Source organism: Heterodontus francisci, chromosome 32 (assembly GCF_036365525.1).
Source record: "Heterodontus francisci isolate sHetFra1 chromosome 32, sHetFra1.hap1, whole genome shotgun sequence".
Classification (NCBI taxonomy): domain Eukaryota; kingdom Metazoa; phylum Chordata; class Chondrichthyes; order Heterodontiformes; family Heterodontidae; genus Heterodontus; species Heterodontus francisci.
The window spans coordinates 23683900-23828078 of record NC_090402.1 but is presented as its reverse complement, the minus strand read 5'-3'; the positions used below and the strand labels follow the sequence as shown (position 1 = coordinate 23828078).

General features: G+C 45.1%; 1 protein-coding gene across 3 annotated transcripts; it reads left to right on the top strand.

The window, feature by feature from the left end:
* Window positions 1-44264: 44264 nt before the first annotated feature.
* Window positions 44265-120941, top strand: LOC137347431 (uncharacterized). Of its 3 annotated transcripts, none has more exons than XR_010968960.1 (7): window positions 44265-44441; window positions 75496-75665; window positions 77876-78018; window positions 90348-90518; window positions 98013-98217; window positions 117618-118450; window positions 119264-120941. XR_010968960.1 is itself a non-coding variant. In XM_068011874.1 (6 exons), the coding sequence occupies exons 1-6, from the start codon at window positions 44352-44354 to the stop codon at window positions 118237-118239; spliced, it is 1401 nt and encodes a 466-aa protein (XP_067867975.1). In that variant the 5' UTR covers window positions 44265-44351; the 3' UTR covers window positions 118240-120941. The 3 variants fall into 3 exon arrangements, 1 of the variants encoding a protein (XP_067867975.1); XR_010968961.1 differs by having other exon boundaries at window positions 117618-119434; window positions 119589-120941; XM_068011874.1 differs by having other exon boundaries at window positions 117618-120941.
* Window positions 120942-144179: the final 23238 nt, after the last annotated feature.

The following is a 144179-nucleotide window of genomic DNA, read 5'->3' as shown; positions in this document are numbered from 1 at the left end:
TGACCAATCATCTGACCTGCCACTCATCTTTGCACAATTATATGCTTTTTCCTTAAGTTTGATGCTTTCCTTAACTTCTTTAGTTAACCACGGATGGTGGGTCCTCCCCTTAGAATTTTTCTTCATAGTAGGAATATACTTATTCTGAGTATTCTGAAATATCCCTGAATGTCTGCCACTGCTTCTTTATTGATCTATCTCTTAGCCTAGTAACCCAGTTCACTTCAGCTAACTCAGCTTTCATGCCCACATAGTTGCCCTTATTTAAGTTTAAAATACTAGTCTTAGGACAGACAGTTGGACATACAAAGAATTCTGAGGAGTTTACTTTTATCCAGTTCTACCGTGCTGCAAAACAAAGGTTGAAAAGAAAAACATCTAACAGAAAATGCTGCACTAAGTAACAATGGTACATTTCATAATCCAACAGTTCTTTGGTATAACATTTTTTTCTAACTAAACTTATGAAATGGAAGAATATAGGCAATTGACTTTAACAGTCGTTACTAATATTTTCCTATTATATAACCTATATCTTATCTGCCCGCACATTCACGGTTTCTAATTTCTCCGAGCTGAGAAGGTTGACAGGAATTCTGTTCTCAGACCTCTGTCAAGGCAATTCTGTAATCAGTTGTTAGGAAGGTGGTGGCATAGTGGTAATGTCATTGGACTAGTAATCCAGAGGCCCAGGCTAATGCTCTGGGGACATGGGTTCAAATCCCACCATGGCAGATGGTGATTTGAATTCAATTAATAAATCTGGAATTAAAAGATAGTCTAACGGTGGCCATGAAACCATTGTTAATTGTTGTAAGTACCCATCTGGTTCACTAATCCCCTTTAGGGAAGGAAATCTTACCTGGTCTGGCCTACATGTGACTCCAGACACACAGCAATGTGGTTGACTCTTAAATGCCCCCTGAAATGGCCTAGCAAGCCATTCAGTTATATCAAGCTGCTACAAAGCCTAAGAAAAGTAATGAAACCTGACGGACCACCCAGCATCGACGTAGGCACTGGAAAAAACAACGGCAAACCCAGCCCTGTCAACCCTGCAAAGTCCTCCTTATTAACATCTGGGGGCTAGTGCCAAAATTGGGAGAGCTGTCCCACAGGCTAGTCAAGTAACAGCCTGACATAGTCCTACTCACAGAATCATACCTTACAGACAATATCCCAGACACCACCATCACCATCCCTGGGTATGTCGTGTCCCACTTGCAGGAGAGACCCACCAGAGGTGGCAGCTCAGTGGTATACAATTTGGACGGAGTTGCCCTGGGAGCCCTCAATATTGACTCCAGACCCCATGAAGTCTCATGGCATCAGGTCAAACATGGGTAAGGAAACCTCCTGCTGATTACCACCTACCGCCCGCCCTCGGCTGATGAATCGGTGCTTCTCCGTGTTGAACACCAATTGGAAGACGCACTGAGGGTGCCAAGCACACAGAATACAAAACTTCAATGTTCAACACAAAGAGTGGCTCGGCAGCACCACTACTGATCGAGCTGGCCGAGTCCTAAAGGACATAGCTGGTAGAGTAGGTCTGTGGCAGGTGGTGAGGGAACCAACAAGAGGGAAAAACCTACTTGACCTTGTCCTCACCAATCTACCTGTCGCAGATGCATCTGTCCAAGTCAGTATTAGTAGGAGTGACCACCATACAGTCCTTGTGGAGACAAAGTCCCATCTTCACGTTGAGGATACCCATCATTGTGTTGTGTGGCACTACCACTGTGCTAAATGGGATACATTTCGAACAGATCCAGCAACTCAAAACTGGGCATCTATGAGGCGCCGTGAACCATCGGCAGCAGCAGAATTGTATTCAATCACAATCTATTACCTCATGGCTCAGCATATCCCCACTCTACCATTACCATCAAGCCAGGGGAATCAGCCCTGGTTCAATGAAGAGTGCAGGAGGGCATGCCAGGAGCAGCACAGGCATACCTAAAAATGAGGTGTCAACCTGGTGAAGCTATAACACAGGACTACTTGCATGTCAAACAATGGAAACAGCATGCGAGAGACAGGGCTAAGCAGTCCCACAGCCAACGGATCAGATCCAAGCTCTGCAGTGCTGTCACATCCAGTTGGGACATAGACAAGTTGGTGGAATGGGCAGACAGGCGGCAGATGAAGTTCAAAACAGAGAAATGTGAAGTGATTCATTTTGGTAGGAAGAATATGGAGAGACAAAATAGAATAAAGGGTACAATTCTAAAGGGGGTGCAGGAGCAGAGGGACCTAGGTGTGTATGTGCATAAGTCATTGAAGGTGGCAGGACAATATTCCTGGGCTTTATTAATAGGGGCATAGAGTAAAGAACAAGGAAATTATGTAGAACTTGTATAAGACACTAGTGTGGCCTTAGCTGGAGTATTACGTCCAATTCTGGGCGCCACACTTGAGGAAAGACTTGAGGGCATTGGAGAGAGTACAGAAAAGATTCACGAGAATGGTTCCAAGGATGAGGAATAGATTGGAGAAGTCAGGACTGTTTACCTTGGAGAAGTGAAAGCTGAGAGGTGATTTGATAGAGGTATTTAAAATCATGAGAGGTCTGGACAGAGTAGATAGAGCGAAGCTAAGTGGTATTCAAAATCATGAGGGGTCTGGACAGAGTAGATAGAGAGAAACTGTTCCCACTTTTGAAAGGATCAAGAACAAGAGGGTAAGAGAAGCAAAAGTGACATGAGGGAAATCTTTTTCATGCAAGTGGTTAAGGTCTGGAATGCGCTGCCTGAGAATGTGGCGGAGGCAAATTCAATGGAGCATTCAAAAGGGAATTAGACAGTTATATGAAAAGGGAGAATGTGCAGGGTTATGGGGAGAAGGCAGGGGAATGGAACTGAGGGAGTTGCTCTTTCAGAGAGCTGGTGCAGACACAATGGGCCGAATGGCAGCCTCCTGTGCTGTAATGATTCTGTGAATGGCGGTGGACAATTAAACAACTAACAGGAGGAGGAAGCTCCACAAATATCCTCAACGATGGGGGAGCCCAGCACATCAGTACAAAAGACAAGGCTGAAGTATTTGCATCCATCTTCAGCCAGAATGGATGATCCATTTTGGCCTCAAAGAACAAAGAACAGTACAGCACAGGAACTGGCCATTCGGCCCTCCAAGCCTGCGCCAATCTTGATGCCTGTCTAAACTAAAACCTTCTGCACTTCCCATCATATTCATGTATTTGTCAAGATGCCTCTTAAACGTCGCTATCGTACCTGCTTCCACCACCTCCCTCGGTAGCAAGTTCCAGGCACTCACTACCCTCTGTGCAAAGAACTTGCCTCGCACATCCCCTCTAAACTTTGCCCCTAGCGCCTTAAACCTATGTCCCCTAGTAACTGACTCTCCCACCCTGGGAAAAAGCTTCTGACTATCCACTCTGTCCATGCCACTCATAACTTTGTAAACCTCTATCATGTTGCCCGTCCACCTGGTAGTGTGGTGACCAGAATTGCACGCAATATTCCAAGTGTGGCCTAACTAAAGTTCTGTACAGCTGCAGCATGACTTGCCAATTTTTATACTCTATGCCCCGAACAATGAAGGCAAGCATGCCATATGCCTTCTTGACTACCTTATCCACCTGCGTTGCCACTTTCAGTGACCTGTGGACCTGTACGCCCAGATCTCTCTGCCTGTCAATACTCCTAAGGGTTCTGCCATTTACTGTATACTTCCCACCTGTATTAGATCTTCCAAAATGCATTACCTCACACTTGTCCGGATTAAACTCCATCTGCCATTTCTCCGCCCAAGTCTCCAACCGATCTATATCCTGCTGTATCCTTTGACAATCCTCATCACTATCCGCCACTCCACCAACCTTTGTGTCGTCCGCAAACTTACTAATCAGACCAGCTACATTTTCCTCCATATCATTTATATATACTACAAACAGCAAAGGACCCAGCACTGATCCCTGTGGAACACCACTTGTCACAGCCCTCCATTCAGAAAAGCACCCTTCCACTGCTACCCTCTGTCTTCTATGACCGAGCCAGTTCTGTATCCATCTTGCCAGCTCACCTCTAATCCCATGTGACTTCACCTTTTGTACCAGTCTGCCATGAGGGACCGTGTCATAGGCTTTACTGAAGTCCATATAGACAACATCCACTGCCCTTCCTTCATCAATCATCTTCGTCACTTCCTCAAAAAACTCAATCAAGTTAGTGAGACACGACCTCCCCTTCACAAAACCATGCTGCCTCTCGCTAATAAGTTCATTTGTTTCCAAATGGGAGTAAATCCTGTCCCGAAGAATCGTCTCTAATAATTTCCCTACCACTGACGTAAGGCTCACCGGCCTATAATTTCCCAGATTATCCTGGTTACCCTTCTTAAACAAAGGAACAACACTGGCTATTCTCCAGTCCTCTGGGACCTCACCTGTAGCCAATGAGGATGCAAAGATTTCTGTCAAGGCCCCAGCAATTTCCTCCCTTGCCTCCCTCAGTATTCTGGGGTAGATCCCATCAGGCCCTGGGGACTTATCTACCTTAATGCTTTGCAAGACACCCAACACCTCCTCCTTTTTGATAATGACATGACCCAGACTATCTACACTCCCTTCCCTAGAATCATCATCCACCAGGTCCTTCTCTTTGGTGAATACTGATGCAAAGTACTCATTTAGTACCTCGCCCATTTCCTCTGGCTCCACACATAGATTCCCATCTCTGTCCTTGAGTGGGCCAACCCTTTCCCTGGTTACCCTCTTGCTCTTTATATACGTATAAAAAGCCTTGGAATTCTCCTTAATCCTGTTTGTCAATGACTTTTCATGACCCCTTTTAGCCTTCCTGACTCCTTGCTTAAGTTCCTTCCTACTGTCTTTATATTCCTCAAGGGCTCTGTCTGTTCCCAGCCTTCTAGCCCTCATGAATGCTTCCTTTTTCTTTTTGACTAGGCTCACAATATCCCTTGTTATCCAAGGTTCCCGAAACTTGCCAAACTTATCCTTCTTTCTCACAGGAACATGCCAGTCCTGGATTCTGATCAACTGACGTTTGAAAGACTCCCACATGTCAGATGTTGATTTACCCTCAAACAGCCGCCCCCAATCTAAATTCTTCAGTTCCTGCCTAATATTGTTATAATTAGCCTCCTCCTGAGGTCTCTAGCATCACAGATGCCAGACTTCAGCCAATCCTATTCACTCCACATGATTTAAAGAAATGGCTGAAGGCACTGGATACTGCAAAGGCTATGGGTCCTGACAACATTCCAGCAATAGGACTGAAGACGTGTGCTCCAAAACTAACCGTGCCCCTAGCCAAGCTGTTCCAGTACAGCTACAACACTGGCATCTACCCGGCAATGTGGAAAATTGCCTAGTATGTTCTGTCTACAAAAAGCAGGACAAATGCAACCCGGCCAATTACCGCCTATCAGTATACTCTCGATCATCAGCAAAGTGATGGAGGGGGTTGTCGACAGTGCTATCAAGTGGCAATTGCTCAGCAATAACCTACTCACTGACGCTTAGTCTGGGTTCTGCAAGGGCCACTCAGCTCCTGACCTCATTACAGCCTCAGTCCTAAAATATGTCATGGAACTATTCGAAGAGCAGATGGGTTCTCCCTGATGTTCTGGCCAATATTTATCCCTCAAACAGCACTAAAACAGATTACTTGGTTATTGTTGCTTTGCTGTTTGTGGGACCTTGCTGTGTGCAATTTGGCTGCTGCACTTCCTACATGACAACAGTAACTACACTTCAAAAGTATTGGCTTTAAAGTGCTTTGGGACATCCTGAGATTGTGAAAGGCGCTAAAATGCAAGTTCTTTCTTTAATTCCCACTCTCAGCTGCACCATTCCTGCCAAAATCTTGGTGTATGAAATGTATTTCTATTAGTTTAATGGATAAAAGCAATACAGTAGTCAAAATGATTTACCAAAAATATTTGGAGCAACTGAATTGATTTCCTTTCTTGTTCTTGCTCTCCTCCCATTCGCTTGTTGATTTCCATTGTCTCAACCTGCACTATCTCTGTTGGCTCCTGACCAACGCTCCTTCTAAGCTGTGCGGCCACAAAAGTTGCTGCACAGGCTGCGCACAAGTTAGCCCCTTTAACTTATTACACATGCATAGCCATGCAAAACAATTTAAAGGGCCTATTTACTTAAACAAATTGCCCACATAACTACAGAAGAGGACACATTGCTCCTGACCCTCCCCAATGGCTGAATTTTGCAGCAAATTTTGCCCTCAGCTCTTGCATTATTTCCTAGGTGGAGACACAGTTGACTGTGTAGTACCCCCTCCTGTTCCCCTGTTTACTCCCCAGTCTAATTTGACCCTCCCTTGTCTGCTTTCCTCACTCCCTTTCTTCTCTTTCCTCCCTTTTGCTACCCTGTCCCTCTTCCCTCCTTTCACTCCTTTTTCCTGCCTTGGCCTTTATAGCAACTCCAGGCGCTGCTTCACAAACCACTGACCACCTCCAGGCGCGTATCCATTGTCTCTCGAGATAAGGAGGCCCAAAAGAAGGTCCAATAACCCCCTTACCCTCCTTCTAACCCTGCTTACTTTAATACTTCCCTGGGTCCTGACTCCCCATGTACATTGCCATAGGAGATTCACTAGTATACAAAAAAAAACTTGTATGGGTAACTAATGAGCACATATTGGGAAAATGTGCACTCCATCCATTAATTTTAAGATGCGAAGAATTACCTTAAATGTCCACCAGGAACAGGGCAAAATAGGGAAAGCTGAGTGAGTGGAAAGGGTCCAAGGGCAGTTTTGGTCCCATTCTCCTGTACGCTCCAATGCTGCTAGATCCCAGCAACCAAGGTCAGAATGATCAAATGGAAAATTGGATGATTTCCCAAGTGCCCCTGTGAATGATTCTATGGGCCTAATATTCGGTGGATTTTGAATATGTTAAAATCTTGCCCTATATTTCTGCATTATCAGTGACCCCCTTTTGCTACTAGAATTCTGGCCTCTTTTGGGACAGTCAGTCCACCCCTGCCAGAAATTTCCAGCAATGCCAGACCCATCCCCTTTCACAATGCTCCAAATAGTCACACCACTCCTGCTAGACCCCATGATCACACACCCACCCCAGGGCTTTCCCTGCTTTCACAGATTTAAGGACATATCTGAGTGCTCAAACTGCTAGTTTTGAAGTGAGATCATGGAGTTGGGATTATAAGCTCCCTTGACCACTCATAAATATGAGGATGTGACGTTCATGAGAAACATTGAATGGAAACAAAATGGTGTCAGTATACCAATGTACATTGCTATACGTTTGTTTCCATTTAATAATTTGCAAATTAAACACTTTTTTCAAAATGCTTTTTAATTTTAGTTACACAGCAAATTAATGCACCATCTTATTAGTACACTGTAATCAAAGTTTAAGTCTCACTTCGCAGAACACTTGGACTGCCGTAAGACTATTGCTAAGCACTGCATTTCTGAATCCCACAAACTTTTAGCAATGTTAATACATGATAAAAAAAAATCACCACAGAGGCTGGTCATTGTTCTGTGTTAAAGGACAACCAGTTTGGAATAGTTTTGTAAAGGTCAGACTACTTCAGAATTCATCACATGGAAAATTAGTGTCTTATGTAAGGGAAACAGACAGCAGACACCAAGATATCATCAGTACTTATAGACTTAGCTTTACTGTGCTATTATTCTAACTGTTAGGACAATAACAGACAAACAGAAAATATTAACATACTGTTTACTGCTTTCTGTCACTAAAATAAGTTTAATATCTCGGTATACTGGCACTTTTTTCCCCATTGTAAAGCCAACAATCAAAAGTGGTTCTAACTGTTTTGAGTTCAGCACTACCCACCTAAAGTAGTTGTTATGACCAAGTCGGGAGGAGTGTACTGTTTATTCTAGTCCCACTTCTCCACAGGTCACAACATATTATTTTAAATTTTCGCATTTATCGATACGGTCCACCAGCTACTCTATTTTTCCCAGAATAGAACACACTAACCAGGTTTCTCTAATTATCAGTTTATTATAAAACAAGTCTTAACTAGTAATGAAGGAAAACATAAACACACAGATCAAAATTTTAAAGTTCCCTTTTTTTTTTAACCTTAGTCCCTTCACACTCACCCACATACATATACAATGGTTAACCGAAAAAAAAAGGGATTTTTATAAATTCAGAGCTCTGTTACAGACAAAAAACTCAGGCAGATTACTTGCTCATTTTTGAAGAAAACAGCAGATGAGATATGTTGTTCCAAAACTGGCATACAGTCTAACTTCTGAGTACACTTAGCCAAGTCACTGAGATCTTTTAGAATAGTTCTTTTCAGGCGGCATTGATAAGTAATTTAGCAGACTTTCTTCAAAGACAGGAAACAAGATAAATTGATACAGTGGACTTCTCAGGGTCCTTAAGAGACGCTGGAAAGTGAACAGGGTTGTGGTCTTCTCTCTTTTTTATACTTCTTCAGCAAACTTGACTTTATCAGCCGCTCACTCCAGAAGGTAAAACACACACTGACCCACAATCAAAAAGCTTGCGACCATCCCAGGCGGATGCTGCTGCTGTTGGGCTTGTTCAATCCAGGGACACTTGTCACCTCTCTGCCCATTACCAGGATTTCTGTTCTCTTTAACTTGAGTCATGCGACAACCTGTAACACTGTTGCCAATCCAGTTCCTTCAATGGCCCCTTGATGGATCACTTTTTTAAAAAACTGGTCCAACAGTTATTCAGTTTAACTATAAATTCCTTTAAAAAACAGAATCACTGACATAACAGTGGTGCAGCAAGATGTTATTAATTCTGTTTTAACAAATGAAGGCAATGCAACACCCCAGATGCCAAGCCCCTGAAATCAGCCTATTTACTGGTACAATTCTGATTTCTTGGGCCAAAAATATTTTGCCTATGCTCCAACAATCTCATGGGCATATCGGGGGAGGCGGTGGCGTAGTGGTATTGTCACTGGACTAGTAACCCAGAGACCCAGGGTATTGCTCTGGGGACATGGGTTCAAATCCCACCACAGCAGAAGGTGGAATTTGAATTCAATTAATAAATCTGGAATTAAAAACTAGTCTGATGATGGCCATGAAACCATTGCCGATTGTTGTAAAAACCCATCTGGTTCACTAATGTCCTTTAGGGAAGGAAATCTGCTGTCCTTACCTGGTCTGGCCTACATGTGACTCCAGACCCACAGCAATGTGGTTGACTCTTACAAGCCCTCTGAAATGGCCTAGCAAGCCACTCAGTTGTATCCAACCGCTACAAAGTCAATAAAAAGGAAAGAAATCGGACGGACCACCCGGCATCGACCTAGGCACCGGAAACAACAACAGCAAACCCAGCCCAGTCGACCCTGCAAAGTCCTCCTTACTAACATCTGGGGGATTGTGCCAAAGTTGGGAGAGCTGTCCCACTGACTAGTCAAGCAACAGCCTGACATTGTCTGTAAGGTATGATTCCGTGAGTATGACTATGTCCCAGACACTGCCATCACCATCCCCAGGTATGTCCTGTCCCACTGGCAGGACAGACCCACCAGAGGTGGTGGCACAGTGGTACGCAGTAAGGAGGGAGTTGCCCTCGGAGTCCTCAACATCGACTCTGGACCCCATGAAATGGTATCAGATCAAACATGGACAAGGAAACCTCCTACTGATTACCACCTACCGCCCTCCCTCAGCTGATGAGTCAGTACTCCTCCATGTTGAACAGCACTTGGAGGAAGCACTGAGGGTGGCGAGGGCACAAAATATACTCTGGGTGGGGGACTTCAATGTCCATCACCAAGAGTGGTTCGGTACCACCACTACTGACCGAGCTGGCCGAGTCCTAAAGGACATATCTGCTAGACTGGGTATGCAGCAGGTGGTGAGGGAACTAACAAGAGGGGAAAACATACTTGACCTCGTCCTCACCAATCTGCCTGCTGCAGATGCATCTGTCCATGATAGTATTGGTAGGACTGACCACCGCGCAGTCCGTGTGGAGACGAAGGCCCGCCTTCACATTGAGGATACCCTCCATTGTGTTGCGTGGCACAACCACTGTGCTACATGGGATAGATTTCGAACAGATCTAGCAATGCAAAACTGGGCATCCATGAGGCGCTGTGGGCCATCAGCAGCAGCAGACCTGTACTCAACCACAATCTGTAACCTCATTGCCCGGCATATCCCCCACTCTACCATTACCAGTAAGCCAGGAGACCAACCCTGGTTCAATGAAGAGTGCAGGAGGGCATGCCAGGAGCAGCACCAGGCATTCCTCAAAATGAGGTATCAACGTGGTGAAGCTACAACACAGGACTATCTGCATGCTAAACTGCTTAAGCAACATGCGATAGACAGAGCTAAAGCGATCCCATAACCAACGGATCAGACCTAAGCTCTGCAGTCCTGCCACATCCAGCCGTGAATGGTGGTGGACAATTAAACAACAAACTGGAGGAGGTGGTTCCACAAATATCCCCATCCTCAATGATGGGGGAGCCCAGCACATCAGTATGAAAGATAAGGCTGAAACATTTGCAACCATCTTCAGCCAGAAGTGCCGAGATGATGATCCATCTCAGCCTCCTCCTGAAGTCCCCAGCATCACAGATGCCAGACTTCAGCCGATTCGATTCACTCCGCGTGATATCAGGAAACGACTGAAGGCACTGGATACTGCAAAAGCTATGGGCCCTGACAATATCCCGGCTGTAGTACTGAAGACCTGTGCTCCAGAACTTGCCGCACCCCTAGCCAAGCTGTTCCAATACAGCTACAACACTGGCATCTACCCTGCAATGTGGAAAATTGCCCAGGTATGTCCTGTACACAAAAAGCAGGACAAGTCCAACCTGGCCAATGACCGACCCATCAGTCTACTCTCAATCATCAGTAAAGTGATGGAAGGTGTCATCAACAGTGCCATCAAGCGGCACTTGCTTAGCAATAACCTGCTCAGTGACGCTCGGTTTGGGTTCTGCCAAGGCCACTCAGCTCCTGACCCCATTACAGCCTTGGTTCAAACATGGACAAAAGAGCTGAATTCAAGAGGTGAGGTGAGAGTGACTGCCCTTGACATCAAGGCAGCATTTGACTGAGTATGGCATCAAGGAGCCCTAGCAAAACTGAGGTCAATGGGAATCAGGGGGAAAACCCTCCGCTGGCTGGAGTCATACTTAGCGCAAAGGAAGATGGTTGTGGTTGTTGGAGGTCAGTCATCTGAGCTCCAGGACATCACTGCAGGAGTACCTCAGGGTAGTGTCCTAGGCCCAACCATCTTCAGCTGCTTCATCAATGACCTTCCTTCAATCATAAGGTCAGAAGTGGGGATGTTCGCTGATGATTGCACAATGTTCAGCACCATTCGTGACTCCTCAGATACTGAAGCAGTCTGTGTAGAGATGCAGCAAGACCTGGACAATATCCAGGCTTGGGCTGATAAGTGGCAAGTAACATTCACGCCACACAAGTTCCAGGCAATGACCATCTCCAACAAGAGAGAATCTAACCATCTCCCCCTAACATTCAACGGCGTTACCATTGCTGAATCCCCCACTATCAACATCCTAGTGGCTACCATTGACCAGAAACTGAACTGGAGTAGCCATATAAATACCTTGTCTACAAGAGCAGGTCAGAGGCTAGGAATTCTGCGGCGAGCAACTCACCTCCTGACTCCCCAAAGCCTGTCCACCATCTACAAGGCACAAGTCAGGAGTGTGATGGAATACTCTCCACTTGCCTGGATGGGTGCAGCTCCAACAACACTCAAGAAGCTCGACACCATCCAGGACAAAGCAGCCTGCTTGATTGGCACCCCATCTACAATCTTTCACTTCCTCCACCACCAACACACAGTGGCAGTAGTGTGTACCATCTATAAGATGCCCTGCAGCAATGCACCAAGGCTCCTTCGACAGCACATTCCAAACCTGCGACCTCTACCACCTAGAAGGACAAGGGCAGCAAATGCATGGGAACACCACCACCTGCAAGTTCCCCTCCAAGTCATACATCATCCTGACTTGGAACTATATCACCGTTCCTTCACTGTCGCTGGGTCAAAATCCTGGAACTCCCTTCCTAACAGCACTGTGGGTGTACCTACCCCAAATGGACTTCAGCGGTTCAAGAAGGCAGCTCACCACCACCTTCTCAAGGGCAATTAGGGATGGCAATAAATGGTGGCCTGGCCAGCGACGCCCACATCCCATGAATGAATAAAAAAAAAATGTTATAGTGGCCATCCGCAACAGGCACCCTGGCATCTGTGGGTACAATGAGTACCATTGCACTATTCCATGGAATGCAGGTAATGCTTGGCACGGCACATAGATGCATATGCAACACTAAGGGCTGAATTTTACTAGTGTGCCGCATTTTGCGCCGACGCACTCTGAGGCAGCGTGCATCCCGCACGGATGCACCATCTCTGAGCCCCCGTGATATTATATGTGGGGGCTGATTTAAATAGAGGCGGCAGACCGGCTGCCCCTGATGACATAGAGGGGGAGGCCGTTGCGGCCCAGTCAACGACGTCCGGCATCACCCCACAGGCGCCAGCACCATTTTTAATGGGCTTTAAGCCCTTAGAGGTAATTTTAATTTTTAAAGCTAAAGCACTCCGAATTCTTAATTAACAATTAATAAAGATATGGAGGTCTTTCCCCAACCCCCCTCAATGGTCATCTCAATGCCCATCTCAATGCCCAATATGCCATTTTCCCTACCCAAACATCCCCTCCAACCTTCTAACTTTTGCCCTTTAACCCCTTCCCACCATCCCCACATTCAATAAAAAGTGATTTCCCCGCTTCCCCATCCCTCCTGCCCTGAAAGGTTTATTCCTCCTCCCTCCGCACCAGATTCTTGCCACCGTCTGCAGGTAAGTTAATTTGCATGTGCTTATTGTTAATTTGCACATTCAGATGAAGGGCCTGCTGCCAGGCTGGGGGCCGCACTGCGGCCCCCCACCACCAGAAACATGCGGAGGGCTCTTCTCAATGTCGTGGGTTGAGGCAGTCCTCTCCCCGCAGAATTTTATTGGCCCCCCCCACCCCGACGCACCCCAAGGCCTCAAGGGGCTGGTAAAATTCAGCCCCAAGTCTTGGAAGGATCCAGAGCACCAAGTTGTGCATGTGTGGCCACAATTAAGGCAACATCATTCAAAAATAAAACACCACCACGGGAGTATTCAATGTGACCAATATTGGGTAACCTACATTATTCAATGTACCTCACTCACATCAATTCAACTTGTTTTGCCTGTGCTGAATTTAGGCTTTGAAGGGTTTGCATTTTAACCTTATGATTGGTTGGGTATGAGACATTGATCATAGGAACAAGAATAGGCCATATACCCTTTCTAGCCTGTTCTGCCATTCAGTTAGATCGTGTTTGATCTGAACCTCAATTCCATTTACCCACCTTTGATCCATATCTATTGACACCTTTACCTAACAAGAAGATATCAATCTCAGTCTTGATAATATTAATTGACAGCATCCATAGCCTCTTGAGGGAAGTAGTAGTAGAACTAGTAGAACTAGTCACTACCCTTGAGGGAAAATGCCTCCTGATTTCACTTCCAAAAAGCAGATCTCTAAATTTAAGATTATGCCATCATGTTCTGGAATTCCCCCACTCGAAGAAATGGTTTCTCTGTACCTACCCTATCAAATCCCTTTATCACTTTAAATTAGATCACTCCTCAACCTTCTAAACTTAAGGAAATACAAGCTAAATTTATGCAACCTGACTCTAATTTAACCCTTTAAGAACCAACATCTTTCTGGTAAATCTGCACTGTACCCCTTCTAAGGCAATATATATTTTCTGAGGTTCAGTGTTCAAACTGAATTCAATATTTTAGATTGAGTCTGACCAAGGCTCCGTACAACTGAAGCATCACTGCCTCACTTGTGAATTTCAACCCCCTTGAGATAAATGCCAACATTGCATTAGTCTCTTTGATTGCTGTTCGTACTAGTGCACTAGCTTTTAGTGATTGGTCATCTAAATCTCTTTGCTCCTCCACAGCCTCTAGTCTCTCACCAAAAAGAAAATATTCCACTTTTTCTTTCTCAAATTCAAAGTGGAGGAACTCACACTTCCGAACACTGAATTCCACCTGTCATACTATGCTTACATAATTTCCTACTCCCATCCACAGAACTTGCTGTGCCACCTAACTTACTGCTATCTGCAAGCAGATATACACATTTGGATGTATGAATAATTATTATAAATAAACATTTATATGATGGCCGGCACAGACACGATGGGCCAAAGGGCCTGTTTCTGTACTGTATAACTCTATGACTCTATATAGCCCTTTTATTGTAGTTTAAAAAAACAAGGTATTTCACAACAGCATTAACGAATAATGCAACATAATGAGATATTAGGACAAGTGACCAAAAGCTTGGTCAAAGAAGTCGGTTTTAAGGGAGCATCTTAAAGGAGTAGAGGGGACTAGAGATGCAGAGAGGTTTAGGGAGGGAATTCCAGAGCTTAGGGCCTAGGCAGCTGAAGGCACCCTCTATCCAGCTCTATTCCTTCATCCAAGTCTGAACATATGGTGAAAAACTGAGGCCTGAGTACACATCCCTGGCGAACAGCACTTGTCACATCTTGCCAATCAAAGAATGAATCCTTTATCCTTACTCTCGGTCTCCTACTTCCCAATCATTTACCAACCCATGTCAGAAGGTCACTTCCAAGTTCATGTGTTCTCATTTTTGCTAATAATCTATTGTGCAAAACCTTACTAAATGCCTTCTGGAAGACCTTATAGATATTATTCATCGACTCTCCTCTATCCACCATATTTGTTATTTTCTCAAAAAATTTGACTAGATTCTTCACATGACTTACCCATCACAAATCCACACTGACCCTCTGTGTTCAGCGCATAGCTGTCCAAGTGTTCAATTGTTCTGTCTCTGATGATAAATTCCAGTAACTTCCCCACAATTGATGTAAAACTTACAGGTCTGTAGTTACCTGGCTTCTCCCTCCCTCTCTTCTTAAATAATGGTGTGACATTTGCAATTTTGCAATCATAAGTCACAATTCCTGAATCTAGAGAGCTTTGGAAAATTATGACTAATGCATTTGTAATTTCCTCAACTATTTCTTTTAATATCTTAAGTGGAGACTATCAGGTCCTGAAGATTTGTCTATTTTAAGTCCTATTATTTTCTCCATCACCATTTTTTAAAACTATATTAAATCCATTTAGGTTCTCTTGAATCACTGGTATTTTGTCCCCTTCCTCCCCTCTGCCATCAGATACAAAGTACTCATTTAACAAATCTGCCATTTTACTATCCATTCTAGTTTCACCTAAAGCCTTTAATGGACCCGCATTCCCATTAACTACGCTCTTAACATAGAAATGTAGAAAGATTTATGGCACAGAAGGAGGCCATTTGGCCCATCGTGTCTGGAATAACATATTTATTTTGTTCTGGCAGAAATTGCTAACCAGGGCTCAGTGGGCAGCACTCTTGCCTCAGAGCCAAAAGGTCGTGCGTTCAAGTCCTGCTCCAGACTTGAGCCCAAAATCTAGGCTGCCACTCCAATAGGAGATGCCATCTTTTGGATGAGGCGTTAAGCAAAGGCTCCGCCTGCCCTTAGGTGGATGTAAAAAATTCCATGGTCACTATTTTGAAGAAGAGCAGGGAAGTTCTTCTGGATGTCTTGGCCAATATTTAGTCCTCAATCAAAATCACTAAAACAGATTATCTGGGTATCACATTGCTATTGTTATGATCAGGTGAGAAAGAGTTCTAGGGTTCCCTTTCAGCCTTTACCTGGTCTTACTGTAACAGGGGTTTTATTTTTAAACACAGTGATTTTTAGCTCCCCCTTGGTGAAACCTTGTTCACCGCTTTCTGATTATAATGCAAAGAAACCAGCACAAACAGGCTTTCTTAGGTTTAAAGAAAGATGAAATTTTATTAAACTTAAACTCTAATTCGGTTGACGTCAACGGATACACGCCAAGCCCACACTAGCATGCACACGCGATGCACACATGCATATACAGACGGAAAGAGAACAGAAGAAATAAAGTGGAAAAGTTTGAGGCAATATCTGATGAGTTGTTGCGATGGTTCTTCGAGCTCACTATAGAGTCCTTGATTGTAGGTAGAACTTGCTTTTCATGGGGGCCCAGTATTCTTCTTAAACCTTGTTCGCTGTAGGAGACTTTTCTCTCTTGAGGTTCGTGTGTCTTCAGTGGATTCAGAGGCTTGTGAGAGAGATGGGAGCAGACAGGAGAGAGATCTTCTCAGTCCAGGAGCAAAGAGCTTTCTCCCCAAACTGTTTGTACAAATTCAAAAAACTCAGGTTGCCCAGCAGGTTAGTCATGTGACTAGTTGGTTTGACCATGTCCATTTGTGTATTCGGCCAGCTTAGCAGTCAACTTGGAATGCGAGCTCCTTCACCTTCAATATCTGGTGCTCAAAAGTCCATTGTGGGTTGAATGTCAGGAAATGGCTGCTTCGTCCTTCCAAACACCGTCTGTTAATATGAAAATGTCTTTTCCAGCCACGGCTGATCTGTTCAGAAAGTCCTCCCCTCATTCCAGTAACTGTTTTAAAATCAATATTCATGACAAAATTAATGTGCCTCATTTTTGGCAGGTGGGGGCCCAGCAAGCCACTATCTGTGGAATCTTGTGCGCAATTTAACCTTCACATTTCCTACAGTACAACACGTCAAAGAAAGTACTTAGTTGGCTGTAAACTGATTTGGGAAGTCCTGAAGCTGTGAAAGGCACTATATAATGCTACGAGAGTGCTTCTATTTCTTTTGTAAAATATGTGTTAAGGGCTTATATTTGAATTATGGATACTGATTCATTTGGAATCTTGAAGAGATGGCTGAACTTTGTGGGGTTTTTTTAAAAAAGTCACCAGACGGTTCCTGGATTTGACTGGTAAACAAGTCTTACTGGAAGGCACCTGGTCTGTGGATAATCGCCCAGCAGGGGTTATTTTTGACTTGGGGAGATGTTTACAAAGAAGTGACAGGCCAAGATTTATAGATGTCAGAAGACTTGACTTCTGGAAGGTTTAAGTTTCAGTTTGAACTGTTACAACGGACAGTTGCTTCTTGCCTGCCAGAAGAACGGCTCAGCTCTCACTCTTGAAAACAAATCCTGCATCCAGTGTGCCAGATTTCTATTTCCTCCTGTATTTGAAGTAACCCTATATGTTGGAAGAAACCTTTGCAAATCGAATGTGTGGGAATTGAAACCTTGTTGCTGCATTCCTGCTGTAAGAACTATTTGGAGCCTCTAGCTGCATCTCTTGGAAAACCTACCCAAACTGATCCTCAACATCACCTGGAAAGAACTGTTCTAGGAAGACCCTAGTGATAGCAATTTATACGCATTTGGGGCGCCAAACCAAAACAAAGGACATCTTTCCATACCTTCTTTACCGCCTAAGTGTTTTTTTCCCTTCTGTTTTCTTTGCAACAGCTATAACCAAAAATCCCTTTTATTTTCCCGGTTCACCGGTGTCTATGTATGTGTGTGTGTCGGGGGCGGGGGCTAGGATAAATAAGGGTCTTTAATATTTCAGTTTGTGTGTATGTTTTACTTCATTATTAGTGAAGACTTGGTTATAATAAACTGATAATTTTGTTGTTTATTAAAGAAACCTGGTTGGTGTGTTTTACTCTGGGGAAAAAGGGAGTATATGATTGACTGTATCAGTAAGTGGGAAAATGTAAAAATATGTTGTGACCTGTGGAGAAGTGGGACTAGAATAAACAATGCACTCCTCCCGCCTCAGTTGTAACAATAAATGCAAGTCTTCCTTCCTTGTATCTATTTGTTCTATTCATTATATAGCCCTCCAGTCTGCTGGTTTTCCACTTTTCCTTGCATTTGTGTAAGTATTTACTCTTAGCATAATAGTGTCTGTCTCTTAACTCATTTGTTAACCATGTTAATTATACAAGTGGAGCCTTTGCCTTTTAGGAGGTATTTTATTTATTTAGAGATACAGCATTGAAACAGGCCCTTCGGCCCACCGAGTCTGTGCCGACCATCAACCACCCATTTATACTAATCCTACTAATCCCATATTCCTACCATATCCCCACCTGTCCCTATTTCCCCTACCACCTACCTATACTAGGGGTAATTTATAATGGCCAATTTACCTACCAACCTGCAAGTCTTTGGTGGTGGGAGGAAACCGAAGCACCCGGCAAAAACCCACGCAGACACAGGGAGAACTTGCAAACTCCGCACAGGCAGTACCCAGAATTGAACCCAGGTCGCTGGAGCTGTGAGGCTGCGGTGCTAACCACTGCGCCACTGTGTATGTAATAGTTCTATTTCCAAACCATGGTACAAATTGTTCCATTGCCTTCCAAAGTTTATGAGAACAAGACAGTGATATATCTAACCAGTTAAAGACAATACAAAGGTTTGACCCTTAGGGTCACGACATTAACAGGAATAATAAGAACAGTTTGGTTTGAATTCATTTGGAGGAAATTTGAGAAAACCCCCAAAACATAACACTACTTTGAAGTCAAATCTGCTCGGGGTGGGTAGAGGATAATGGCGGAGTAGAAAAATTTATGCAGAATGCTAGAGACTTCAGTAGATGCCAAATCTGCTCTCAAAGGAACTCAGCACCAAGGAATCTGATGTATTTTATAGCACATGTAGCATGATCTGAGCTACTTTATTACTGCCTCAAGTTTTCCTTTGTCCTCGCCCATTCCAACAGACAGCCTGCTGAAGATTGCACTGTGGCCTGTATATATAGGTGCTCAGCAGGTACAGAAAAATAACCAGCAACAATATCTCCAGGATAGCCAATTATGTTCTGCAGTCAAAGCCAAGAACAGTTGTTATCTACCAACGAAAATTGTTACCATTTCACTATATCTTAATTACTTCCAGCTCTGTCTCACATTCCACCACCAAACATTTGGGAATGCTAACTCTAAACAAAATAGTTATATGCCCTGTAACATGGCATTTGGTGTACTGATTTCCATTTTAATTAAAATGTAAAATCTTATAAACAAGACTAGTATCAATAGTCATAACCTTGTGTAAAGGCTGTAAGAATGTTCCTATTTAGGAGCCTCTAGAATCAAATTTGTTCTGGTGGCTTACCGGGCTTTTCAATTTTGAACTGCAAACTGCATTTTAACAAACTGCTATCTAAATGTTCTCCAAACTATATTAACAGGAGAGTAAATTGCATTTATACAGTGCATTGGCACATCTCTCAGAAACAACTCTTAAGCTCTTTACATATAAATGATTTGCTTTGAATTACAGTCACTACTGTTGTATAGGACAAAGTCACAGCCAATTTGCTAGGATGCTTCCAACAACAATGAGAAAGCTATCACTTAACCAATCTTTGGTGATGTTGGCTCAAGGAGGAGTCCAGCCAGAACATAAATGTATAGAATCTTGTGATCTGAATTGGACAATTTCAAATTAATTTGCAAGTATCTTAATTTTACATGACTACAGACCTTTTCAGATAAAATCTGTCATTAATTGCTTTTTCTTCTGTGCATACTTTTGCGTAAATATAGAAACATAGAAAATAGGAGTAGGGCATTTGGCCCTTTGGGCCTGCTCTGCCATTCAAAAAAGATCATGGCTGATTGTCTAATTCAGTACCCTGTTCCCGCTTTCTCCCCATATCCCTTGATCCCTTTGGCATTACGAAATATAACTATCTTATTCTTGAATATATTTAATGACTTGGCCTCCATTGCATTCTGTGGTAGAGAATTCCACAGGTTCATCACCCTCTGAGTGAAGACATTTCTCCTCATCTCGGTTCTAAAATGGCATACCCCGTATCCTGAGACTGTGACCCCTGGTTCTGGACTCCCCAGCCATTGGGAACATCCTCCCTGCATCGAGCCTGTCTCGTCCTGTTAGAATTTTATAGGTTTCTATGCGTATGGCATAGATGAATGGAAATAGGTACCAGAACTAGAGAGAATGGCACATGGAACATTATAAAGTATTTGGGAGCAAATCTGTCTCGAAAATTGACAAATACATTGGAAGTTTGCTGTTAACATCTTCAGGAGGAAAATGAATAATGAATATAATCAGAAGCATCTTTTAGGGTGGGTTATTAAAATGATTATGTTAAGAATTTTTCTTGAAATACTGTCAGGCCTCCATCTGTTCACGATCTGGGTGATTCTAAAGAATAAGGTCATTGATCACTCTGCCATAGTCCTTCATATTTATCACAATTAAACACCAGTCTACTTGTAGAACAGCTTATGGAAAACAGCACATAGTACCTAAATTGGTTGAAATGGCAAACAACAAGTGTAGGTAATTTTCATTATTTGAAAGGTATAAACGAACAAGATTCATTTAACAACTCTGCAGTAATCCAATTAAATTTCTTCCGAGATACTCTTGTAATAATGAAATAACTCCTACAGACTTATTTCTTTAACCCGTAAAGAGCTTCATAGGCTGGAATTTTATTCCCCTCACAAAAGAGCGGGCTTGTGGCTGGGGTTGGGAGGAGGCGTAAAATGGAGTGGGAGGCTGGCGGCAAGAAACAGCCTGCCCACCCCCAGGCCTATCAAGGCCCATAAGTGGCCAAATATCATCCACTTAAGGGCCTCTGCCCGCCGCCACAGGTATTTTACGTTTGACTGGTGGGCAGCTGAGGCCTCAGAAAACCCGCCTGATAAAGGTAGGCAGTATTCTGGGAGACTGGGGGGTGGGGCCCTCCTGATCGGGCTCCCTGTGCCCCACGGAGGGCTGCCCCCAAAGCCCCAGTCGCCTTCAACGCACAACACAGTGGTGCTGCTGGGACTAAGGCAGCTCCATTAGGCGGGACTTCCTGCCTCAATGAGGTGGAAGTCTTGCCCAAGACCAATTAAGGGCCGGGGGACCGTAAAATCCAGTCTGGATCCCCAGGTCTGGCGGAGGTGGAATCGCCATCGACTTTTGGGCAGGTGGACGGGTCCCCTCCACCGACCATAAAATCCAGCCCATAGTATTTTATTTCAAACCGCATTGCCTGCCACTCTTGGTCGTTTGTTTAGTGAAATAAGCTTGTTGATATTTCTAGTATTGGGTTTAGGAAACTTTCTGCTTCAGTCATTAACGCCATTTTCATGATGCATTAATGTTATGTTAGGTGTCCTGATACAGCTGCAATCATTCATACATACCTTTATTCCATCCTGCTGTGCAGTCAATGCCAAAACATCAAAACAGCAATAACTGATAAATGAATAGACCTATGTTGGAACTGCACTTCAGGACTACTACAGTTACAGTGCGCTAACAGTTGCAGATTTGCAGTAATAAAATTTGGGGAGACTTGTGACAAAATTGGGAGAGCTGTCCCACAGACTCGTCCAGCAAAAGCCTGACATTATCATACTCACCAAATCATGCCAATGTCCCAGACACCTCCATCACCATCCCTGGGTATGTCCTGTTTCACTGGCAGAACAGGCCTACTAGAGGCGGTGGCACAGTGGTATACAGTCAGCAGATGGGAGTCCTCAACATTGACTCTGAGCTCATGGCATCAAGCCAAACACAGGCAAGAAAATCTCCTGCTGATTCCTGATACCGCCCTCCCTCAACTGATGTATCAGTGCTCCTCCATGTTGAACACCACTTGGAAGAAGCACTGAGGGAGGCAAGGGAACAAAATGTTCTCCGGAGAAGGACACCAAGAGTGGCTCAGTAGCACCACTACTGACTGAGCTGGCCAGGTCCTGAAGGACATATCTGCCAGAGTGGGCGTGCGGCAGGTGGTGAGAGAACCAACACAAAGGAAAATCATATTTGACGTCCTCACATGCATCTGTCCATGACAGCATTAGTAAGAGTAACCACAGCCCAGTCCTTGTGGAGACAAAGTCTCATCTTCACACTGAGGACACCCTCCATTGTGTTGTGTGCAACTGTGCTAAATGGGATAGATTCAAAACAGATCTAGCAGTTCAAAATTGGGTATCCATGAGACATGTGGGCCATCAACAACAGCAAAATTGTATTCAACACAATTTGTAACCTCTTGGCCCAGCATATCCCTCACTCTACCATTGCCATCAAGCTAGGGGGTCAATCCTGGTTCAATGAGAAGTGTAGAAGAGCATGTTAGGAGCAGCATTGGCTTACCTAATCATGAGATGCCAACCTGGTGAAGCTATAACATATGCATGCTAAACAGAAGCAGCAGCTTTCTAGAGTCAGAGCTAAGCAATCCCACAACCAACCGATCAGATCTAAGCTCTGCAGTCCTCCCATATGCAGACGTGAAAGATATGGACAATTAAACAACTAACCAGAGGAAGCTCCACAAACATCCCCATTCTCAATGATGGGGGAGCCCTGCACTTCAGTGCAAAAGACAAAGCTGAAGCATTTGTAACCATCTTCAGAAGTACCGAGTGGATGATCCATCTCGGCCCCAAACTGAGAACTACAGAGGCCAGTCTTCAGCCAATTCAATTCACTTCACATAATATCAAGAAACAGCTGAATGCACTGGGTACAGTACTGTTGTCAGTACACTGACAACATCCCAGCTGTAGTACTGAAGACGTGCTCCAGAACTAGCCGCGTCCCTAGCCAAGCTGTTCCAGTACAACTACAACACTGGCACCTACCTGACAATGTCGAATATTTGCCCAGGTATATCCTGTCCATAAAACGCAGGACAAATCCAATCCGGCCAATTACCATCCTGTCAGTCTACTCTCAATCATCAGCAAAGAGATGGAAAGTCTTGTTGACAGCGCTATAAAGCGGCACTCACTCAGCATTAACCTGCTTGCTGATGCTCAGTTTGGGTTCCGCCAGAGCCACTCAGTTCCAGACCTCATTACAGCCTTGGTCCAAACATGGACAAAAGACCTGAACTCAAGAGGTGAGGTGAGAGTGATTGCCCTTGATATCAAGGCAGCATTTGACAAAAGGTGGCATCAAGCAGCCCGAGCAAAAGTGATGTCACTGGGAAGCAGGGGGAAAACTCTCCACTGATTGGAGTCATACCTAGCACAAAGGAAGATGATTGTGGTTGTTGGAGGCCAATCATCTCAGCCCCAGGATATCGGTGCAGAAGTTCCTCAGGGTAGAACAAAGAACAAAGAAAATTACAGCACAGGAACAGGCCCTTCGGTCCTCCAAGCCTGCGCCGATCCAGATCCTCTATCTAAACATGTCGTCTATTTTCTAAGGGTCTGTATCTCTTTGCTTCCTGCCCATTCATGTATCTGTCTAGATACATCTTAAAAGACGCTATCGTGCCCGCGTCTACCACCTCTGCTGGCAACGTGTTCCAGGCACCCACCACCCTCTGCGTAAAGAACTTTCCACGCATATCCCCCCTAAACTTTACCCCTCTCACTTTGAACTCGTGACCCCTAGTAATTGAATCCCCCACTCTGGGAAAAAGCTTCTTGCTATCCACCCTGTCTATACCTCTCACGATTTTGTACACCTCAATCAGGTCCCCCCTCAACCTCCGTCTTTCTAATGAAAATAATCCTAATCTGCTCAACCTCTCTTCATAGCTAGCGCCCTCCATACCAGGCAACATCCTGGTGAACCTCCTCTGCACCCTCTCCAAAGCATCTACATCCTTTTGGTAATGTGGCGACCAGAACTGCACGCAGTATTCCAAATGTGGCCGAACCAAAGTCTTATACAACTGTAACATGACCTGCCAACTCTTGTACTCAATACCCCGTCCGATGAAGGAAAGCATGCCGTATGCCTTCTTGACCACTCTATTGACCTGCGTTGCCACCTTCAGGGAACAATGGACCTGAACACCCAAATCTCTCTGTACATCAATTTTCCCCAGGACTTTTCCATTTACTGAATTGGAATTACTCTTGAATTGGATCTTCCAAAATGCATCACCTCGCATTTGCCCTGATTGAACTCCATCTGCCATTTCTCTGCCCAACTCTCCAATCTATTTATATTCTGCTGTAGAGACATGACCTTCCCTGCACAAAACCATGTTGCCTATCACTGATAAGCCCATTTTCTTCCAAATGGGAATAGATCCTATCCCTCAGTATCTTCTCCAGCAGCTTCCCTACCACTGACGTCAGGCTCACCGGTCTATAATTACCTGGATTATCCCTGCTACCCTTCTTAAACAAGGGGACAACATTAGCAATTCTCCAGTCCTCCGGGACCTCACCCGTGTTTAAGGATGCTGCAAAGATATCTGTTAAGGCCCCAGCTATTTCCTCTCTCGCTTCCCTCAGTAACCTGGGATAGATCCCATCCGGACCTGAGGACTTGTCCACCTTAATGCCTTTTAGAATACCCAACACTTTCTCCCTCCTTATGCCGACTTGACCTAGAGTAATCAAACATCTGTCCCTAGCCTGAACATCCGTCATGTCCCTCTCCTCGGTGAATACCGATGCAAAGTACCCGTTTAGAATCTCACCCATTTTCTCTGACTCCACGCATAACTTTCCTCCTTTGTCCTTGAGTGGGCCAATCCTTTCTCTAGTTACCCTCTTGCTCCTTATATATGAATAAAAGGCTTTGGGATTTTCCTTAACCCTGTTTGCTAAAGATATTTCATGACCCCTTTTAGCCCTCTTAATTCCTCGTTTCAGATTGGTCCTACATTCCTGATATTCTTTCAAAGCTTCGTCTTTCTTCAGCCTCCTAGACCTTATGTATGCTTCCTTTTTCCTCTTAGCTAGTCTCACAATTTCACCTCTCATCCATGGTTCCCTAATCTTGCCATTTCTATCCCTCATTTTCACAGGAACATGTCTCTTCTGCACGCTAATCAACCTCTCTTTAAAAGCTTCCCACATATCAAAAGTGGATTTACCTTCAAACAGCTGCTCCCAATCTACATTCCCCAGCTCCTGCCGAATTTTGGTATAGTTGGCCTTCCCCCAATTTAGCACTCTTCCTTTGGGACCACTCTCGTCTTTGTCCATGAGTATTCTAAAACTTACGGAATTGTGATCACTATTCCCAAAGTAGTCCCCTACTGAAACTTCAACCACCTGGCCGGGCTCATTCCCCAACACCAGGTCCAGTATGGCCCCTTCCCGAGTTGGACTATTTACATACTGCTCTAGAAAACCCTCCTGGATGCTCCTTACAAATTCTGCTCCATCTGGACCTCTAACACTAAGTGAATCCCAGTCAATGTTGGGAAAATTAAAATCTCCTATCACCACCACCCTGTTGCTCCTACATCTTTCCATAATCTGTTTACATATTTGTACCTCTATCTCACGCTCGCTGTTGGGAGGCCTGTAGTACAGCCCCAACATTGTTACCGCACCCTTCCTATTTCTGAGTTCTGCCCATATTGCCTCACTGCTCGAGTCCTCCATAGTGCCCTCCTTCAGCACAGCTGTGATATCCTCTTTGACCAGTACTGCAACTCCTCCACCCCTTTTACCTCCCTCTCTATCCCGCCGGAAGTATCGATATCCTGGGATATTTAGTTGCCAATCATGCCCTTCCCTCAACCAAGTCTCAGTAATAGCAATAACATCATACTCCCAGGTACTAATCCAGGCCCTAAGTTCATCTGCTTTACCTACTACACTTCTTGCATTAAAACAAATGCACATCAGACCACCAGTCCCTTTGCGTTCATCATCTGCTCCCTGTCTACTCTTTCCCTTAGTCACGCTGACTTCATTATCTAGTTCCTTACAGGCTTTAGTTACTACCTCCTTCCTGTCCACTGACCTCATTTGGTTCCCATCCCCCTGCCACATTAGTTTAAACCCTCCCCAACAGCGTTTGCAAAAGCACCCCCAAGGACATTGGTTCCAGTCCGGCCCAGGTGTAGACCGTCCAATTTGTAATAGTCCCACCTCCCCCAGAACCGGTCCCAATGTCCCAAAAATCTGAACTCCTCCCTCCTGCACCATCTCTCAAGCCACGCATTCATCCTGACTATTCTTTCATTTCTACTCTGACTATCACGTGGTAGTGTCCTAGGCCCACCCCATCTTCAGCTGGTTCATCAATGACCTTCCCTCCATCATAAGGTCAGACGACAGGAAGTTTGTTGATGATTGCACAGTGTTCAGTACCATTCGCAACTTCTCAGATACTGAACCCATCTATGCCCACATGCAGCAAGACCTAAACAACACTCAGACTTGGACTGATAAGTGGCAAGTAACATTTGCATGACACAAATGCCAGGCAATGACCATTTCCAACAGGAGAGAATCTAACCATCTCCCCTTAACATTCAACAGCATTACCATCGCTTAATCCCCTACCATCAACATCCTGAAGGTTACCACTGACCAAAGATTTAACTGGACCAGCCACGTAAATATTGTGGCTACAAGAGCAGGTCAGAGGCTGTGACTTCTGCTGTGAATAACTCACTTTCTGATTCCCCAAAGCCTGACCGTCATTTACAAGGCACAAGTCAGGAGTGTGATAAAATACTCTACACTTGCCTGGATGAGTGCAGCTCCAACAACATTCAAAACGTTCAACACCATCCAGGACAAAGCAGCCTGCTTGATCGGCATCCCATCTACCACCTTAAACATTCAATTCCTCCACGACAGCCACACAGTGGCAGCAGGTTGAATCATCTACAAGATGCACTGCAGCAACTCACCAAGGCTCTTTCAACGACACCTTCCAAACCCGTGACCTCTATCACCTGGAAGAACAAGGGCAACAGACATAAGGAAACACCACCACCTGCAAGATCCCCTCCAAGTCACACACCATCCTGACTTGGTACTATATCATCATTCCTTCACAGTCATTAGGGAGGGAGTTCCATGATTTGACATAACAGCACTGTGAGTTCACTTACACCACATGGACTGCAGCGGTTCACCACCACCTTCTCGAGGCCAATTTGGGATGGGCAATAAATAGTGGCCTTGCCAGTGATGCTCACATTCCAAGAATGAATTTAAAAAATGTTTCTCACACAACAACCACATATTTGGCATTTACTGAAGAGAACATTGACTTATAGTTCATTTAACCTCATTTGGAAACAATTATGCAATTTTTTGGAGAATAGAATTAAGGTTTGTTGTAAACAAATGGGAAAATGGTGGGAGATTACAGAGCAGAAATATTATATGATTAAAGGTATTGAAGACTTTTTTCAGCATTTTTACTGAAACATTAAACTCAGCAGCCTAGGGCTATGCAGAAACTGGGGCTCCTGCATTTCATCATCATTCATTAATCTCCATTGGAAAGTGCATGTGCAGAAAGATTAGTCTCAGCTGTGAGAGCCCATACAGTAGAATAGCCTGACAACACACATCATTTAGGTGTAAGCTTGAAGAGTTAGGTATCAGACAAGTAGCGGCGTCTATGAAATTATACACCAGTATAAGTCCCCAATTCAGAAGAGTAGATTTGAGTAGGAAAGTACTGGCTTGGAGATGTTTCTGACCCCTGCCCGCTGGGAGAGATGAATTAACAATAACTAATGAATACAAAGTTCTTAAGCTTAGTGTATGGTTGCATTCTTTCTTTTGGGCCTCCTTATCTCGAGAGACAATGGATACGCGCCTGGAGGTGGTCAGTGGTTTGTGAAGCAGCGCCTGGAGTGGCTATAAAGGCCAATTCTGGAGTGACAGGCTCTTCCACAGGTGCTGCAGAGAAATTTGTTTGTTGGGGCTGTTGCACAGTTGGCTCTCCCCTTGCGCCTCTGTCTTTTTTCCTGCCAACTACTAAGTCTCTTCGACTCGCCACAATTTAGCCCTGTCTTTATGGCTGCCCGCCAGCTCTGGCGAATGCTGGCAACTGACTCCCACGACTTGTGATCAATGTCACACGATTTCATGTCGCGTTTGCAGACGTCTTTATAACGGAGACATGGACGGCCGGTGGGTCTGATACCAGTGGCGAGCTCGCTGTACAATGTGTCTTTGGGGATCCTGCCATCTTCCATGCGGCTCACATGGCCAAGCCATCTCAAGCGCCGCTGACTCAGTAGTGTGTATAAGCTGGGGATGTTGGCCGCTTCAAGGACTTCTGTGTTGGAGATTATAGTCCTGCCACCTGATGCCAAGTATTCTCCGAAGGCAGCGAAGATGGAATGAATTGAGACGTCGCTCTTGGCTGGCATACGTTGTCCAGGCCTCACTGCCGTAGAGCAAGGTACTGAGGACACAGGCCTGATACACTCGGACTTTTGTGTTCCGTGTCAGTGCGCCATTTTCCCACACTCTCTTGGCCAGTCTGAACATAGCAGTGGAAGCCTTACCCATGCGCTTGTTGATTTCTGCATCTAGAGACAGGTTACTGGTGATAGTTGAGCCTAGGTAGGTGAACTCTTGAACCACTTCCAGAGCGTGGTCGCCAATATTGATGGATGGAGCATTTCTGACATCCTGCCCCATGATGTTCGTTTTCTTGAGGCTGATGGTTAGGCCAAATTCATTGCAGGCAGACGCAAACCTGTCAATGAGACTCTGCAGGCATTCTTCAGTGTGAGATGTTAAAGCAGCATCGTCAGCAAAGAGGAGTTCTCTGATGAGGACTTTCCGTACTTTGGACTTCGCTCTTAGACGGGCAAGGTTGAACAACCTGCCCCCTGATCTTGTGTGGAGGAAAATTCCTTCTTCAGAGGATTTGAACGCATGTGAAAGCAGCAGGGAGAAGAAAATCCCAAAAAGTGTGGGTGCGAGAACACAGCCCTGTTTCACACCACTCAGGATAGGAAAGGGCTCTGATGAGGAGCCACCATGTTGAATTGTGCCTTTCATATTGTCATGGAATGAGGTGATGATACTTAGTAGCTTTGGTGGACATCCGATCTTTTCTAGTAGTCTGAAGAGACCACGTCTGCTGACGAGGTCAAAGGCTTTGGTGAGATCAATGAAAGCAATGTAGAGGGGCATCTGTTGTTCACGGCATTTCTCCTGTATCTGACGAAGGGAGAACAGCATGTCAATAGTCAATCTCTCTGCACGAAAGCCACACTGTGCCTCAGGGTAGACGCGCTCGGCCAGCTTCTGGAGCCTGTTCAGAGCGACTCGAGCAAAGACTTTCCCCACTATGCTGAGCAGGGAGATTCCACGGTAGTTGTTGCAGTTACCGCGGTCACCTTTGTTTTTATAGAGGGTGATGATGTTGGCATCGCGCATGTCCTGGGGTACTGCTCCCTCGTCCCAGCACAGGCATAGCAGTTCATGTAGTGCTGAGAGTATAGCAGGCTTGGCACTCTTGATTATTTCAGGGGTAATGCTGTCCTTCCCAGGGGCTTTTCCGCTGGCTAGGGAATCAATGGCATCACTGAGTTCCGATTTGGTTGGCTGTATGTCCGGCTCATCCATGACTGGTAGAGGCTGGGCTGCATTGAGGGCAGTCTCAGTGACAGCATTCTCCCTGGAGTACAGTTCTAGGTAGTGCTCAACCCAGCGGTCCATCTGTTTGCGTTGGTCAGTGATTATGTCCCCCGATTTAGATTTGAGGGGGGTGATCTTCTTGATGGTTGGCCCAAGAGCTCTCTTCATGCCATCATACATTCCTCTGATGTTTCCGGTGTCTGAGGCCAGCTGAATATGACTGCATAGGTGTTGCCAGTAGTCGTTTGCGCAACGCCTACCTGTTCTTTGTGCAGTACTTCTGGCTGCTTTAAGTGCTGCGGATGTTAAATCGCTGGGGGCTTTCTTGTAGTTCAAAAGTGCAATGCGCTTAGCGGCTATGACAGGTTCCAGCTCTTCATTATGAGATTGAAACCAGTCTGCATTTCTCTTCGCACTTTTGCCGTAGGTGGTCAAAGCTGACTCATAGATGGCGTCTCTGATGTGGGCCCACTTGGTCTCAGCATCCCCTGTGGGAGTGTTTTGAAGGGCGGTTACAAGTGAATTTAGAAATTTTTGTAACAGCTGTGGGTGAGAAATTCTGCTCGTGTTGATGCGCGGGTGGCCCTTCTGCTTGGAATGATGCAACTTCTTTGGTCTGAGTCTAACCTTGCTGCACACCAGGGAGTGGTCGGTGTCGCAGTCCGCACTGTGGAAGCTGCGTGTGATTTGAACACTGTTTAAGGCGGCTCGCCTTGTGACAATGAGGTCTAGCTGGTGCCAACGACGAGATCTTGGGTGCCTCCATGAAACCTGGTGACAGGGTTTAGTGTGAAAGAACGAGTTGGTGATGCAGAGGTTATGATAGGTACACAACTCAAGCAGTCTCTGCCCGTTCTCATTCATCCTTCCAACGCCATAGCGCCCAAGGCAGGAGGGCCATGAGTCATGGTCGGCCCCAACCCTGGCATTAAAGTCCCCCAGCAGGAATAGGTGTTCGGTGTTGGGGATGCTGCTAATGATGTTATGGAGTTGTTCATAGAACTGGTCTTTAGCTTCAGGTGCGGAACAGAGTGTTAGAGCATAGATGCTGAGTAGGTGTACTGGACCAGAGGTGGTGAGCAGTCAGATGGACAGTATGCGTTCCGAGCCATTTGAGGGAGGCTCTATCATGCTGAGCAAGGAGTTTCTGATGGCGAAGCCCACTCCATGCTGTCTTGGTTCTTCAGGATCCCTGCCCTGCCAGAAGAAGGTGTAGTCTTGCTCTGCTAGAGAGCCACTCGCGGGGAGGCGAGTCTCCTGAAGTGCTGCAATGTCCACATTGAGTCTACTGAGCTCGTTGTTAATGATGGCGGTCTTCCGAGAATCGTTGATTTGTGTAAGGTCTTCCGACAGGCCAGGACACATAGTTCTGACGTTCCAGCTTGCAAAGCGAAGGGCTGGTACCTTCTTTCCTTTTTTCATGTTGTTTGGTGCGGTGTATCAGTCCACCTTTCGGGCAATGACCCTGAGCTCCAAGCACCCATTGAAGCAGGCAGACTGTGGCGGGACAGAACCTTATTGACCGGGGGCTGCCCGGTTTGAGGCGGGCGGTAGCTGTCCAGTGAGGTGCAATGACCTCTCCCACCGACAAAGGCAACCCGTGGCGCCCAGTTTCTACGCCAATTTATCTGGACTTATAACCCGTAACTGCTGCCTTCCGTGTTGTTTCAGTCGCTGTGAGGCAACTATGGAGTGACCTCTCCATGGCGCATGCCTGGGCAAATTTATGGAGGTTGAGAGTTGCCCAGTCGTCAAAACCCCCCTCTCGGCCTTTCTGGTGGGGTCCAAAGGAGTGCAGGACACGACGTTTGGCACCAGTATGGCTGCAGGAACTGCCGGAAACATGCCAAAGGTGACACATGACCGCCTACGGGGTTCCGCTCCGGATTTTCTGTTAGGGTTTACTCCCTTAGCCTTGGTCTCTCCCGAGACGCCCACAAGGCAGTGGGGTTGTTGGGGCCCCTACACAGGTGTAGGATGGTGCCGGTGGGAGGAGGGGATGCAAGGGGGAGGGGTAGAGGGAGGGGGTGGGGGGGGGTGCAGGGGAAGGGGGTGCGGGGTGAAGATGGTGCGAGGGGGGGGCAGGCTGGGACGGGGTTGTGAGGGGGTGAGCTGAGAGGGTGGAGCAGGGAAGGGGGTGGGGGGGGTGGAAGGGGGGGTAAAGGGGGGGGGAGGGGGGGTGGAATCTGGTGCAGGTAATAAGCCATTTCCTCAGTGCCCCCCATCGACGTCCGGAAAGCTCATCCACGTCCTTCGGGAGGTGAAGCATCATTTGGCAGCTTTCAAGATGGCTCCTGGGCTGGAAGCTCCCTAGGAAGCTCCCTTGCTGTTCAACTCTATCCATGGCCATCTGCTCCCATCCCTAACGTTTTCTCCCCCAATCTGCCCTCTTAAACTGTTTAAATTCCCCTGGCTCTTTAATCAGTTCATTTTAGCCCTATCTAAAAGTTAACAGTTAGTTTAGTGTATGTTACCTGGGCCCACTGCCCTCCCCCAGCCACACCTGCTCTTTGTTTTCTCAATGAAATTGATCCGGATGAAACTGACGAGAACAGCTGCCGATACTTTAATCTCCGATCCTGCTGTCTTCACAGTCCAGAGTGTCTGCAGCCACGGCATGCGGTAAGTCCATTGAGGTGAAGAAGGAGCTGCGGGACCCGAGAGAAGTCCTGTGAAAAGGTGCCCCGAACACCCAAAACATCCACGAACGGCCCCCCCCCCCCCCCCCCCCGGCCGCAACTTCAAAGCGCCCGCGGGAGATGGCTCGGAGAGCATCTGCAGCGCACTGTCGGCAATGCTGCATGCCTTTATTTAAACCACTGCAAAAAAAAAAACCCTTAGCAAATGTAATGGTTGCATTAATTTGTCTGAATTGGCATGCCTTGAATGGAAATGAAACTTCAGCCCATGGGAACCAAGAGTAAAGCTCCAATTAAAAAGTTCTGATAGGTACTCCAAGTAATGTATAACATGACAATTTTAATAAGTTCGCTTCTTTAATGGCATACATCTTTTTACATTTAAATATGCTAATAAAAAAGTAAAATTTAAACTGGATATGAATTAGAAAAAAATCCAAGAGATCATTAATAATCAACTTCTCCCTTTAACTTGTTAGACACTACTTAAAGTAGCTTGCACAAATGTGTTTAATTAATAACATCTGGGAAGTAAAATGTGAATACTATTTATTCAGTGAGTTTGAAAATCTATTTCAAGACAATCTACAAATTATTTTGTAATCATATTCCAAAGCTTGGTCTTTGGAAAAAAGACTGCTTTTGAAATAAAAACAAGAAATGCTGGAACCACTCAGCAGGTCTGGCAGCATCTGTGGAAAGAGAAGCAGAGTTAACGTTTCGGGTCAGTGACCCTTCTTCGGAACTGGAACCCTGAATTCGGTTAAGTAAAAAAACATAATTACAATTATATATTTTGCATTTTACCTCAAAGCTGAATAAGTTGCATTTGCACGAAAAATTATTTTCTGCAAGGATTTCAATAGTTATATAGACAGTACCTTTCTAAAGAATCAAAACTTCCCGAAGGCCTGGAAGGCACAAACGTACAATGTAGCATTAAGCCATACAAACAAGAAGGTTACAAGGTTTGATTTCCAATCTATCCTGCATTAACTGATATCAGTCAAAACAGCATTCGGAAAGCTGGAAAGTGTCTCAGTTCTTTAAGCTAGTTAGAAGAAAAGAGACAGCCAAGCTTCCTACACCTGACTGCTATCCAGAGACTTTTAATGAAACGTGCATTTGTGTAGCTATTACATAAGAACAGGATTCTGCTTCAATCTACTGCCTTCTGCAGTTGATTAACCTACCAACATATTATCTGGACTACCAAATCAAGAATGATCGATCATTGTCAGTACCCTCAGAAGAATAGGACAACACCGAGGAAGAGAATACCTTTTTAAAAAATGTGAGTTAAGATCCTACACACATTCACGGGTAAAATATTTTCCCTATCATCTCAGTATTGAACAATTGAGATATTAAAGCAGCTGCAGCTATACAATACTTTCATTTCAAGTTCCTTACATAAAAAACATACTTAAAAGATCTTTCATTACCCTAGGAAAGGTGTGCTGACCTGGTGGAAGGACTTTCTTGGTGTACAAATATTTTCTATCCTAAAGAAGGGTTGGGACTAAGTTTCCAATACATTGAAGCCTTTGCAGCTTAAATTAAAGACCTTGGAGAAGGTTTGGGGATTTTACTTTCCTCATCAATTAAACTATACAGCCATTTATTTTTAAATAAACATTCTGAAGACAGTCAACTGAAGTGTCCACTTTCATATCTGGGATTGCTTGTTTTTCTGTTTGTGAAGAAACTACTGGTCATGTACTGCCTTAACCCTCAAAAGTAATTCAGTGCGACAGCATTTCAGTTTGGCATATTAATTCCCCCATCTGTTATGCAACTATGATAGAAGTCTGTCCCTTTTTCCACCTGATTATTTTTCCCCCAATTGCATGTGTGTATTACACCTACACCAACGTTCACAGCCTATGAGCAGGCAATGGACCCTGACAATATTCCGGCAATAAAACTGAAGACCTGTGCTCCAGAAGTTGCTGTGACCCTAGTCAAGCTGTTCCAGTACAGCTACAACAATGGCATCTACCCAGCAATGTGGAAATTTGCCCAGGTATGTCTTGTACACAAAAAGCAGGACAAGTCCAACCTGGCCAATTACCGCCCCATCAGTCTATTCTCAATCATCAGTAAAGTGATGGAAGGTGTCGTCGACAGAGCTATCAAGCGGCATTTGCTTAGCAATAACCTGCTTAGTGACACTCAGTTTGGGTTCCGCCCGGTCCACTCAGCTCCAGACCTCATTACAGCCTTGGCTCAAACATGGACAAAAGAGCTGAACTCCAGAGGTGAGGTGAGAGTGACTGCCCTTGACATCAAGGCAGCATTTGACCGAGTACGGTATCGCGCAGCCCTAGCAAAACTGGAGTCAAAGGGAATCAGGGGGAAAACTTTCCACTGGTTGGAGTCATACCTAGCACAAAGGAAGATGGTTGTGGTTGTTGGAGGTCAATCATCTCAGCTCCAGGACATCACTGCAGGAGTTCCTCAGGGTAGTGTCCTAGGCCCAACCATCTTCAGCTGCTTCATCAGCTACTTCCTAACAGCACTGTGGGTGTACCTACCCCACATAGACTGCAGCGGTTCAAGAAGGCTGCTCACCACCACCTTCTCAAGGGCAATTAGGGATGGGCAATAAATGCTGGCCTAGCTAGCGACGCCCACATCCCAGGAACTAATTTTTTTTAAATTCTGAATTGGTGACTGTCTTGACAAGGGGGACCCCCAGTGCTGATACAATTAGAGAAAGTCATTGTGTATATGATGTCACTTGACTTTGAGGAAGAGAACCTCCAGATGAAACTTTCTGGGGGGGTTTGGAACTGGTAGCTACCAGTTTCTCACCTGAAAAATAGGTGACCAGCAGAAGAAACTCTGGTGGGAGCCTCGTACACCAATTTGCCTGCCTGATTGAATTTTCAAGCAGGCCTTTAAATAGGCGCCCTGAATCAACCACAAAACAAGTGGAAAGCAGTTTAAATATTGATTGTAATTTTCATGGAGAAATGGGTAGAGCATATGAAGTACAAACTGGTAACACTTTTTCCAGAGGTTAAGAGGCCTTACTAGCTGTCATTAAAGGGACCACTGGATGCTGCTCTTAAAAGGTATGTTTTTCTTTCTTTTTCAGGTTTTGTGTGGTTAGGAGGAGCGTACGTACAAAAATCTAATGGCCTGTCGCCACCTATTGTTGCCCTCCCACCTACAGGATGCACTCTCTCCCACAATAGGCCCTATCTTGTTGGCTGGGTCTGTGCAGACCAACTGTTTTTCTGCAACACGAAACTGGCAAGCAGCAATTGAGTGCCTGTTCAGCAGCCTTAAAAGTTATGAGGCCCAACCTGAGTGGTAGGCTTATTTTAAACATGCAAATTGATCTCCTAGAAATCCAACTGCAATTTTCATGCAGAAATTTGACAGCCCATCAGAGGTCCCGGCGGCAGCACCAGAAACTGTTGCAGTCACCGCATGTGACGTGTGCGGCCGGCCAACCACAATCACGCGGTGGCTAAGCAACTTAATACATTGGAGGTGCAGGACCCGTCCTATTGCAGGATGGGGATGGGCTCTGATGGCAGTGTCAGATGTTTGCAACGCTAGCCCTGCTTGTTCCGCTGCCTTTCATTGAGACAGTGAACCTGGAATGCTGCTGGCCCCCCCATTGTTCTTTCTAACTCCTGGACCCCCCTTCCACCACCACTACTGCTGCTGCATTTCAAACTCCTGGACCCCACTCCACCACCACAGCTGTTGCTGCATTTCAAATTCCTGGACCCCCTTCCACTACTGCTGCTGCTGGAACCTCTGGACCTCCCTCTGCCACTGCTGCTGCAGCTGCTGGAACTCCTTGCGCTCCTGCACCAGGACAGCAGACTGTCCTGACGGAGTGGAAGTAAACCGGTGGCCACACGGTTTAGCAATGCCTCCCTGGAGATTCCCTTCCAGGCTGCAAGGGAAAGGCGGGAGGTCCAAGGGATGCAAGAAGGGATCCGCCCGCCTGACCAAGCAAGCCTAGATAGAGATCGCAGAGGTCAGCAGCCATGGGGTCAACTCCCAGAACTGGATCCAATGTCGTAAGAGGGTCAATGACCTCCTTCATTCCGCCAAGGTGAGTCCTCAATACCTCTCCTCTTTGGGGCTTGCATATGGCTACATGAAGAGGGAGTGACCACAAAGGCGGTGGTGGCAAGCAGCTTAGGCATCACCACATCCTGGCAGATGCACAGTTGCATCTCGGCGAGAGCTCACCCCATTACATCCCCTGAGAGCAGACGTGGGGAGAAGCCATGTAGGAGACCCCATCAGGGGACGAGTGGCTGCCACTAACATAATGTTCGCTTGATCTCTGTGCGAAATCTAACTATGTCCCTCTTTCCCTTTGCAGGAGAAATGGGCCCATAACACCAGGGAGACATCAAGGACTGGCGGTGGGATCCCTAATGTGATCCTCTGATGTCGGTGAGGAGGCGGCTCTGGAGCTGCTGCGGCCCAGGGTGGCCGTGCAATTGCAGACAATGAGACTGGAGTGTCCGCACAACAGAGTGAGGAGACATTATGTTCCTGTGTCCTCCACCACACTTCTGGTGATCTACATCATGCATGGTTAGCATGATGTAATCTGAACAACCTAACCCATAAACGTTTGTGTTCCCTCATGCAGGTCATGGAACATCGGAGGCAAGCACAGCAGCTGTGACAGGGGGCCTGCCATCAACCTCTGAGGAAGAGAAGCAGTCAGGGGATGAACTGTCACATCATTTTCCTGCACCTTCCACCAGCGCAGAGACGTTCACATGGGTGGGTATTCACTCAGCCTTAGATATAGAGTCACAAGCTGGTGAGAGCACCACACATGCGCCGGTGACGAAGGCTGTGACAGCCGAGGCCTCTGACAGTCAGCGGCAGATTCAGGATGGCCAGGCCCATGCTTAGCACCAGGCTGATGACGAGCCTCTGGTGTCGGCAGTGTAGAGCATGCTGGAGTTGCAGAAAGAGGTAAGGGAACACCTGGCGGAGCTGCCAGAGGCAGTGCATAACCATGAGCAGACATTGGAGGAGTTCATCCATGCAATGAGTGTTGCCATGTCTCAGGCATGTGAGCACATGGCTTCCTCCATCAAGATGTTGGCGACCGTCATGGAGATCCCAGATCCCAGAGATGCACATAGACCTGCACACCATCGTCTTGGCCGTGAGCTCAATGCAGTATTGGCAAGGCGAGAGCAGGATGAGGTGCCAGATGTCTTCTCCAAGGCCTCAGCCTTCTCTGGTCAACAGGGTGATAAACATCCTGGAGGTTACCATTAACCAGAAACTGAACTGGACTAGCCACATAAATACTGTGGCTACAAGAGCAGGTCAGAGGCTAGGAATTCTGTGGCAAGTAACTCACTTCCTGTCTCCCCAATGCCTGACCACCATCTACAAGGCACAAGTCAGGAGTGTGATGGCATACTCTCCACTTGCCTGGATGGGTGCAGCTCCAACAATACTCAAAAAGCTCAACACCATCCAGGAAAAGCAGCCTGCTTGATTGGCACCCCATCCACCATCTTCAACATTCACTTACTTCACCACCGACACACAGTGGCAGCAGTGCGTTCCATCTACAAGATGCACTGCAGCTACTCCTTCGGCAGTACCTTCCAAACTCACGACCTCTACCACCTAGAAGGAGAAGGGTAGCAGATGCATGGGAACACCACCACCTGCAAGCTCCCCCCCAAGCCACACACCATCCTGACTTGGAACTATATCGCTATTCCTTCACTGTTGCTGGGTCAAAATCCTGGAACTCCCTTCCTAACAGTACTGTTGGTGTACCCCAAGGACTGCAACAGTTCAAGACGGCAGCTCAAGGGCACCACCTTCTCAAGGGCAATTAGGGATGGGCAATAAATGCTGGTCTAGCCAGCAATGCCCACATCCCATGAACGAATAAAATAAATGTTCAAGTGAGCCTTGAAAGGGAGGAGGAGAGGCTGACCACATCTCGGGACTCCCCTCAGGGCGCTCTGAATTTGGACAGTGGTTCCTCATTTCCTTTGCCAGTGACACCAGCTCCTTTAACCGCGACAACTGAGGATGCTCCTGCACCTGTGAGGAACCCCTCAGCCAGCCAGGGTTCTCCAGGACTCTGGCAGCCAGAGGACACCTGCCAAAGTCATTCCAAGCTAAGGGGCAGACTGATCAGCAGCTGCTAGCCAGAGGTCACGCCACGTAGAAGCACGTGAAAATGTAAAAATAAGAGCACCTGGACATAACTGGGGCCTCACAGGTGAATTAATTGTGGTATTGTTGTAAAATGTTTATTCTTGCATGCCTGATTTGTGAGATGCAACCTTAACCCTTGCTCCTTCAACGGGCTGCCAGTATAGTCACAGGCCGCATTTGGTAAGCACCTCAGATGTGCCAGAGTGTGTGATGAAGCTAGGTGCTAGGCACTGGAGTGAGATAGGAAGGAGGCAACAGGCGGAATACAGTAAGGTGAGTCTTTATTGATTTCACTTTGAGAGGCCATCATGATGGCAGGAATGGGGTATGTATGAGATTGTCTCTTGCCTCCCTTGCATGTTTCTCAATAGCCCTGGCCTCCAGTGCAAGGGAATCAAGATCCAGATGCCTGCTCATTCGCCTTCACCACATCCTCCTTGTCAGATGAGGACCGGCGATCAATCATGTCTTCTTCATGCAAGGCTTCTCCCCTTTCCTGTGCTAGATTGTTCAGTGCACAGCAGACCACCACAATACGGGAGACCCTCGCTGAGGCATACTGCAGGAATTCACCGGATCAATCGAAAAACCGGAATCTCATCTTCAGCAGCCCATTGGCCTGCTCAATCATCGCTCAGGTGAAGCTGTGGCAGGTGTTAAACCTCTCCTCTGCTGCTGTGCAAGGGTTCCTCACAGGTGTCAGTAGCCATGTCTTCAATGGGTAGTCCTTCTCCTGAGAATCCATCCCTGAAGGTGAGCAGGGGACCTGAAAAGCTGTGGCACCTGGGACTGTCAAAGCATTTGGGCATCATGGCTGCTTCCCGGGAAGTGGCCACACACCTGCAGGATGTGCTTCTAGTCGTCGCAGACCATTTGTACGTTGATGGAATGGAAGCCCTTCCTGTTGATGAAGGCCACTGGCTGCTCCATGGTAGCCTTGATGGTCACATGTGTGCAGTGAATGATACCTTACGCCTGGGAGAATCCAGCGATGGGTCTGAAGCCAATGGCCCTTTCCAACTGTCTGTCAGGGTTAGTTCGGTACCGCACATAGTCACCGGCCCTCTTTGGGCTTTGGTCACTTCCTTGATGCAGCGGTGGGCTGCAGCCTGACACAACCCACACATGCCCTCAGTGGATCCCAGGAAAGAACCAGATACGTATCAGTTGTGTGCCACGATGATCTTCAGGCCCATGTGTTTCCACCAAAGCCCATTGGTTGCAGCTCGTCCTGCAGAATGGCACATAAGTTGGTGACAGCCTTCCTGGAGAGTCGCAGTCTTCGGTGACACTATCACTCGGAAATTTGGAGGTAGCTGAGGCGCGTTTGGTATACTCTCTGGCGTGGTAGGTCCTTCTTGGCATGGCTGGCTGCTGCCGCTCTCCTCTTGGAGCTTCACAGGCCCAGCTAGATCCTGGCTCTCCCTTCCTTTGAGCTACTGCTATGTGGCACAGAAGTCCACAAAGACGGGGTTTATGAGACCCGTGCCATCTGATCGAAACTCCCCCACCCCCGCGCCCCCTCCCCCTCCCCCGGAGCGCTGTCTTTGCAGGGATGAAATTGCCTTGAGATCTTCCCATTGTACTCCCCTCAGAATACGTGCTTATGCCCTCAGTGCCCATCCTTACAGAGAGCCCAGCACCCAATACTGAGCCCACCCGACCCTTGCACCCGATACTGAGCCCACCCAGCATTGCAGGCCGACAATGGCCTCCGCTCCCCCCTCTTCCCTTATTCATTGCTCCTCATGGCTGCCTTTCTGCAGTGTCACTGAGGTCTCGCCACAGTGTCGCCACCTTTAAACGGCCGGGGATCAGAAGGCAAGTGATCCCCATGTGCTGTTGACTAAATTTAAAACCCACCATAAAACTGTGATCACTTCAATGTAAATGGATTATAACAAGCTGTTCACCAATTTAAATTACAGTCCCGCCGCATTGGGACCACCTTGGAACTTTGCCGCCACTGACAAAATCCACAACCAACGTCATAACGTCGGATTTCCAGGCGAGCACATCTGTGCTGATTTTTCAGCCTCCCACGCCTCCACTCCAACTCCTGCTGCCTGAAAAAATTCCAGCTCAGAGTGTGCAGTGCATGCTGGACCATTTTTTTCCAGGCATTGAAGACCTAACCAGCAATGCTTAAAGGGATTGTTGTCATCTCCCCCACTGTCTTGGAAATACAGGCAATCTAAAACAAATAAATGCATAACAGACTAGATAAGCTCACTAAAAATCATCAACATTTTTATATGTTTCTTTCTGCATCACATTTTAAAACTAATACCTTGTCATACAATGTGAAAAAAATTACTGCAGCTGTGGCATGATTGGGAAGCTTTGCAGTGTTGGTGTCATGATGTAGCCATGTTGTTGAATAGAAGGAATCTGTATTTAACAAGTGACACAGTAACTAAAAAAATGCCTTTTTTAATCAAATCAGTCAATTACATCATGCATTTAGATATTCCTTATTAAGTTATTCTGTTAGAGTGCCTATAGAGGCACACTGCGCTTTTGTTAAACTTTTACTAAATCAAAAGTAGGTCAACACTATCTTACAGTTTTAAAACATGATTTTTTAACTTTCTGCAAGTAGGTCACAAATGCAATCAATACCTCCAGAATTTGTTTCTTAACTACTCAGGAATAAAAGCCAAATGCATACTCAGCAACAGGTAATTTAGGACAGCTGAACTTTTACACTAGAATGATAAAAGTAATGTGAAAATTAAAAGTAATGTGCATACATCATGCTAAATGTTCTTTTTGGCACAACAGTGCAAATATCATTTGCTCCAATCCTGTGGTTTTCAAAGCATTTTAAAACATATATTCTTAAGGTTACTAACTTGGCAAAAAGGCTACAGTGGGCTGGTACAGAAGGCCATGGAACCCATAAACCTTGACTCTCTACATACTTATGCTACCATCACTATGAAGTCAAACAGTGGTGAGATTCTATTAGAAAATTGAAAAACCCATTTAAATCCTTTGAGATTAGCAGATACATGTCATAATAATGGCTTAACATGAGAACATAAGAAATAGGAGCAGCAGTCGGCTATTCAGCTCCTCGAGTCTGCTCTGCCATTCAATAAGATCATGGCTGATCTGATTGTGGCCTCAACTCCACTTTCCTGCCTGTCCCCCATAACCCTTGACTCCCTTGTCCATCAAAAATCTATCTAACTCAGCCTTGAATATATTCAATGACCCAGCCTTCACAGCTTGCTGGGGAAGAGAATTCCAAACAGTAACGACCCTCTGAGAGAAGAAATTCCTCCTCTGTCTTAAATGGGAGACTCCTTAATTTGACTATTACTATTAGAACATACTAAATACCTACAAAATCTATATTATATCCAATCTAAACTATCCACTCTGTTAAGCAATGAACACAACCAATTCCGTACACATTAATTCTCTGAATGAACCTAAATGCTGGTAATCTCATTTTTGAGTGATGCAAGAGAGGGTCTATAATACTGCAAAATGCATTCATCTCTCCTTTTTCTCTGAGACGCACTGTGGTTGGTGGCTCGATGTAGAATTCCCTGCTTAAAGAAAGAGACAACCTCACCCCACCTTCTCAAGGACAATGTTAAATAAATTTTAATAAACGTTGGCCTTATCAGTGACGTTCACATCCCATGAAAGTTTTCCATTTTTAATTCTATCATTCAGGAAATTTAAAGTCTGTGTGCCACAAATATTTGTTGTTCATTGAACAAAAATCCTATTTGTAAATGCTTATGACCAGCTGCATTTAAAATATTGGCTGATGTCTATCTGGCAAGGCTGTTTTGTTTGACTAGTATTGCATTCTGCATTAGATATCTATATATGCATCACTTAAAGATCAGTTGAGAAAGATATTTACATATTTACTGAAATATAGGCATATAAAATACTCAACTTAATCTTTCTCAGAGACATTGGTGGCAATCTAAGGAAATAATGAAAACATTACAAATTCACTCATACCTTCTCTGCATTCAAATGCAAAGTTAGCCTTGTTGAAATGGCATCTCCCTCCATTTCCCTCCAGAATCCATAGCCATCTCTCTCAAACTCCCCATTTGAGTTCCTTCAGTCTGACATCTGCTCTTTTCACAGTACCAAGACAACCCTAGCAAAAAAAAATCACAAATGGCATGCGCGTGATTGCAACCATGGCATGTTATCCCTTCTTGATGCCCTTCACCTTTCAGCAGCATATGTTGTTCAACCATCCTCTTACATCACCTCTCCTCTGTTGTCCACCACCATGAGATTGCCCTTGCCTGGTTCCACTCTTACTTATTCCAAGCCAAGCTAATACATTTCCAGCAGTGGCTCTTGTCATCGTTGCCTCCAGAGCTCTCCCTGGATCTATCCTTGGCTTGCTTCTCCATATGTATGCAGATGATACTAAACTGTACCCTTCCACCAGCAGCTGGCATGCTGTCAGAGAGCCTGTCCGACACCAAATCATGGATGAGTCACAATTTCCTCGAAATGAACATCAGCAACAGCAAAGTCATCATTATCAGTCCCTATCATAAACTCTGTTCTCTTGCTGTCCGCTTCTTGACTAGTTGCTGAAGCTGAATTAGACCTTGTGAAACTTTGTGGAACCCAGAGTGAGTTTTAAACACCACATCTTATCCTGTAGCAAGTTTGTTTTCACCTCACAACATTGCCCATCTCCATGTCATACACAGTCCCTCCAATGCTCTTTGCGCCTCACCATTGGTGGTACACTTCTTAGCAGTCTCAGCCCTATTATCTGAAAATCCTTTTCTAAACCCATACATTTCTCCATCTCCTTTGTCTTTTAAAACTTCTCAAAACCAATCTTTTCAACCGAGCTTTCAGTTACCTCTCCTAAATGTTCTTCAACAGCTCAGTGCCTGCTCTATTTCCATTTGTAAAGTGTTTTTTTCTTACATTAAGGACATTATATGAATACAAATTGGTGTTGTTGCTATAAGATCATCTTTTAACTTCTGCACTCTTTTTGAGGAGCATATTGAAAGCAGAACCAGGACGTCCACTTCCACATCTGTTCCAAAGAAGGATCACTGACCCGAAACGTTAACTCTGCTTCTCTTTCCACAGATGCTGACAGATCTGCTGAGTGGTTCCAGCATTTCTTGCTTTTATTTCTGTTCGGAAACTGTCTGATAGCAAGGTTTGCTGACTTTTAGTTAGGAAAAGAGATCCTCCTGAAGATACTATCGTCTGGGCACAGGCATCAAAATGGAGCAGCATCGAAATATTCCAAGCCAAAACTCAACTTCAACTGACACACGTGATGACGTGCTCAAGACAAGCTATTCCGGCAATGGTCCTACTCGCTTCTGCGTGAAACGTGTTAAGCAGCTGAGAGAGTGTTTAAGGCAGATTCAATCGTGGCTTTCAAGAGAATTTGGCTAATTATCTGAAGGGGAAAAAATGCAGGGCCATGGGGAAGGTAGAGAGCCGGTACGAACACGACGGGCCAAATGGCCTCCTTCTGTGTTGTTACCATTCAATGATTATAAGCAGCGACGTGTAACTCACATTCAAATATATTGACAGTATTTTGTTAGCCAAAATTCGTTCAAAATATCTGTATCTTTTCTAAGTGTTATTTGGGATTATTTTGCGATGCGCAATTTTACACCCGTTAAAATAAAATCCAACTCCAGAAAGAGTCCATGTTCCACAAAATTATACGAGAATATAATCTCCGTTGTACTTCATCAGATCTATTTGAAAGATGTGACGACGATTTGTGATATCAGATGCATTACAGGCAGGTTTAGCGAATACAGGGGCAAAAGAGGAAGAGAGAACTCCATCAGACCATTGACAGCTCACCCATAGATCACTGTTCTTTTATATCAGTTCTACATTGAAAACTTATATTTTCTATAGATAGGTTGACGTGCCCACAGAAAGACACGGATCTTTTTTCCATATAACAAAGTGACAATAAAACTCGGGTATTTCTTTGAAATAAACGCTGAATGAATTCCGTAACCGTGCTGGGTGTCAGTTAATGCGCGCGAGCCCGGTCACCATGGCGACAGGACCACGCTCGAGCCGCTTCGGCCAACGAACATTTGGGAGGAATCCGCCTGCCTTAGAGAGCTCGGCGCTGCGCCGGTCTCACTAAACGACAGCAGCTTTCCAAAAGAGAGAAAATTCGATGGAAAAATGCATAGATATTAACCAGAGGCGAAGAACTTTATTGAGCTGCGGAAGAGGTCGCGGGAATCCGGTAGCGCCGGATCAAAAGGTATACACGAGCTCGAGAAAAGGGACCTGCGGAAGATTATGAGGCCTTCAGGTCACACCGAACTGCATCCTTTTTAGCTGCCTGATTGTCAGTGAAAGCTGACAGTTTATCCATTTGCGAGCACTTTAGTCTTATAAATTGACGTAAAGAGAAAGTCTTGCATTTATATAGCGCTTTTTACCACCTCAGAACGCTTTTCAGCCACTGAAGTATTTTTGAAGTGTAGTCACTGTTGTAATGTAGGAGGCGCGCCTGCCAATTTGGGCACGGCAAGCTCCCACAAATAGTGCTGTGATAATGACTGGATAATCTGTTTTTGTGATGTTGATTGACGGATGAATATTGGCCCAGGACACCAGGAATAACTTCCCTGCTCTTCTTGAAATAGTGCCAAAGGATCTTTTACATCTACCTGAGAGGGCAGACGTGGCCTCAGCTTTACTACCTAGTCTGAAAGATGGCATCTCTGACAGTGCAGCACCCCCTTTGTACTGTATTGGACTGTCAGCCAAGATTTTTGTGTTCAAGTCCTGGAGTGGAACTTGAACCCACAACCTTCTGATTCAGAGGCATGGTCAGCCTTGGTTGACACAGCAAAGTGTACTTAACTTACTTTGGTAAATATAGTTTTGTATGTTCTATACTCCAGGCCCTATAATATATTCCCAGCTGGAGCATACTGGATCCTGGGAACTGATCACCATAGAGCGCTTTAACATCAAACAGGAAAATCCCCATGGTTGGCTAGTCTCCTAGAATGAGGTCCTGCAACAAGAATTTAGGAAGCTAGGTAGCAGATTAAAAAGCAAGACCTCAAAGGTTGTAATCTCTGGATTACTCCCGGTGCCACGTGCTAATGAGTATAGGAAGAGGAGGATAGAGCAGATGAATGCGTGGCTGAGGAGATGGTGCAGGAGAGATGGCTTTAGTTTCCTGGATCACTGGGTCTGTTTCTGGCAAAGGTGGGACCTGTACAAGTTGGACTGGTTGCACCTGAACTGGAACGGGACCAACATCATTGCTGGGAGGTTTGCTAGTGCTCTTGTTGGGGTGGGGGGGGGAGCGGTCAGCGGTTATACTCATTTGGCAGGGGGATGGGATACAGAGTGAGGTTATAGTCGGGGGTGATGCACAGAAGAAAAACTGAGTCAGTCTGGAAGGCAGAGCAAATATCGACCTGTTAAGGCACAAGTGAAAAATGCAAGGCTGGATTGCATCTATTTTAATGCAAGGAGTCTTACTAGTAAGGCAGATGAATTGAGGGTGTTGATTAGCACATGGGAATATGATATAATTGCTATCACAGAGACATGGTTGAGGGAGGGGCAGGACTGGCAGCTCAATATTCCAGGGTATAGAATCTTCAGGCGAGACAGGGGAAGGGGTAAAAGAGGAGGTGGCAAGGCGTCAATTACTGCAGTAAGGAGGGATGATATCTTAGAAGGTTCCTCAAATGAGGCCATATGGGTAGAACTTAAAAACAAAAAGGGGGCAATCACTTGGCTGGGAGTGTATTACAGGCCTCCAAACAGTCAGGGAGTGATAGAGGAGCAGATATGTAGGCAAATCTCAGAGAGGTGTAAAAGTAATAGGGTAATAATAGTAGGGGATTTCAACTTCCCCAATATCAACTTGGATAGTCTGAGTGCTAAAGGCGGAATTCTTAAAATGCATACAGGAGATCTTTTTGAGCCAGTACGTAGAAAGTCCTACAAGAGAAGGGGCAGTACTGGACCTAATCCTAGGGAATGAAGCCGGACAAGTGGTAGAAGTGGGCGGCACAGTGGTGCGGTGGTTAGCACCGCAGCTTCACAGCTCCAGGGACCCGGGTTCGATTCTGGGTACTGCCTGTGCAGAGTTTGCAAGTTCTCCCTGTGACCGCGTGGGTTTTCGCCGGGTGCTCCGGTTTCCTCCCACAGCCAAAGACTTGCAGGTGATAGGTAAATTGGCTGTTGTAAATTGCCCCTAGCGTAGGTAGGTGGTAGGGAATATGGGATTACTGTAGGGTTAGTATAAATGGTTGTTGGTCGGCACAGACTTGGTGGGCCAAAGGGCCTGTTTCAGTGATGTATCTCTAAAAACAAAAGTGTCATTGGGGGAGCATTTTAGGGACAGTGACCATAACTCTGTAAGATTTAAGGTAGTTATGAAAAAGGACAAAGATGGACCAGAAATAAAAGGACTGAATCTGGGGAAGGTCGATTTCAATATGATAAAACAGGATTTGGCCAATGTGGACTGGGAGCAGCTACTTGTAGGAAAGTCTACATCAGACGGGTCGGAGTCATTCAAAAAGGAAATAGTGAGAGTTCAGGACCAACATGTACCCGTAAAGGTGAAGGGTAGGACCAACAAGTCCAGGGAACCCTGGATGTCAAGGGATATAGAGGATTGGATAAGGGAAAAAAAGGAGGCTTATGGCAGTTTCAGAGTGCTGAAAACAGCAGAGGCACTAGAGGAGTATAGAAAGTGTAGGGGGGTACTTAAAAAAGTAATTAGGAGAGCGAAGAGGGGCCATGACAAAACACTGGTGGGCAAGATAAAGGAAAATCCTAAGATGTTTTATAGGTGTATTAAGGGCAAGGGGATAACCTGGGAAAGAGTAGGGCCCATTCGGGACCAAAGTGGCAATCTGTGTGTGGAGCTGGAGGGCATAGGTGAGGTTTTAAATGATTACTTTTCATCTGTGTTCACTATGGAGTAGGACGATGTAGGTGTAGAGATCAGGGAGGGGGATTGTGATATGCTTGAACGTTGAAAGGGAGAAGGTATTAGCTGTTTTAGCGGGCTTAAAACTGGATAAATCCCCAGACGCAGATGAGATGTATCCCAGGCTGTTATGTGAGGCAAGGGAGGAGACAGCAGGGGACTCTGACACAAATTTTCAAACCCTCTCTGGCCACAGGAGAGGTACCAGAGGATTGGAGGACAGCAAATGTGGTACCATTATTCAAGAAGGGTAGCAGGGATAAACCAGGTAATTACAGGCCGGTGAGTCTAACATCAGGGGTTTGGGAAACTATTGCAAAAAACTCTGAGGGACAGGATTAATTTCCACTTGGAGAGGCAGGGCAGGAATTAATCAGGGATAGTCAGCATGGCTCTGTCAGGGGGAGATCGTGTCTAACTAACTTGATTGAATTTTTCGAGGCGGTGACTATATGTGTAGATGAGGGTAAAGCAGTTGATGTAGTCTACATGGACTTCAGTAAGGCTGTTGATAAGGTCCCGCATGGGAGATTGGTTAAGAAGATAAGAGCCCATGAGATCCAGGGCAATTTGGCAAATTGGATCCAAAATTGGCTTAGTGGCAGGAGGCAGAGAGTAATGGTCAAGGGCTGTTTTTGCGAGTGGAAACCTGTGACCGGTATGTACCACCGGGATCGGTGCTGGGACCCTTGCTGTTTGTAGTGTACATTGATGATTTAGATGTGAATATAGCAGGTATGATCAGTAAGTTCGCAGATGACACGAAAATTGGTGGTGTCTAAAATCTTCTTTGGCCTCCTTGTCTTGGGAGACAATGGGTAAATGCCTGGAGGTGGTCAGTAGTTTATGGAGCAGCGCCTGGAGTGGCTATAAAGGCCAATACTAGAGTGACAGACTCTTCCACAGGTGCTGCAGACAAAATTGGGTCAGGGCTGTTTCGCAGTTGGCTCTCCCCTTGCGTTCTGTCTTTTTTCCTGCCAACTGCTAAGTCTCTTCGACTCGCCACACTTTAGCCCCGCCTTTATGGCTGCCCAGCCAGTTCTGGCGATCACTGGCAACTGACTCCCACGACTTGTGATAAATGTCACAAGACTTCATGTCACGTTTGCAGACGTCTTTAAAGCGGAGACATGGACGGCCGGTGGGTCTGATACCAGTGGCGAGCTCGCTGTACAATGTGTCTTTGGGGATCCTGCCATCTTCCATGCGGCTCACATGGCCAAGCCATCTCAAGCGCCGCTGACTCAGTAGGGTGTATAAACTGGGGATGTTGGCCGCCTCGAGGACTTCTGTGTTGGAGATACGGTCCTGCCACCTGATGCCAAGGATTCTCCGGAGGCAGCGAAAATGGAATGAATTGAGACGTCGCTCTTGGCTGACCTACGTTGTCCAGGCCTCGCTGCCATAGAGCAAGGTACTGAGGACACAGGCTTGATACACTCGGACTTTTGTGTTCTGTGTCAGTGCGCCATTTTCCCACACTCTCTTGGCCAGTCTGGACATAGCAGTGGAAGCCTTTCCCATGCGCTTGTTGATTTCTGCATCGAGAGACAGGTTACTGGTAATAGTTGAGCCTAGATAGGTGAACTCTTGAACCACTTCCAGAGCGTGGTCGCCGATATTGATGGATGGAGCATTTCTGATGTCCTGTCCCATGGTGTTCGTTTTCTTGAGGCTGATGGTTCGGCCAAATTCGTGTCTTAAATGGTGAGGAGGAAAGCCTTAGATTACAGGATGACATAGATGGGCAGAGCAGTGGCAAATGGAATTTAATCCTGAGAAGTGTGAAGTGATGCATTTTGGGAGGACTAACAAGGCAAGGGAATATGCAATGGATGGTAGGACCCCAGGGAGTATAGAAGGTCAGAGGGACCTTGGTGTACTTGTCCATAGATCACTGAAGGAAGCAGCACAGGTAGATAAGGTGGTTAGGAAGGCATACGGGACTCTTGCCTTTATTAGCTGTGGCATAGAATATTAGAGCAGGGAGGTTATGATGGAGCTGTACAAAACACTAGTTAGCCCACAGCTGGACTACTGTCTACAGTTCTGAGCACCACAATATAGGAAAGATGTGATTACACTGGAGAGGGTGCAGAGGAGATTCACCAGGATGTTGCCTGGGCTGGAGCATTTCAGCTATGAAAAGAGACTGATAAGGCTAGGGCTGTTTTCCTTAGAGCAGAGAAGGCTGAGGGGGGACATGATTGAGGTATACAAAATTATGAGGGGCATTGATAGGTTAGATAGGAAGAAACTTTATCCCTTAGTGGAGGGGTCAATAACCAGTGGGCATAGATTTAAGGTAAGGGGCAGGAGGTTTAGAGGGGATTTGAGGAAAAAAATGTTCACCCAGAGGGTGGTTGGAATCTGGAACACACTGCCTGAAGATTTAAGGTAAAGGCAGGAACCCTCACAATATTTAAGAAATATTTAAATAAGCACTTGAAATGCCATAGCATATAAGGCTACAGACCAAGTGCTGGAAAATGGGATTAGAAGAGTTAGGTGCTTGATAGCCGGCATGGACACGATGGGCCAAAGGGCCTGTTTCTGTGCTGTATGACTCTATGATTATCATTGGTATCCTAGTGGACTATACTTACCTGGTTCCCAGGACTTAGCCAGTGGAACTTCTGACTCTGGCAATAGGAGTTGTATCCAAAACTTTTAGATAGATTGCAATTTAGCACTGAACTGCAAAAGGTAGTCTTTCGATTCCATTATGGACAGCATATTCTAATCTCACTGCCTGAAAGGGTGGTAGAGGCAGAAACCCTCATAACATTTAAAAAGTACTTCATCTTCAGCTGCTTCATCAATGACTTTCCTTCAATCCTAAGATCAGAACTGGGGATGTTTGCTGATGATTGCACAATGTTCAGTACCATTCAAGACTCCTGAGATACTGAAGCAGTCCGTGTAGAAATGCAGCAAGACCTGGACAGCATCCAGGCTTGGGCTGGTAAGTGGCAAGTAACATACGCGCCACACAAGTGCCAGGCAATGACCATCTCCAACAAGAGAGAATCTAACCATTTCCCCTTGACATTCAATGGCATTGTGATCACAGAATTCCCCCATTATCAACATCTTGGGGGTTACCATTGGCCAGGAACTGAACTGGAGTAGACATACAAATACCGTGACTACAAGAGCAGGTCAGAGGCTAGGAATTCTGCAGTGAGTAACTTACCACCTGACTCCCCAAAGCCTGTCCACAATCTACAAGGCACAATTCAGGAATGTGATGGAATACTCTCCACTTGCTTGGATGGGTGCAGCTCCAACAACACTCAAGAAGCTCGACACCATCCAGGACAAAGCAGCCCGCTTGATTGGCACCGCATCCACAAACATTCACTCCCTCCACCACAGACATACAGTGGCAGCAGTGTGTACCATCTACAAGATGCACTGCAGTGACGCGCCAAGGCTCCTCAGACAGCACCTTCCAAACCTGTGACCTCTACCACCTAGAAGGACAAGGGCAGCAGATGCATGGGGACCCCACCACCTGCAAGTTCCACTCCAAGCCACATACCATTCTGACTTGGAACTATATCACTGTTCCTTCACTGTCACTGGGTCAAAATCCTGGAACTCCCTTCCTAACAGCACTGTGGGTGTACCTACCCCACATGGGCTGCAGCAGTTCAAGAAGGCAGCTCACCATCACCTTCTCAAGGGCAATTAGGGATAGGCAATAAATGCTGGCCTAGCCAGCAATGCCCATATCCCAGGAACGATTTTTCTTTATTACTTCCAAACCTCGGAGCAAAGTACCTGGCTTTTACTCTCAAACTTGCTCAGTACCTGAGTTTGGGAATTTACTGTGTGAGGAAGCATTTTATGAATCTGAGTCCTTACAGGAATAAAAACAGAAAGTGCTAGAAATACTCAACAGGTCTGGCAGCATCTGTGGAGAGAAAAACAGAGTTAACGTTTCAGGTTGATAACCTTTCATCAGATCTGTTCTTAAACAAATTGCCTGATCACTCCAAGAAAAATTAGAAGGTACCTTGGGCTCCAGTACAGATTGCTAGGGAACACCACTCGTCACATTTCACCAATCAGAGAACATTCCCTTTGTCTCCTACCTCCCAACCAATTAACAACCCCTGTCACATGGTTACCTTCAATTGCATACACATTCATTTTTTATGATAGATTTGCAGTTCCCTGGTTAGCTCCTCCCTTAAATAATGGAGTAACATTTGCAATTTTCTAATCCATAGACATTATTGCTGAATCTAGAAAGCTTTGTAAAATAAAGATTGGGAAATACAGATGGAATTTCAGGAGATAGATAAAAGAGACAGACATAAAAAGTAAAATAAATGTTTATTTTTATTTTTTTTAAATATCCATGAGACTCCAGGCTTGCAAAATTAATTTTTCAGGGCCAGAGAGGTTGTTCAACAGTAATTAGCACATATCATGCCATTTAAAAACGCATTGAATCTTGAATGCACCAGTCCTTACTTTTTCAGACATATCCAGTGTGAATGAGTGGGCGGTGTGAACGAGTGGACAAGTACAACAAGTTTACGGCATTGAAGTTATTTCAATGCTGAGTCTATCGACGAGGACCGCAACAGCACACCCTGTGAAGGAGTAGGGTATCTCTGGCAGGAGATTCCAGATTCCCGCTTTTAACTGCACTTGTGTATTCCAGAAGTCACTGTCAGATTTCTTCCATTATAACGGTAAACGCTGATAGCCTCACCTTTTTCTCATTGCAAATTCCAGGCCATTATTTTCTCCATTAGCATTTTTCTTTAACTTGTATTAGTCAGTTAAGTTCCTGCCCTTGTCTTATTTTTAAGTTCCCTTTTAAATTATATTATATTCTCTGCCTCAATAGCTACTTATGGTAAGGCACTCCATGCTGTAAGAAACCTGTGCATGTAAAAAAGATTCTTCTAACTCTTTGTTCTTCTGATGCTAATCCTCAGTTTATGCCCCATTGTTACCAATTTGTTAATCAGTGGAAACGTTTTATAGAATGGAATGGTTACAGCACAGAAGGAGGCCATTTGGCCCATCATGTCAATGCTGGCTCTCTGCAAGAGCTACTCAGCTAGTCCCACTCCCCTCCTATTCCCTGTAACCATGCAAACTTTTTCTCTGCTCGTCGTCCAACATTAAGCAACGCCTTGATTTTAAAATTCTCAACCTTGTTTTCAAATCCTCCATGGCCTCGCCCCTCTTCATCTCCATAACCTCCTCCAGCCCTACAACCCTTCATGATATCTGCATTCCTCCAGTTCTGGCATCTTGAGCATCCCCAATTTTAACTGCACCTTCAGCTGCCAAAGCCCTTAAATATGGAAATCCCTCCCTAAACCTCTCTGTCTCTCTTCCCTTTTAAGACATTCCTTAAAACCTACCTCTTTGACCAAGCTTTTGATCATTCATGCTGATATCTTACATGGTTTGGTGTCAGATTTTGTTTGACTATGCTGTTGTGAAGCACTTTGGCATGTTTTTCAGCAATAAAGATGCAGTATAAATACAAATTTTGTTATTGATACAGAAGAAAGCAATCTGAATGATTGAAGGGATTGGATTATGAGGATCTTTTTATAGTCGTTTCATGGAATGTGGACGTTAAGGCCAGCATTTATTGTTTTCGCTATTTATCCTTCGAAAACCATTCATGATCTGGTAAATCTCTATTGGATCTCCTCTTAACCATTTTTTTTTCCAGTGGAAAATAACAAGTTTACCAAACCTTTCTTCACTACCATAACCTTTTACTTCTGGAATCATTTTCTGATATCCTTTCTATCATGAAGTAGTGCACATAATGCCAAACTAATGTCTTGTACAAATTCAACAAAGGAAATCTGCTGTTCTTACCCAGTCTGGCCTACATATGACTTCAGACCCACAGCAATGTGGTTGACTCTTAACTGCTCTCTGAAATGGCCTAGCAAGCCACTCAGTTGTATCAAACTGCTTCAGCAAAGATGGACCACCCAGCATCGACTTAGGCACTGGAAACGACAAACTCAGACACAGTCCAGTCAACTCTGCAAAATCCTCCTCACTAACATCTGGAGACTTGTGTTAAAATTGGGAGAGCAATCCCACAGATTAGTCAAGTAACAGCTTGACATAGTCATACAGACCAAATCATAGCACACACCATGCCCACAGAATCCTCCATCACCATGCCTGGGTATGTGCTGTCCCACCAATAGGACAGATCCAGAGGTGACAGCACAGTGGTATACAGTCAGGAGGGAGTGGGCCTGGGAGTCCCAACATTGATTCCGGACCCCATGAAGTCTCATCATCAAGTCAAACATGGGCAAGAAAACCTCTGCTGAGTACCACTTACCGCTCTTCCTCAGCTGCTGAATCAGTGCTTCTCCATATTGAGCACCACTTGGAAGAAGCACTGAGCTTAGCAAAGGCACAGAATGTACTCTGGGTGGGAACCTTCACTATCACACTGGGCCTATGGTGAGGGAACCAACAAGAGGGAAAAACTTACTTAACCTTGTTCTCACCAATCTACCTATTGTAGTTGCATCTGTCCATGACAGTATTGATAGGAGTGAACACTGCACAGTCCTTGTGGAGATGAAGTCCCGTCTTCACATTGAGGACATCCTACATCGTGTTGTGTGGCACTCGTCATCGTCAACTATCCCTCGATTCAAGGATGACCACAACTTAGTGTCGCGAGTTTCTGCCATGAGTCTTCATGTGACTGAATAGGCCAATTCTCGACCTGCAGATCTTTGGACACATGGGACAGAATGGCCCACAGGTTAGTGAGATCCAGAGTGCAGGATTTGTTTCCTTTTCTAACCTTCTTTGCCGCCATTCTGCCTCATCATTAAGGTGTTTGGACTCAAAGCATGATGCAGCTTAATGGATAAATTGTCGCCATTTTGAACGATTGGTAGCAAATTCCTTCCTGTTATCAATGTCAACGCTGCCGTGTTTCAAGGATAGCTTCAAAGTATCTTTGAAACATTTTCTTTGTCCTTCCCTGTGACGCTGGCCATTTGAGAGTTGAGAAAACGGGATCTGGTGGGGGAGACAGTTTTTGGCCATCCGGACATAGTGTCCAGTTCATTGAAGTTGATTTTGCAGGAGTTTTGCTTGAATGCTTGTGGACTTGGCTTCAGGAAGGACACCAACATTTTTTCGACGGCCATCCCATTGAATCCAGAGGATGCGGCGCAGGCACTGCTGATGGAATTTCTCTAGCGTTCTTATGTGTCGCTGATACACAGTCCAGGTCTCACTGCTGTACAGGAGTGTGATGACGACAACTGCTGTATACACTAGGAAGTTTGTTGACTTGCAGAGGTCTTTGTTGTCAAACACTCGCTGCCGTAGTTTGTAGAAGGCACAGCTGGCGCAACTGATCCGGTGTTGGATCTCCTCGTCAATGGTGGCTTTTTAAGAGAGGTGGCTGCCAAGTCTTGGAAGTGCCCAACATATGCCAGAGTATCTCCTTCAACATATATGGGAGGTGGAATATTTGGCTGACCAGGTGTGGGTTGATATATGAGTTTTGTTTTGGCAATATTTGAGGACAGGTCGAGTCTCGTCTATGCAGAATTGAAGAGATCGAGAGTGGCTTGCAAAGCTGGTGCAGAGTGGGCAACAACACTGCAGTCATTCGCAAACTGTAGATCATATATGTCTATGGTTATCAGTTTAATTTTGGTACAGAGGCAACTGAGGTTAAAGAGCTTTCCATCTAGGTGGTATTTAATACTCACACCAGAGGCCAGTTGATGTTTGATGAGGTAAATAGTCACTGTCAGGTAGATTATAAATCGTATGGAGGATATCACTAAGCCTTGCTTGTCCCTGGTCTGGATTTTGGAGATGTCTGTTTCAGATCGCCCAGTCAAGACTGTTGCAGTCGTATCATCATAGAGCAATTGCAGGATTGAGATGAAGTTTCTTGGACATCCAAATCTTTGGAGCACAATCCACAGAGCCTTGCAGTTTACTGAGTCACATGCTTTGGTCAGGTCGATGATTGCAATGAAGAGTTCCTGGTATTGTTCTCCACATTTTTCTTAGATATGTCTGGTAACAAAGACCATGTCATAGGTTCCTCTGGAAGGTCTAAAGCCACGCTGTGTCTCTGGGAGGATTTCGTCAGCCACAGGAAGTAGGCGATTCAGGAGAATGCGTGTCAGGATTTTCCCTGCTATGAACAAAAGGGAAATACCTCGATAGTTTCCACAGCATGATTTATCTCCCTTCTTGAAGATAGTTACAATTGTTGCATTCCTTAAGTTGGGGGGGTGGGGTTGTTCTTTTTCTTCCCAAATACACAGGGTGAATGCATTGAGTCTTGATGTGAGCAAAAGCCTACCAGCTTTGAAGACCTCAGCTGGAATACTATTGGGGCTGCAGGCTTTCTTGTTTTTCATCCGTTTGATTGTTTGTTGCAACTGTTGCATAGATGGTGCTTCACCCATGGTTTGTACCACAGGGAATTGGGGGATAGCCAAGAGAGTATCAGCTGCCACTGTGGATTCATGGTTGAGGAGTTGTTGAAAATGTTCTTTTCAGTGTTGACGGATGGCATTGTCATCCTTAAGAAGAGAGGCACCATCCTGTAAGCAAAGGGGATTTTGTCCATTTGACCCTGGTGGCTTCACAAAAACTTTGCATGTCATGATGGTCAGCATATTGTTGGATCTCTCAGGCTTTCTCTTTCCACCACTTGTCCTTTATTTTCCGGACTTGTTTTTGGGTGTCAGCCTTGAGCTGTTGGAATGCTGCCTTCTTGACTTGTGACCTTGCGTTATTCTGCCAGGTAATGAAGGCTGCTTGTTTTTGATCCAGTAGGTCACATATTTCAGCATCGTTTTCGGCGAACCAGTTCTGGTGACGACAATGGTCGAACCCAATGGTCTTGACACAGAAGTCTAGTATAGCTGACTTGACGTGTTTCCACTGTTCTGAAATTGAGTTGGTTGTGTGAAGATTTTCCAGATTGGTTGTGAGCTGCAGTTGGAATTCCTCTCTTCAGTCGGGCTGCTTTAGGGCTGAGACATTGATCTTCTTCCTATTGGACTTTTGGGTCGTGCAATGTCTTGGTGCTAGGTGGATGTTCATCACCAATCGAAAAAGTCGATGATCTGTCCAGCAGGCATCTGTCCCCCGCATCGATCAAGTAATACAGACGTCACTTAGATCTTTGACTCAAACAATGACATAATCCAGGAAGTGCCAGTGCTTTGATCTAGGATGCCTCCATGTGATTTTGTACTTGTCCTTCAGGCAAAAGAGGGTGTTTGTTATAATGAGACCATGCTGAGCACACTTTGTCAGCAGGAGGACGCCATTTGCATTGGCTTTTTTCACCCCGTTTTTCCCAATGGTTTCTCTTCAGACACGGAGTCACGGCCAACCCTGACATTACATGGATGGTAGTGAGGACTTCATCAAAGTCCGAATAGAACTTTTCCCAAACATCTTCATCGGAGTCAAGGGTCGGGGCATAAGCGCTGATGACAGCACTACCACCGTGCTAAATGGGATAGACTCAGAACAGACCTAATAGCTCAAATCTGGGTATCTATGAGGGGCTGTGGGCCAGTAGCAACCACAGAATTGTGCCAAGTGGATGATCCATCTCGATCTCCTCCTGAGGTAAGACTAAGAAGGAGGTTCTGCTGAGGAATAATGAGCATCTAGGGGCTAAATTAAAAAACAGAACCACTAAGATAATAATCTCTGGATAACTACCTGAGCCACGAGCAAATTGGCACAGGGTAAATAAGGTTAGAGAGTTGAATGCGTGGCTCAAAGATTGGTGTGGGAGAAGAGGGTTTTGATTCAAGGGGCACTGGCACCAGTACTGGGGAAAGAGGGCCCATCGTGTCTGTGCCAGCTGAACCACTTTGGGACCAGTGTCCTGGCGAGTTGTATAACTAGGGTGGTAGAGAGGGCTTTAAACTAAATAGTGGGGGAGAGAGTTCATGGGAGGGGATATTTGGAAAGCTAAAGAGAAAGGACAAAGAAATAGTGTGGGGTAATGATATGGCTAATGAGAACCAGAGTGTGACAGGAAGGGACAGAATGTATAAACATAACAGCAAATAAGGTTAAGTAGGCAAAAATGGTAAGAAGATAGAATTCAAGGCTCTTTATCTGAATGCTTGCAGCATTTGTAACCAGATGGATGAATTGATAGCACAAATAGAAATAAATGAGTATATGATAGTCATTACAAAAACATGGTTGCAAGGTGACCAAGGCTGGGACAAGAGTATTCAAGAGTATTTGACATTTTGGAAGGACAGGGGGAAAGGAAAAGGAGGTGGGGTAGCTCTGTTAGTAAAGGATGAAATCAGTACAATAGTGAGAAATTGTCTTGGTTCAGATGATCAAGATGTAGAATCAGTTTGGGTGGAGTTAAGAAACAGCACAGGTAAGAAATCACTGGTGGGAGATTAGTTTATAGGCCCCCTAACAGCTACGAAGTAGGACAGTGTATATGTCAAGAAATATTGGGGGCTTGCAAGAAAGGTCCTGCAGTAATTATGGTTGATTTTAATCTTCACATCGATTGGTCAAATCAAATTGGCAAAGGTAGCTTGGAGGATGAGTTCATTGAGTGCATTCGGGACAGTTTCTTAGAGCTAAACATTCTAGAACCTGACAGGGACCAGGCTACTTTTAGACCTGGTAATGTGTAATGAGACAGGATTAATTAAAGACCTCATAGTAAAGGATCCTCTAGGCAAGAGTGATCATAGAATCATAGAAAGTTTGCGGCACAGTAAAAGGCCACTTAGCCCATCGTGTCTGAGCCAGCTGAAAAACGATCCACCCTTTCTAATCCCACCTTCCAGCATTTGGTCCGTGGTCCTGCAGATTACAGTACTTGAGGTGCATTTCCAGACTCCTTTTGAATGCGTTGAGGGTTTCTGCCTCAACTACCCTTTCAGTCAGTGGGTTCCAGACCCCCACCACCCTCTGGGTGAAAAAACCTTTCCTCATCTCCCCTCTAATCTTTCTACCAATCACCTTAGATCTATGCCCCCTAGCCACTGATCTCTCTGCTAAGGTAAATAGGCCCTTCACCTCCACTCTATCCAGGACCCTCAAAATTAACATGATAGAATTTCACATTCGGTTTGAGGGTGAGAAATGCGGGTGCATATCTTGTGTCTCAAACCTAAATAAAGGCAATTACAAGGGTACAAAGACAGAGTTGGCTCAAGTGGATTTGAAAGTAAGTTAAAAGGTAAGACAGTAGAGAAGCAGTGGCAGACATTTAAGGAAATACTTCATAACTCTCAACAAAGATATATTCCATTGAGGAAGAAAGACTGTACCAGAAGGATGCACCATCTGTGGCTAAGGAAGTTAAGGGTGGTATCAAATTGAAAGAAACGGCATGCAACATAGCTGGAAGGTTGGAATTTTTTAGAAACCAGCAAAGGATGACTAAAAAAAAAAATAGAGAGGGAGAAATTGGAGTATGAGAGAAAACTTGCAAGAAATATAAAAACAGACAGTAAAAGCTTCTACATATATATAAAAAGGAAAAGAGTAGCTAAAGTGAGCATTGGTCCCTCAGAGGGTGGAACTGAGGAACTAATAATGGGAAACAAGGAAATGGCAGAGGCTTTGAACAAGTATTTTGTATTGTCTTCACAGTAGAAAATCAAAATGCGTCCCAAGGATAGTATAAAATCAGGAGGCAAAAAGGAGGGAGGAACTTTAAACCATCACTACCACCAGAGAAAAAGTAATGGGAATACTAATGGGACTAAAGGTTGACAAGTCCCCTGAACCTGAAGCCTGCATCCGAGGATCTTAAAGGAAGTGACTGCAGAGATAGTGGATGCATTGGTTGCAATCTTCAAAATTCCCTAGATTCTGGAAAGGTCCCAGCAGATTGGAAAACTGCATATGTAACATGTCTGTTCAAGAAAGGAGGGAGACAGAAAGCAGGAAACAATTGGCCAGCTAACCTAACGTCTGTCGTTGAGAAAATGCTAGAATCCATTATTAAAGAGGTAGTAGCAGGACATCTAAAAAATCACAGTACAATCAGCCAGAGTCAGCATAGTTTTGTGAAAGGGAAATCATGTTGACAAATTTATTAGAGTTCTTTGAGGATGTAAAAAGCTGAGTGGATAAAGGGAAACCAGTAGATGAAGTGTATTTGGATTTCCTAAAAGAATTCAGTCATATGCCACATAAATGGTTGCTGCACAAGATAACAGCTCATGGTGTTGGGGTGATATATTAGCATGGATAGAGGACTGGCTAACTAACAGAAAATAGAGAGTTGGGATAAATGGATAATTTTCAGTATGGCAAACTGTAACTAGTGAAGTACCACAGGGATCAGTGCTGGGGCCTCATTTATTTACAAACTGTATTAATGACTTGGATGAAGGGACTGACTATATTGTAGCCAATTTGCTGATGATACAAAGATAGGTAGGAAAGCAAGTTGAGGAGGATAGAAAGAATCTGCAAAGGATATAGATAGGTTAAGTGAGTGAGTATAAATTTGGCAGATGGAGTATAATGTGGGAAAATGTGAAGTTGTCCACTTTGGCAGGAAGAATAGAAAAGCAGAATATTATTTAAATGGAGAGAGACTGCAGAATGCTCCAGTACAGAGGGACCTGGGTGTCCTTGTACATGATTCACAAAAAATCAGCATGCAGGTACAGCAAGTAATTAGGAAGGCAAATGGAATGTTGGCCTTTATTTCAAAGGGGATAGAGTATAAAAGTAGGGACGTCTTGCTACAGCTGTACAGGGCATTGGTGAAACTGCACCTAGAGTACTGTGTATAGTTTTGATCACCTTATTTAAGGAGGATATCCCTGCATTGGAAGCAGTTCAGAGAAGGCTTACTAGGCTGATTCCTGGGATGAGGGGTTTGTCTTATGAGGAAAGGTTGAGCAGATTGTGCCTATACTGATTGGAGTTCAGAAGATTGAGATGTGTATTTATTGAAATGTGTAAGATTCTGAGGAGGCTTGACAGGGGAGATGTTGAGAGGATGTTTCCCTTCATGGGGAAATCTAGAACTAGGGGCACAGTTTCAAATTAAGGAGTCTCCCATTTAAGACAGAGATGAGGAGGAATTTCGTCTCTCAGAGGGTTGTTACTGTTCGGAATTCTCTTCCCCAGCAAGTAGTGGAGGCTGGGTCATTGAATATATTCAAGGCTGAGTTAAATAGATTTTTGATTGACAAGGGAGTCAAGAGTTATGGGGGACAGGCAGGAAAGTGGAGTTAAGGCCACAATCAGATCAGCCATGATCTGATTAAATGGCAGAGCAGACTTGAGGGACTGAATGGCCTACTCCTGCTCCTATTTCTTATGTTATGTTCTGTTCACCACCATAACAGAAGCCAGTCTTCAGCCAATTCGATTCACTTCTCGTGATATCAAGAAACAGCTGAAGGCACTGAATACACCAAAATCTATGGGCCTCGACAACATCCCGGCTGTAGCACTAAAGGCTTATGTTCTAGAATTAGCCACATCTCTAGTCAAATTGTTCCAGTTGAGCCACGACACTGGCATCTACCCAACAATGTGGAAAATTGCCCTGGTATGTCCAGTCCACAAAAAGCAGGACAAATCTAATCAAGCCAATTACCACACCATCATTTGCAAAGTGATGAAATCTGTCGTCGACAGTGCTATCAAGTGTCACTTACTCAGCAACAACCTGTTCATCAATGCTCAGTTTGTGTTCCACCAGGGCCACTCAGCTCCAGACCTCATTACAGCCTTGGTACAAACATGGACAAAAGAGCTGAACTCCAGAGGTGAGGTGAGAGTGACTGCCCTTGACATCAAGGCAGCATTTGACCAAGTGTGGCAGCAAGGAGCACTAGCAAAATTGAAGTCAGTGGGAATTACGGGAAAACTCTTCACTGATCGGAGTCATACCTAGCACAAAGGAAGATGGTTGTGATTGTTGGAGGCCAATCACCTCAGCTCCATGAGATCACTGCAGGAGTTCCTCAGGGTAGAGTCCTGGGTCCAACCATCTTCAGCCACTTCATCAATGACCATCCCTTCAACATAAGGTCAGAAGTGGGAATGATCAGTGAAGATAGCACAGTGTTCAGTACCATTCTCAACTTCTCAGATACTGAAGCTGTCCATGGCTGCATGTAACAAGACCTGGACAACAATTAGGCTGGGCTGATAAGTGGCAGTAACATTTACGCCACACAGTGCCAGGCAATGACCATCTCCAACAAAAGTGAATCATCTCCCCTTGACATTCAATGGCATTACCAGCTGAATGCCCCACCATCGACATCCTGTGGAGATTACCATTGACCAGAAACTGAACTGGATCAGCCATATAAATAGGTCAGAGGCTGGGAATTCTGCGGCAAATAACTCACCTCCTTACTCCCAAAGGCTGTTGACCATTCACAAGGCACAAGTGAGGTGTGCGATGGAATACTTGCAGCTCCAACAACTCTCAAAATGTTCGACACCATGCAAGACAAAGCAGCCCACTTGATCAGCACTCCATTTACCACTTTAAACATTCACTCCCTGCAACACCGGTGCACAGTGGCCGCAGTGTGTACCATCCACTAGATGCACTGCAGCAACTCGCCAAGGCTGCTTTGACAGCACCTTCCAAACCTGCGACCTCTACCATCTAGATGGTTAAGGGCAGCAGACGGGTGGGAACAGCACCACCTGCAAATTCCCCTCCAAGTCACACACCATCATGACTTGGAACTATATCGCTGTTTCTTTACTGTCGCTGGAACAAAATCCTGGAACTCCCTCCTTAACAGCGCTGTGGGTGTACCCACACCATATGGACTACAGCAGTTCAAGAGGTGGCTAACCATCTTCTGTCTCTGTCTCTCTCTCTCTCTGTCTGTCCCTGTCTCCCTCTCTCTCTGTCTCTTCCTCTCTGTCTCTCTCTCTCTCCCCCTCTCTGTCTCGCGCTCTCTCTGTCTGTCTGTTTCTCTCTATCTCTCTGTCTGTCTGTCTCTGTCTCTCTGTCTTTCTCTCTCCGTCTCTGTCTCTCTCCCTCACCTTCTCATGGACAATTAGGGATCGGCAGTAAATGCTCACTTTGCCAGAGACACTCACGTTCCAAGAACTAATTTTTTTTCAGAAATTCCTTGTTTTTATATTCAATACCCCATGTATAAAACCTAGAATATCTTTTCTATCAGCACTTCCAGCTTTAAGGATCAAACTATCTGCACCCCATGTTTTTCTAACTTTCTATTTACCCTCTAAGAAACTTAACAGTTAGAATGTACAGCTTTTCATTGTTCTTTTCTCAAAATGTGCTGCAGAATATTTCTCTTCATTGAATTGCATCTGCCAAGTATCTGCCCACTCCATTAACCTGTCCATGTCTTCTTATAATCTGCTTTTCCCCCACAATTTTCCATGTCTCTAGCTTGCTATCGATCAAACAGCAAACTTCAATCTTATTCCTCATTGTAGTGTTGTAGTGGTGGGTGATTTTAACTTCCCCAATATTGACTGGGACTCACTTAGTGCTAGGGGCTTGGATGGGGCAGAATTTGTGAGGAGCATCCAGGAGGGCTTCTTGAAACAGCATGTAGATATTCCAACTAGGGATGGGGCCATTCTGGACCTGGTATTGGGGAATGAGCCCGGCCAGGTGGTCAAAGTTTCAGTGGGGGAGCATTTCGGGGGCAGTGACCATAATTCCATAAGTTTTAAGGTACTTGTGGATAAGGATAAGAGTAGTCCTCGGGTGAAGGTGCTAAATTGGGGGAAGGCTAATTATAACATTATTAGGCAGGAACTGAAGAATTTAGATTGGGGGCGGCTGTTTGAGGGTAAATCAACATCTGACATGTGGGAGTCTTTCAAACGTCAGCTGATTAGAATCCAGGACCAGCATGTTCCTGTGAGGAAGAAAGACAAGTTTGGCAAGTTTCGGGAAGCTTGGATAACACGGGATATTGTGAGCCTAGTCAAAAAGAAAAAGGAAGCATTTGTAAGGGCTGGAAGGCTAGGAACAGATGAAGCACTTGAGGAATATAAAGACAGTAGGAAGGAACCTAAGCAAGGAGTCAGGAGGGCTAAAAGGGGTCATGAAAAGTCATTGGCAAACAGGATTAAGGAAAATCCCAAGGCTTTTTATACATATATAAAGAGCAAGAGGGTAACCAGGGAAAGGGTTGGCCCAATCAAGGACAGAGATGGGAATCTATGCGTGGAGCCAGAGGAAATGGGCGAGGTGCTAAATGAGTACTTTGCATCAGCATTCACCAAGGAGAAGGACTTGGTGGATGATGAGCCTAGGGAAGGGAGTGCAGATAGTCTCAGCCATCTCATTATCAAAAAGGAGGAGGTGTTGGGCGTCTTGCAAAGCATTAAGGTAGATAAGTCCCCAGGGCCTGATGGGATCTACCCTAGAATACTGAGGGAGGCAAGGGAAGAAATTGCTGGGGCCTTGACAGAAATCTTTGCATCCTCATTGGCTACAGGTGAGGTCCCAGAGGACTGGAGAATAGCCAAAGTTGTTCCTTTGTTTAAGAAAGGTGGGAAGGATAATCCAGGAAATTATAGGCCGGCGAGCCTTACGTCAGTGGTAGGGAAACTATTAGAGAGGATTCTTCGGGACAGGATTTACTCCCATTTGGAAACAAACGAACTTATTAGCGAGAGACAGCATGGTTTTCTGAAGGGGAGGTCGTGTCTTACCAATTTGATTGAGTTTTTTGAGGAAGTGACGAAGATGATTGATGAGGGAAGAGCGGTGGATGTTTTCTATATGGACTTTAGTAAAGCCTTTGACAAGGTCCCGCATGGCAGACTGGTGCAAAAGGTGAAGTCACACGGGATCAGAGGTGAGCTGGCAAGATGGATACAGAACTGGCTCGGTCACAGAAGACAGAGGGTAACAGTGGATGGGTGTTTTTCTGAATGGAGGGATGTGACTAGTGGTGTTCTGCAGGGATCATTGTTGGGACCTTTGCTGTTTGTAGTATATATAAATGATTTGGAGGAAAATGTAGCTGGTCTGATTAGTAAGTTTGCGGACGACACAAAGGTTGGTGGAGTTGTGGATAATGATGAGGATTGTCAGAGGATATAGCAGGATATAGATCGGTTGGAGACTTGGGCGGAGAAATGGCAGATGGAGTTTAATCCGGACAAATGTGAGGTAATGCATTTTGGAAGGTCTAATGCAGGTGGGAGGTATACAGTAAATGGCAAAACCCTTAGGAGTATTGACAGGCAGAGGGATCTGGGCGTACAGGTCCACAGGTCACTGAAAGTGGCAACGCAGGTGGATAAGGTAGTCAAGAAGGCATACGGCATGCTTGCCTTCATCGGTCGGGGCATAGAGTATAAAAATTGGCAAGTCATGTTGCAGCTGTACAGAACCTTAGTTAGGCCACACTTAGAATATTGCGTGCAATTCTGGTTGCCTCACTACCAGAAGGACATGGAGGCTTTGGAGAGGGTACAGAGGAGGTTTACCAGGATGTTGCCTGGTCTGGAGGGCATTAACTGTGAGGAGAGGTTGGAAAAACTCGGATTGTTTTCACTGGAACGATGGAGGTGGAGGGGCGACATGATAGAGGTTTACAAAGTTATGAGCGGCATGGACAGAGTGGATAGTCAGAAGTTTTTTCCCAGGGTGGAAGAGTCAGTTACTAGGGGACATAGGTTTAAGGTGCGAGGGGCAAAGTTTAGAGGGGATGTGCGAAGCAATTTTTTTACACAGAGGGTGGTGAGTGCCTGGAACTTGCTACCGAGGGAGGTGGTGGAAGCAGGTACGATAGCGACGTTTAAGAGACATCTTGACAAATATATGAATAGGAAGGGAATAGAGGGATATGGGCCCCGGAAGTGCAGAAGGTGTTAGTTTAGGCAGGCATCAAGATCGGCGCAGGCTTGGAGGGCCGAATGGCCTGTTCCTGTGCTGTACTGTTCTTTGTTCTTTGTTCTCATGCCTGTCAAAATTGTTTGAATAAAATCCAAATAGAAAGAGGTCCTAACAGCAATCCCTGGGGTGTACTAAAACCTACATTCACCAATCTGAAAAACATCCATTCATCCCAACTCTTTGCAGTTTAACTCCTACTGATGTCTCTATCCATGAGCTTACATTCTCCTCAATACCATGTGCCATATTTTTTGTAATAAGTATCTTATGTTATGAGAGGCTTCTATTTAAAAAAATGTTTTTAAGGATTCATGTTTAAATTGTGGAAATGAATTTATTTGGAAGCCTGAGGAAATGCTGGACTTTGTTTTTTTCACTGGGGTTATTGGAAGGACACGACTGAAAACACTGGAAGAATCTAGGAGTGCTAAAAACAACCTCTACTGGAGATCACCTGCCTTAAGATAAATAAACAACAGGAATCTTGGACTAAGGGGAGATGATTATAGAAATGCCACATGTCAAGGTTTATAGAGGTCAGGAGGTTGACTTTCTGTTTTGGGGTTTGCATTGTTTTCAGTTCAGTTGGTGTTTTGCTGCCAAGCAAAAAAAAGACACCCTAGCTCATTTTCCTTGCACCTCTCTAAGAGACCCTGACAAGTCCAGTGTGTCAGCTCCTCTTTCCTCCTGTCTTTGGATAAATCCTGCGATTCAAGTGTCTGCTGGCTGAAACCCTGATGCCACATTTCTCCTGGAAAAACCTGCCAGATTAATTCTCAACGCCACCTGAAAAGAACTTCTCCGGAAAAGATCCCAGTGACCTGTCACTGTATACCCGGACGCCAGACCAAAAGGTACAACTGACATCCTTCCATACCTTCTCTTTTTTCTTCAAGAATTAGCAAGTATTTGGCCAAAATATTCTTTTTTGTCTTTTTCTTGTAGCAGATTCTGCAGAGAGAATTCACGTATTTTTCTTCAATTAACCAGTGTGTGTGCATGTGGTTCTGTGTGTGTGTGTGTGTGTGTGTGTGTGCGCGCGCGAAGGGCTAAGGTAAAAAGGGAACTTTCATATTTCAATCTGTGTGTTACTGCATAAGTCTTGTTTCATAATACACTGATAATTTTGTTGTTTATTAAAGAAACCTGGTTGGTGTATTTTATTCTGGGATAAGGAGTAGAGCATCTGATTGACCACGTTGGCAACTGGGTAAACATTTAAATATATGTTGTGCCCTGTGAAGAAGTGGAACTAGAAAAGACAGTGCAACTCCTCCTACCTCGGGTGTAACACTTTGGGGGGACCTTATCAAACATCCTTTGAAATCCATTTCATTACCTTTATTTGTGCACTTCGATTTCACCAAGAAACTCTGTTAAATTAGTCAAGTGTGGCCTGTCACTTACAAATGCATGCCGACTGTTTCTGATTAGCTCATACCTTTCTAAGTGCTGTCTAATTTCACCCCATACTATGGAATCAAAACATTTATCCACTTGTAACAGTTAAGACATTTAAAGGAGTGTTGTCACCTTAAGATACAATTTTCTGTTATTAGTGATACAATGAAACGAAAACAAAAATGCTGGAAATACTCAGGAGATCAGGGAGCATCCGTGGGGGGAGAAACAGAGTTAACATTTCTGGTCGATGACCTTTCATCAGAACAGGTTAGAGATGTAACAGGTTTTAAACAAGTACAGAGGCAGGGTGAGTGGAGGAAAGAATAATGGGGAAGTTCTGTGACAGGATGGAAGGCAGGAGTGATTAAGTAACAAAAGGGATGATTGTGCAAGACAAAAGAGAATGCTAATAGGACAATAAAAGAAACAAATGATGTGTCTAGAGAAGATGTAAATGACGAAAAATAAAATCATTACCAGCAACTGCTGTCTGAAGAAAAGGGAGCAGTGGTTGATACAAAGTCATTGAGCTCAATATTGAGTTCTGAATTGCCTAATTTATAGAAGATGTGCTGTTCTGCATCCACAGTATTTTGATTTTGAATTAGAGATATGTTGACATTATTTCAATAAGCTTGCAAGGAACCTAGTTAAACAAAAGTGTCTTAATTCTCATCATTAAATGGTCAATTAAAACTTAGAGCTAAAAATTGGATTGCTTGCATTTTTGAGTACAGGAGTCACGATTCACAATTAACTCACTCCCTTTGAAGCAGGCAGCACACAAACGTTGTGCTGCTTCCTCAATTGAATAATTGTAGCGTTCAGCCAAGGACTAACTGGTGCTGCTGGCTTGCTGGCTGGCTGAATGCTCAACAGGGGGCCCAGCATGCTTGGCTTGCATGTCTTTCAGCTAACCTGCCCCTCTTAAAGGGGAGCAATGTTCCTTCTACAGAAACTACTCTAGCGCAAATAGCTGTAAGGAGAAGGACATCAAATGGAGCAACAGCCAAGAGAGGGCTCCCAAGTTCTCAGATGTGGCGGTAGAGACCTTAGTCCAGGAGGTCAACAGAAGGAGAGAGACTATGGGCTGGATTTTATTCCAGTGAGGGAGCTCCCAGCGGCGGGCCAGAAGGCAGGGGGAGACCCCGCCTTGGACCTCTGTTAGACCCGCAATTTAATGGCGGAAGCTAATTAATTGCCTACCGTCGGGGACACCGCCCCTTTAAGGGACTAGCTCCTGCCTCCAGAGCTGCTGGCCAATCGGAGGGCCAGCAGCTCTGCAGTACTGGCAGTGCCGCCGAGAGCAGTGGCTGCTGCCAGAATTGCAGAAGGTCTTCCGGAGAAGAGTTTGGAGACCCCAGGACAGGTGAGTGGGGGCAGGGTCGCCGGGGCAAGCAGGAGGGTAGGGGTGGTGGCCATTGCTGCCGGGGGGCCCTCTGGGGGCCATGGATTGCCCCCAAAGGAGAGACCCCACTCCCCTGAGGCCACTGGGAGGCTGCCAGGCTTTACCTGGCGGTGCATCCATGCAGCAGCAGGCCCCTCCATCCGCCACAAAATTGGAGTGGAGGTGGGAAGAGGTCCTTAAGTGACCTTTAATTGACCACTTCAGGGCTTCAATTGGCCTGGGGAAGGAAGGACATCCTTGCTGTTCCCCGCCCCAGACAAAATGGCAGGGGCCAGGACAATGTCAGGAACGGCAGCCCTTGCCATTTTGTTTGCCTCCCCCCAACCTCCGTGCCTGTCTCCAAGGGCAGTATATAATCCTACCCTATGTTTCCACTGGAAGACCAAGAGGCTCTCATGGAGCACCCTGGCGGCAGCATGTCTCTTGTTGTAGGCATGTTGTCCTCGCATGATCAGGTGAGCCATTTGTATAGGGAATATCCCTTGTCTCCAAGTGGCCGGCCTCTTGTACCTCTTGGTGGCCCAAAGACAACAGGATTGACAGACTGTTTCACGATGAAGGCATCATGGCTGCTGTCAGGGTATCGGGCTGTCACTGACATGATGGTCTGGGTATGGTCACACATCAACTGCACGTTAATGAAGTGGAACTCTTTGTGGTTGAAGTACATTTCCCCCGCTTATACATGGAACATGCAGAGCCACATGCATTCAGTCGATGGCTCCCTGTACCATTGGCAAAGCCATGTGCCCACTCCTTCTGCTTCTCTCTGATTAGAGAGAAGACAATGAAGTCTTCTCTCCTGGCGTATGGGGCCTCCGTCACCTCTCAGATGCAGCGATTGACAGCAAACTGGGAAATATTGCCATTGTCACCTGCTCCTGCCTGTAACGATCTAGCTGTGTAGAAATTGTGAATGATGTTGATCCTGACGGCCACTGGCAGCACCATCCTTGTCTGCTGTAAGGCTGCACATCCATTTTAATGAAAGTAGCACAGTTCTGCATCTATCTCCTTAGTGAATCAAAGTTGCTTCAGGCACAGGTCCTGGCTGAGGCATAGATAGGAGAATTGCACCCTGAAACCCTTTGATGGGTAGTGCCTCCTGTGCACAGCTCTCTTCCTCCTCCTCCCTCTCTACAAAGATTCCCTTCTCTTCAGCCTCAGCTCCATTTCCCTGTCATGTTGCAGATCAAGAAGGACTGCAACTACTGCTCCCATAACTGTAGTAGCCTTTCTGTGGACAGGTCACAAAACTCCTCTGGTTTCCCTGTCAGGATCCAGCAACACTCCCTTCCAAATCCAGCAAGTCACCAAAACTCTTCCAAGAGTGCACCGCAGTATTTCCACAAACTTTGCAAGAGCAAAAGTAAGTCAAAAGCATCTCACCTACCAGTTGGATGGCTGGCTCTTTAAATAATGCTCGTAGGGGGTCCCTTGTGATGCTGAATGCATATCCAGCTGTGAGTGATTTGGCATTAACTGAACCTGTGTGCTCCAAGTTTGCAGAGGGTGTGCCATATCAGCCTGTGAGGCTGTTTGATGCCACGATCTAACCATTCTGCATGCTTCTAACATAAGCATGGCATACACACAGTAGTGCCCTTCCAAGTGGTCTGCACAAGAAGTCCTGCTTCCACCATCTTGAGAACCTCTGGCTTCCATCGCACTGGCTCCAGCAGCACTACAGAGCTGAATTTTGCGTCCATAATATGATAATTTAGTCAGTAGATAAACTGAGTCATGAGAAAGTGAACTATAAACCATTCAACGCTGTCTCATGTTAGTTTCTGTTTGCAGAATAAAATTATATCAACAACTTAACTATTTTAGGATTTAAGGGATTTTGGAAAGATTGTTTGCATAGCAGTTTGAATTAACTTTTAGTTTTTATTTACAAAGAATGATGAACATAAAACAACATTTTGTTTCCTGAGCCCCCAGGGATACATGTGATGAATGGAATATGTTAGAAATACAGCAATTACAGAGCACAGTCTTTATCCTTACTATGAAGTATAGATTCACTGATGACAAATTGCTATGAAGACATGAAAAATATTACACTACCTTCAATAATTGTATGTCAAATAGACTATCATCTGTGCACAAATATTAGGTAGCTAAAAATATACGCTTACACTCTAAAATGCATTTGTTCTCTAACAAAATTCTGTATTTGCTTTTGATTCTTAAACCTTAGCTTTTTCTTATAAAATTCTCATTCCTGCTACTTGCAGAACAGCACAAGTAAACTTCTAATAATGTCTCTAATACTTTTTGTTATTTCAGAGCAAATATTGTTTACAGCAGCCCTTAGAATGATACAGCGCAGCAGGAGGCCATTCGGTTCATAGTACTTGTGATTGCTCTTTGTACTCATCAAAACCTTTCATGGTTTTGAATGCCTCTGTTAAATCACCCATTAACCTTCTCTGTTCTAAGGAGAACAACCCCAGATGCTCCAGTATCGCCACATAACTGAAGTCCCACATGCCTGGTACCATTCTCTTAAATCACCTCTGTACCCTCTCTAAGCCATTGACATCCTTCCTAATCGTGCCCAGATTTGGACACAGCTCTCCAAATGGGGCCGAACTAGTGATTTATAAAGCTTGAGAATTGCTTTTGTACTCTACAGGCGGAATTTTCTGTAAACATACCTGCCCGCAGCAGGGGGGCCGAGAGGATCGGGAACTCGTTAGTTCTCTTGGCAGGTTTTGCTGTGGCTCTTTAACTCAGCCACAGCGTTAGTATCCCACTTACAGGTTTCCCGACAAATCAGAGAGAGCAGGTGGGCCAAATCTATCAAAGGAAGGATTTCCAATTAAAGAGATCTCAGCAGGGGGTCAGAATGGCTGAACTGTACATCAACTCCTGTGTTTTCAGCGACTGCAGGAATGGAAATCAGATCTGGGAAGGCTGCCCCTTGGGTCTTGGACTCTGACCTGGAAGTCCTGCTGCAGGATCTGAGGGACTGAAGTAAGATAATGATTGCCAAATATGGGAGGAAGAGGTCAGCCTCTCAAACAAATGTGGCTGGAAGTGGCAGAGGAAGTCAGCAGCAGGAGTCTGTTCCCTTGACCTGAAGACCAAGAGGTTCAAGGACCTCAGGATGGCAGGAAAAATGAGTGGTACAACACTTTCAGATGCCTGCACTCTGACTTCCCTAGCATTCTCCTGCATAACACGCCTTGTACCAACACACCTTGCAGCTCCACTCATTCCTTTCTCTCCAGGCACCCCCTCACATCCTCATCTGAACAACTGACACTCACCCTCATCTTTGTGCCATCTCACCCATGCCTCACAGTCACCCTCCACAAATGTTGTCCTTCCCTACTCTCGACAATCCATTTCTAACACTCACAACTCTCTGCTTTCTCTCTTTTCAGAAGAGAGCACACAACTCGAGGGATAAGCAGAGAACTGGTATGGGAGATGGGGGGCGGTGGCCCTGCAGTGAGAACCACCTTGACTGTCACGAGCAATGCTTGGCCACCTGGCCCACTTGGAAGGAGCCTTGTTCCGGGAGGTTGCAGATGTCAGCAACGACATCCCGTGAAAGGGCGAGCCTCCTGAGGCACTGGTGCTCACTAATGCCAGGGGAGCTGATCCTCTGCCTGTAGACCCTGTGTAGGGGGTCTTGCCTCCTTGGAGATAGACCTTTGTGACCAACCCTTCTGTGGGGAAGCATGTGGCTGAGGGGAATTCGTATAGTGCTGCTGCTGGTGTTGCTCCTGCTGCTCTTGGTATCGCTGGTGCCACTCCTCTTGTTCCTCATGCAAGGTAGAGCTGCATAAGCTCCTCCCTTGTCACGATGAAGGCTGACAGCAGGGAAATGCAAATAAAGCTAAGTGAAGACCAAGACAGGTGAACTGACTTTCAAGAAGTCTCGGAAGAAGAGCTGTGAGCAGCAACCTAGGCATGGCTGCGGCTATTCAGTTCACTGTTTGAAGGCTTCCCAGTCTGTCACTTTTACTGAAGTAGTACTCCCTGCTGTGTTATCACTTCGTTGACCCTGGAGAGTTCTACACAGCTTGGGAAAGCCATGCGCTGGCTGTTAAAGGCAGAATGTTGGGCATCATCACCCTCATCTACAAGCGGAAGGGGAAGAGGGCAGAAATCAGAAATTGGCGGCCCATCTCACTGCTTAATGTTAACTTCAAGATTCTGTCCAAAGTCATCACCAGTCGGATCAAGTCTGCTCTGGAGTTGGTGATTCATCCTGACCAGGCCTGTACTGTACCCGGCAGGAAGATCTCTGATAATCTTGTGCTAAGCAGGGATACGCTATGTATGGGACAGTGAGGGTGGACACCTGCCTCATCAGCTTGGACCAGGAGAAGGCTTTTGACAGGATATCACATGCATACATGATGGACGTGCACTCCAAAATGGGGTTTGGGGAGGGAATCCGCAATTGGATCAAACTGCTCTACACAAACATCAGTAGCCCAATCTAAATAAATGGGTGGGAATCAGAAAGTTTCCCAATCAAATCTGGAGTCGGACATAGCTGTCCTTTCTCCCCTGCCTTGATTGTTTGCTGTATCGAACCCTTTGCTGAGTCCATTAGGAAGGATGCGGGCATAAGAGGAGTCACAATCCCAGGCAGCGGAGGCACTCGGGTCAAAGCCTCCATGTACGTGGACAACCTCGCCATCTTCTGCTCGGATCTGCTGTCCATTCACAGACTGATGAGCAACGGCGACCAGTTCTAATTGGCCTCGGGAGCCAAAGTAAATCGCAGCAAGAGCAAGGCTATGTTCTTTGGGAACTGGGCCGACTGATCCTTTGTCCCCTTCACAGTCGGGTCAGACTACCTGAAGGTGCTGGGGATATGGTTCGGAAGGGCCGGGGCATGCGCAAAAACCTGGAAGGAGCGAGTAGCCTTGGTACACCATAAACTGAGCATGTGGGAGCAGCGTTCTCTCTCCATTGTGGCTAAGAATCTGGTTATCAGGTGCGATGCACTCATGTTGTTGCTGTATGTGGTGCAGGTCTGGCCCATACCCCACTCCTGCGCCGTGGCAGTCACCCAAGCCATTTTCCGCTTTATCTGGAGACCGGGTCCGGAGCGACACGATGTTCAAACCTCTGGATAAAGGCGGAAAGAACGTACCCAGCATTGTCCTCATCCTAATGATCGCCGTCGTGTGCGGCTGCATCAAGCTGTACGTAGAGCCCCTGTATGCAAACACCAAGTGTTTAGGGCGGCACAGTGGCACAGTGGTTAGCACCGCAGCCTCACAGCTCCAGGGACCCGGGTTCGATTCCGGGTACTGCCTGTGTGGAGTTTGCAAGTTCTCCCTGTGTCTGTGTGGGTTTTCTCCGGGTGCTCCGGTTTCCTCCCACAAGCCAAAAGACTTGCAGGTTGATAGGTAAATTGGCCATTATAAATTGTCATTAGTATAGCTAGGTGGTAGGGAAATATAGGAATAGGTGGGTATGTTTGTTGGGAATATGGGATTAGTGTAGGATTATTATAAAATGGGTGGTTGATGTTCGGCACAGACTCGGTGGGCCGAAGGGCCTGTTTCAGTGCTGTATCTCTAATCTAATCTAATCAAAGTGTCACTATGTGCAAAGGTTCTATCTGTCCCTGGTGTTGCGAAGGAAGGGTCTGGCCACATTGCCAAGGAACACTCCATCCAGTTGGACCGTGCCGTACCACCTATCCTTCGTGGAAAAGTTTGTGCAGAAAAACACCTTTGACCACCAATCCATCAGGCAGTGGTCTGCATGGAATGTCCTCAAGGCCCTACGGGAAAAGAAGATGGTGGATCCTGTCGGATGGTTCCCCGAGCAGACTGCCAAAGTCATTTGGCAGAATGCCTCATCAACAGAACTTTAAAACAAGCACCAAGACGTAGCTTGGCTGGTGATGAGAAAGTACCTCCCCGTCAGATCATCCCCGCACAACCACAGTCTCACAGCCTTTGCATGCTGCAGTGGGGAAGAGACTGTCACCCACCTCCTTCTGGAATGTGCCTTTACAAAGCAGGTCTGGAAAGAGATGCTGTGGTTTTTGTCAAGGTTCACTCTAGAACGCAAGATTCTGTGCTATACGGGCTGTTCCCAGGGACGCACACCGAGATAAACATCAACTGCTGCTGGAGGACCATCAATTCGGTGAAAGACACTCTTTGGTCTGCCCAAAACATCCTGGTCTTCCAGTGCAAAGAGTTGTCCACGACCGAGTGTTGCAGACTGGTACATTCCAAGATCCAGGACTACGTGCTGCAGGACGCACTAAAGTTTGGGGCAGCTGCCGCAAAGGCCCAATGGGGAAAGACCACTGTGTAAAGTCCTCCCACCATAGTGAACCGAGGGGCTGGACCCCTGGGAAACCCCTAGGGCTGTATACACCAAATATGGTTTAGCTGTAAAATGTATATTTGCATGTAAAATGGAATGGAAGGGTTGTGAGGCAACTCACTCCTGTATTGAAGAAAACTGACTTCCTTTGCACTTTCTGGAATGTCAACCTGGTGCTGTTTTGTAATGTATTTTCTACAGATTTTTATGAATAAAGTATATTTTTGGGAAAAAAATGTTCATTTTACTAGGGCCCTCCAGAATCTTTAATCTGTAACACACTTCAGTCAATTTGGTTTCATTGTATGTGCCTTTGACTTTTTAAAAATTCAGTTCACTAAGAATGCCTTCAGAATAAGTTTAATTATTGTGTGGGTTTTTTGCAATAAAGTTAGAGGAGAATAAGTTGAGGGTCATAGGGAGGATTCTTTCATAAAAAGTGTTTTCCTTTCCTCCCTCACCATGTGTATAATAACAAGGTAAAGGTTTCCTTCCCCGTTGGTGAAAGTATATTTTATTACAAAGTGACTCCTGACAACACAGCCCAGCGCTGGTGTCATCAGAGCTCTCCCAGCTTCACACATGCACTGAACGGACTCTTGCTATCAGTATGGTGCTGCGCATGCACAGCCTACATCAGTACCCTCCCGCACTCGTCTGCTCGCCGCTCAATCCCCGCCTCGCCACTCACTCCCCGCTAATCCCACATTCCAGCATTTGGTCCGTAGCACTGCAGATTACAGTACTTGAGGTGCATATCCAGACTCATTTTGAATGAGTTGAGGGTTTCTGCTTCAAGCACCCTTTCAGGCAATGAGTTCCAGAACCTTTCCTCCCATCCCCGCCCCACCCTCTGGGTGAAAAAGTTTTTCCTCATCTCCCCTCTAATTTTTCGAGCAATCACTTTAAATCTATGCCCCCTCGTCACTGATCTCTCTGCTAAAGTGAATAGACCCTTCACCTCCGCTCTATCCAGGCCCCTCAAAATTTTGTGCATTTTGATAAATTGAGCAGCACCATCTTTACTACTGGCAGCTGCCAAAAACGTTGCAGACAGTGATGTTTCAGTGCATAAGGCTACATTTGCGCATATGCAAGTAATGCACTACCGAGTGGTTGCTTTGTCAGCAAACGTAGCCATTTTATTATCCATTGTGCCAATTTGAAGACCCATCATTTTGGTTTTTGTATACCACTGGGTTACAATGGTAAGGTGTCAGTTAGAGTTTGTCAGGGATCTGCACTTCAGAACACCTAAGCAGATATAATTTGCATTAACATGATTTAATTTATAATTGTCTTACTTTTTATAGAACCCATCACATTCTTCTGTAAATTATGTACAAGCCTTAGAACTGATCAAACCAACAGTCTATAAAGTTGCCATCAAGAACAAGTATGAAATTAGAGCAACTGACCAATGCCCATCTCTCAAACAACGCCCTGATTCTTCTCAACTAAATCTAGGTAAAGTAACAGCATGGTAAGTGGTCAATGCGGTCATTTTTATTTTGTAAAAATGAACGTATGAGAAATTGTTAGGTATAATAAACAGTGCAACTTTATGGCTCTAAGCATGGTAAATAGATTTTTCTCATATTGTATTTTGGTTATTTAAACTCAGCAGGACTGCAGTACTCCAGTACTTTAGATGGTTGATCTGTTTATCTGGCTCAGTCATGAAACCTTGAGGTGTAGACCCATCACCAAGTGATGTGATTGTTCCCATAGCTCCAGATAACACTAGAAGTCAATACCATAATGGTCCTAGCTGGACAAGCAACAGGAAGCAGCTTGGACAAGTTGTGCAGCATTAGCTGATTAAACTACAGCAGAATTCCCATGCATGTCCAGGGACCCTTAAGTCCTGGCTTTGCCAACTTCTGCCTTTGTTCCATCTTGGGTTAGTGGGATGTGTCCATATAGGGGAAAAATTGGAATGCCTATGCAGTCTAAAATATAACCTAGTGAAATTGTAATGCATGACGGTTTCTGACCCAATGTATTAGAGATGACAGGAGAGGTAACTCACATTGCCCTGGTAATGGAAGTAGTAACATCCCTGGGTGATAGCACCGGTAAAGAAACAATTTCACGGCAGTAAGGAAAAAGCTTCAACAGATTGACTTGGGGTTAACAGTGAAGAAAACTTCAGTTGAGCATATTTTTTAGCACCCCAACTACCAAGTGTGAGATCAATGATTAGTAAACGCAGATTAAATAAGTATGACCCTTAACTAGATTCTGCAAAAGGTCTCATCCATGTAGGCATCGTCCTTTGTTCGATTTCAGGGGTGAAGGGGTGGGGTGGGAAGAGGAAACTTATACTGACTTGTTTGACTTTCGCATTGTTAGTCTGCTTTTTCTGGGTGGCACTCCAGCTGTTGATGGGGGGAGAGGATGAGGTCTTGCATTGTTTGGGCTTCCCAAAAAGGACCCATATTGCTTGCTATTTTGTGAGCTCCAATTGGTATAAGTCCCCTATGTGTTTTAACCTTGTTTGTTATGGAAGAGTTGTGCTTTGCCACAGTGGTGGTTGCACCTTCTTGGAACCAATACTGAGAGCTTCCAGATTGGCAGTATGCTCTATTTTCTATTAAGTATTAGTTAGATTAGTAATTTATGATGGTACTTGTTGAATTTCCTTCTACTTTAAATAAAGTGAGTAAAATATGGAAATATGTGCAGTTACATCTAAAATCAAGAAATGGAAAGAGGCATCATCAATCTGACATCATCCAAGGATAGAGGCCTCTGTGCTTCTTTGTGCATGAAATCAAGAATGGAGTGGAGACTAGACTCATTGGACCAGATCTTTCCAGAAGTGGGGATGTCCCAATGTCAAGAGTTTTTTCGGCTGGCCAGTACGCTCAGGTGGGAGGCCACCTTTCCTCCACAATGTTGCCAGGATGAGGCAATGAAGAGCCGGCAGGTGGCCAATTAAGGAAAGCGGGCGGGCCTTTTATGTTGCCCACCCAATCGGAGGACCAGCAGCTTGGCAGCGAGAGAGGTAGCTACTGCTAAAGCAGCAAGGACCTTTCCATTTTGAGGCACCTTCAGAGGGTGGCATAGAGTTTTTTGTTTGCTGGGGCCAGGCAGGCAGGCCCTGGCGATCAGAGGGGAAACCCCTCCAGCAATGGCTGGAGCCTCTGGCTTCGATGGCCTAAACCCCGGGAAGCCACTGGGATGCCGCCTCCATGCAGCTGGCAGCATCCTCATGCAGTGAGGGGGGCCGCTCCACCCCTGACAAAATACTGGTGGCCCAGCAAAATGGCCCTTAAATGAGCCTTTAATTTTTCAAATTGGCCGCCAGCCTCCGGTTGACAGGCAGCCAGCCGCTGCCATTCCCATTGTTAGGAAACTTGCCCAGTGGCATCACTGCTTTGAGGAACCATCCCAACATGGCTCTCCAGCATTTTACTGGCCCATCCACCTCCCAGCCCATTCCACCAGGGCCGGTAAAAGCCCAGCAATTGTCACAGAGAGAAATGAAACTCAAAAGAGGTGAAATTATTGGGTTGCTGTTTGGTACGTTTTGGTACCTAGTAAAGAGTTGCATTGGTGGCAGCATGGAAGCAAGCTACCCTGTACTATTAAAGGCAAAGAGAGAAAAAAATGTGTCCCCATTGGAGGGTAATATATGATTTTTAAAAAACTGATAAATAATTTTTACCTTTTTATTTTAATTATAAGGGATAATACAATTTCCATTCCTGCATCATTAAAGAGGCAAACTACTCAAAGTAGGCATACAACAGAACCTCGAAGGTGTCCTTCCAGATCAACAAATCTAAAAGCCAAAACACCAGTTGAGGACAATATGTCATTTATTACAGGTAATACTACTGCTGTAGCATTAATTTAAATTTTATTTGTCAAAAGAATGTTTGGTTACCAAATGGAAAAAGAATTATGCCTTAGATTAGAGTTTTTAATAAGCTATACATTAAACCAGTGGTGCATACACTGGTGTATCAACATGCCAGAGAATGGTAGAAGGTGGGTTTAGGGATGTGGTTCTTACTGTTTGGGGTAATGAGAGCAGAGCAGGGCTACAGGACTGAGCACGAGTGAGAGTGGGTCTGTGGGCGAGCAGCAGGGAGGGGTGTGGGGGTGAGATTGGAGCTGAGAGCCCAGTCGGTGTTGGGCGGTGGGCCCCGCAATCTCCAGGTGACCAGTGCTAGCAGTTTCTGAGTCCTCAGCCCGAGAGGGAAGGGCAATCCTGACGTTACCTTCCGGGAGTGGAGAGGAGCGGACCTGTGGGGAGAACACCGAGCGAGTGAAGAGGATAAATTGAGCCCGAGGATCGAGGCCCAGCCACTTACCTTCCAGGAGCAGGAGAATGCTGAGCGAGAGAAGAGGATAAATTGAGCCCGAGGATAGCGGCCCAGTCACTTACCTTCTGGGAGCGGAGCAGACCTGTGGGGAGAACGCCAAGTGAGAGAAGACGATAAACAGAGCCCGAGGATCGAGGCCCAGTCACTTACCTTCCGGGAGCTGAGCGGAGAGGAGCGGACCTGTGGGGAGAACACTGAGCGAGAGAAGAGGACAAATTGAGCCTGAGGATCGAGGCCCAGTCACTTACCTTCCAGGAGCAGAGCGGAGAGCAGACCAGGCGCGCCAGAGTTTGAAACAAAAATCAACAGTGACATCACAGGAAAGCTGCAAGGTGATTGGTTGGTGAGTAACAGCTGTTAGCGCCTGGAAATAGCTTTAAAAAATCAGGGGAAAGTTCTTTTTTTAAACCTACCGTATAAGTGATAAGGTTAGTATATGCAGCACCTGTGGAAGAGTCTGTCACTCTAGAATTGGCCTTTATAGCCACCCCAGGCGCTGCTTCACAAACCACTGACCACCTCCAGGCGCTTACCCATTGTCTCTCGAGACAAGAAGGCCAAAGAAGAAGAAGTAGTACTACTAAAGTATGTTTTTTTAATTAGTGTAATTTATTAAGGATTTTAGATTGTAGTGGGTAGAACAAGGCCCCTAGCGTAATAAGGATTTTTTAATTCAAGGGAGTAAATAAGTAATCTAAAGGTAAGTCATGGCAGGAGAGCTCACACCAGTGATATGCTCCTCCTGCACTATGTGGGAAATCAGGGATGCTTCCATTGTCTCTGATGACCATGTGTGCAGGAAGTGTATTCATCTGCAGCTACTGACTACCCGCATTACGGAGCTGGAGCTGCGGGTGGATTCACTGTGGAGCATCCGCGATGCTGACGATATTGTGGATAGCGTGTAGCGAGGTGGTCACACCGCAGGTAATGGCTGCGCAGGCAGAATAGGGATGGGTGACCACCAGGCGGAGTAATAGGCGCAGGCAGGTAGTGCAGGAGTCCCCTGTGGCCATCCCCCTCTCAAACAGATATACCGCTTTGGGTACTGTTGGGGGGGATGGCCTCCCAGGGGAAAGCAGCAACAGCCAAGTTCGTGGCACCATGGATGGCTCTGCTGCACAGCAGTGGGGGGAAATGACTGGGAGAGCCATAGTGATAGGAGATTCAATTGTAAGGGGAACAGACAGGCATTTCTGTGGCCGCAAACGAGACTCCAGGATGGTATGTTGCCTCCCTGGTGCTAGGGTCAAGGATGTCTTGGAGCAGCTGCAGGACATTCTGAAGGGGGAGGGTGAATAACCAGTGGTCATGGTACATGTCGGTACCAACGACATAGGTAGAAAAAGGGATGAGGTCCTGCAAGATGAATTTAAGGAGTTAGAGGCTAAATTAAAAAGCAGGACCTCAAAGGTAGTAATCTCAGGATTACTTCCTATGCCAAGTGTTAGTGAGTATAGGAACAGGAGAATAGACCAGATGAATGTGTGGCTGGAGAAATGGTGCAGGAGGGAGGGATTTCGTTTCCTGGGATATCGGGACTGGTTCTGGGGAAAGTGGGACCTGTACAAACGGGACGGGTTACACCCAGGCAGGATCGGAACCGATGTCCTCGCAGGGGCGTTTGCTAGTGCTGTTGGAGAGGATTTAAACTAGAATGGCAGGGGGATGGGAACCTGAGCGGGAGACTGAGGAGGAGGAAACAAGGATAGAAACGAAAGACAGGAAACAAAAAGACAAAAGTGGAAGGCATAGAAATCAAGGGCAAGAAACAAATAGGGCCATAGTGCGAAATAATGCTAAGATGACTAAGAATGTTTAAAAGACAAGCATTGTGTCTCAATGCGCAGAGTATTCGCAATATGATAGGCGAATTAACCATGCAAATAGATGTAAATGGATACAATATAGTTGCGATTACAGAGACATGGCTACAGGGTGACCAAGGTTGGGTATTCAATATTTAGGAAGGACAGGCAAAAAAGGAATGGAGGTGGAGTAGCATTGTTAGTAAAAGAGGAAATCAATACAATAGTGAGGAAGAATATTAGCTCAGAGAATCCTGATGTGGAATCTGTATGGGTGGAGCGAAGAAACACCCAAGGGCAGAAAACGTTGGTGGGGGTTATATATAGACCCCCAAACAGCAGTGGTGATGTAGAGGATGGCGTTAAATGGGAAATTAGAGACGCATGCAATAAGGTGCAACTGTAATTAGGGGTGATTTTAATCTCCATATAGATTGGGCAAACCAAATTAGAAATAATACTGTAGAGGAGGAATTCCTGGAGTGCGTACATGATGGTTTTTTGGACCAATACATTGAGGAACCAACTAGAGAACAGGCCATCCTAGACTGGGTATTGTGTAATGAGAAAGGATTAGTTAACAATCTTGTTGTGCGGGGTCCCTTGTGGAAGAGCGACCATAACATGATAGAATTCTTCATTAAGATGGAGAGTGAGAGAGTTGATTCCGAGACTAGGGTCTTGAATCTAAAAAAAGGGAACTATGAAGGTATGAGGCGCGAGTTGGCTATGATAGATTGGGGAACGTTACTTAAAGGGTTGACAGTGGAGAGGAAATGGCGAACATTTAAAGAGCGCATGGATGAATTACAACAATTGTTCATTCCTGTCTAGTGCAAAAATAAAGCAGCAAGGGTGGCTCAACCATGGCTTATAAAAGAAATTAGGGATAGTATTAGATCCAAGGAGGAGAAATATAAAATGGCCAGAACAAGCAGCAAACCTGAGGATTGGGAGCAGTTTAGAATTCAGCAAAGGAGGACAAAGGGATTGATTGAGAAGGGGAAATTAGAGTATGAGAGTAAGCTTGCAGAGAACATAAAAACTGACTGTAAAAGCTTCTATAGATATTTGAAAAGAAAAAGATTAGTGAAGGCAAATGTGGGTCCCTTACAGTCAGAAACGGGGGAATTTATAATGGGGAACAAAGAAATGGCAGACCAATTAAATACATACTTTGGTTCTGTCTTCACAAAGGAGGACACAAATTACTTGCCAGAAATGTTGGAGAACATAGAGTCTGGTGAGAAGGAGGAACAGTATGAAATCATTATTCGTAGGGAAATGGTGTTAGGGAAATTGATGGGATTGAAGGCTGATAAATCCCCAGGGCCTGATAATCTACATCCCAGAATACTTAAGGAAGTGGCCCTAGAAAGAGTAGATGCATTGCTGGTCATTTTTCAAAATTCTATAGACTCTGGAACAGTTCCAACGGATTGGAGGATAGCTAATGTCACCCCACTATTTTAAAAAGGAGGTAGAGGGAAAACAGGGAATTATAGACCAGTTAGCCTGACATCAGTAATGGGGAAAATGCTAGAGTCCATTATAAAAGATGTAATAGCAGAGCACTTGGAAAACAGTGACAGGATCGGACAAAGTCAACATGGATTTACGAAAGGGAAATCATACTTGACAAATCTACTGGAATTTTTTGAGGATGTAAATAGTAGAATAGATAAGGGAGAACCAGTGGATGTGGTGTATTTGGACTTTCAGAAGGCTTTCAATAAGGTCTGACATAAGAGATTAGCGTGCAAAATTAAAGCACATGGGATTGGGGGTAAGGTACTGACATGGATAGAGAACTAGTTGGCAGACAGGAAACAAAGAGTAGGAATAAATGGGTCTTTTTCCGAGTGGCAGGCAGTGACTAGTGGGGTACCGCAGGGATCAGTGCTAGGACTCCAGCTATATATGTTAATGATATAGATGAGGGAATTAAATGTAATATATCCAAATTTGCAGACGACACAGAGCTGGGTGGGAGTGTGAGCTGTGAGGAGGATGCAGAGAAGCTCCAGTGTGATTTGGACAGGTTGAGTGAGTGGGCAAATACATGGCAGATGCAGTATTATGTGGATAAATGTGAAGTTATCCACTTTGATGGCAAAAACAGAAAGGCAGATTATTATCTGAAAGGCGATAGATTGGGAAAGGGGGAAGTGCAGCGAGACCTGGGTGTCCTTGTGTACCAGTCGCTGAAAGTAAGCATGCAGGTGCAGCAGGCAGTTAAGAAGGCAAATCGGATGTTGGCCTTCATAGTGAAAGGATTCGAGTACAGGAGCAAGGATGCCTTGCTGCAATTATACAAGGCCTTGGTGAGACCACAGCTGGAGTATTGTGTGCAGTTTTGGTCTCCTTATGTGAGGAAGGATGTTCTTGCTGTGGAGGGAGTGCAGCGAAGGTTCACCAGACTGATTCCTGGGATGGCAGGACTGACGTATGAAGAGAGATTGGGACAAATAGGTTTGTATTCGCTAGAGTTTAGAAGAATGAGGGGGGATCTCATAGAAACCTACAAAATTCTAACAGCACTGGACAGACTAGATGCAGGAAGGATGTTCCCGATGGCGGGGGAGTCCAGGACCAGGGGGTCACAGTCTAAGGATAAGGGGTAAGCCATTTAGGACTGAGATGAGGAGGGATTGCTTCACCCAGAGAGTCGTGAACCTGTGGAATTCTCTACCGCAGAAAGCAGTTGAGGCCAAATCATTAAATATATTCAAGAAAGAGTTAAATACAGTTCTTAGGGCTAATGGGATTAAGGGATACAGGGAGAAAGCGGGAAAAGGTTACTGAGTTTGGATGATCAGCCAGGATTGTATTGAATGGTGGAGCAGTCTCGAAGGGCCCAAAGGCCTACTCTTGCTCCTATTTTGCCATGTTTCTATGTGTGGGGGGTGGTGGTGGAGCTGCTGGGAGCAGTGGGGTGGGTGGAGGGGGGGAGCTACGGGGAGAGCAGGATGGATAGGGGAGAGGAAGGCTTGGAGAGGAAGAAGGACGGCAGCCGGAGCCTATCTGAGAGCAAAGGTGGGGAAAATGCGGGGGAGGGCTGGGGCAAGGACTGGGGTCCTTTTGAATGGTGAGGCAGTCTAGAGGTGAGGTAGAACTGGGGGGTGGGGTATTTCGGCTGGGCACATGTAGAAGGAAGGGTCGTGTTGGGGGAGGGAAACACAGGGCTGACATAAATAACCTCTGTCACCTTACGCACCTGCATATGACTATGCCTGGCCTCCAATCGTCATGGAACCCCCTTGCCATTGGACCAAGGCCTTGTGGTGGCTGTCAGGACCCTCACGGACAACAGGTGGATAGAGTGGTGGAGAAGCCATATGGATTGCTTTCCTTTATTGGCCGAGGTTTAGAGTACAAAAGCAGGGATGTGATGCTGGAGCTGTAGAGAGCACTGGTTCGGCCGCAGCTGGAGTATTGCGTGCAGTTCAGGTCTCCATATTACAGGAAGGACATAATTGTTCTGGAGAGAGTGCAGAGGAGATTTACAAGAATGTTGCCAGGGCTTGAGGGTTGCAGCTATGAGGAAAGATTGGATAATTTGGGGTTGTTTTCCCTGGAATTGAGGAGGCTGAGGGATGACTTGATTGAGGTGTACAAAATTATGAGGGGCCTAGATAGAGTAGACAGAAAGGACCTGTTTCCCCTGACGTGAAGGTTGGTTTCCAGGGGACACAGATTTGAAGCGACATGAGGAGAAACTTTTTCACCCAGAGGGTGGCGGGTGTCTGGAATTCACTGCCAGGATTGGTGGTGGAGGCAGAGACTCTCAATTCTTTTAAAAGGTACCTGTACATGCACCTAAGGTGCTGTAACCTGCGGGGCTATGGACCAAGGGGTGGAAGGTGAGATTAGTTTGGGTGGATTCGGCCGGCATGGACACGATGGGCTGAATGGCCTCCTTCTGTCCTGTATTTTGTACTATGTTTTAACCCCAACAGCAACAGGCCTGAGCCCGCACCGCCAATATAGCTCGGGAACTCAGGCCTGAGTTGGCAACATTGACATTGCCACCCAAAGTGATACATGACGCACAGGGAACTGAAGGAGCAAGGCTGCGGATACACCTTTTTCTGGGAGGGTATCCCGGAAGAGTAACGACACCTCTATGGGGTGGGCTTCGCCATCAAAACAAGCTTGTCTGGCCAATTCCCCCAGTGGGATAAGAGAGCGCCTCATGAGTTCTTTACGCAGAGGGTGGTGGGTGCCTGGAACGCATTGCCAGCGGAGGTGGTAGACGCGGGCACGATAGCGTCTTTTAAGATGTATCTAGACAGATACATGAATGGGCAGGAAGTAAAGAGATACAGACCCTTAGAAAATAGGCGTCATGTTTAGATAGAGGATCTGGATCGGCGCAGGCTTGGAGGGCCGAAGGGCCTGTTCCTGTGCTGTAATTTTCTTTGTTCTTTGTATGACTGCTCGGCTCACCCTAAAAAGAAATTGGCATGCCACTGTCATTAATGCGTATGCTCCCACTCTTGAGGAAACAGACAAGGCCAAGGAGGGCTTCTACACGTAAGCTCCCACTCTTGAGGAAACAGACAAGGCCAAGTAGGGCTTCTACACCAACCTTGAACAATCCCTAATCACAGCATTCGACAAACTAATCTTCCTCACAGACGTCAACACCAGAGTTGGGAAGGAAGTGAATCTCTGGAAATGGGTGATTGGCTAGGAAGGAGTAGGGAAAGCAAACTCCAACAAAGTCCTTCTGCTGATGAAATGCCTTGAGCGTGACCTCATTATAAATAACACCAGCGAGACTAACACAAGACCTCATGGCCACACCTGCGTTCCAATCACTGGCATCTACTCGACTATGTCTTCGTTCAAGTGAGGGACCACAGAGATGTCCACATCACCCACGCTGTGACAGGTACCGACAACTGCTGGACCAACTACCATGTCATTCGATCTACCATCTCCATCAGCCTAGCCCTAATCAGCGGAAGCAACAAAAGTAATGCTGCAAGAAAATTAACATTCAAGGCCTCAAAGATCCCGCTAAAGTGACCCTTCTCAGTTAATACCTTACTGCCAACCTCTCTCAACCTGCAACCACCAGGAGCCACTATGTGCCATTAGTGCCTGCTCGACCCTAAAGGCCACCATAATAAGCACCTGCAAAAAGGTCCTTACCTTCTCCACCAGTAAGCATTGTGACTGGTTTGATGAGAACAACCAAGAAATACAGGATATAATCGAGCGTAAGTGCAAAGCCTTCACAGACTGGAAACTTCACCACACATCCAAGATAAAGCAGCAATCCTACAGGCTCCTGAAGGCAGCGGTGCAGCATAAAAGCCAGGACATTAAAAATAAATGGTAGTTAGAAATAGCGCAAGAGATCCAGCAATTTGCGGACACCAAAGACATGCGCGGTTTCCTCGGCACTGTTAAGGCAACCTATGGCCCAAGCACTCAAGGGCCCACCCTGCTGAGAGCCAAGCATGAAAGAGAACTCTTCAAGGACAGGGAGGCAGTTAATACTTGCAGGAGGGAGCATTTCAAAGACCTCCTTAACTGACACTCTGTCTTCGACTTGAGTGTCCTCTACTCCATCCCTCAACACCCTGTCTGCCTCAGTCTCGGTTCTACCCCAGTCCAGAGCAAGGTTGAAAAAGCCATTCAACAGCTGAAGACAACAAGGTATCTGGAGCAGACAGAATCCCTGCTGAAATCCTCAAACTTGACAGAGATACACTCCTGACATGACTGCAAAATCTCATATCCCTCATCTGGGAAGAGGAATGCTTGCCGGGGGACTTCAGGGACACTGTGATTGTGATTGTATTCAAGAAGCGAGACAAGACCAATTGCAGCAACTACAGAGGAATCTCCCTGGTGTCTGCCACAAAGAAGATTGTTGCAAGGATCCTCCTCAATCGCTTCCTCCCAGTGGCTGAAGATCTCTTTCCGGAGTCGTAGTGCGGCATTGAGAGGCATCACAGGCATGATCTTCACTGCATGATAAATCCAAGAAAAATGCAGGGTACAATGCCACCTGCTGTGCATGGCCTTTTTCAACCTCACAAAAGCCTTTGACTCTGTCGACTGCAAAGGATTATGGAGCATCCTGCTCAAATTTGGCTGCCTTCAGAAGTCAACTTCCTCCGTCTACTGCACAATGAGATACAAGCCGTGATCCTCACCAACGGAACCACCAAAGACCCTATCTCAGTCAAGACCAGGGTCTAACAAAACTGTGGCATTGCTCCAACCCTCTTCTCCATTTTCCTCACTGCAGTGCTACACCTCATCTCCAGCAAACTGCTTGCAGGCATGGAGATAATCTACAGAACAGACAGGAAACTGTTCAACATACGCCTTCAGTCCAAAACTAAAATCACTCCAACCTCAGTCGTCAAGCTTCAGTATGCAGATGATGCTTGCGTATGTGCTCACTCTGAAACTGAGCTCCAGGTTGTTGTATTATCTCTTTCTAGACTAATACAAACGAAGCTGAAGGGCGGCATAAAGGTTTGATTGCAAACTTTAATGGAGACTTCTTGTTGCTTCAGCTTACATGTGCTAACTAACTGTGCAAAAGAACTGAATCACATGATATTTCATCACTTCCTGTGATGACATACATATTAGCATAAACATAGATTAAAATTATTATATTTAACATACTAACAAATACACTAACAGAACAAACATCATTGTCGACTCCTTCTCCGAAACATATGAGAAAATGGGTCTTTCACTAAACACTCGGAAAATGAAAGTCCTCTTCCAACCAGCTACCACAGCACAACACCTTCCCCCTGTCAATCAAGATCAATGACGAGATCCTGGAAATTGTAGACCATTTTCCATATCGTGGGAACCTCCTCTCAGCGAAGGCAGACAGAGACGATGAAGTTCATCATGGCCTCCAATGTGCAACCTCAGCCTTCAGCTGACTGAGGAAGAGAGTGTTTGAGGATCAGGATCTCAAACCTGAGACTAGGATCATGGTTTACTAGGCAGTAGTGATCCCTGCACTCCCATATACTTCTGAGACTTGGACAATCTACAGCAGGCACCTCAAAGCACTGGAGAAGTACCATCAGAGGTGCCTTTGCAAGTTCTCTAAGAAGGCCAGTCCAACAGCAGTGTCCTTTCCCAAGCATCATGGTGCTAATCACCCAAAACCAGCTCTGCTGGATGGAATAAAAACAAGAAATGCTGGAAATACTCAGCAGGTCTGGCAGCATCTGTGGAGAGAGAAGCAGAGTTAATGTTTCAGGTCAGTGACCCTTCTTCAGAACTGGCAAATATTAGAAATGTAAAAGGTTATAAGCAAGGAAAGCGGAGGTGGGGCAAGAGATAACAAAGGAGAAGGCGTAGATAGGACAAGGTCACAGAATAGCTGACCAGAAGGTCGTGGAGCAAAGGCAAACAATATGTTAATGGTGTTTTGAAAGACAAAGCATTAGTACAGATAGGGTGTTAACGGACTGAAGATTGAACAGCCGCAAGTACAAACATGAAAAAAAAACAGTGGGTAAGCAAACTGAACAAACTAAGATGAAATAAAATAAAACAAACACAAAAAAAAACATTTAAAAAAGGAAAAAGAAAAAAATAACTAAAAATAAAAGTAAAATGGGGGGCCCGTCATGCTCTGAAATTACTGAACTCAATGTTCAGTCCGGCAGGCTGTAGTGTGCCTAATTGGTAAATGAGATGCTGTTCCTCGAGCTTGCATTGATGTTCACTGGAACACTGCAGCAAGCCCAGGACAGAGATGTGAGCATGAGAGCAGGGGGGAGTGTTGAACTGGCAAGCAACCAGAAGCTCGGGGTCCTGCTTGCGGACTGAGCGGAGGTGTTCCGCAAAGCAGTTACCCAGTCTGCGTTTGGTCTCCCCAATGCAGAGGAGACCACATTGTGAGCAGCGAATACAGTATACTACATTGAAACAAGTACAAGTAAATCGCTGCTTCACCTAAAAGGAGTGTTTGGGGCCTGGGATAGTGAGGAGAGAGGAGGTAAATGGGCAGGTATTACACCTCCTGCGATTGCAGGGGAAGGTGCCATGGGAAGGGGACGAGGTGGTGGGGGTAATGGAGGAGTGGACCAGGGTGTCGCGGAGGGAAAGATCCCTTCGGAATGCTGACAGGGAAGGGAGGGGAAGATGCATTTGGTAGCGGCATCACGCTGGAGGTGGCAGAAATGGCGGAGGATGATCCTTTGGATATGCAGGCTGTTGGAGTGGAAAGTGAGGACAAGGGGAACCCTGTCGCGGTTCTGGGAGGGAGGGGAAGGGTTGAGGGTAGAGGTGCGGGAAATGGTCCGGACAGGGTTGAGGGCCCTGTCAACCACAGTTGTGGGGAATCCTCAGTTGAGGAAAAAGGAAGGCATATCAGAAGCGCTGTCATGGAAGGTAGCATCATCAGAGCAGATGCATCGGAGACGGAGAAACTGGGAGAATGGAATGGAGTCCTTACAGGAGGCAGGGTGTGAGGAACTGTAGTTGAGGTAGCTGTGGGAGTCGGTGGGCTTATAATGGATATTAGTAGACAGCCTATGCCCAGAGATGGAGATAGAGAAGTCGAGGAAGGGAAGTGTCGGAGATGGACCATGTAAAGGTGAGAGAAGGGTGGAAATTGGAAGCAAAGTTGATAAAGTCTTCCAGTTCGGGGCGGGAGCAGGAAACAGCACCGATACAGTCATCATGTACCGGAAAAAGAGTTGGGGGAGGGGGCCTGAGTAGGACTGGAACAAGGAATGTTGGACATATCCCACAATAAGACAGGCATAACTAGGACCCATGCGGGTACCCATAGCAACACCTTGTACTTGAAGGAAGTGAGTGGAGTTGAAGGAGAAGTTGTTCAATGTGGGAACAAGTTCAGCCAGGTGGAGGAGGGTGGTGGTGGATGGGGACTGGTTGGGCTTCTGTTCAAGGAAGAAGCGGAGAGCCCTCAAACTGTCCTGGTGGGGGATAGAGGTGTAGAGAGATTGGATGACATGTAGAGAGATTCGACTGCTGGATGGACCATGTTGTTCACATGCCTGACAGCAGACTCCCGAAGCAGCTGTTCTACTCAGAATTTGTTCATGGAAGGAGACACCCAGGAGGACAGCAGAAACGTTTTAGAGATGTCCTCAGAGCATCCCTGAAGAGATCAAACATCCCCATCGACTCATGGAGACTCATTGGCTTGTGACTGTCTTAGATGGGGAAAGCTGATTCAGGAAGGCATCATACACCTCGAGGGACTTTGTTGGGAACATGCAGAGGAGAAGTTGATGCGTCAAAGTGAGCGCACAAACCTCCAAACTACTCATCTACATGACCCTTAAAGCACTGCCTGCCCCTCATGGGGCAAAGTCTGCAGATCACACATTGGACCTATCGGCCATCTCAGAACCCATCAAAACTGAGTGGAAGCAAGTCATCCTCAATTCCAAGGGACTGCCTAAGAAGAAGATATTAAACTAAATGCTGAATTCCCTACCCAGTGGCTCTGATAGCAAGTTCCTGCTCAGAAAGGTTCAAGCCCAATCTAGACTTAAGCCCTTTTTATGGATATGATAGGCCAGTGAAACTGCCTGCCACAAAATTCCAGAGCTCAGTGCATGAAAATCAATGTCCAGAATATCTCACATACAATTATATTACAAAATATAAATTATTTTTTCTAATGATGCACATGAGTCTCTTCCTCAAAAGGCTGTCTTTGAATAGATAGATTCTTGATAAGCAAGGGGGTGGAAGGTTATTGGGAGTAGGCAGAAATGTGGAGTAATCAGTTCAGCCATGAACTTATTAAATGGCGGAGCATGCCCAAAGGTCTGAGTGGCCTACTCCTTCTCCTATTCATACGTTCGTATGAGTTAGGGGGGTGAAGTCCAAAAACTTGGCACTCTAATAGTCAGCAGATGGATTCCGTCAATCAGTATTTAGATTATAGGGCAGTCTGATGCTTTACCTTGATGATAAACATTTAATACAGTTTTTCTTCTCTTGGTTTCTTTCTCTTCCTTACCCAACTTCCAAATGCAGCATATGGAACAAAATGTGGCCTTCTGGAGCGAACAAACAGCAGACCATCTTCATGCCGTAACCCTACGTTCATAAAGAATGAATCACAAATCAGGGGACTCGATAGTCAAAGTTTAGACGATGAACTAGAAACAATTATTCAGCAGATTATTGATGAGCAGAATGTTATGAGTATGTATAATCATTCAAAAATTTGTCGAAGTGAATTAATTTGTGTCTAAATTTAAAAGGTGAGTGAAAACAAATCATATTTCTTTCAATGGTCCTGAACATGTATACTAACCATAGGATTTCCCAGTAATCAACTGCAACGTATTTCTCAGTTGCATTTGCAGTATTGCAACCCAGGAATAGAACTGTCAGTGATTGATTTGTACTGAGAGTGGAGACGAGATCCTTGGTACAAGAATCAGTCAGACCATTATTATCCAGCCTGTGGATCGGAGAGAGAGAAATAACAAAAATCAGGGTAAATCCCCAGTGTTTATTAATTATTGATGCTTTAAAGTGAATATCATCACTTACCAATAACAAGGAGCTTATTGGTGCTTAGCATCTGTTGCTAATGTTGGCACAACAACAGCATGGAAGTTAAGTTGAAAAAAAACCTCAAACTTTATACTGTACAGCTTTTTTAAAATCTGTGATTAAAAGACTGATCATTCCAGGTATCCTTTTGTTTTTTATAGAGCTTACACCACAGATAAAATATCCTGTTGAAAAACTTCATACTATGTCTTGATAAAGACCTTGCAATTACATCATTATTGTTCATCCTGTTGCATGAATATCAAAATGCAACAAAGACACTGCGTGTGCCAACAAGGATGTAAATATGTTGAAAGAAGTTCAGAGAAGGTTTACTAGACTAATACCTGGAATGGGTGGGTTGTCTTATGAGGAAAGGTTGGACACACTAGGCTTGTATCTGCTGGAGTTTAGGAGATAAGAGGCAACTTGAGTGAAACATATAAGATCCTGCGGGGTCTTGACAGGGTGGATGTGAGAAGGATATTTCCCCTTGTGGGAGAATCTAGAACTAGGGTCAATATTTAAAAATAAGGGGTCGCCCATTTAAGACAGAGATGAGGAGAATTTATTTCTCTCAGAGGGTCGTGAGTCTTTGGAACCCTCTTCCTCAAAAGGCAGTGGAAGCAGAGTCCTTTAATATTTTTAAGGCAAAGGGAGATGGATTCTTGATAAGCAAGGGGATGAAAGGTTATCAGGGGTAGGTGGGAATGTGGAGTCGGGGTTACAGTCTGATCAGCCATGATCTTATTGAATGATGGAGCAGGCTCGACCATATGTTCGTATGTCAGGGGCTGCTTGAACATTTGCTGCCAATAGAGGGAACAGACGAAAGTATAAAACAGTACAGTATGTTACCAAATACTAACTTGAGTCAATCAAGGATTACACTCACAATTGCTATCTTGCTGGAAATATATGCATGTGGACATCAGGTCAGGGCAGGATCAGCTAGTACTGTGAAACCCCTAATCTCTGATTCCCAGCTTGACCGGTGCTTGAGGGGAATGTGGTTCAGAGATACGGTAAGCCTACAGCACGGTAGTGCCATTTCTGTAACGTATGCTCCTTTTAATCACAGCTTCCCACTTAGAGCAAAGGATCCGTAAATTTATCCTAAAATCTCATGGTGATGTGACAATTAAAAGTTGCCTGAGCTTCATTCTCAAGGAGTAGGTCAAGTGATCTCGCTCAAATAAATTGCTGCCTTATAGTCACTTCCTATTATACTTTATTTCTGTCTTCACAATCATTCATGTTGACATTTCATATTAAACACTTTCCCCATCCCTGACCATTTATACTAGCTATAAGTGTGATTAGATTGTATTTCACACAAGCTGGGCTCAAATTTTGTAACAAAAACATATGAGAATGTTATTAATGATAAAATATTCTCATAGCAGTGGATTTAAGCAACTTATTTTTTGTTATGAAAACCTGAACTGAGTTACATTCAAAAAATAATTTCTGCACCAACTTCTACTTTTGCAATATCCTGTAAAACAACCAAATCCTTCTGGTCAACATTTTCAAATTTAAAATGTCATGATTTACTTTTCTACTGCTAAATTTTATCATTGCTTTTTATTTTGAGTGTACAGAACACTCCAGCCTTTGCAGTATTACTTTACAAAATGAAAATCATATTTTAGTCCAGTATCGTAATTATTATCCTCAAAAAGTTGAAGTTGGATTTTATATAAATGCTTTAATATAATTGATTTTGGAGTACTTGATGCTGATGCTCAGTCTAAGCAGTGGAAATACTTCGCATCCCTCATTCTTGAGTATTAAAATCACCCTAAGTTCTCCCGATAACTTGGTGGATTTACACAGTGACTACTTGAGCCATACAGACCAAGAAAGTCCTGGGTTTGATCTCCACGCTGTAATGAGTTGGCTGATCTCTGGCAACATTGGGGCACAGCAATTGTCTCCAGTACCCCATTTTAGGGAGCGGAAACACAAGGATTTCACTTAGGATTGCCGTCTTGCTGGAAATATGTGCATATGGACATCAGGCGGTCAGGGCAGGATCAACCTGTACTGTGAAACCCCTGTGACCTAATAATTGTTGATGCACACTCAGTGCTCACATTTGAATAATAGCCATGTGAGGGTAACAGTATCCAGAGAATTATACCTAGCAAGGATTGAGCTTATTGAGAAGGGAGAAGAAAGAAATATAAGAAGCGTTCCAAAGAGAAATGTTTTAAAAAGATAACATTTCCCATTACCTGTTAATTGGATGACTATGAAGATGCTTTCACAGTTTACTAGTGTAACAGAAATAAGCATTTGAGTATTTATGGTATTACAGAAAATAAAATGGGATATTTTAGTAAGTAAAATAAAGAATATTTTAAATAAAAACAAAATGCTGGAAATGCTCAGCAGGTCTGGCAGCATCTGTGGAGAGAGAAACAGTCAACGTTTTAGGTCTGTGACCTTTCATCAGAACTTTTATTTTAGATTTTCAGCATCTGCAGTATTTTGCTTTTTTATTTCAGATTTCCAGCATCCACAGTTTTTTTTCTTTTGTAAGAATATTTTAAAATGTCTCAGATAAATAAGTTGTGGAGAAGCATTTATTCCTGTCATATCATGCAAGCAATTCCATTTCAGTCAGTTCAGAATTGTATTTTTTCCTAGGTTTTTAGCTAATATCTTAAACAGTACTAGTGCTATAGATAGTGCACTGATTGCACTAGAGAGACCATTCTTCCAGTATTTCAACATATACAAAGAGTAATTACAGGATTTCCAATATAGGGACATAATTAAAAGTGTACAAATCCTCAGACACCTACTTGAAAACACATTCACTGATCAAGTATTCCAAATCTGCCCAAAAATAAAGCTGTTAAAGACCAAAAAATTGCTGTCCAGCGATAGTTTTATGTCATTTTTTAATCAAATTACAGACAATCTATTCATTAGTTCTATCTACTTCCTTTAATTTAACCACATTTAAAGGTGTTTTTAATCAGATGAATCTGAATAATAAATTGCTTGACTTCAGGATATAAATTACATTTTATACAATATATGTTGCTGAGATAGCACGAGACACATGGATTAGCTCATGGTTATGAAGTACAGAATTTGTTCCACACATGTGCGATAACAATCCAATTGAAGTTCTTTCTGACGTTCTGCTCAGAGAAGTATTCACCCTCCCCATCAGTGAGTGTCTTTGGTAACCCCCACCCTAAAATTATTCTGGATTCCTGGCATCATACAACTGACTCAAAACAAAATTACAGAAGCCACAACAAATTAATACAAAAATAATCTGGAGTAGATCAGTTGGAGGGGAAATTAGCCGCAATTTCTGTACCTTTTTTTCTATTCAGTCACTGGATGTGGGAGTCACTAGCAAAGCCAATATTTATTGCCCATACCGAATTGTCCGTGAGAAGGTGGCAGTAAGCCACCTTCTTGAACCACTGCAGTCTGTGTGGTGAAGGTACTCCCACAGTTTTGTTTAGGAGTTCCAGGATTTTCACCCAGCGACAATGAAGAAATGGCCTAGATTTCTAAGTCAGGATGGTGTGTATGACTTGGAGTGGAAGTTGTAGGTGCTGTCCTGTTCCTTCGGGTGACAGAAGTTGTGGGTTTGGGAGGTGCTGTTGAAAAAGCCAGGGCAAGTTACTGCAGTGCACCTTGTAAATAGTACATACTGCAGCCACAGAATGCTGGTAGTAGAGAGAGTGAATGTTTAAGGTAGTGGATAGGGTGCCAATCAAGTGGGCTGCTTTGTCCTGGATGTTGTCGACTTCTTGAGTGTTATTGGAGATGCATTCATATAGGCAAGTGAAGAGTATTCCAATACACTCCCGACTTTAGCTTTGTGGATGATGGAAAGCCTTTTGGAAGTTAGGAGGTGAGCCATTTGCCACAGAATACCCAGCCAGTATTTATGTTCCTGGTCCAGTTAAGTTTCTGGTCAATGATAAGCTGTTGATAATGGAGGATTTGAAAATGGTATAGCCTTTGAATGTCAATGAGATGTGGTTAGTGTCTCTCTTGTTGGAGATTGTCATCGTACGGCATGAATATTACCTGTCACTTACCAGTCCAAGCCTGAACGTTGTCCAGGTATTACTGCATGCGGGCAAGAACGGCTTCATTATCTGAGGTGTTTAAAGTAGAACTGAACACTGCAATCATCAGAAAATGTCCACACTTTTGATCTTATAATGGAGGCTAGGTCATTGATGAAGATGGTTGGGCCTAGAACATTGCTCTGAGGAATTCCAGCAGCTATGCCCTGGGGCTGAGATGATTGGCCTCCAACAATCAAAACCATCTTTCTTTGTGAACCAGTGGAAAATTTTCCCTTTGATTTCAATGGACTTCAGTTTTACTAATGTTCCTTGATGCCACGTTCATTCAAATGCTACCTTGATGTCAAGGGCAGTCGTATCATTTCACCTCTGAAATTCAGCTCTTTTGTCCATACTTGGACCAAGTCTGTAATGAGGTTTGGAGCTAAGTGGTCTTGGCGACATCCAGCTGATCATTGGTGGGCAGGTTATTGGTGAGTAAGTTCAGTATGATATCATTGTCCACAATCCCTTCCATCACTTTTCTGGTGATTGAGAATAGGCTGATGGGGCAGTAACTGGCCAAATTGGATTTGTTTTGCTTTATGGATAGGCCATACCTGGACAATTTTTCACTTTGTTGGATAGATGCCAATGTTGTAGCTATACTGGAATGGCTTGTCTAGAGGCTTGGCTAGTTCTAGAGCACAGGTTTTCAGTACCTTTTACTGTGTCCAATGCGCTCAGCCATTTATTGATATTACTTGGAGTGAATCAAATTGACTGAAGACTGTTTTCTGTGATGGTGGGGAGGTTAGTAAAAGGCTGAGATGGATCATTCATTTGGCACTTCTGGCTTAAGATGATTGCAAATGCTTCAGCCTTGTCTATCCAGTGACGCCAGCTGGAAAGTGGACAAGTGACATTGGGTGAAGACTGAATCAGGCTCACTTGTGATACTTCTCATTGTTTGATTTCCTATTGACGTTCATTATCTAGTGTCACATATGAAGACTGGGCACTTGAGCAAGATACCAGAGGGCTGGCGTACCTGCCCCACCAGCATTTCAAGATGTGCCTTCAGGGAAGGAGAAAATTGGAAATAAACTTCTAACAGGTTGGGAAAAATGACACATCTGGAGTATTGTGTTTGGTTCTGAGCACCAAACCTTAGGGAAGATATATATGCCTTGGAGGGGCTACTGCATATGCTTACTAGAATGTTACCAAGGCTTAAAGGGTTAAATTATGAGGTCCGGTTGCATCAACTTGGGTTATGTTCTCTTGAGTTTAGAATGTTGAGGGGTTTTAATTTGAGCGTTTCAAATTATAAAGGAATTGGATAGAGAGATTCAGAGAAGCTGTTTCCTCTGGTGGGGAATTCTAGAATAAGGGGTATAATCTTCACATTAGCACTCCATTCAGGATTTAAATCAGGAAACAATTTTACACACAAAAGATAGTGAAAATGTGAAATTCTCTTCTCCAAAATGCTGGGTCAATTGAAATTTTCAAGACTGAGATCAACAGATTATTATTAGGTAAGGATATTGAGATATATGGATCAAAGGCACTAAATGGAGATGCAGTACTATCAGCCATAATCTGATTGAATGCTTGAACAGGCTCAAGGAGCTGAATGAAAACAAAATACTGCGGATGCTGGAAATCTGAAATAAAAACAAGAAATGCTGGAACCACTCAGCAGGTCTGGCAGCATCTGTGGAAAGAGAAGCAGAGTTAACGTTTCAGGTCAGTGACCCTTCATCGGAACTGACAAATATTAGAAAAGTCACAGGTTATAAGCAAGTGAGGTGGGGGTGGGGCAAGAGATAGCAAAGGAGGTCTAGATTGGACCAGGCCACATAGCTGATCAAAAGGTCACAGAGCAAAGGCAAACAATATGTTAATGATGTGTTGAAAGACAAAGCATTAGTACAGATTAGCTGTTAATACACTGAATATTGAACAGCAGCAAGTGCAAACCTGAAAAAAAACAGTGGGTAAGCAAACTGAACAAACTAAGATGAAATGAAAAAAAATGCAAAAAAAAAAGATTGTAAAAAATGTAAAAAAGAATGTTAAAAAAAAGAAAGAAAAAAATAACTAAAAATGAAAGTAAAATGGGGGGGCTGTCATGCTCTGAAATTATTGAACTCAATGTTCAGTCCGGCAGGCTGTAGTGTACCTAATCGGTAGATGAGATGCTGTTCCTCGAGCTTGCATTGATATTCACTGGAACACTGCAGCAATCCCAGGACAGAGATGTGAGCATGAGAGCAGGGGGGAGTGTTGAAATGGCAAGCAACCAGAAGCTCAGGGTCCTGCTTGCGGACTGAGCGGAGATGTTCCGCAAAGCGGTCACCCAGTCTGCGCTTGGTCTCCCCAATGCAGAGGAGACCACACTGTGAGCAGCGAATACAGTATACTACATTGAAAGAAGTACAAGTAAATCGCTGCTTCACCTAAAAGGAGTGTTTGGGGCCTGGGATAGTGAGGAGAGAGGAGGTAAATGGGCAGGTATTACACCTCCTGTGATTGCAGGGGAAGGTGCCATGGGACGGGGACGAGGTGGTGGGGGTAATGGAGGAGTGGACCAGGGTGTCGCGGAGGGAACAATCCCTTCGGAATGCTGACAGGGGAAGGGAGGGGAAGATGCGACTGGTAGTGGCATCACGCTGGAGGTGGCGGAAATGGCAGAGGATGATCCTTTGGATATGGAGGCTGGTGGGGTGAAAAGTGAGGACAAGCTGAATACTCCTTTCCTCTGATGACCATTTGGAAATTGCTTGATTCTTTTCACCAACTGAAGAAACATATTCTAGGATTCACTACCCTTACCTCTTGAAATTTGAGTGGGGTAGTCCTGAAAATTCAAAAGTAGAAATCAGACTTTCATTTAGTATGACTGAATAGGTAGAATTAATGAATTAGATACCTCTTGTTTGATCACCAGTGGTTTACAGCACAACTCCTGCTTTGATGTCTAATATAATCCTTTAACCTCTTATTTTCTTACATGAAGGAAGAATCTATAGTTCTGTGAGTGTAGATCAAAATTTATATTTTGGTTCAATTTTAATAGGAGAAGATAATATAAGTACTAACCATGATGCTGAAGACCATCTTTCAAGGAAAGAAGTTGTGGTGGAAACACCCTGTGAAATTGCTGCTTCATCTGTGATTCATGATTCAGAATTTCAGCAGACTGAAGTAAATGTCCGAGAAACACTTCACCTTTACCTGCCTACCCATGACATTCAAGAAGAGGAGGAGTTCACAACCACAGGGTAAATCCTATTATGTTATATCAACAAGTATTTTTTGCAAAGAAAGAACTCGCCTTTCATGTCCCCAGAATGTCTCAAAGTGCTTCACAGCTAATTAAGCACTTTTGAAGTATATTTACTCTTGTAATGTAGGGTAACACGGCAGCCAACTTGCTCACAGCTAGGTCCCACAAACTAATAAAACAAGTGACCAGATAATCTGTTTTAGTTAAGTTGGTTGAGGGATAAATGTTGGCCTGGAAACTGGGAGTATTCCCCTGCTCTTCTACAAATAATGCCATGGGAGCTTCTATGTCCAACTGACAGATGGATCCTTGGTTTAACCTTTCATCTGACAGTTGACATCTCTGACAGTACACCACTCCCTCAGCATTGCAATGAAGTAATCCTTCATGAGACATAGCTACATATTATACTTGTCATTATAGTGTTCTTTAACCTTGCTCACCAGGGTCACTTTTTAAACTTACTGGTGAGTATATTCCACATTTATAACAATGTTTTATTTTCTACATGATATGCTATTACTGAAAATATCTATTACATTTCATGGTAAATATTGAGGTCATGCATCCACTGCCAATACATTTGGTGGTACAACACATTGATGCAAATGCACAAATGTGCTCCCCATACAGGAAAATACATCTTTACAGTTGTATAGACGAAAAGTATTTTGTTTTGTAAGTGTAGTTTAAAGGCCTAGATTAAAAACAAAGTTCCTTGTTGAGGTACTGCCCCTACTTTATGGTCATTTGTATTATGATTAATAATGCATTGAAATATCTCAAGCAAAATTGAAGGAGTGAAAGTTCAAACATAACTCATTAGTCTACATATTGTGAATTCCAATTATGTGTTACATTTTGAACAACCACCTAATATAATTTATCACTAGGGGTGAGGTAAATGCATCTTCCAGTATACTTCCTGCATTTGCACCATTTAAACACAAGGGACACTTGTTAAATCCAGGCATATTCAGCATTTAATTATCGCGGGTGAGTGGGGTATCTGAATCGTTCCTGAAGTTAATTACAGCAGAACCAATATGGCATATCTAGATTGACTCATTTAGTTTGTCAAAATGCAGTCACAGCTTGTTGATCAGACCAGTTTTGTTAGAATCCAAATTACTGGATAAACAAAACTTACACATTTTTGATTCATTGAATCCAGTATTGTGATCAAAAACAAGTTGCAAAATGGGTACAAGATATTATTCTATAGTGTAGAGGTGGTGATGTATGTGTTGAGGACTTATGTTCAATTGATTGCATAAATGTGATCAGCTTTGTTGTTGAAGACGGAGTACATTACCTTACTGTGCAACAGCCCCAACAAACAAATTTCTCTGCAGCACCTGTGGAAGAGCCTGTCACTCCAGAATTGGCCTTTATAGCCACTCCAGGCGCTGCTTCACAAACCACTGACCACCTCCAGGCGCGTATCCATTGTCTCTCGAGATAAGGAGGCCCAAAAGAAAGAAAGAAAAGAACATTACCTTACTGGTTACCAAAACAATTAAATGGCAAATAACATTTTGGAAGATTTTTTGTCAAATATTCTGCAAGGTTTCTATATGTTAAATCTATTTGCGCAGACAATTTCTGTTAAGTGTTTACTTGCTTTTATCAGGTTAATCAGGGCCCTGATTTTTAAGTGGGGGATGGGAATGGAGCTTGTGATAATAGAAGTGGTCGATGGGCCCATAAGTTTGGGAGATGTGGAGGCCTGGCCAATTTTAATGAGAAAGCCATATTTCCGTAAGGCTCCCTGGATAGTTAATGCATCGGTGGGTGTCCTGCCCAAATTACGCAATTTCCAGCAGCAATCCCAGCCGCGACTTAAAGAGCAGGATTTTCGGGACCCACCGGGGACGGGTACAGAGGTGGACAGGGCCCGAAAATACCAGCCCTGGCCGGCATGCCGGTTTCCTGATCCTGTTCCCGGCTGGCAGGGCTACCCAACCCATGAGGTGGGTAGCCAGTTAAGCTCATTAAGAGTCTTGTTAACTGCAATTAAAGGAGGCCAACTGGGATTTTTCAGTTGGCCTCCAGTTTCCTGAACCAGTGGAGGGCTGTTTAACTGCCTGGAGGTGGGCACCCAGCAGCAGGCTGGGGTGGGGGTTGGAGGAGGGTGGCCAATGCTCCAGGCAGGCCCCCCAACCTGCCACAGTGATAGCCTGGCTGTAGGAACCATTTTTTACTTAAAGTTTCAAAAAGTTGGTGAGAGGACGCCTCTATGTTAAAGCTTCCTCTGTTACTTACCCTCTACTACAGCATGCTCCTCTCAAGCAGGAAGGCCTCTGATTGGCCCTCCAGCTTCGAGAGCCCACCCACTGCCTTTAATTAAACAGGGAACCTATCTGCATGCCAATTAAGGAGGTGCCTCCGTGAAAAATCCCAAAGAGTGACTGTTTTGGGACCCAGAAATCCAGCCCAGACCGTCAGTGCTCCACCTTCAAGGGATGCTGCATTCAGCCAGGACTCAAATCTGAGTAAGTATAAATCACTGGTCGAAAGTTCAGTGCTAAGAGAGGTGTGGGGCCCGCAGATTCTCTGTTACCACATTGGAGGTGATGCCAGCTGAGGCGAGGGCCAGAAGAGATGTGTTATTCCTATCAAGTGGTAAATTAAACCTGGTGCCACCGCTAAGAAGGCATGGGTGGCAGAGAAAGTCAGCAGCAGGAATCTGATGCTGAGGACCTGGATCCAGTGTTCAAAGCAACTCAATTACCTCAGGAAAGGTCAGTACAACTTCTTCTTTACTGATCCCTTGCAATGCATCTACTTTCATTCCCTCTTGGCCCTCCTACGCCATTCATATCCGCATTCCTGTCTCACTTTCCTCGCCACCAATCACAAAGTCCACACTGTTCCATCTATCACCCTCACACCTAAAAAATGCTTACCTCCCAATTCCTCCTTTCACTGCTGCTACTAATGCCATTCTCATCTTGCCACCTCCAAGTTTCTCAACCTTCCCTTCCTGTTGGCAAACCGTCTCAATTTACACTTTAACTACTTATTGCAAATGCTTGACATCCCCACTCCCATAATGTCTTCCTGATTTTCCATTTAACCAATGCACTACATCCCGAAGAAGCACACAACCTGGCTCGCCACCGATAACGCTGTCCTATCTTTTTTGCAGGAGAAGAGAGTACAAAATAGTAGGGAGAGCCAGGACCATGGAAAGACCATGCCAATATTTGGGAGTGACCCCGGCTGAGGTGGAAGTGGTAGAGATGACCTATGTAATTCAGGCAAACATTGGTGATGGTGAGGTTAGCAGCTCAACCAAGCAAAGTGACTGATTTAACCTTAAACCCCTTCATTTCGCAAAACCAACTGCACCTTCAGCTGACTTAACACCTCACTTCAACCATAGTCAAGTGTTTTACATGCTAATTTACATTTCTTTTTATTACCATTACTCACTCTACACCCTTCTTTCCTCCAGATCCTTTGCATTAAGAACACAAACCATTGCCGACAAAGGAAGAAGGCTCCTCAGAGGAACTAATCCCTCCTGAGGATGCACTGTCTAACGTTGCATCCATTGCAGGCACCAGTGCAGTGACTGCCGCATCAAGTAGCCTTGTTAGTGAGGTAGATGATCCTGCACCCTGTGAGTCTCATAGCACATGAACCAAAGCAGATAGTGGTGGCAGGGGCAGCAAAGGAGAATACGCGCCAGAGGATGCCATCCTCTCCAAGTTCTGTTCAGTAGGACAGAGGTGTGGAGCTCTGGGATCCAGCCTTGAAAAGGAAGATACTGGAGGCCCGACAAATGTGTGAGGTATTGTCAATCTTGCCAGGTACCTTCTTCACTCTGGCAGTGAGGATGGAGATGTCCACTTCCACCATGTGCGGGGTGCTATCATTGGGGTTGCCCTTCTGCAATCTACAGTGGAGCTTGTGGTCTACTCCAGGGCGCTGCAGCCAGTAGGAGTCACTAAGCCTTTCAAACCTGATAGAGGCTGAAAAGTCTGTTCCGCTTTAAAGAAGTTGGGGGACAGAGTAAATCAGGGCTTCCAAAACGTGGAACATTCTGCCACCCGACCAATCAATAGGGCTGATGAACCACAGCCTCATGGGAGGGAGGTTGGTGATATAGAGATAATAAGTGTTGACCTCTTTCACGATGTTGTCTTATCTCCTTGGCAAAGTACCTTTGAAAGAGCAGAAAACATTTGCTGTGATATGGCACAACTCTTGTAGTGAAATCTCCAGTATTTTCAATGAAGACCAAACATCAATTTAAAGCACAGAGATTTGGGGCCAAATTTTATTTTTGAGATGCCAGTCCTGCCGTCAGGACCGGAACCTGGCATGAGGCATGTCGGAGGCAGGAGCGGCCGGCCGCACGCGATTCAGCGGCGGCCGGCCAATTAAGTCTAATGAGCCTTGACACCGGACCAATTGTGTGGTCAGTGTTGGGCTTGGAGGCATGGATGCCAGGTGACATCTCTGCATGTGCCGCCACGATTGTTCAAGGGCTGCCAGCCCTTCATGAGTTCTGCACTGTAAAGGCCTGGGAGAGGAGGCGGTGTTTGCAGAAACTGAAGGGATGGCTAAGAGGAAACCCTGGGCGGACCCACACTTCTCCAATGTGCTTCCCTGCAGGTGCTTTTACAGGTTGCAAGGGAGGGCAGGGGCATATGTTCCCGAGGTTCAGGAGGAGAAGACCTGGGAGCCAAACCAAGCAGTCCAGCTCAAGATCGCAGAGGAGGTCAGCAGCCATGGGGTCACACCACACACATGGATGCAGTGCCGCAAATGGCTCAATGCCCTCATCCGGGCTGCAAAAGTGAGTACATCTTAATGCCTTCATCTTGTTCGGCCTTTCAGCTGGCAAAGTAGGATGGTGCTTTCGGAGGAGAAGGATCAACTGCCCCCAGACATGAGCAAAGGGTCTGGGAATGCAAGCTGGTGAGGTGGCCCTCAAAAGAGGCCCCTTGCCACAGTGCAATCTCTCAAGGTCCCTGGAAAGGGGACACATGCAGGAGGCATCTGTGTGCCCCCAACAGTAGTGGCTGGACTGCCAGAAGCCTTTGTGTTGAGATTGATGTCGCTGGAGGACCAACAGCTCCCTTCCTTCTATCTGTAGGAGAAGATAGTGCACAGTCAGAGAGCGCGGGCCAAGAACAGCAGTGGGCTCCCATTCTGCACATCGTAACACCAATGGAAGAGAAGGCCATGGAGCTGGCTGGACCACAGGATGGCCAGAGCATCACGGACGGAGAGGCTCAGGGGCACCTTCCCAAGACAGTGAGTAAGATCGCCATGGGGCAGAAGGCTGCATCTGCACCGATGGAGCCATGCTGCTCATCAGGCATCCAGTGCCCACAGGGGTTTGCATTCATAGGGGTCTGTGCTATGGCAGGAGGGCAGGGCCTTGACCCTTACATATCTTTGTTCTCTCATTTACAGGTCAAGCAGTGCCACGTCAGACAGCCTCTGAATCTGCAGGGGAGCTTGCCACCTCTGAACGGGAGGTAGGAGGAAGGAGCCTCAGAGGGCACTTCATACTCCTGCATCCTCCACCAGTGCAGATACTCGCACCTCAGTGGATTTGCGTTCAAGTTTAGATCTGGGCACGCAACATGGTGAGCACAGCACACAGATGCCCGAGCAGCTGACGGAGGCTGTGACAGCCCAGGCCTCTGACAGTCAGAGGACTGTGGAAATGCGGACCCATGCTGAGCCCAGGCTCATGATGTGCCTCTGGTATCTGCAGCATCACGGGAAATGCTGCAGCTGCAGCGCGACATCTGGCAACATCTGGAAAGATGTCAGAGGCAATGCGTGCCCAAGCGCGGACGATGGAGGAGTCCATCTGGACCTTGGGCTCAACATTGTTTCTGACCGGTACACGAGTGGCATCCTCCATTGAGAGATTGGCGGCTCTCATGTAGAGCCACATCCAGCAGAGCACTCTGTATCTGCTCTTCATTCATGGACATTCATGGAGACCTGCACAGCCTCATCTTGACCATGAACACAAGGCAGCAGTGGCAATGCAAGAGGGGGACAGAGGTCCTGGAGTCACCACCAGGTCCTTTGCATTCTCAGGTCAGCAGAGAGGCAGAGGTCTGCCTTGCTAGGCAGGAAGAGTAGTTGCCTTCTACAGCTGGGGTCTCCTCTCAGGGTGCTGCTGGTTTGGCCTGCTGCTCCTCTGTCCCTTTGCCAGTGTTGTCAGATGCTCCTTCATTCCTGCTGACAGAGGGTGGTACTGGTTCTGTGCAGGAGGCCTTCAGCATGCCGTGGCCCTCCAGGCCTAAGGCATCCAGAGGACGACGCCAAGGTCAACCCTAGCCACGGGGCAGCAAGGTCAGCAGCCAGCCTCTACCTCAGCTGACTGCGCAGGGGGAGCACCACGTAGAAGTGCATACAGAATAAACGGGTTATCCTGGGTGACTGTGTCTTTTACATGCAAAGGGAAGGCTCTATTATGAACATAATGTTATGACCAGGTGAGAAATGTGTCTAGGGGTCTTTGGGTGTCTTTACCTGGTCTTATTGTAACAGGGTTTAATTTTAAACTCACTGTGTTTTGAGATCCCCTTTTTGTGAATCCTTGTTCACTGTTGCCAATTATAAGGCAAAGAAATGAGCACAAACAGATTTTCTTTGGTTTAAAGCAGAAAGATGAAATTTATTAAACCTTAAACTTAAACTCTAATACGATTCACGCCTACGGATATATGACACGCCCACATTAGCATGCACATGCGAGATAAACATGCAGATAGGGACAGAAAAGAGCAGAAGAAAAGCTAAGTAGAACAGTTTGAGGCAATATCTGTTTCTCAAGCTCGCTGTAGTCCTTAATTGAAGATATGGTCTTGCGTTTCATTGGGGCCCAGTAGTCTTCTTAAAACCTTATTCAAGTAGGAAACCTTTCCCTCTGAGTTTCACTTGTTTTCACAAGATTCAGTTCCGTGGGAAGAGATGGAGCAGGCAGAAGGGGAGAGGAGATGTTCTCAGTCCATGTGTACATGCCGTTCTGAGTTCAAATCCTTTTTTTTTAGTTTTTTAGTGATACAACACTGAAACAGACCCTTCGGCCCGCCGAGTCTGTGCTGACCATCAACCACCCATTTATACTAATCCTACACTAATTCCATACTCCTACCGCATCCCCACCTGTCCCTATATTTCCCTACCACCTACCTATACTAGGGGCAATTTATAATGGCCAATTTACCTATCAACCTGCAAGTCTTTGGCATGTGGGAGGAAACCGGAGCACCCGGAGAAAACCCACGCAGACGCAGGGAGAACTTGCAAACTCCACACAGACAGTACCCAGAATTGAACCCGGGTCGCTGGAGCTGTGAGGCTGCGGTGCTAACCACTGCGCCACTGTGCCACCCGTTCAAATTCAAAAACTCCAGCCAGCTAGTCATGTGACTAAAACTGGTTTGACCACTTCTGTGTATTGGAGAAACAACTGCTGGGTCACCATTGTTTCAAGATGGTCTGGTACTATTTCTATTAGGCATAGACTCCCTCCCTTTCTCTTCCCCCAGCCGTATGAAGAGGCTGGAGGCATTGGAACATACTGCGAGGGGTCAACTCTGGACCTTCATCAGACCTCTTCTCCGCGAATGTTCAATAAGCCTTCAGCCTTTATGGCTGCATAAAGGTAGATCTTTATTGGTCAAGGTGCAATATTGGTCAAGGTGCAACTGGCAGTAAGGATCAAAGAAAACGAGAATGTATAAGGGCATCGCGAGCCTCCCTTACACGTATCTCATGCAGAGAGGAGCGGAGGTTCAAAAAGCACGCCAAGCCAGTCGGAGAGAGAGAGAGAGAGGGGCAGTGGTTCAAAAAGCACGCCAAGCCAGTCGGAGAGAGAGAGAGATAGGGGCAGAGGTTCAAAAAGGATGCCAAGGCAGTCGGAGAGCGAGAGAGAGGAGCGGAGGTTCAAAAAGCGCCCCAAGCCAGTCGGGGAGAGAGAGAGAGGAGCGGCGGTTCAAAAAGCGCGCCAAGCCAGTCGGAGAGAGAGAGAGAGAGAGAGGAGGTTCAAAAAGTGCACCAAGCCTGTTGGAGAGAGAGAGACAGAGCAGCAAAGGTTCAAAAAGCGCGCCAAGCCGGTCGGAGACAGAGAGAGAGGAGCACAGCAGGAGCGGCAGGAGCAGAGCCGGGGAAAAATTGGAAAGTGACATTAGAGTGACGTCACATTCAACAGTGAGAGCAGGGAAACAGAGAGCTGCCAGGGTCTGTATTCAGGTAAGCTTTTATATTAAATTTAATTGAAATCAAATATAGAGTAAAACTTGATTGATTTATTAGTATTTAAACTAAAAACTAAAGCGGATTAAAAAACTAAAGACCAGTCAGAAATTCAAAAAACAAATTAAAATCTAATTAAATAAAATAGAGATGCAGGGCCAGGCGATTTGTTGCACCTGCATGATGCTGGTGGACCCCATTGTGGTTCCTAGTGACCACATCTGTAGCAAGTGTTGGCTGTTCGAGGAACTCTGGCTCAGAGTTGATGAGCTGGAGTATGAGCTTCGGACACTGCGACACATCATGGAGGGGGAGAGTTACCTGGACGCTGTGTTTCAGGAGACAGTCACACCCCTTAGATTAACTACCTTGAATTCGGCCAGTGGTCAGGGACAGGAGGGTGTGACTAGAAGTGAGGCAGGTCGAGGGATCCAGGAGGTAGTGTTGCAAGAGCCTCAGCCCTTGTCCTTGTCCAACAGGTTCGAGTCAGTGCCTAGGCGAGCACAGTCGGGGGGTTGACTGGGTGGCTGCCGGATGGACAAAGAAGTCAGGGCAGGTAGTGCAGGAGTCCCCAGAGGACATCCCACTTACTATACGATATTCAGTTCTGAGTACCGATGAGAGAGAGGGTTCCTCTGGAGAATGCACCGAGAGTCATGACCGGAATGTCATGGCTGACCCAGCTGTGCTGGGATGGAGAAAAAGGGACAAGAGGGCAATAGTGGTAGAGGATTCTATGGTTAGAGGAACAGATAGGCGTTTCTGTGGTCACAGATGTGATTCCAGGATGGTATGTTGCCTCCCTCGTGCAAGGGTCTTGGGCATCACTGAGTGGCTACAAAGTATTCTGGACGGTGAGGGTGCACAGCTGGAGGTCGTGGTCCATGTTGATACCAATGACATAAGTAGAAAGAGGGATGAGGTCCTGCAAAAAGAATTTAGGGAGCTGGGACGCAGATTAAAAGTAAGAACTCAAGGGTTGTAATTTCTGGGTTTCTTCTGGTGTCGCGGGCTAGTGAGTATATTAATAGGAGGTTAGAGCAGATGAATGCATGGTTGAGGGGATGTGCAGGAGGGAGGGCTTTAGTTTCCTGGACCACTGGGCCCTATATGGTGGACGGGTTGCACCTGAACTGGAACGGGACCAACATCCTTGCTGGGAGGTTTGCTAGTGCTGTTGGGGGGGGGGTTTAAACTAATTTGGCAGGGGGATGGGATACAGAGTGGAAGCACAGTAGGGGGTGTTGTACAATCAAATATAAATGAGAATCTAAGTCAGTCTGGAGGGCAGAGTAAATATCAACCTGTTAAGGCTCAAGCAAATAATGCAACGCTGGATTGTATCTATTTTAATGCAATAAGTCTTACTAGTAAGGCAGATGAATTGAGGGCTTTGATTAACACATGGGAATATGATATTATTGCTATCACTGAGACATGGTTGAGGGAAGGGCAGGACTGGCAGCTTAATATCCCAGGGTGTAGAATCTTCAGACATGATAGGAGAGGGGGTAAAAGAGGAGATGGCACTGCACAGTTGATTAAAGAGTCAAGTACTGCAGTAAGGAGGGATGATATCTTAGAAGGTTCCTCTAATGAGGCCATATGGGTAGAACTTAAAAACAAAAAGGGGGCTATCACTTGGCTGGGAGTGTACTACAGGCCTCCAAACAGTCAGGCAGTGATAGAGGAGCAGGTATTTGGCAAATCTCAGCGAGGTGTAAAAATAATAGGGTAACTTCCCATATGTTAGAGGGGATAGTATTAGAGCAAAAAGCTTAAAGGGGGCGGAATTCTTCAAGTGCATTCAGGACAGCTTTCTAAGCCAGTACGTAGAGAGTCCTACAAGAGGAGGAGCTGTACTGGACTTAATCCTAGGGAATGAAGTCGGACAAGTGGTAGAAATGGCAGGGGGGGAACATTTTGGGGATAGTGACCATAACTCTGCAAGATTTAAGATTGTTAATGGAAAAGGACATAGAGGGACCGGAAATAAGAGTACTGAATTGGGGGAAGGCAGATTTCAATATGATAAAACAGGATCTGGCCAAAGTGAACTGGGAGCAGCTTCTTATAGGAAAGTCTACATCAGACCAGTGGGAGTCATTTAGAAAGGAAATTGCGAGGATTCAGGTCCAGAATGTTCCTGTAAAGGTGAAGAGTAGGACCAATAAGTCCAGGGAACCCTGGATGTCAAGGAATATAGAAGACTGCATAAGGAAAAAAAAGGAGGCGTATGGCAGATTCAGAGTGCTGAAAACAGTGGAGGCCCGAGAGGAGTATAGAAAATGTAGGGGAGTACTTAAAAAAGTAATTAGGAGAGCAAAGAGGGGGCATGAAAGATCACTGGCAGAGTAGATAAAGGAAAATCCCAAGGCATTTTATAAGTATGTTGGGGGCAAGAGGATAACCAGGGAAAAAGTGGGGCCCATTAGGGATCTAAGAGGCAATGTGTGTGTGGAGCCAGAGGACAGAGGTGAGGTTTTGAACGATTACTTTTCATCTGTGTTCACTATAGAGAGGGACGATGTAGGCGTAGTGATCAGGGAGGGAGATTGTGATATACTTGATCAAATTAGCATTGAAAAGGAAGAAGTGTCAGCTGTATTAGCAGGCTTAAAGGTGGATAAATCCCAAGGGCCAGATGAGATGTCCTCGTGCATGAATTGCAGAAAGCCAGTATGCAGGTACAGCAGATGATAAGAAAGGCAAATGGAATTTTGGCATTTATTGCTAAAGGAATAGACTATAAAAGTAGGGAAGTGTTGCTGCAACTGTACAAGGCATTAGTGAGACCACGCCTAGAGTATTGCGTACAGTTTTGGTCCCCTTACTTGAGGAGGGATATAGTTGTATTGGAGGCAGTTCAGAGGAGGTTCACTAGATTCATTCCCGGGATGAGGGGTTTGTCTTATGAAGAGAGATTGAGCAGTTTAAGTCTTTACTCTCTAGAGTTTAAAAGAATGAGAGTAGATCTAATTGAGGTATATAAGATGATTACGGGGATTGACAAAATATACATAGAGAGGATGTTTCCTCTTCTAGGGCAATCGAGAAGGAGAGGTCATAGTTTTAGGATAAGGGGTAGCAGATTTAAAACAGAGATGAGGAGAAATTACTTCTCTCAAAGGGTCGTGAGTCTGGAATTCATTACCCCAGAGTGCGGTGGATGCCGGGACATTGAGTAAATTTAAAGAGGAGATAGACAGATTTTTAATTAGTAATGGGTTGAAGGGCAGGAAAGTGGAGTTGAGGCCGAGATGAGATCAGCCATGATCATATTAAATGGTGGAGCAGGCTCGAGGGACTGAATTGCCTACTCCTGCTCCTAGTTCTTATATTCTTATTCTCCTGTTGCCCCTAGGGTCCTTCATCTGCCCTGGCTTGCCCATCTTCCCTCTCTGGATCGTCATTGTCCAAGGAGTCTGTCCGCTCCTCGCTTTTCTGGTTGCTGATCGGCTCCCCCTTCTGCAGGGCCAGGTTGTGCAGTGCACAGCAGAACATGATGATGGGCTGCATTTTACAAACTCACCACCAAAATTGGCGGCGAGCTTCAAAGATGGCGGCCCGCACGCGCTTCCTGATGAGCAGCATGGCTGACCCACTTCCTGTTCTCCCCTTGGCCTCTCTCTCCCTCTCCCCCTCAACAGCCGTTCCTATTCACTGCCTGAACTACGTGAAAACAGCATGGGCAGTCGATCCCAGCACGCCTGCTTCGCAAACCGCCAATCAGCGCTCATCCTACCCAGGCAGCTGCCGTCCATCAGATGCAGATCCTGCCTCCGCCTGATGTATACTTTAATAGGAGAGCCGTCAATCAAAACCGAGCCATAGGCAGCCTGCTGTAAGAGGATTGGCAAGCCAGATGGAAACCATAGATCTCAAATTTTTTTACCACATTTTTGTTTGTGTACGTACACGTTGCCGACCCCTGAATGAAACCCAAAAATGCAGACAATTCATTTTTTTTTAAATGGAAAATTATAAATATAAAATGGTCAATATTAAACAATAAAAGAATATTAACTAAGCCATTCTTTCTAATGTAGTAAGCTAACTTATTATGACAATATTTTAGCTCTTGCATATTTTCTCCAAACTGCCATTTGGATCCATGATATTTACTTTCAACATTCCAAATTTGCAATAAATTCTGATACACACATAACAATCCCATTTCCATTTTAAGCATTCTAATTTTTAAAAATGAATTTCTGTGGTTATTATAAATCATAATTGGTTTAATTAAGGGTTTGCCCACTAATCAGCATGGTGACTTATACAATAGATTTTAGGAGTGTTTGGTTTGATGATAACGCTACCAAATATATATATTGAGTTACATTGGGTGTACAGCACAGAAACAGATCATGCAGCCCAACTGGTCTATGCTGACTTTTATGTTCCACATCCCCTCCTCCTAGCCTACTTTATCTAACCCTATCAGAGTATCCTTCTGTTCCTTTCTCCCTCATGTACTTATTTAGCTACCCCTTAAAAACATATTTGCCTCAACTATTCCTTGCAGTAGCGAGTTCCACACTCTTACCACTCTTTCGCTAAAGAAGTTACTCCTGAATTTCCTATTGGAGTTAGTGACTATCTTGTATTTATGACCTCTAGCTTTGGACTATACCACACATGGAAACCCTATCACAGAGTCATAGAGTTATATCATAGCCTTTCATTATCTTAAAGACCTCTATCAGGTCACCCCTCATTCTCTTTTAACGAGAAAAGAACCCCATTCTGTTCAGCCTTTCATGGTAAGTTCTGATATCACCTTTTGAATCGTTTTTGCACGTTCTCCAATGCCTTTAATATCCTCTTTATAATATGGAGACCAGAACTGTGCACAGTATTCCTAAGTATGGTCTAACCAACATTATATACAAGTTTAACTTAACATCTTTGGTTTTCAGTTCTATCCCTCTAGAAATGAACTTGGTTTGGTTTGTTTTGCTTGGTTTGCTTTTTTTTATTGACATTATTCATCTGTGGCACTACTTTTAGTGATTTGTGTTAATGTACCTCTCAATCCCTTTCTCCCCATTCAGACTCATTATCCAAGCAGGATGTGGCCTCCTTATTCTTCCCTTCAAAATGCACTACCTCACACTTAGCTATATTGAAATTCATTTGCCAATTATTCATCTATTCTGCATGCTTATTAATGTGTTCCTGTATTTGATAACTCAGCTGATAGAGTGGAGCACTGTACTGGAAAGCAAAATAAAGTTGTGTCAGCCGTCGCTCACTTGATAGCTCTCTTGCCTTTGAGTCAGAAGATTTAAGTCCCATTGTAGGACTTGAGTACAAAATCTAGTCCGACACTCCAGTCCAATACTGAGGGACTGCTGCACTGTTGGAGGTGCTGTCTTTCTGACGAGATGTTAAACCAAGGCCCTGCCTGCCCTCTCATGGGCGTTTAAGATCCGATGGCACAATTAAGAAGAAGAGCAAGGGCATTATTCCTGATGTTCTGCCAATATTTATCCCTCAATTAGCATCACAAAAACAGATTATCTGGTCATTATCATAATGCTGTTTATAGGAGCTTGCTGTGCTCAAATTGGCTGCTGCATTTCCTATATTACTACAGTGCCAACTCTTCAAAAAGTACTTAATTAGATTTAAACGCTTTGGAATGTCTGGTGGACATGAAAGGTGCTATATAAATACAAGTCTTTTTATTAGTTTACATAGGGCAACTAAATAAGGCACAATCACTATTCTGGTTTTTCTTTTGTTACTTATGTGCCTGTAGAATAGTTTACTATTTTTGATATTCCTCAATAAATTAATTTCATAGTTTGCTAATTTTCTGACTTTTGTAACCGCTTCTTTTCCCCTTTTGTCATCCGCTCCTTTATTTTCTATGTACTTAGTGTATGCTTTTCTCTTTAATTTCAATTTTACCCTTATTTCTTTATTCATCCAGGGGACAGGCTGGGAGGCAGGAATGCTGGCAAAATGGCACAGGAATGTGTTTGAAGAGGGTGCCCGACGTCTTTGCACGTCATTTTGCCAGCAGCAGGAAAGTTGGTAGATTGGCTGCCTGCCGGGGGGCCAATTGAGCCACTTCCCAACCCCTTGGGCATTTTGCAGGCATCAGGAGGGCCCATCACCGCATGGGAAGACCATCCAATGAACCCTGGTGGCCTCCCAGCTGACTCCGGTGGGGGGGGCCTCATTTAAGGGCACTCCATGGCCCACAGAGGACCCCCAACGGAAATGGTTGCCTTCATCCTGCAGTTGATTGGACCGGCTGCCACCAGCTAAATGTGGCCTTCGGTCCCGCCGCTCACTTTCGGCCCTGGTGGAAGAACTTCTAACGCATCAGAATAATTCCAGCCTAGCTGTTTTATTATTGACTAGTTTGTTCTTGTTTTTTAATTGAATATATTCCTGAACTCAATTTATCACCATTTTAAATATTTCCCAATTCCATTCACTTTGTCTGTTAAAAAGGTTTTCCGGTTTGCATATGCAGTTTGCATAGTTCCATTTTCATGAGCAGAAAATTAGTTTTTTCCCAATCTATTACTTTGGTCTTTGTCTTACTTGTATCTTTCTCAGTCTTTATTTTAGAACTTATTATCTTATGATCACTGTTGCCTAGATGTTCCTCACCATTACTTTTCATATCTGCTCTGGTTCATTTTCCAATACTTCTTAATAATGGGAAAGAAAGAAGTCCTGAACACATATCATTCCCTTTTCCCCTTTACCACCTCTTCTTGCCAGTTTATTTGGGGGTAGTTGAAATCTCCCATGATTATTATCCAATATCATTTACTCATTTCATAGATTTGCCTACATATTTCTTCCTCCACTTCCCTTCCACTGGTGGTCTGTAGAATACCCCTATTAATGTGATCAATGGCAAGAGAGGAAATAGCGGAAAGTCTAACCAACATTTCCCAGTCCTCGCTGGATACAGGTGTGATGCCAGAGGATTGGAGGACTGCTAACATTGTACTTCTGTTTAAAAAGGGAGCGAGGGATAGACAGAATACTTACAGGACAGTCAGTATAACCTCAGTAGTGGGCAAATTATTGGGATCAACTCTGAGAGACAAGATAAACTGTCACTTAGAAGGGCACAGGTTAATCTAGGATAGTCATCATGGATTTGTTGAGGGAAGACCTTGTCTTACCAACCTGATCGAATTCTTTGAAGAAGTAACAAGTAAGATTGATGAGGATAGTGCAGTTGATGTGGTCTACATGGATTTTAGCAAGGCTTTTGACAGAGACCCACATGGCAGACTGTTTAAAAAAAAAATCCCATGGGATCCATGGAAATGCCCAGTGGCAGGAAACAAAGGGTAATTGTTGACAGGTATTTTTGTGACTGGAGGGCTGTTTCCAGTGGCATTCCCCAGGGCTTAGTACTGGTTCTCCTGCTTTTTGTGGCATATATTAACGATTTGGACGTAAATATAGGGGGCACGATCAAGAAGTTTGCAGACGACACAAAGATTGGCCATGTGGTACATAGCGAGGAGAATAGCTGTTGGCTGCAGGAAGCTATTGATGGACTGGTCAGGTGGGCAGAAAAATGGCAAATGGAATTCAATCTGGAAAAGTATGAGGTGATGCACTTGGGGAGGTCAAATAAGGCAAAGTAATTTGATTAAGGGGAGAATACTGAGAGGGTAGAGGAAGTGAGGGACATTGGAGTGAATGTCCACAGATCCCTGAAGATCACAGGACAGGTCGATTAGGTGGTTAAGGAGGCATATGGAATCCTTATCTTTATTAGCCATGATATAGAATATGAGAGCGGGGAGGTCATGCTGGAACTGTATAAATAATTGGTTAGGCCACAACTTGAGTACTGTGTGCAGTTCTGGTCACCTCAATACAGAAAGGATGTAATTGCACTAGGGAGGGTACAGTGGAGATTTATGAGGATGTTGCCGGGACTGGAAAAATGCAGCTATGAGGAAAGATTGGATCGGCTGGGGTTGTTCTCCTTGGAACAGAGAAGGCTGAGGGGAGATGTGATTGAAATGTACAAAATTTTGAGGGGCCTGGATAGAGTGGATATGAAGAGCCTATTTACCTTGGCAGAGAGGTCAGTGACTAGGGTGCATAGATTTAAAATGATTGGTAGAAAGACTAGAGGGGAGATGAGGAAAGATTTTTTCATCCAGAGGGTGGTGGGGTCTGAAACTCATTACCTGAAAGGGTAGTAGAGGCAGAAACCCTCAACTCATTTAAAAGTTGTCTGGATATGCACCTCAAGTACTGTAACCTGCAGGGCTACAGACCCAATGCTGGAAAGTAGGATTAGACTGGGCCTCTATTTGTGCTGTAGATGTTCTATGATTCTATGATTTTAATCCCTTCTTATCCTTTGTCCCAATCCATTTGGATTCTGTTTCTATCTTACTGTTAGTTATGTCCCTTTTTTCTACTGCCAATATTTTATCTCTAATTAGTAGCTACTCCACCCTCTCTCCTTCTTCCTTCCTTATCCTTTCTAACTGCATTGTATCCTGAAATATTCAACTACCAGTCCTGTTCTTTATTAAGTTTCTGCTATCCCCGCTAGATCTGGCTTCTCATTGTGAATTATTGACTCCAGTTTCCCTGTTTGCATCAGATGCTATGTACATTGCTGTGCAGCCAATTTAATTTGTCTTTACTTAATTGTTCTCACTTATTTTTGTCATTTTATACTTATGTTCTAAAACTGTATCTGTTTCCTGACCATTTATGTTGCCCTTACTTTTTTTTTACCTTGGTCTGACCTTTACTTTCATCTCCTATTTCTTTTATTCTCATGTTTATATTATTTTCACTAGATCCTTGCCTGCTGTCTTACTAGTTTAAAGTCTTATCCACAGCCCTATTTATCCTTTCCAGTAGGACATTGGTCCCATTCCAGTTCAGATGGAACCTCTTCCAGCAGTAGCCCTCCTTCCTATCCCAAATATATACATTTATGGGCTAGGTCCTGCAAAAATATATTTCTAATTTAAATTTCTCTATTAAAGGTCTCCACTGCTACTGCACTTCCTCCCTTTGCCAGTCTCACACCACAGTCTAAGTAAGGGTTTAACCATGACTGCCATTAATATCACTCCCTGATCCTGCAATAAGATGTGAACACTCTTGGTAGGGTGGAATGGCAGGCGTGACCATGTCCATTTATCTCCTTTTTCTCCCGCACATTCTTCAGTAACAGGAATCTGGTACTATGGTGAAATGTTTCATTTAGTGACCTGGATGAAAACTGGTGACGATTCCAGAGATCATTTGATAGTCAACACTAGGATTTTGACCCTCTGGATTGAGAATGTAGTGTTTTTGCAAAGCAACAGATTCCTCCAGTAGGTTGCTTACAAGTCAAAAATTTAGCATAAGCACACAAGATGGGTATCTGTAAAGATGTACAAAACATGGAGCACTGTGTTGGAGTGATGTCACATTCTTGTTAGTGCAGTCTGGTTCTTGCTTTGTGTATATTGACTGAGAGTAAAGTGGCTGTTTTGTGTACAGAAATAGAGATTTAACTCAGATAATCAAATACACATTAAAAACACAACAATAAACCAATTAAAACAAAGTACACTTTAACAATCCAGTCAAGAAATGTTTGTAAGACAGAGCACCATCGTTATTAAAAAAATTAGATTTAGTACTGGCAAAACAGTTAATAATTCAAGTTTTTTGCCTCCTCCAGTTTTCTCCCCTTACCCTCCTCTCCTGAAAGTCTTGTACTCAGGTATAGTCTCACTGACACTGGCTGTTTAAAATCCTTATGCACAATGATTGAGTGTCAAAGTGGCAGTCACCAAAAATAAACCTGGACAAAAACACATCATTTATGTCACATCGCATCTCCTGAAGAGAGCGAAAGATTCATGCTGGGAAACAATTTCAGGGATACTGAGAGTGCCATAGTACCTTTCTAAAGTCACTACTTTTCAGGTGAACTAGGACATAGGGCTGGATTTTAAGGAGCCTTTGACGGCGGGATCCGTAGAGGTGGGGGGGGGCCTAAAGAGGACCCTGAATGAGACCCGCTATGGACCTCGCGCCAGCAGGGCCAGCCCGAGCCTCCCGCCGGCGGTGGGGCACCGAGGTGGGGGTGGGCTCTGTGACACCTGCAACCGTGTCAGCTGCTTGTGTGCAGGCAGTGGCGCCATTTTTAAAAGGCAGCCAGACTTGCTGCTAAATTTAAATATTTAAAACCATACCCCCCTCAGTACACCACAATAAAAAATATCGCCCCTCCAGCCCATAACACTTACAGATAATAGTTGCCCTCTCTCCCCTCAAAAGACTTACATGTAAGACTTGACCTTCCCCCCCACAAACTGTTCAAAGTGCAGAGGTCACCCCTAAGTCCCCTCCCCTACACTATTAATGCACACTTGACCCCCTACCCCCCCCCCCCCCCCCACCCCACTGAAAATCATAAGTACTTCCCCACTTCAGTGGCACCGGCTTTCCCTGGACGTGAAAGTGAAGGCGCATGAGTGCCGGCTTCTGCTCGGAAGATCCAGGCAGCAGGTGAGATCACTGACAGTTTTAATTAAATGTATTCATTTTCTTAATTTATATATTCAAAGTTGGGTCGCGTCACCCAGTGGCGGGGGGGCCACCATGGAGCCTCGCCGCCACCAGGAAGATTGGGCCCGGCACTCCCGGCGTCGGGCTCCTTGGCGGGCCGCTGTTGGTACAATCGTCTGCCCTCCAACCCCGCCACGGATCCCGACCGGGACCTCAACAAAATCCAGCCCTAGTAGTGGAGAGGGTGGGGCATTGAATAGCAGTCAGAAGCAGAATTACTGGCTCCCCATTCTGCCTCTTCCCAAGATCGCGGATGTGTGGCCAGTTATCATGCCCACACTCCTCCCACCTTCTTTCTGATGGAGATCAGCTTAACTCAGCACACACCAGAAATTGAACCTGAGGCCTTATAATATGTATGGTTGAGCACCACACCATTGGACACATAAAGCAATCATCACTTCAGAAATGTCAGTGGAACATTACATTTTAAAATGTGGTGCAATGTTTAAGAGCATATGTTTATCAAGTTAATAGTGTAAATGAAAATTGTTAGCAACAGAATGAATGGTGAAAAAACTGGCATTTGTCATTTGAAAATCTTTGCTTTAACTTATTTCACAGGGAACCATCTGAAGAGGTTTCACAGAATCTTGAAGTATTCAATGGAGATTTAAAGAGAAAACAGAAGTGCAAAAACATTGAAACAAAACGAGAAGATAAGAATGGTAGTAGGATGAGAGATTCTGCTTGGGCATCTCAGCCTGATAGTGGACTCAAAGATCAGATGCAGAGAAGATCGACATTTGCAAGGAAAAACATTCCTACTGCTGCAGTTGATGTTTATTTTGTACAACCAAAAAAATATCCTGAAACATTGGAAGATTCCTGGACCAATCCAAACCAAACACAACCATTAAAGCACAATTTCATCAACCGTCCAGAGGCTGATTTAACCATATATGACCTGGAAGTTGAACTGGAAGATGCCCATAGACTCCAGGAGGATACACACATCAACATTTCACAGTCCTATACCAATGAGAATATTACTCTTGTTACCGGCACAGAGTATGACAAAGAGAAAGCAAAGAACTTTGGAGCCAGTGCATGGAAATCAGCACACTCCATTGTCAGTGTCAATGACCAAATGAACTTCTTGAGTAGACCTCAGAACATTTGGCAAAAACAATGCATCTCCAGGGTACAAATGGCCCGATATAAGCCACCACATACCAAGCAGTAGTGACTGCCAGTTTAAATAGCTTCGCATTGGCTTACATAGGCAGTTCAGGGATGGTTAAGAGATACTTAATAAAGGTGTTCAAAATTATGAGGGGTTTTAATAGTAAAGGAGAAACTGTTTCCACTGACAGGAGAGTCGGTAACCAGAAAACACAGATTTAGATCATTTGCAAAGGAACCAGATGGAAGAAGAGGAGAAATTCTTTTATGGAGTGAGTTATGATGATCTGGAATACACTGCCAGAAAGGATGATGGAAGTAGACTCAATAGTAATTGGATGTATATTTGAAAAAGAAAAAATTGCAGGGCTTGGAGAAAGAGCAGTGGAATGGGAGTAATTGGACAGCTCTTTCATAGAGCTGTCACAGGTATGATGGGCCAAATGGCTTCCTTCTGTGCTGTATGATTCTATGCTAGCATTGTTGTGCAGTGAGGATTATTTTTAAAAGTCAAGGTTATTGGAACCAATTATGGAATGGACTTGACTGCTTATCACGTGAGGAATGACTTATGTATTGTAGATGCCTCCAGTCTTTGATGTCACTACAGGAATAATTAGTAATTATCAGTTTCAAAGCATCCAAACAGTTACAAATATACAAAAATCATTTACAGTTTTTATCATTTATCAGGTGGAGTGAAGAACTAAAACTGAGCTAAGAGCAACATCCCAGATTTGGTTTTAAGTACCATATGAATATCTTAAGCAGGAGATAGTTGGTGCTCGTACTGCATCATACTTCAGTGCACAGATGAAATTGGAGGTTATCCAAAAAACTTTTCAGGATTGAACTGGCACCGGTATTTTCTAGACTTATTTTTAATTATATTTTTAATATAGAATATAGATAGTTTGATGAGCATTAAATTACCCTTCTTATGAATAACCTGGTGGTTACAGTAGGGGGAATTTCACCAATTTTTTGGGAGACTTTTTTTTTCATTTTTGAATCTACTAGGACTCTTCTGAAAAATGTTTGTGTCAAATTCTCATCTTCTCCTCTATTATCTGCTCACTTTTTAGGGCTTCCTGATCAATATACCATTTCAATACAGGTGGAAAACCTACCGTTGAGACTCTGCCAATATCACCCAAACCAACCACTGTGTGAAAAATGAGCTCAAGTTGACAACCACTTTATCATAGCTCCCTTTAGCCAAGAATTAATCTTGACACTTGGTTCTATTGCAGCTGGTATGAAGATAAATTATCAATTTTTCTTCTGGGTACTGTAAATTCCATTATATCCCTGAGAAAATATGTGATCATATGTTGTTGTTAATGAATCCTATTAGAGAAATGACCAATGCCTTTAACTGCACTTCAACTGTCAATTCTTGACTTTTAGATTGCCTCAAAATTTATGATGATACAACGAGATGATTTAACCCGAGTCCAGAAGACATCATGAAGTGGCTTGAGCTTGTGTGGACTCAACTATAAATTCTTATTTTAGTTTAGTTTAGTTTAGAGATACAGCACTGAAACAGGCCCTTCGGCCCACCGAGTCTGTGCCGACCATCAACCACCCATTTATACTAATCCTACATTCCTACCAAACATCCCCACCTGTCCCTATACTTCCCTACCACCTACCTATACTAGTGGCAATTTATAATGGCCAATTTACCTACCAACCTGCAAGTCTTTTGGCTTGTGGGAGGAAACCGGAGCACCCGGAGAAAACCCACGCAGACACAGGGAGAACTTGCAAACTCCACACAGGCAGTACCCAGAATTGAACCCGGGTCACTGGAGTTGTGAGGCTGCAGTGCTAACCACTGCGCCACTGTGCCGCCCTGTTCACAACCATGTTATTCTGCTCATAAGATCCACTATTTTCTTTTCATGAGGAGAGTGAACGAGGCACCATTGCAAGTTCAATTATTCAATAGACAGCTATATACCAAACCTACTTACTATACTCTTCTAAATGCAATAACTATGGATTAACAGATTCAGATTAGGCAACCCAATAGTCTTCAAACTGAGCTCATAATAATTATATGTACAATATCAGTATTTTATTCTCAGTACTGTATTGAATGGAGTTTCAGAACAGGACATAGCCAATGCAGAGACACACCATATTTTGTTATTTGGTTAATTATCCCCAGTGTTTTCGCTCAAAATAGCAAAGTCTGATAGTTGTGACCGTTGTTTGTTATGTTGTATTGTACATATTTATCTGGTTTACTCCATTATTTTGGGGCAGGGGAGTATTAATTGATGGTTAGTCATGTTCCAATTACTATAATCTGTAAAGTTAGGCTAAGCATTTGGATATGCAACGTTCAACACAGGAATATGCAACAAAGAGGTCTGAAACAGCTCTTCAACAAAGCTTTATCCTATATACTCAATAGTGCCCTTGTCATCACGGTGATTTGTGGAAGTTATTCTTCTACGTCTAACCATAACTGCAGTTATGCACTTGGAATAAAGTAGTAAAGTAGTAACAAAGAGCTGAAATACGTCCCATTATTCATATAGTATGCTGCAAATGAATGGGCAACCTTCTACAAATTCTATGCATTTATTCAGGCACAGACCTACTTGGAATAAATAACTATGGACAAATGTGCACGAAAGAAACATGTGTGATCCCCACAAGAAGCGAATGGTTCTGTAAACGTTCTAGCATATTTTAGCTAGTTACTCTCCAGACAGTCTCGTCTAATTTATATGATGTCTGCACAAAAGGATACAAGAATTAAAGAAGGATATTAATATTTTGCCAACCTCAGTCTGCTGTTCTTTTTTTTAAAAAAAGCCCATTACTAAATATTTTCATGTAGAAGAATAATGTACATTAATTAGCTCAGAAGGGAGATTCCAAAATGGTGCTGAATTGTAACTATTTGTCAACACTACGGGCTGAATTTTACAGACCCTCTGATGTCGAGGGTCATGGCAGGGGGGCTGGAAAATGCCTCCGGGAGATGGCTGCCATGCATCATGACACCGGGAGGGCCCGGCCTGATATTGCCGGCGGCAACACGGCCTGGTGGCGGCCCCCTGCCACTCGGCAACGGGACCCCAAAAAACACATTGAAATTAATTAAAACCAGTGAATTAATAATATTTACTTTCCCACCTTCTGTCCCGCTGCAATCTTTGTACCGCTGTCCAGCACTCCCGCGCCTTTGGATCCCCATCCGGGGAACCAAGACAGAACACTGTGGGGAGGGGGGAGGAGGTACGTTTCTCAGTGTGGGGGTGGGGGGGGGGGGAGAGTGGGGTCAAAGTAATATTGGAAAGGGTTATAGTTTAAAGTTTATGCACTTTGGGGGGGAAGGTCAGCTGGACAAGGCAAGTGTTTTTGCGGGGAGAGGGCAAGTACTGAATTCTATTGTTATGGGAGGGTGGGAGAGGGGCAAAATAAATGTTTTAAAAAATTTTTTTCGATGTCTGTTTACATTTTTGAATTCAACGGTAGGGCTTAAAGCCTTTTAAAAATGGTATCAGCACCTGCGTACAGGCAGCTTATGCCGTTGTCAGGGACGGACAGCTCACCCCTTCCATGTCATGGCGGGGGGGGGTGGGATGAACAGCCCACACCGACTACTTAAATGAGCCGCCGTGCTTAATATAGCATCGGCTCCACAATGTGCGGCCCGCATGGGTGGGTCACCATTGTTTTCATAAATTTCAGCCCTGTATTTCATAATAATTTTTGTTTAAAATACATTTGTGCTACTTGTAGCCCTTGTCTAAACTCATTTCTGCAAAAATCAATTTAAGTAATCAATAGATGAGAATTTTTTTTTAAATGAATGGGGATCAGATGAAGACCATTGTTTCTGTTCTGTGTATTTTGCATTTCATTTTAATCCTTCAGCATTTTACTCTCTTTAAACTGGAGTGATACGAGTGGTTTAGTCCTGTGTTCTACGGTCATGATTTATTTGAGATGTACATTGAACTTCTGTATGAAAGCATGCTATTCCACAAAACATATCAAACTGGCACATTAAAATGCGATATACATTTTCATTAATAATGAAATAAGTAGAATTTTACATATATCAACTGTAAAAAGATATTGCCACACTAACGTGCTTTGTTGAATGATCATTTTCTTTAATCCACTGACTGGAGACCTGAATTTATATTTTTTAAAGAAATTTTAAAAGGAACAGATAAAAGATGACGTTGCTAGCAGCTTAAGATGGCCATCTAATTTGCAACACTGTATCCTACATTGCAAGGCCTGTGAGGTGGAGACGAAATGTCTGCTTATGCCAGCAAGAACCAAGACCCAGGAGATTTAAGGGAACTGCCTGTTCTTTTTAGCAAGAAGAAATACACAGCTAAGTACCATGCTTGAATCACTGGGTGACTGTCATATGACAAGCGCCCCCCCCCCCCCCCCCCCGCACCTCATCGGTGGTTTTAAGCTGGTGTTTCTCTGCAGCAGCAAGAAGAAGCATCTGGACTCTGACACGTGCAAACCCAAGTACAGTCCCTCTCTGTCTCTCCATTCCACCTTGCAAGCTTTGAACTCTGCCTGCTGACTGACCACTTCTGCACACTCCGGCTACAATCAGAAACCCTTTTGGAGGAAATCAGCTGCATCGCTGTCTCTAAGAGACCCACCGAATCAGTCATCTATCTCTTCAAACTAAAAGCCGTGGACTACCGAATTCAGCAAGTAGCCAGCCAAATCACCAAACTCCACAGACTGTATACCCTTTTTTATATGGACTCTCACCTGACCAATCTATCCTTCCCCACTCTCTAACTTATTGTGTATGTGTGAACCTCTAGTGTGTGTGTGTGAAAGTTGGCGCATAGTTTATTATTTTACTTAGTTCAGTTTGAGCACAATAAAGTTAACCTTTCTTTGTTATGACTGAGGCAGGAGGAGTGCCCTGTCTTTTCTAGTTCCACTTCTCCGCAGGTCAAATCATATATTTAAATGTTTACCCAGGTACCAATACGGTCAATCATGTGTTCTGCTCTTTATCCACATATAAAATACACCAACCACGTTTCTTCAATAAACAACAAAACTATCAGTTTATTATAAAACAAGACTTGTTCAGTAACGAAGCAAAGCATCAACACACAGACTGAAATATGAAAATTCCCTTTTCAAATACACTGCACGTACATATATAAAAGCAAAATACTGCGGATGCCGGAAATCTGAAATAAAAACAAGTAATGCTGGAAATACTCAGCAGATCTGGCAGCATCTGTGGAGAGAGAAGCAGAGTTAATGTTTCAGGTCAGTGACCCTTCTTCAGAACCTTCCAAAAGGTTAACTGAAAAATAAAGAGATTCACAGTCCACACCCCAACCAGGAAGTCAAAACAATATCTCAGAAGCGAAACCAGCTCCTCTCTTATAAATCTTGACATGTCACTTCTTGGTAAACATCTCCCCCAAGTCACCAACGTTTCTGCTGTTTATTGAGCTTAAGGCATGTTACAGACAGTAAAAGTTTGTTTTCAAACAAGACCTGTCAGTGACCCTTGTAAAAAAAAAATACATCCATGGAGACTTTTCAGTTTGCCCAAATAAACCAATGTCTATGATTCTAAACTATGAATCCTCAAAATATATTTTAAAAATAGAAGCAGTTTCATAACACCTCCATTCTTGGAAGAATGAAACACAATTTTTAAATGCATTTTATTACAGGAAAAACAGTAGATTAAAAAATAATACAACACATTTGCACACTCATTCTCTTCACCCTTTACCTGTTGCTACCATCTGTGCACTCAGATAACTCAAAGCAAAGTTAAATCCTAGACAATGCATCCATGATTACGTTATGTTCCCCTGCAATATGGATGATCTTTAAGTGATAAGGTTGCAATAGTAAACTCCATCAGAATACTATGGCATTCAGGTTTTTGCATTTTTTCCACAAAGGCATTATGACCAATATATACCAGTGTCTCTCTGTAGTCATGGCAGACATATACTTCAAAATGTTTAAGAGCTAGAAATAAGCTGAGAGTTTCTTTTTCCACAGTTGAGTATCTCCTTTGATGTCAATTTAGCTTTTTGGAAATGTATTCCACTACCCTTCTATGCCCGATTCATCATCTTGTAACAGGACTGCACCAACCCCCAGGTCACTAGCATCAATTGCTACCTTGAAGGGCTTAGTGAAATATGGGGCAGCCAACACTGGTTCAGTAATCAAAATGGCTTTCAGCTTCTCAAAGGATGCTTGGCACCCCCTGACCACACTACCTTAGTTTTCTTTTTCTGTAGCAATTCTGTCAGTGGAGCAGCTATAGTGCTAAAACTTGGTACAAACTTTCGGTAGAAACCACACATCCTCAAAAACCTCATGATTTCTCTCATAGTCTTGGAGGGAGGAAGCTCCCCCAATGCTTGTACTTTCGCTGTTCTTGGTGTCAGGAAGACCCCACCTGCCAAGAATGAGGCATATTAATTTTGTCATATGAACATTAATTTTAAACTGTTGCTGGAATGAAGAAATTACTTGTTTAAAGAGATCACCAGACAATTGGCTGCAGGACATTTGCATAATAAGAGACGGTGCTTGTGGAGACAAAGCAACTACTCCCTGGTCCAATTAACCCAAATGGATTTTGATCACCAGACATTGAAGGTGTAAAGAAGGCTTGTATTCCAGGGTCTGCTAAGATGATAGAATGCACAAATGCAGGAGTGGTTAAACCAGCTGGTCATATGGCTAACCTGCTGTTCCAGGCTTTTTTTGAACTACACACAGGACAGTTTGAAGACAGACTGAAGATTGCAACTGAACTTGGAACAAGAGAGCCTCTCTCCTGGCTGGCTCTCTCTCGCTTTCTCACAAGCCTCTGGACCCAAAGAAGTCACTTTAACCTCAAGAGGGAAAAGACTCCTACATCGAAACAAGTTAAAGCGTGCACTGGGCCCCAACAAACAGCAAGACTTACCGGCAACCAAAGACTCCACATTGAACTCAAAGGACTGTAAATACACCCAGCTATTGCCTCAATCTTTTCCCCTTTATTCTTTCTACTTTTTCTGTCTCTATCTGTGCGTGTGTTTATCACGTATGCAAGCTAGCATGGACGCGTCGCATATTCGTAGTTGTTAACCGGGTTAGCGTTTAAGGTTAATAAACTTCCACCTTTCTTGTTAAAATCTAAGAAAATCTGTCGGATCGATTTCTTTGTCTTACAGTTGGAAAGCAGTGAATGAGGATTCACTGAGGGGGAGCTAAAACACGGTGTTTTTAAAATTAAACCCTGTTACAGTTAAACCAGGCAAAGGCTGAGAGGGAACCCCTAGACCCCTTTCTCACCATTTGAAGGCTAGCATCCTGGATTTGACCCACAGACAACGAGAAATTCGAAGTAGGAAGCCAAGTTTATCCCGATCAAAAAAGAAAAAAGATTTCGATACAGGTTTTCTCGTAGTTGTATGTGCTAGAATACTAACATGTCTGCGACTGAAGTCAGTAATTTCCCAAGCCAGGGTGAAGTAACTTGGGATAAGTTTAAAGCACTGTCTATGGAGGAGATGAGGAAAATGTCTGAGCAGTATGGGATCACTATACATGGCAAGGCTAGGAAGTCTGAACTCATCCAGGGAGAAGTCTCGGAGGGCGGAGTTCGCGGTAAGTATAAAAACCTTACCTCGGGGATTCGCAGCCTACATCCAGGGAGAAGACTCGGAGGGCGGAGTTCATGACTGGTAAGTATAAAAACCTGACCTCGGGGATTCGAGGCCTACATCCAGGGAGAAGCCTTGGAGGGCGGAGTTCCGGAGCGGTAAGTATAAAAACCTTACCTTGGGGATTCGCGGCCTACATCCAGGGAGAAGACTCTGAGGGTGGAGTTCCGGACCAGTAAGTATAAAAACCTTGCCTCGGGGATTCGCACCCTACATCCAGGGAGAAGACTTGGAGGGCGCAATTCCGGACCAGTAAGTATAAAAACCTTACCTCAGGGATTCGCGGCCTACATCCAGGGAGAAGACTCGGAGGGTGGAGTTCCGGAGCGTTAAGTATAAAAACCTTACCTTGGGGATTCGCGGCCTACATCCAGGGAGAAGACTCTGAGGGTGGAGTTCCGGACCAGTAAGTATAAAAACCTTGCCTCGGGGATTCGCGGCCGACATCCAGGGAGAAGACTCGGAGGGCAGAGTTCCGGACCGGTAAGTTACCTCGGGTGGAAAAAAAAACTGAAAAAGTGACGTCACAGGAAAGCAGTGACCTGGTTGGCTGGTAGGGAATCTGCACTGAATTTGAAAATAAAACATTGATTAAAATTGATTAAAACCCTAATTAACTAATTAATTAATAAGTAGAGGAGTAACTAAACCGGAGGGAGGAGATTACTGTAATTAGTATTTAATATTTATAGTAGAAATCTAGCACTAGGGACCATATAGTTCATTGTAATTTAATTGAGTAAAGATTTAATAAGTATTTAAGTATTTATTTTAAATTAAATTATTAATTAGTGCTAGTAATGTCAGTTAGAGGGGTAAAGTGCTTCATCTGTGAGATGTGGGAGGTCCGTGACGCTTCCAGCGTTCCGGACGACTACATCTGCAGGAAGTATACCCAATTGCAGCTCCTCACAGACAGCATGGATTGATAGGAGCAGCAATTGGATGCACTTAGGAGCAAGCAGATGGCAGAAAGCGTCATAGACAGGAGTTTTAGAGACGTGGTTACACCCAAGTTTCAGGCAGATAGATGGGTGACTGCTAGAAGGGGCAGGCAGTCAGTGCAGGTATCTCCTGTGGCTATCCCCCTCTCTAACAAGTATACCATTTTGGATACTGTTGGGGGGGATAGCCTATCAGGGGAAAACAACAGCAGCAGCCAGAGCAGTGGCACCACGACTGGGTCTGTTGTTCAGTAGGGAGCGGCAAAGCACAGAAGAGCAATAGTTATAGGGGATTCTAAAGTCAGGGGCACAGATAGGCGCTTCTGTGGACATGAAAGAGACTCCAAAATGGTATGTTGCCTCCCTGGTGCCAGGATCAAGGATGTCTCTGAACAGGGGGCATTCAGAAGGGGGAGGGTGAACAGCCAGAGGTTGTGGTACACATTGATACCAACGACATAGGCAGGAAGAGTGACGAGGTCCTGCAGGGGGAGTTCAGGGAGTTAGGTAGAAAGTTAAAAGACAGGACCTCTAGGGTTGTACTCTCGGGATTACGCCCTGTACCACGTGCCAGTGAGGCTAGAAATAGGAAGATGGTGCAGCTAAACACGTGGCTGAACAGCTGGTATAGGAGGGAGGGTTTCAGATATCTGGATCATTGGGATCTCTTCCAGGACAGGTGGGACCTGTACAAGAAGGACGGGTTGCATTTAAACTGGAGGGGCACAAATATCCTGGCTGCGAGATTTGCTAGCGTCACTCGGGAGGGTTTAAACTAGTGTGGCAGGTGGGTGGGAACCACAGCAGTAGGACAGTAAGTGAAATAACTGAGGGGGAACTAGTAAAGAGGAAGAGCAGGCAGGGAGATGTTGCTGAGCACAGCGGGACTGGTGGTCTGAAGTGCATTTGTTTCAATGCGAGAAGTATAACAGGTAAGGCAGATGAACTTAGAGCTTTGATTAGTACTTGGAACTATGATGTTGTTGCTATTACAGAGACTTGGTTGAGGAAGGACAGGATTGGCAGCTAAATGTTCCAGGATTTAGAAGCTTCAGGCGGGATAGATGGGGATGTAAAAGGGGTGAGGGAGTTGCATTACTGGTTAAGGAGAATATCACAGCTGTACTGCGGGAGGACACCTCGGAGGGGTCATGCAGCGAGGCAATATGGGTGGAGCTCAGGAATAAGAAGGGTGCAATCACGGGTTTACTACAGGCCTCCCAACAGCCAGCAGGAGGTAGAGGAGCAGATCTGTAGACAGATTTTGGGAAGATGTAAATGCAACAGGGTTGTAGTGGTGGGTGATTTTAACTTCCCCTATATTGACTGGGACTCACTTAGTGCTAGGGGCTTGGATGGGGCAGAATTTGTAAGGAACATCCAGGAGGGCTTCTTGAAACAATATGTAGATAGTCCAACTAGGGAAGGGGCCGTACTGGACCTTGTATTGGGGAATGAGCCCAGCCAGGTGGTCGAAGTCTCAGTAGGGGAGCATTTCGGGAACAGTCCATAACTCCGTAAGTTTTAAGGTACTTGTGGATAAGGATAAGAGTCGTCCTCGAGTGAACGTGCTAAATTGGGGGAAGGCTAATTATAACAATATTAGGCAAGAACTGAAGAATTTAGATTGGGGGCGGCTGTTTGAGGGTAAATCAACATCTGACATGTGAGAGTCCTTCAAACGTCAGTTGATTAGAATCCAGGACCGGCATGTTCCTGTGAGGAAGAAGGATAAGTTTGGCAAGTTTCGGGAACCTTGGATAATGAGGGATATTGTGAGCCTAGTCAAAAAGAAAAAGGAAGCATTCGTAAGGGGTAGAAGGCTGGGAACAGACAAAGCCCTTGAGGTATATAAAGAAAGTAGGAAGGAACTTAAGCAAGGAGTCAGGAAGGCTAAAAGGGGTCATGAAAAGTCATTGGCAAACAGGATTAAGGAGAATCCCAAGGCTTTTTATGCATAGATAAAGAGCAAGAGGGGAGCCAGGGAAAGGGTTGGCCCACTCAAGGACAGAGGAGGGAATCTATGCGTGGAGCCAGAGGAAATGGGCAAGGTACTAAATGAGTACTTTGCATCAGTATTCACCAAAGAGAAGGACTTGGTGAATGATGAGTCTAGGGAAGGGAGTGTAGATAGTTTGGGTCATGTCGTTATCAAAAAGGAGGAGGTGTTGGACGTCTTGCAAAGCATTAGGGTAGATAAGTCCCCAGGGCCTGATGGGATCTACCCCAGAATACTGAGGGAGGCAAGGGAGGAAATTGCTGGGGCCTTGACAGAAATCTTTGTATCCTCATTGGCTGCAGGTGAGGTCCCAGAGGACTGGAGAATAGCCAATGTTGTTCCTTTGTTTCAGAAGAGTAGCAAGGATAATCCAGGAAATTATAGGCCGGTGAGCCTTACATCAGTGGTAGGGAAATTATTGGAGAGGATTCCTCGGGACAGGATTTACTCCCATTTGGAAACAAATGAACTTATTAGCGAGAGGCAGCATGGTTTTGTGAAGGGGAGGTCGTGTCTCACTAACTTGATTGAGTTTTTTGAGGAAGTGACAAAGATGATTGATAAAGGGCAGTGGATGTTGTCTACATGGACTTCAGTAAAGCCTTTGACAACGTCCCTCATGGCAGACTGGTACAAAAGGTTAAGTCACACGGGATCAGAGGTGAGCTGGCAAGATGGATACAGAACTGGCTTGGATATAGAAGACAGAGGGTAGGAGTGGAAAGGTGCTTTTCTGAATGGAGGGCTGTGACTAGTGGTGTTCCACAGGGATCAGTGCTGGGTCCTTTGCTGTTTATAGTATATATAAATGATATGGAGGAAAATGTAGCTGGTCTGATTAGTAAGTTTGCGGATGACACAAAGGTTGGTGGAGTGGCGGATAGTGATGAGGATTGTCAGAGGATACAGCACGATATAGATCGGTTGGAGACTTGGGCGGAGAAATGGCAGATGGAGTTTAATCCGGACAAATGTGAGGTAATGCATTTTGGAAGATCTAATACAGGTGGGAAGTATACAGTAAATGGCAGAACCCTTAGGAGTATTGACAGGGAGAGAGATCTGGGTGTACAGGTCCACAAGTCACTGAAAGTGGCAACGCAGGTGGATAAGGTAGTCAGGAAGGCATACAGCATGCTTGCCTTCATCGGTCGGGGCATAGAGTATAAAAATTGGCAAGTCATGCTGCAACTGTACAGAACCTTAGTTGGACCACACTTGGAATATTGCATGCAATTCTGATTGCCACACTACCAGAAGGATGTGGAGGCTTTGGAGAGGGTCCAGAAGAGGTTTACCAGGATGTTGCCTGGTCTGGAGGGTATTAGCTATGAGGAGAGGTTGGATAAACTCGGATTGTTTTCACTGGAACGACGGAGGTGGAGGGGCGACATGATAGAGGTTTACAAAGTTATGAGTGGCATGGGCAGAGTGGATAGTCAGAAGCTTTTTCCCAGGGTGGAAGAGTCAGTTACTAGGGGACATAGGTTTAAGGTGCGAGGGGCAAAGTTTAGAGGGAATGTGCGAGACAAGTTCTTTACACAGAGGGTGGTGAGTGCCTGGAACTTGCTGCTGGGGGAGGTGGTGGATAGCGACGTTTAAGAGGCATCGTGACAAATACATGAATAGGATGGGAATAGAGGGATACGGTCCCCGGAAGTGCATAAAGTTTTAGTTTAGACAGGCATCAAGATCGGCGCAGGCTTGGAGGGACGAATGGCCTGTTCCAGTGCTGTACTGTTCTTTGTTCTTTGTTCCTAAGACTAGTGGCCAAACATTTTTCTCTTGAATCTGAAGAAGCAGAAATAGGGTTAGAATAGACCCTGACAGGGTATTGCTAGCAAAGCTACAACTGGAACAGACGAAACTTGAATTTGAGGAAAGAGAAAGAGAGAGAGGAGAGAGAGAAAGAGCCTTCCGGAAGGAATGCAAAGAGGAGAGCTGAGGTGGCTTGAGTTAACTAGGGGGTGACAGAGTAACCCCAGTGAAAGCATGGCGAATATGGAGGAGCATAATTCAGGGCTGGGTACAGAATTGTTAAAACTTTCCCAACTGATCCCAAAATTCAATGAGGGAGACATGGAAGCGTTTTTTTTGTGTGTCTTTTGAAAAACTGGCAAGGCAGTTAAAGTGGCCAGCTGAGGCTTGGACTCTCCTGCTACAAAGCAAGCTAACCGGAAAAGCCCATGAGGTTTATTCCATGTTGCCAGATGAGAGTTCATCCAATTATGAACTGACAAAAAATGTTATACCTGGGGCATATGAGTTAGTACTGGAAGCCTATAACCAAAAGTGTAGAACCCTCTGGAAGCAAGCTGGTCAAACTTAACTGGAGTTTGAGAGAAGTGAGCAGCTGGCTTTTGACCAGTGGCTGAGGGCTCTTAAAGTACAGCTCAGCTATGAAACTCTCAGAGAGGTAATTTTGCTAGAAGAATTTAAAAACTCTCCCCCACTCTCCATAAAGACACGTGTAGAGGAACAGAAGGTTCAGAGAGCCCAGCAGGCAGCAGTTCTGGCTGATGAGTTTGCTCTCATTTATAAGTCGGTTTCCCAGGAGAAAACCTTTCCTAATCATCCCACAAATCCAAAAAGGACAAAGGGTGGAAAGGTGATAGAAGCCCAAGAGTCCTGGTAGGGAAAGAAATGCAGGAGACACAGGGGACCCTCCTCCAGCCAAAATGGAAGGTGCTAAGTAGGAGTGAGACCCAGAGACCAGTGTGCTTCCATTGTAATAAAGCAGGGCATCTAAAAGCTGACCGCTGGAAATAAAGGGAAAACCTGCAGGGTTAATCAGGGCCCACCTGCTCAATGAAGGAGAAGGGACCCTGATGGAAAGCACAGCTGAACAAGCTGTGGCTTTAACTGCAGTAAGAGTCAGACCCAGGAAGCCAACCACTGCAAGTGCAGGAAAATTTAATAGGATTCCTGAAGGTTATCAGGGTTTTGTGTCTGAAGGGAGAGTAAGCCCATGCCTGTCGAGTGGGGCAAGCAAGCCCATAGTAACCTCAAGGACATAGGGGCCACTAGATCCCTTTTACTGGGGAAAGGCCTGACCTTTCCCCCAGCGAGTACAGTAAACATCAGAATGGTGGTGAATGGTATTGGAGGGCAGTGTATGCTTGTACCTTTAGACAGGGTGCACTTTGCCTGTGCTGGGATGAGGGAGCAGTACCACAGGACATGCGCGATGCCAATATCATCATCCTCATAAGAACAAAGGTGACCGCAGTGACTGCAACAACTACCGTGGAATCTCCGTGCTCAGCTCAGTGGGGAAAGTCTTTGCTCGAGTCATTTTAAACAGACTCCAGAAGCTGGCTGAACGTGTCTACCCTGAGGCACAGTGCGGCTTTTGAGCAGAGAGATCCACCATTGACATGCTGTTCTCCCTTTGCCAGCTACAGGAGAAATACCACGAACAACAGATGCCCCTCTACATTGCTTTCATAGATCTTACCAAAGCCTTTGACCTCGTCAGCAGATGTGGTCTCTTCAGACTACTAGCAAAGATTGGATGTCCACCAAAGCTACTAAGACAGCTTTCCAAAAGCAGAAAGAGGAAAGGGAGTTAAGACAGCTCAAAATAACTAGGGGAAGACCCAATACAACCAGTGAAGGCACTGCTAGTGAGGGTGTTACCCCTAGCTCAGGACCGAGTTGATACCAAAGTTCAATGAGGGGAACGTGGAAGCAGTTTTCATCTGTTTTTGAAAACTTTGCAAAACAGCTGAAGTGGCCATCAGAGAGATTGCTAAGCAAATTAACCAGAAAAGCCCATGAGGTTTATTCACTGTTGCCTGATGAGAGTTCATCAGACCATGAGATGACTAAAAATACTATCCTGGGCGCATATGAGTTAGTAATGGAGGCGTACCAAGAAAAATTCCGAACCCTCCGAAAGCAGGAACAAATTTACCTCAAGTTTGAAAGAGTTAAACAGCTTGCTTTTGACCAGTGGATATGGGCACTCAAGATACAGCCCCCATATGAAAACCTCAGAGAGGTGATCCTTCTCAAGGAGTTCAAAAACTCACTCCCACTTCCCACATAGAGGAACAAAAAGTTCTAAGAGCCAGGCAGGCCACAATCCTAGTTAATGAATTTACGCTTGACCACAAGCCTTTACCCCAAGGGAAACCTTTCCCTAGTCACCCCCAAAAACCCAAAAAGGTGGGATGGTGATAGGAGCCTGAACAGCCATGGGCGAGAAGGGAAAGCTGAACACACAGAAAGCATTCCTCAGTCCAAAAGGGATGGTGCTAAGAGCAAGAGTGATGCCCAAAAGCCTCTGTGTTTCCATTGTCAAAGTATGTAGGCATCATGGCTGCTTCCCAGGAAGCAGGCACACACATGCTGGAAACGCTATTGAACATTGATTGAATGGAAACCCTTCCTGTTTATGAAGGCGGCTGGTTGGTTCGTTGGAGCCTTGATGGCCACGTGCATACAATCTATCACACCTTGCACCTGGGGGAATCCAGCGTTAGCCCCAAGTCCAATGGCCCTCTTGGCCTGACCGTCAGGGTTGGTCTGGTAGCACACATAGTTGCCGGCCCTCTTGAACAAGGCGTTGGTCATCTCCTTGATGCAGTGGTGGGCTGCTGCCTGGGATACCCCACACATGTCCCTGGTGGATCCTTGGAATCATCCAGGAGGGTAAAAGTTAAGTGCCACAGTGATTTTCAAGGCCATGGAGATAAGGTGACCACCAAATCCCATAGGTCATAACTTGCCCTGCAGCAGGGTGCATAAGTTGGTGACAGTCTGCCTGGCAAGCCAATGTCTTTGCTGATAATGCCACTCGGACATTTGGAGATAGCTGATCCAAGTCCAGTACACTCTCTAGCACAGGTGAGCCATCTTGGCATGGCTGGCTGCTGTCGCTCTCATCATGGAGCTTCATGGGCATTTACAGATGCATCCTGGCCCTCCCTCTGTCAGAGGCACTACATCATGCCACAGGGGTGCAAAAAGACAGAGCATATGAGACCCATGCCAGGTGATCAGTAGGCCTCCAGAGCACTGTCCTTGCAGAGACGACCCTTCCTTGGCAGCTGTTCCTTTGCTATTTCTCCCAGCAAACTCCTTGATGGCCTTCAGTGCCCACCCTTGCTGATAGACCACCCTCTCATCCAGCAGTATGGGCACACAAGAGGCACGTGCACATGCACACAAATAGGGGGAAAAGAGTTGGGAGGTTGGAGTACAGTCCTTAATAAAAATTGAATTTAAATACTGAGTCTCAGTGTCTTTCGTTGAAATTAAAGTCTTGAAGTCCTCGCTGGGCCATGTGCACAATTCGGGATTGTCCTCTGGTTCCGGAAGATAGAAGAGGCGCTTTATCTGTGTCCTCTTTGTTGTTGACTGTGAGGATCTGCAGCTGAGGCTTCCCTGGGACTTTGCTGGAGAGACGGAGAGAGGAGATGCTGCTTCCCTGGAGTTCAGTTACAGTCTTTCTGAGGCACAAATCACAAACTCTGAGTGACACAAGCAGTCATTTCATGTGTTTTGAAACAGCACCTTCTGGAATGATCTTTGAAATTCAAGTTTGTTCAGACATACTTGGTAGGGGGGTTTGGTTCTTTCAAAGTCAATGGGTGTCAATGGTTTTTGACGATCAACATTGACGAAACCATTCTAGGTGATTTAATCAGAGAGAACCCCATTGTCCTAGCTAGACTGGGTAATCACCTCTGTCTCCAGTCAGCCTTTGGCTTTTCATGTGCAAATTCGTGCATGGCCATCTTTAGCTGCTCTGTTCTGCTTTTTAAAAGTTATTTGTAATAATGACCAGTAAAAGTCTCAGGCAAACTTCCATGCGACAAAATTAATATTTCCATGTGGCATGTGGGGTTTCCATTACAATATTGATTTCTTTCTTTGGCCTCCTTATCTCGAGAGACAATGGATAAGTGCCTGGAGGTGGTCAGTGGTTTGTGAAGCAGCGCCTGGAGTGGCTATAAAGGCCAATTCTAGAGTGACAGGCTCTTCCACAGGTGCTGCAGAAAAATTTGTTTGTCGGGGCTGTTACACAGTTGGCTCTCCCCTTGCGCCTCTGTCTTTTTTCCTGCCAACTACTAAGTCTCTTCGACGCGCCACACTTTAGCCCCGCCTTTATGGCTGCCCGCCAGCTCTGGCGGACGCTGGCAACTGACTCCCACGACTTGTGATCAATGTCACAGGATTTCATGTCGCGTTTTCAGACGTCTTTAAAGCGGAGACATGGACGGCCAGTGGGTCTGATACCAGTGGCGAGCTCGCTGTACAATGTGTCTTTGGGGATCCTGCCATCTTCCATGCGGCTCACATGGCCAAGCCATCTCAAGCGCCGCTGACTCAGTAGTGTGTATAAGCTGGGGATGTTGGCCGCCTCAAGGACTTCAGTGTTGGAGATACGGTCCTGCCACCTGATGCCAAGTATCCTCCGGAGGCAGCGAAGATGGAATGAATTGAGACGTTGCTCTTGGCTGACATATGTTGTCCAGGCCTCGCTGCCATAGAGCAAGGTACTGAGGACACAGGCCTGATACACTCGGACTTTTGTATTCCGTGTCAGTGCGCCATTTTCCCACACTCTCTTGGCCAGTCTGGACATAGCAGTGGAAGCCTTTCCCATGCGCTTGTTGATTTCTGCATCTAGAGGCAGGTTACTGGTGATAGTTGAGCCTAGGTAGGTGAACTCTTGAACCACTTCCAGAGCGTCGTCGCCAATATTGATGGATGGAGCATTTCTGATGTCCTGCCCCATGATGTTCGTTTTCTTGAGGCTGATGGTTAGGCCAAATTCATTGCAGGCAGCCGCAAACCTGTCGATGAGACTTTGCAGGCACTCTTCAGTGTGAGATGTTAAAGCAGCATAGTCAGCAAAGAGGAGTTCCCTGATGAGGACTTTCCGTACTTTGGCATTCGCTCTTAGACGGGCAAGGTTGAACAACCTGCCCCCTGATCTTGTGTGGAGGAAAATTCCTTCTTCAGAGGAGTTGAACGCATGTGAGAGCAGCAGGGAGAAGAAAATCCCAAAAAGTGTGGGTGCGAGAACACAGCCCTGTTTCACGCCACTCAGGATAGGAAAGGGCTCTGATGAGGAGCCACCATGCTGAATTGTGCCTTTCATATTGTCATGGAATGAGGTGATGATACTTAGTAGCTTTGGTGGGCATCCAATCTTTTCTAGTAGTCTGAAGAGACCACATCTGCTGATGAGGTCAAAGGCTTTGGTGAGATCAATGAAAGCAATGTAGCGGGGCATCTGTTGTTCACGGCATTTCTCCTGTATATGACGAAGGGAGAACAGCATGTCAACGGTCGATCTCTCTGCACGAAAGCCACATTGTGCCTCAGGGTAGACGCGCTCGGCCAGCTTCTGGAGCCTGTTTAGAGCGACTCGAGCAAAGACTTTCCCCACTATGCTGAGCAGGGAGATTCCACGGTAGTTGTTGCAGTAAATATTGATTTAGGACTTATATAAATCAAGGAATTAATGTCCTGCTAAAGCTGATCCTCCTTCCCTACTTCAAAGTATATAATTAAGAATTATCCCATCACTAATCATTACAAATTAAGCAATATAGCTTGACTTACTAAAAAAGAACTTTCAAAGATTTAGAGACAAATTCAAGAGATCTGGTATTTACATTCACTGAAACTTTAGAAGTTTTTTATGTTTACTATTTCAGATTTGTGAATTATTCAGCTTTTGTTGTTTGTGATACCTTTCTGTTCATGCCATGAAGAATGAATGCAGACATGAACAGCAATGCTGAGGGACAATGAAACTTCCACTGGGAAGAAACACCAAAGTTCTTAGGTCCTAATCACAGAAAAACACAAATAACTTACTCCAGCTTTGAAAATATAAACCATCATATTATATTAACATTAGATGGCACAGATTTTATCATTTCAAATGACTACACTTAATAATGAGGAGACACATCAGTTTGATTATTCATGAAAATTTCAGCAACTGAGCTCATGCGAACTACAGTCCATCAATGTATATTTGTTCATTAAATGGGTCAACTTATTGATGTAAATAGTTCTGTGTAAGATGAATTACAATTTTCAATTAGAAATTGAGAAGGTATGTACTGTGTTATGAACGCTGGACTTTGTAGTATGGTTATGTTTTAAAAGCTGTGATCTTTAATGCAGTATAAATTCTGCCCAGAGACAAGCCAGGGTTCCTGGTTACCATGAGAACAAGGAACTCAGATCAAAGGCCCTTTTGAAAGCTGGGTGCAAGGCTGTGACACCTGAAGTACAATGGGTTTTGCTGTCCCAGACACAGATTGTAAACAGGGAACCAGGAGCTCTAAAATGTAAACTCGGGTTGCAACTTTTAACACCTGAAAACAAAGGAAGGCGCAGGTGGTTTTGCTTTGGTTAGACTTATGGTCTCTCTGAGGGTTGTAAAACAACTACTGACTTTTGAGCTGGATAAATTTGAAAGGCTTTCCTAGACTGAAAGGCTGAAAGGAAGACCAGCAGAGCTGTGCAGCCAAAGGAGAGAGAAATAGCTGCTCTCAGATCATCAATACAGCAAAAGGCTGCTAAAATTTGAACCCAGTTTGTGGAGGAGAAAAGACCAACGGGATCACCAGAAATTGCCTTATTAATGGAAGCCAAGTCGAATGTGCTCAGGAGAAGTGTGTGAAGAGGACACTTGAGAAGGAGGCTGAGAGATCCAACCCATTGCAACAGGGAGGAGTTTGGTACTTTTAACCGCAAGGATACCTTTTTGATAAGAACACTGTGTAATGTATAAATGTAGTGTGGGGTTTTCGAGTGTGCCATGTGAGCCGCATGGAAGATGGCAGGATCCCCAAAGACACATTGTACAGCGAGCTCGCCACTGGTATCAGACCCACCGGCCGTCCATGTCTCCGTTATAAAGACGTCTGCAAACGCGACATGAAATCGTGTGACATTGATCACAAGTCGTGGGAGTCAGTTGCCAGCATTCGCCAGAGCTGGCGGGCAGCCATAAAGACAGGGCTAAATTGTGGCGAGTCGAAGAGACTTAGTAGTTGGCAGGAAAAAAGACAGAGGCGCAAGGGGAGAGCCAACTGTGCAACAGCCCCAACAAACAAATTTCTCTGCAGCACCTGTGGAAGAGCCTGTTACTCCAGAATTGGCCTTTATAGCCACTCCAGGCGCTGCTTCACAAACCACTGACCACCTCCAGGCGCGTATCCATTGTCTCTCGAGATAAGGAGGCCCAAAAGAAAGAAGAAAGAAAGAATAAGTTGATGGGAAATACTTTTCTCTGTAATTTAGTCTATTAGCTATCTGCTAAGACTGTTTAGTTAATGTTGATTTTTAGCTTAGTTGTTATAATAAGACTTAAAGCATGAAATCTTGTTGTGTAATTCTTTAATCGGTCTGAGGAGTTCTCTTGTTTTAAAGTTAACTGTCTCTACTGAGGTCGTAACAAATGTTAATTAATTTAATACATGGTTGAAAAAGTAAACTGAATTATTACTTTCAAAAATGATAAGTTTGGCTAAATGCATCTTTTTATACGATGGGCAGTAATTGAATTTTGGACATTTTGAACTAAGAAACAAGTCTATGGCCTAACATGGCAAGTTTTTTCTTTTTAGGATTGAAAATTTATCTATAGAATAAGATCAATAAAGGAAATGCATGTAGTGTACAAAGATTTTTTCTTGTCCATTAACCAACTCTCTGGGCTGGATTTCACTAGCCCCCTGATGTCGGAGGGCGTGGCAGGGGGCCTGGAAAATACCACCGGGAGAAGCCCACCATGGGCCACCATGCCGGGAAGGCCCCACCCCATATTACTGGCAGTGAGGCCTCGTGGCGGCCCCCACGCCACTCGGCAACTATCGCGTGAGCTTAAAAAACGGCGCATGCGTGAGATGTCAGCAGCTCATTTACGTAGAGGGGCGGAATACATGCCCTCAATGATGTGGAGGGCGCAGGCATGCTATCCCCGGCAAGGGCATCCAGCGCCACTGCGCATGCCTCGGCATGCTTTTAAAGGGCTTCAGGCCCTTCCGAGGTATTTAAATTTTTAAAGGGACAGGTGTTAAAAAATTTTAATTAAAATTTTATTCAAAGTTCTAATCCCCTCGCCCTCTCCCCCCAAAAAAACCTTTCTTCCGATCCCAAACTTTTTCCCCAAACTTCAGTAACTTTGACCTCAGCCCCTTCTCACCATCCGCTCAACCAATAGCAAGAGTTTTCGCCTCTCCCAACCCCCCACCACCCACCACCTGCCATGCCCTGGAAACTTCACTCCTCCCCCCTCCCTACCAGAGTGCAAACAGCCGGAATATCGGTGTGAGACGGCCGTCGCAACGAGGTAAGTAATGATGCATACATTAAGATTTATTTAAATTAAATTGCTGTCAGCAAGCGGTGGGGGGACCGCCGCCAGGCCTCACCGCCACTGGTAATATGGGGCTGGGCCTTCCTGGTGTTGGGGCCCTTGGTGAGCCTCTCCTGGTGGTATTTTCCGGGCCCCTCCCCATGACCCCCGACGTCAGGGGGGCTGGTAAAATCCAGCCCAGAGAGCTGGTTGATGGCCAGGAATAAAGATTTAGGGTGAGAGAGTATTGCTCAGCTTAGAGAAACGTTGGAAGTGGTATTCCCTAGAGATCAGGGCGCAAACAAAGCATTAATCTCTGGACTTTGCCTTTTACTACAACTATTAGCATACCTTAGCCTTTTATTCCATGACATCTCTGTCATTTAATCTCTTCTGCCCTTCACCCCATCATATACCTGTTTTGTTGTTCTCTCCCCCCACCCACACCGCCACCTCCCACCACCGCCCCCCGTCCCCCTTTCACTTGTTCAAAGTCTATTACATTTCTAACCTTTGCCAGTTCTGATGAAAGATCACAGACCTGAAACGTTAACTCTGATTCTCTCTCAACAAATGTTGCCAGACCTGCTGAGTATTTCCAGCACTTTCTGTTTTTATTTCAGATTTCTGGCATCTGCAGTATTTTGCTTTTACTAAATGTTAAACAGTACAGATGAAGAAAGAAATCTAGCAGTTCAATACATAATTTCCTGAAAGCTTGAGTGTGGATGGATAAAGCTATACAAAAGTTTAATAGCATTCAAGGCAAAGACCATTACAATAAATAAGTAATGATAAATTTATATAAACATTGATTAGACCACAGTTGCAGCACAGGAATAAAAATAATAAGTCAGAAAATAGAAATGTGGGTGTGGGTATATTTTGGATTTATTTTGCAGATTGTGATTACAATGATCAGATGTCCAGGCACAAAGATCTGAAGCAAAGAGATATTCTCAAAGGTGAATTCATTCAAATAATGTCCCTTCTTTGGAAATTTTAAGCAGAAATGCAGCATCATAATTAAAACATTCCAATGTTTTCTATTTTTACAAAGATATTAACCCATTTATTTAACACAGATTGTGCAAAGTGTACTTGTGTAAAAGTAGCATATATAGGACTGTAGTAGAAGTTGCATTAAGTATTCAAACATGAAGTTCACCAATCAAAAATTTCTGCTATGTATTAACATAGCATGATGCTATGTTTTAGACAAAATTATCAGACTAATACTTTGTGGTGCCAGTTGTAATGCAGTGGTCATACTCTTGCCTTTAGTCAGAAGGTTGTTGGTTTGAGTTTCACATTGGAGCACAAAATCTGAGGTGACACTCCAGTGGAGTAATGAGGGAGTGCTGCACTGTCGGAGGCAATGTTCCCGCTATGCTGCGTGGGTGCATGGCCACGCAGCAATCAGGAATGTGCCATGTAAGATACAAACAGGTTGTGCAGCAGCAACATTCCATTTAAGATGCATGCAAGCACGGCCACACATCAATCTGAAAGGAACTTTAGAGTACAACTAGCTGGCTGAGCACAGCAAACAGAATTAGAGGTAACAAAAACAAGAAATGCTGGAATCACTCAGCAGGTCTGGCAGCATCTGTGGAAAGAGAAGCAGAGTTAACGTTTCGGGTCAGTGACCCTTCTTCGGAACTGACAAATATTAGAAAAGTTACAGATTATAAGCAAGTGAGGTGGGGGTGGGGCAAGAGATAACAAAGGAGAAGGTGCAGATTGGACCAGGCCACATAGCTGACCAAAAGGTCACGGAGCAAAGGCAAACAATATGTTAATGGTGTGTTGAAAGACAAAGCATTAGTACAGATTAGGTGTGAATACACTGAATATTGAACAGCAGCAAGTGCAAACCTGAAAAAAAACCTGAAAAAAACAGTGGGTAAGCAAACTGAACAAACTAAGATGAAATGAAATAAATGCAAAAAAAGATAGTAAAAAATGTAAAAAAGAATGTAAAAAAAAGGACGAAAAAATAACTAAAAATGAAAGTAAAATGGGGGGGCTGTCATGCTCTGAAATTATTGAACTCAATGTTCAGTCCGGCAGGCTGTAGTGTGCCTAATCGGTAGATGAGATGCTGTTCCTCGAGCTTGCGTTGATGTTCACTGGAACACTGCAGCAATCCCAGGACAGAGATGTGAGCATGAGAGCAGGGGGGAGTGTTGAAATGGCAAGCAACCGGAAGCTCAGGGTCCTGCTTGCGGACTGAGCGGAGATGTTCCGCAAAGCAGTCTGCGCTTGGTCTCCCCAATGTAGAGGAGGTAACATTGGTCAGATTGTAGTCTTTTGGATGAGACATCGGGCTGGATTTTACCTTAGGCGGACGGGAATTCGCCACCGACATATAGGTCAGTGGCAAACCTATTTCCGCCTAGCCTGGGAATCCGTCCCAAATTTTACAGGTCCCCAGGCTTTAATTGTCCCGAGGCAGGACAGCCACCCGCTTAAGTGAGCTGCCGGCCAATCAGCGGGCGGGCAGCTCAGTCCTAACAGTGCTACCAGGAGCGGTGGCCACTGCTGGGATTGCAGCCCAGCCGACCACATGGAGCCATGAGTGAAGGTAAATTGGGCATGCCTCACCAGGGGGATCGGTCGTGCCCTAGTAAGGCTAGGGTGTTCATGTGTTCATCTGCGGGGGGGAGGGGGCATCTTGGGGCCTGGGTGTGGGTTGGGAGGTGGGGCCGGCCCTCAATCAGGCACCCTGTGCATGGCTGTCATGGCACCCCACGGCTCGCGGAAAGGCCAGCAGCTATCGCTGGGCGACCTTTCACCTCACAAGCACACCTGCTTGCCATGGGGAAAATACCCATGGAGGTGGGCGAGGACCCTTAAATGGCTGTTAAAGGCACTTAAAGACCTTGCTTGGCCTTGGGCAGGTGGGCCATTTTCCTTCCCCCACTCGACAGTCGTAAAGTTGGTTGGAGGCGGGAGCAGGGCAGGAAGGCCTTCTCGAGCCTCCCGCTCAATTTTACACCACTCCTATCTGCCCCCACACCACCATCTGGCCCTCTGGGGCGGTGTAAAATTCAACCCATTAAACAAATGCCTATCGGCCCCCTCATGCGGATGTAAACGATCCCATAGCACAATTCGGAGAAAGACAGGGCAGTACTCCTAGTGTAATAAAAACAAGAAATGCTGGAAATACTCAGTAGGTCTGGCAGCATTTGTGGAGAGAGAAGCTGAGTTAAAGTTTCGGGTCAGTGACCCTTCTTCGGAACTGGCAAATATTAGAAATGTCAAAGCTTATAAGCAAGTAAAGCGGGGGTGGGGCAAGAGATAACAAAGGAGAAGGTGTAGATTGGACAAGGACACAGAATAGCTGACCAAAAGGTCACGGAGCAAAGGCAAACAATATGTTAATGGTGTGTTGAAAGACAAAGCATTAGTACAGATAGGGTGTAAACAGACTGAAGATTGAACAGCAGCAAGTACAAACATGAAATAAAAGTGGGTAAGCAAAACTGAACAAGCTAAGATGAAATGAAATAAACATACAAAAAAAATGTTAAAAATGTAAAAAAGAAAAAATAACTAAAAATAAAAGTAAAATGGGGGGCCCGTCATGCTCTGAAATTATTGAACTCAATGTTCAGTCCGGCAGGCTGTAGTGTGCCTAATCGGTAGATGAGATGCTGTTCCTCGAGCTTGCGTTGATGTTCACTGGAACACTGCAGCAATCCCAGGACAGAGATGTGAGCATGAGAGCAGGGGGGAGTGTTGAAATGGCAAGCAACCGGAAGCTCAGGGTCCTGCTTGCGGACAGAGTGGAGGTGTTCCGCAAAGCGGTCACCCAGTCTGCGTTTGGTCTCCCCAGTGTAGAGGAGACACCTTGTGAGCAGCGAATACAGTATACTACAATGAAAGAAGTACAAGTAAATCACTGCTTCACCTGAAAGGAGTGTTTAGGGCTTGAGATAGTGAGGAGAGAGGAGGTAAATGGGCAGGGATTACACCTCCTGCAATTGCAGGGGAAGGTGCCATGGGAAGGGGACGAGGTGGTGGGGGTAATGGAGGAGTGGACCAGGGTGTCACGGAGGGAAAGATCCCTTCGGAATGCTGACAGGGGAAGGGAGGGGAAGTTGTGTTTGGTAGTGGCATCACGCTGGAGGTGGCGGAAATGGCGGAGGATGATCCTTTGGATATGGAGGCTGATGGGATGGAAAGTGAGAACAAGGGGAACCCTGTCACGGTTCTGGGAGGGAGGGGAAGGGGTGAGGGTAGAGGTGCGGGAAATGGGCCGGACACGGTTGAGGGCCCTGTCAACAACAGTGGGGGGATTCCTCGGTTGAGGAAAAAGAAAGACATATCAGAAGCACTGTCATGGAAGGTAGCATCATCAGAGCAGATGCGTCGGCGACGGAGAAACTGGGAGAATGGAATAGAGTCCTTACAGGAGGCAGGGTGTGAAGAAGTGTCGTCGAGGTAGCTGTGGGAATCGGTGGGCTTATAATGGATATTAGTAGACAACCTATCCCCAGAGATGGAGACAGAGAAGTCGAGGAAGGGAAGGGAAGTGTCAGAGATGGACCATGTAAAGGTGAGAGAAGGGTGGAAATTGGAAGCAAAGTTGATAAAGTTTTCCAGTTCGGGGCGGGAGCAGGAAACGGCACTGATACAGTCATCAATGTACCGTAAAAAGAGTTGGAGGAGGGGGCCTGAGTAGGACTGGATCAAAGAATGTTCAACATATCCCACAAAAAGACAGGCATAACTGGGACCCATGCGGGTACCCATAGCAACACCTTTTACTTGAAGGAAGTGAGTGGAGTTGAAGGAGAAGTTGTTCAATGTGAGAACAAGTTCAGCCAGGCGGAGGAGGGTGGTGGTGGATGGGGACTGGTTGGGCCTCTGTTCAAGAAAGAAGTGGAGAGTCCTCAAACTGTCCTGGTGGGGGATGGAGGTGTAGAGAGATTGGACGTCCATAGTGAAGAGGAAGCGGTTGGGGCCAGGAAACTGGAAATTGTCAGTTTGCTTACC

Excerpts from the sequence above, each read along its gene's own strand:
- LOC137347431 (XM_068011874.1), top strand. The coding sequence starts at position 44,352 with ATGGAAAAATGCATAGATATTAACCAGAGGCGAAGAACTTTATTGAGC. Across the intron at positions 78,019-90,347 it reads CAATATGTCATTTATTACAG|CATATGGAACAAAATGTGGC; the intron begins GTAATACTACTG and ends TTCCAAATGCAG. Across the intron at positions 90,519-98,012 it reads TGATGAGCAGAATGTTATGA|GAGAAGATAATATAAGTACT; the intron begins GTATGTATAATC and ends CAATTTTAATAG.